We start from the raw sequence: 125,085 nt of genomic DNA, 5'->3' as shown, positions 1-125,085 counted from the left end.
TTTTAAGTCATTGTTGTTTGGGGTTTTTTTGTTGGTTTTTGGGGGGAATTTTTTAGGTCTTTTGGCAGACAGCTGAATTGTGAGGTACAGCTTCAGATGGACCCGTGGCTGTTGTGTCTGAGATAAAATAGTGGGGACACCCCTTCAGAAATGCTGGCAAGGAAGGGGTCACTTAATGCCACAGTCATATTTTCTGGAAAAATCCCTTTGCCCAGGATTCTTCTCATGGGAAGCTGAGAAGCCTCAGAGAAAAGGAGACCAATTTTATCTCATTTGCTTCTCCTGTTTTGCTGCTTTGGAATGTGTTTGGAGATCGTTTACCCACAAGTGATTGTTCCATTGGTTTCATGTGAGTTGTTTTGACTCATTGGCCCATCAGGGTCAAGGTGTGTCGAGGCTCTGGAAAGAATCACGAGTTTCATTATTATCTTTTTAGCATTCTCTAAGTATCCTTTCTGTATTCTTCAGTATTCTTCAGTATAGTTTAGTTTAGAATTATTTAATATAATATAGTGTCATAAAATGATAAATTAGCCTTCCGAGAACATGGAGTCAGATTCATCATTCCTTCCTTCGTCTGGGAATCCTGCAAATACAATAATTTAGGGCATCCCCTGGGGGTGTCACTGAGCCAGGACTGGGCACTGGCTGCTGCAGAGCAGCACAGGCACAGAAAGCATCTCCTCCCCGTGCCAGGCGTGCAGCACCATCTGAGCTTTGGGTGGGGAGAGGGAGACCATGGAAATTTTCTCATCTGCAGAGTCATGAAACCATCCCAGGCGTCTGAGGGCAGCTGGCCAGCTCAGCAGGCTGTGTGTGCCTTTCCAAAGACACCATGGAAGTCAAGCTGTCCCAAAACCTTGCAGCAAAACAGATGCAGGCAGCTGAGCAGCCCAGTGCTGGACAATGCTCTCCTTGGGAACAGCTTCATTATCAGCAAACAATGATCTCTGCAAATCCAAAGCACTAAATGGGGATTTTTTTGGACACCGGCCATTCCAACGAGAGCCATAAAATTATGAAAACACCCAAATTTTCATGAGCTCCAAAGTTTCGCGTCTAGACCAAGAAAAGGACTTTGGGAGCCAACTCTAGCTGATGTTATGGACAGCTCTGGATGCAGTTCCAGAAAATGCTTGTGATGCACTTTTAAGGAGAGTTACTGGAAAAGTGGTCAAGCCCTGTCCCCTTGGCTGTGGGCACGGTGTGGCACAACAGGGGGGCTTGGAGTGGAGGGTCCCCCCTCCCTGAGCATCCTGCGCTGACGCAGGAGAGAGTTGTGTGAAGTCTCTGCTCTTCTCTTATATAATCCATGACTTCAGATAAGATTAATGCCAAGTACCCAAAAAAGGGATTGAGCACTCTCAGCCTCTTCCCGTAATCTGAGCACAGCCTTCGGCTGGGATGGTTTTGCCAGTAAAATCAAGGTTTTTCCTTTGCCCTGGGATCCAGGTTTAAAATTAGCTGTGTCCCAGCAGGGCCATCCCTGCCAGCCTCAGTGCTGACCCATCCCAGGGTCAGGGCCCCAAAAGAGCCCAGCAGCCCAGTTTAAACAGTGACCAGAAAAGTTTGTTCAGGGAGGGCTCCCTGGACACGAACAACAGGAGCCTCCGTTAGCTCCTGCATCAAGACAACACTCCAACTTTATAAAAATACCTCCTAAAGCAAATATCAGTGAGTCACAGATACTAAATATTAATAATTCACACACTGGGAGCAGAAATATCAGCAGGACCTGTAAGGCAGGTTTTTTTAATGTGCAATATTACAGAATTGGGTATGTGTTCCTCTATGTTTTTCTTTTTCTTCTTTTTTTTTTGTGTGTGCCAGCTTTTCCCATTTGAGACACAGCCTTGGAGCTGCTCCGAGGCCTTGGCCCAGTGAAATTGGTTGGAGTCTCAGTCCCACGAGGGGAGCAATTTCCCTGGAAGGGAGCCAAGCAGCACTCCTCATCCAAGGGTCAACAGTGGGGCATTCCCAGGGAGTTGGAGGGTCTGACTCCATAATTGCAAATTACAGATAAATGAGGGGTGTTTTTTTGATTGACTGACCTTTAGGAAAGAAGAAACCAACCCCAAGCCAACCACATTATGTAAAATTTATGCAACAACCCAAACCCCCAAAACATTTCTGTCTCATTAAAGATCAAAAAGGAGTGAAAGCCAATCCTCATTTTTTGTAGTGAGGCAGTTTTAAGTAAAAAGTGGTTTTGTTGATCGAAATATATTTTTAAAAAATTAAAAATACACTGTTTTAAAAAGTGAAATTGCAGTTATTTCAGTAATTTCTTTTCATGTTTGAAAGTGTGGCTTCTTAAAAGCTTGTTGGAGTTGAAAAGCATTAATGAAAAATTTTAATTAATATTATTGTTTGTTTGGCTTTTTTTTCCTTATTTTCCCATGGTGTTTCACTGGCTTTTGCTGGCTCATGTGGAGACTGAGACGCTGTCTGGATGAAGAGAGGAGCAATTTTTTTGTTGAAATTGAGAAGAAGTGTCAGCTGAAGAAAACTAAGAAGTTCTGGGCAGAGCTGTAAAGGAGAAAGGCTTTTCTGGAGTGGAATGGAATGGAATGGAATGGAATGGAATGGAATGGAATGGAATGGAATGGAGTGGAGTGGATGGAGTGGAGTGGAATGGAGCTAAAGGAGGAGTGAAGAGCAAGGTACCATGATAAGGACTCAAACTGGAGCCTAACACCTTTTTGTTTTGGTGAAACCTGAGGGAAGCTTTGCTGTGCACTTTGAATGAAAGCCAGTCCCCAAAATCCAGGGGATGAGTGGAAGTCAGGAGGGGAGGTGATCTGAATGCTTTGAACCCCCTCAAACTTATTTTCCTTTTCTTCCCCAATAGGAAATAGTTTCATTCTGCAGTTATGACAGACCCAGTTTCATCATCAGTAATTCCACGATGCCATGTCCTGGCTCTGCAGCCCGTCCTGCCAAGCCTGCTGCCACTTAGGGGGTCCCAAATTGCTTCTTGCTTCCAGTTCCTCAGCTCCTTTAACCAAACCCCTGTTTTGGAAGGACTCTGTGAGAGCTTTTAGCTCTGAACAATCAATTCATTAATTAGCACACGAATTAATTAGCTTGAAAGGTAAGAGCTTTTTGGTCCGACGTGGCCGTGCAGGTGGAGTTCTTTTTCAGGAATGGATGCTCCTCTTCACATCTGCCTTTCGGGTAGATCCAATGGAAGGGGAAAGGGAAAACTGTGGCTGTAGGGACAGTGCTTCCTACGGAGCTGTGAGGCCAGCAAGGACACATGGAGCCAGGTCTCCTTTCCTTTTAACCTGAGGGTCTCAGGGGTGTGGGACATGAGTGCATGTCCTGCAGATCTTCTCCAGACAGATTCTCACATGGTGCTGAAATTGTCCAGAAACGCTGAGGACACATTTCTCCCTTCCCCTGAAAGCACCTGGAAGGGTTTAACTACAGGCTCTGCCTTCTTCCAGGAAAGCCATTTTCTGTGGGATGCTTTCCTGGATGGATGCTCTGCCTTCTTCCAGCTAAACGCAACACAAATGAAATTTTCTCACTAGGAAAAGACAGCCACGAGCAGCCTGGCTCTTCCTGAGCTAACATTTGGGTTTTCTGGAAATTATGGGCAGCGTTCCAGCTCGGTGGCTGGGCAGACAACACATCCCTTGTCCCTTCCTCTCCATATCAATGGCTTCCCAGAGGACTTTCCTCAGGGAAAACGAATGGAACAGCTCACTCAGCTGGTCAAACAGCATGGGCAGCCTGGAAAACTGCCAGGATGACAAGCCTGGATGAAAGCCCAACTCCTGCTGTCACAGCACCATTGGGTTTGTGCTTGGTCACTGACAAGTGGATGTTCCCTTGCAGCTGCTCCATTTGTAGGCCCAGTTTAACCAGCCCTGTGCTGAGGTGAGATTTGTGTCCTCATAAACTGCATCCCACCCATGGGAGCATCTCTGGATCGGTGGATGAGCAAGGGAGTCATTCCCAGAGCTGGGAGTGTGCAAAGCAGAGGGAAATCCTCTATCCCACCACAGCTCTGCCCTACCAGCCCTCTGGGCACGGTGGTTTTGGCAGATGTGAGTTTCTCATCAAAGCCATACTTTAAACTGAGCTCTCCTGTATCTTCTCATTATCTTCTGTGATCTCTGTCTTTAATTAAAGTGAGATCTGAGACCCCTGGGACTTGCATACCCACCCCTCTTTATGTTTCCCCTCCCTTCCCTGGTGGCAGAGAGGGGCAGGCAAGGCTGTGCTGGGCACAGGGGACAGTGGTGGCAGCAGCTGTGGGCACAGACTGAGCTCGTGCTGGTGGTGTGGAAGGTTTTTCCTGGGAAAGGAAGGAGACAAGAGAATTATTGGGAGAGGAAGCAAAAATGAACCACAGACTCATTTTTAACGAGTGTACTGAGAATTACTGTAGATTTCAACATCTGTCTTGACTGGACAGGAAGAGAGTATTGCAAAGAGTGCAAGAATACAGACCCCCTTTGAAAAGAAAGGCTCAGAAAACCCTGTCAGGACCTCATTTATGGATCTCATAAACCAGGGCCTGAGCTGGTCATTGCAGACCTGCTCCCAGTTCTGCACAAATCAGAAGTTCCAAACCAGCCATGCAGGACAACGTAGATTTTCTGGAGTGGTGGCACCTTTGAGAGGGTGTCTTTAGAGGTGAATGATTTCCAGCATGGCAGAAGCAGGGCAGGAGATTTCATCAGCCCAAGGTTCTGGCTGTCCATGGCCGTGCTGTCCCCTCTGGCACTGGGGAGGTATGGCAATGCCTGCTGTGGGACAGGGCTTGTAACGCTGGCTCACCAATTTTCCAATGAAAAGCCACGAGTGCTCCTCCTGATTTGTTACAGGATATTGCACAGAAATTAAAAAATAGACAAATGTGTCACAGGAAGCCCAAAGGCTGGAAGCAGAGCTGCGTGGTTCCTCCTCTGGAAGATGCAGTGTGGATTTTTGAGTGGAGATGCACGGCTTGGTCACAGCCACTCACTGAAACTGAAACTGCCCCGCTGCTCCTTCCCTCCCTGGCTTCAGTGAGCTCTGCCCCACGGCTGCTGTGGAGCAGTGTCTGGGAGTGCCACATTTGGGTGAAGTGTCTCACAGAGGATGCCCTGGGGAACAGCAGAGCCCATGATCACCCTCGTTAAACCTCATTAGTGCCAAATGAGTCAGTGGATGGAGTCACACCTTCTGCTGCAGCCTCATCCTGCCCTGCCACTCCAGGTTTTGGTGTCTGAACCTGTTTTATGGCAGCAGCAGGATTTGCAGGGCAGGAAAGGCGGTTCCCATCCCAGATCCAGAACCAAGGCGTTGTGGGGCGAGGCCTGTGATGCACAGCAGAAGGGAGAAGGACATTTCCAAGTAAGTCTGGGCTCTGGGGAACAGGATATGACAGAGATGGTGCTGATGGGGTGATCTTTAGTCACTCTTCTGCCTCACACCAGCTGGGGCAGTGGTCCACACTCATTATTGTGACAGGTCTTGGCATTAGTACTATAGGGACATGGAAATAGATTTATCAGTATTGGGTGGCTTCTAACAAGACAGGAGGGAACAAAATGAACCTTCATGAAGAGGGACCATGTTTTCATAAAATGTAGATTAGAAAGGAAAGAAAAGCTCAAGGGAACATAACAGAGCTACTGCAGTCCTTGCCTGTGTCTAGAGCAGACATGAAAGCCTTCATGGTGTGCCAGGAGGTGAAATCAGCCACCAAGAAATGCCTGTCAGCAGGACAGTGTTGCTCCAGGTCAGTGAGTTATGGATTCTGGACAGGAGGGCTGGGAAGAAGAGAGGCTGTGGAACATCTTTCCAGTAACGTCAGGGATGTTGTTGCATTGCTTGCAGCCCCCTTTGGCTGATTCAGGATTTCCAGGGCTTGTGCCTCATCACAATAAAAGCAGGAGCTCCTCACATCCTTGTCCACCCAGAGGAACCAACCTTAACCAGGAGCTTTTAGAAAAGAAAGGAGCTGGAGCTGTTTCCTGAGCCACAGGAAATCCAGCCACGTGTTGGAGCTTGCTGGATTTTCCCTCATTGTGCTTTTTGCTCATGTTGGATCCCTGTGCACAGCCTGACTCATGGCTTTGGGAAAGAGAGACATCAGTGTTGCCTGCTCAGAAATCCAACTGCTTTCAATTCACCCAAACCACCATGCTGGGCTCTGCAGGTCCTTCTGTGGATGATTTCCAGCTAAAATTTCCCATCAGTAGTCATCAAAGGATGCAAAAAAAAAAAAACCAGCTCCACATTTCACTTTGCTGCTCTTGCACTCTGCTTTACCCCTGTCTTGTCCTCTTTGGCACAATGTCCACTTGCATCAATCTGAGGTCTATTTTTGGAATGAACATGAGATTCCTGGGACCTCTCCAAAAACTTAACTCGGGCCACTCTTTTGATCATGGAGCAGATAAGTATATTTCTGTGCTTGCCTTTATGAATTATTTGCCCTGAGAAAGCAACTGGGATTTTGTTCATGGCCATGAGAGCTTGCAGAATTTCTTTGGGTGGCCTGCAACAGGGATGCCCAGGATGTCTGAAGGGTTTTGGTGCCTGCTTTAGCAATATTGGTCTGAGGTGTGGCCATTTTCTGATCAAACCTTTTTTTGGTGGGGAACTTGAACTTGTGACATCTGAATTTCGTGGCATTTTAAGTTGGGAGTTGACTTTTCCTAGGGAAAGTTTTAGTGCTCTTGTGGGAAAATGAGAGCATGGCCAATCTAAATACTAAATAAAGTCACATATTGCTTGAAACAGTTTTTCTGTGCTCAGTGAAGTGGCCAGTTACTCTGTGTTGCTCTCTTGCTCTACAGAAAACTCCACCCTGCCCTGCAGTTGTGTCATCCTGAGCTCTGACATTACATGGTCTGGATTTGGACAGCAGGAACCAAAGGTCTTGGATTGTGTCCGTACTTCTGATTTCAGAAGGATGCCCTTACAGACACAATTTCTCTGCCTTGTGGTAAATCTTTTAATCTCTTTTGATGCCTCAGAGAATCTGGTCCCAGGTATCTGGGAAATGCAATTTGTAATCCTGCTTCAACTCCTTGGCCAAATGAATGAGACTCTTGAGGGAAGTTTCACCCCAGAAATTCATTTTTCCTTAAAGAAAGAAACTGGTATCCAGTGCTGGGCTTGCAGCAGGGGAGCACATGGGTTATCCATGAGGCTGAAACTGTAAATGGCTTTTTCAGGGTGTGAATGGGATGCTCAGTTTTTCAGGCACAATAAAACCTCATTAGGAGGGGTTGTAAATTGGCACCACCTCACTGGACCTGCTTCACACCTTGGCTGCGGCCTCCAAAGCCCCACACTGGTGATACCAACAGATGGGGGAAGTCAAACATGCTCAATCCACCCCAAAATTCAGGGGCAGCTGGCCTGGAGACAGCCCCAGCCCTGCCTGAGCTTCAGAGCAGCTCTTGGAGGGGCTGGCAGGTCCCAGCTCTGAATTGTGACATTGCTCAGGGTGGTTTCCTGTTCCAGCTGGAAGGACTGCATGGATTTGGGCAGGGCTGCCCTCTCCCAGGGAATCACATGGGTCTGGAAACAGAAATAAACTTCCCATGGCATTTCTCTGACGTGCCTGCCTGCTGCTCTGAGCGCATGGTGTGTGCAGAGGCCAGCGCCAGCCAGTGCATCCCTCCTCCCTCACGGCCATTCCTGGGCCCCTGCTTGCTTTACAAAGCACAAAAACCTGATCAAATGCCTGGATGGAGCACAGGGCAAGCCCAGCTGTTGTACAGATGTGAAAGGACAGAGAGCCTTTTGGTTGTCTTTTTAAAACAAAGCAGCTCCTCCACTTCTTCACCCTCTCAAGCACTGTCACAGCCTATCCCCCCCAGGGGACAGAACAAATGTCCTCCCCAAACTTCAGGAAAGGACAGAGAGCCTTTTGGTTGTCTTTTTAAAACAAAGCAGCTCCTCCACTTCAGCCTCTCAAGCACTGTCACAGCCTGTCCCCCCCAGGGGACAGAACAAATGTCCTTCCCAAACTTCAGTGCTGGAAACCCATCTGCCAGAGATGTGTTTGAGGCCCTGCACATGGAATTATTTTTCATATTCTCTGTGGGTAAAATGATGTGAGTAAAGCAATTATGGCAAGCATCACAGCTGTCAATAAAATGAGGGACAATGTTTAATAAGAGCAGTTTAATGGTGAACCTGACTTGGATGTTGTTTTCTCAAGCTGGATTTCTGTGGAGAGGTTGTCAAAGAAGTTCAAGGATTTCTTACATGCATTGTCCATTGGATGAACTCAACTCTTCTCTTGGCCTTCAGATCTCTTCACTTTTCCTGATGTGCCCAACTGGAATTGCAGGTAAATTGCACAATTTCTTCAGCTGTTCTGATGGAAATTTGGTACCTGTCTCATGTTTTTTGTGCACTTATAGCTGAAACACATTGTCCTTTGTCCTTTTTTCCCATTTAAAGGCTTTTTGGAAACATGGTCTATTTTCTCCGCTGTTCTGCTCTCCACGTTGTGATACACGGGAAGACATTAAACAACAAAACAGCAAAGAGGATATGTTTTGTATTATTTTGTTTATAAGAACACTCTGGACTGGTAAATAGCTACACCCTTCATAATGTTTTCAATTTTCCCTTTGAAATAAGAAACAAGTAATGCTTTCAACAAGCAGCTCTTCTTGGTCAAGGATTTTTCTCATTTTAGAGTACACACATAATTTGAAAATCAAAATGTTTCCAGAAAACATGTTTGGGCACGTGTTTTTTTTTTTTGTTGTTGTTGTTTTGTTGTTGTTCTTGTTTTGTTGGTGTTTTTTTTTTAAATTTTATTTTATTTAGAGCCATGTGAAATCCAAGCTGTGACTATAAAGGCATGACTGTTCATGATGCTGAGCAGAATATCTTTCAGTGTGGGAACTTACAAGGGATCTGTAAAAAGACACAGCAACCCCATAAAGTCATTGCAGGAGAGACTTTCCTTGATTTATTTCTTATTAATTCTGCAGGAAGTGTCTTGTGTCACAAACCAACAGCTGGAGCTGTGTAGGGAAGGGTTGCACCTTCAGACACAAGTCAGTGGCTTGGATTATTCCTTGGAAAGAAGTGGCCAGGCCATGGCATTTCAGTTCTCCTGCTTTGCAGCTCCCAACAGTATAGAATGATCACAAAAATCTCTTTTTTCCCAGGCCGTGGTTTTTCTCTGGAGATTTCCTGAGGGTGTGCCAGATACTTGGTCCCTTTTCCCAAGCTGGGCAGAGATTTGGGATTCTCCTTGACTTCACCATGAAAGAGCTTGAAAAACTGGGTCCCAAAGTGAAATGGCTCAGACCCAGCTTATTCTAGGTTGGTCTTATGTCCTCACAAAGGATTTTTGGCCTTGCTGAGGCTGGGATAGTTTTCTCTAAATGTGCTGTGCTGTTCTGGACTTCCAGAGTGTTTTTGCAATCCAGTTTAAGGTCACCTTGAGAGTGTGGCAGAGCTGATTTCTGGGCTCAAGCCTTGCTGCTGATCTCGAGCTTTTGGCTGATTGCACAAAACATTTTATAGATGAAGCCTGAATAAACCCTTCAATTAAGGTCATAGTAAATAAGATTCTAAGGTTAAAGCACTTTATGGCAAGCAGACTTTTAGGAACTGGTTGTATTAAGAGGAATGATTTGATTAGAGAATGAGAAACAGGACTGGGGAGACAGGAACCTGACCTCAGCAATAAAATGCACAGAGTTGCCTTTTTTCCTCCTTCTTGGAATCTGGTGTACAAAGGTACAATTAAACAACATGGCCAACATTTCAGCAGGCCAACTCAAACCATTTGTGCTTTTCCTGACTCTAGGCATCTGCACAGGGTTTTGCTTTGCTTTGCTTTAAAATTCTGGGCCAAATCTGCTTCCTAGCACTGTGTTGGTTTCTCTGGGTCTGGAGTGAAGGCACTTGAGACAGTAGTTCACATTGGGACTCAGGTGTTTATTATTTATCAGTGAAACAGTCTCACAACCATGAGTTCTGCAGCCTTTCATTAGCAAGGCACAAAATGCCTAACAATCTCTTGGTACAAGGTCTTTTAAGACTGAACTATCCAATTGAGAAAGGACACCTAGATTATTTTCCCTTTAACCCAATAACTGATCCCAAAGAGCTGCAATGAGGACTTTCCTGTCTACTTACAAAATGCCACCCAAACCCATGGAGAAGAACCCCAGGACAACAAACACCCTGTGCCCTCCATCCTGCTTCCATCCACAACATCCTAAAAATCCCAAAACCTAAATTTCTCACCAAGTGACACACCTACACTGCTCTCCATAATCTATTTCACACTTTTGTGGATTCTGGTCTACTTTCTGGGAAACTTTCTCCATGAATGAGGGTCAGAGTCAGTGCTGCCCTGGGGGTCAGGGCACCCCAGGGCAGACAGAGAAATATTCCCAGTGCTCTGGGTTTCCACAGCACTGCAAGGTGGGAGCTGGGCTGGGACCCTCGGGGGGCTGGAGGTGCCCTGGGGCTGGACTGACCACGCTGAGCTCAGGGCTCTTGTCCAGACTCAGCCTCTGGACACCCCCAAGCAGCACGAGCTGAATTGAAGGACTTCTGCAGGCAGGAGGTAATTTGCAAGAGCAGCCAGGGCAGATAGTCTGGGTCACATTGCTGGAGCCAGCTCAAGTTGGAATTGCAGGGGGAAGAGGGTGGAACACAGGAGCAGCCTCACCACCCCAGTGCCAACCTTCATTGCTTTTGCAGTGTTTGAGTTGTTGTTTCCTTAGGAAACCAGGCTGAGCTCCCAGCAGATCATTTTCAACCTGTCTGAGCTAGAAAGAAAAGACTTTGTCCCAAAAGTGGATATTTCCTGTACCACTGGACATGCTGAGTGATGTTTGCATTCTTCTTATTCTTCTTTATCTTTCTGCAGGAGGAATCCTGGCCAGGAGCAGAGCCTGGACACTTGGATGCTGCTGCTGAGGTGAGAATGGGATGGCCTCTGGATTGCTCCTGAGCCAAGAGGGCTGGGCCAGGAAGGGATGGACACAGGGAGGATGAACCAGCATCTGTGCCTGCTAGCCTTTAACCAAGTTTGGGTGTTCTGCTCTACAGGATGAGTGGGATTGTCCCAGTTCACCTGGTGGGGCTGCAAGGTGAGACCCCCTGAGCTAGAAAATATTTCCATTTACTTCACTCAACCCCTTCATCCAAGTATTGAAGACCTGCACTGGAGGTAACACAAGCTGAAGAGACTTGGACAAAATTTAAACATGTGCTTTTTCTTGGGCAAACACTGAGTAATGATTGCACTGGCTCAGGGGAAATGCCCTGGTCTGAGGGCAGCACTTCTCAGCTCCAAATCAGCTCGTGTTTGTGCAAGTTTGATGCAGTTTTGCAAAGTTTATTTTCTCAAATGAGAAAGAAATAGCTAAAAATATTATGATTTTTACAAAAAGCGAAATTGTAATTGGCCAAGTTAAATGACAATCTCCACTTGGCTGGGAGCAGGGGTGATGCAATTAGCTGATTTTTATTAAGAAATGAGCAGAAAGGTGTGAATTTGATACATAACCCATTTCTGGCCAAAAACATCATGGCATGGAGAGCAGAAAAGATAAACAGCTACATGCTTTAGCAAAAATGACCAGTGTCTATAGTCAGATAATGCTCAAATATAAGACTTCAGAAATGAAATCATAGACTAAAATAAATCTCCCTAATTTATTTTCCTTCTCTTTTCTGCCAGTTTCAAGTTTCCTTCAAATTCCTTCTCCCATTTGTTGAATTTTTCTGTGGCAGAAATCTGGCCTGTCTGCTCTTTTGCAAACCAGAGCAAAAGGAATGCTTTCAAATATCCCAGACAGATCATTTTCTCTTTGCTGTTCTCTTGATGATGTTAGAAAACACAAACTGCTTTTGTGAGACCTCTGCTACTGTGACCATGTGGAAGGAACCATGGTACTCTCCAGGAGATTACATATAAAATTCAGAATGAGTAAAAATTTTAAAAAATACAATCTGCTGATACTTTGAGAAAACACAGTGTCTCTATGTAAATCTCTGGGTTTGGGTTTTGGGGTTTGTTTTCATTTTTCCCCAGGGGATCCATGAGGCGCCTCATGAGAAGCACGAGGTCTTTGCTGAGCATCTGGGCTGCCTCTGCATCCTTGGAGAACAACAAACATCCCTGGGGACCCCACAAATCTTCAGTTCATGGCTGAGAGACTGGAAAAGGACCTCAGCCTTTAATTGAGGTGAGGAAATTCTGTATTATGGGAGGAACAAGGAGGCCAGCCCAGTTTAAACTGGTGCTGAGGGCAGCCACCCCTGAGGTTCTGGTGTTGGGCTTGGCTGTGTGAGCAGCACCAAGGGACACAGAGGGTTTGGAGGGATCCCACAAATCCCTCCAGGTCCTGTCATCCCCTCTGAAAAGAGGGGTTTGATATCTCCAGGTGTCAACATTGCTGCTCTTTCTCACTCTCCAAATCCAGGAGCTGTCCTGCCTGTATTAGGGAAGTGTGGTTTCATTCCGTGTCTTTATGCCCATTTTTCATGCCCTGGTGGACAAATCATCATGTGTGGCTGCCCCAGCTGGGCTCCACCTCTCCCCAGAGCTGTGTTTTCCATGGGAGCACATCTGTTCTGGCTTCTCCACCTCTTTCTGAAGGTATATCAACAAACTCCCCCTGGCTCTGACCTCCCAGCAGGCCAGCAGTGCAGCACTCACCTCTTCCACTAATTAGCCTTGCATCATTAGCTCAATTTAGTGGCAGCTTTGCCCTTTTTCTCACTTTCATTGGTGGAGAAATGTCTGCAAAATATTTGGGTTACCTGTGGCAAAGTGTGAAATGTCACTCAGATGGAGCCCAAGCTGCTTCGGATGCCTTTGAAATGCAGTTCCTTGTGTAAAAACCAGAGTTGTCTGAGGTCACATCACCAGAGGTGACCCTGAGAGTCATCTTACACTGAGACAGCTTCTTGTTTTTGTTGTAGGGTTTCTTTTGGTGTCCCTGGGGCTGTTTCTGGTGGCACTGCACTGCGAGCAGAGGTGCTGGGGGCAGAGCTGCCTCTGGTGTCTCTGGTGGGGCTGCAGAGCTCTGCTGACACAGGAACTTGCTTGAAAGCCTATTTCCCACTTGTTCTCAGCTGAGCAGAGCAAACACACACAAACCATCATTCTCCTGAAGGTGAGAGCTGATCCATGCACCACAGGCTGTGAGAAGTGAGAATAAACTCATTGTCCTGAATGCTTCTCTGTCTTCAGCCTGGAGAACTGATATCATTTATTTCCCATATCACTGCTTGACCAAACCATGCCCTGCTCTAGATTTTATCATTTCCTCACACAATAATAACCAAATCTTTTCAATTAGAGGACATTCCTCTACCAGTGCAGCTGACATCCTGTTTTGCCTTCCGTGCAGCAGCTGCACATGGAGTTTGAAACTTTGGGAATTTTTCCTACAATCTCCAGTGTAGTTTTCTAGCTGCAGCCCCTGTCAGCTGTTCCAGCACCTCCCACCTGGATGGTGGGATGGATTGCTCCAGGAAACATTGCATGGTTCCACGTCACAGAGTAAAACCTTGATTATTTGCATCCTAATTAGGACAGCAGAGCTCGGAATGTGCCCCAGGTTTGCCTGGCACTGCAGGAGTGCAGGTGCTGCAGGAATTTTGCTTCCACAAAGCTCAAGCAGAGCAGGAGACAGAAAAAATGAGTGGCTTTGGGTGAGATTTGTGCCCTGCACAAAGGATCCATTGGAGGCTGTTGAGGTCACTGGTGGGGCTTTGGGGGGATTTCAGCTCGTGCCTCTGTGATTTATTTTTCTGCTTTTCAGTTACTGAGGGTGAAAAAGCCCCCCTAATGCCACTGTGCTGCTCAGGGGCAGTAGCAGGATGTGCTGCAGGGCAGCAGGAGAAGGAACAGTGGGCAGCTGTTGAAGTAAATGGTGCTTCGTCTTCCCCTTTTTCTTTTAATTAACTCCTAAGTCAAATGAAACCCATATTTTAACAAAAAAAATCTGCTTGTGAAGTATAGTTTGGTGCTGCTTGGTGCGTTTGGACCTCGTGTTCTGCATAGCAGCAGCCTTGCATGTCTATGGGAGAAAAACCCAAAGTGTGACTCCCTGCTCCTGCTGCTCCCAGGGGCTCAGGTATCAGTTTTATGGGCTTGGTGCAAAAACTGCTCTGAAAACAGAGTCCCTGTGGCAGAATCAACCACATTTGTGTGCCAAATTGAAGTTTTCCCAGGGTTTCTGTGACTAAGATGTGTAGTTAATATATATTTGCTGCATGTGTTTAATTTATTTTTTATATATATATATATATTTTCTGCTGCCTTCAGGGTGTTTCCTGCCAAGGAGGGAAAAAGAAATCCTAACAAATAACAAGTTCATGGAGTGCTTAAATCTGGATATGTTCAAGGTATTTGTTGCAAATAAAGCCAAAGGCCTCATGTGCTCCTTGGAGCATTCCTGGAGAGCTGCTGGCTGCCTTTGCCTTGATAATGATCTTTATGTGTTTAGCTGTGAACACACATTTCTCATCTCCTGTCGCTGCTTTTCTAGGTTAGACAAAAAATTCTTGTTCAGGCACTGTTTTCCAAACTTTTTTTTCCCCCAGCTGTTCCTTTCTGCTTCCCTTTGAATTTACTCCCATCACCTTTCCCATTTTCACATCCCCTCCAGCCCCAGCTCCCAGCCCCTCACTCACAGTTTGTCCCCCCTTTCTACATACCATCCTCTTCTCTTCTTTGTGTAACTTGATGATTTTCATTTCAGCAGTTTTCCAGGAATATCTGGAATTTAACCCTGTCCTGTAAACCCCTTCTTGGTGCAGCACCAGCTCTGCCCTTTGCAAGTTCTCTCCTTGTTCCTTTGTAAACACCCCAGACCAGACTCGTGGCTCTGCCCAAAGACCTGACTCTGATAAGGCAGAGCAGGATGTTTTAATTAGTTCCAGGCTCACATTAAAGGGTTTTTTCACCACCACACCCACCCCAGTTACTGCTCTGAACACCAAGCACAGACACAATCAGATTCCCAGGATTTAAATCTCCAAAATTTTGTCTCTGCTCCAGGCCTGCTGGTGCCCTGCTAGGGGCATTATCCAACTCCTAGCTAAGGAATGCTGGATTTTTTCACCCCTCTTGATAAAAACAATGTTTTCAGTCCAGCCCTTTTGCCCTCACAATGCTGATTCTGTGCTTCTCCCCTTGTCCCTTTTCCCACAAAAAACCCTCTGTCTTTGCTATGCTCAACACAGAGTGTTCCCTCTTATCATGGGAATAAGCTCTCAGAAAAAATTGACAAATATGAATTCTACTCAGTTTGGGCTAGAAATTTCTTGAATAAGGCACAAAATGAAAGAACTCACAATTTATGTTTCCCTTTCTTAATTATGGTTTATTATATAGATGTGATTACACTCCACAGAGCAAGTGAATCCCTTTGCTTTTGTCAGGGACAGGCAGATGAGAAACCTCAGCAAAACAGGAAGAAATGACAAGATAAATAAACCCCTCCATGGGTTTATTGGGTTATCAGCCCTGGGGCACGAGGAGTGCATGAGATGGTATTTTTAAAGCAGCAGCATCCAAAGGTCACTGAAAGTGTCAGGCCTGAGATACAGGTTGGTGATTTCTTGAATTCAGGTGCCTGATCAGAGGATTTATTGACAGCCAAATATTGGGTTATCCTCGTGGATTATGGAGGGTTTGGTGGGGAGTTTGTTCTTGTTATGCTGAATTTATTGTGCAATTTTCCTTGGTGATTCAGCACCCTGCTGCTGGTCTGGGAGCTTTTATGCAGAGAAAAGTTATGGGCATGGATTGTAAAGGCTTTGACTTGTATTTTCTGGGGTAGAAATCTCTAGCTGGGCAAGAATTGCTAAAATGGGATCTGCACTTGAGGTGCTGCACAGTTAAACAGGATCAGAGCTCACGTAGAGACGTTCAGCTGCAGACTTCAGAGTCAAGCCCTGGATGAAGAGAATTAATTTTCTAGTCCACATATGTATCAGTTAGAGAAGTTATCCTCTTTATTCTACTTCAGTGAGGCTTGTGTTGCCTCTTAACATGGGAAAAAGCTCTCAGAAATATTTGACATATACAAATTCTACTCAGTTTGGGCTAGAAATTTCTTGAATAAGTCACAAAACGAAAGAACTACCAATTTATGCTTCCCTTTCTTAATTATGGTTTATTATATAAATGTGATTACATTTCACAGCAACGGAACACAGCGTACCAAACATCCAGGGGAAAAAATGAGATTGGAAAGAAAACAGGCTTCATCCTTGAGTTGAATTTGGACCTTTTACCTTTTAAATAAAACCATCTGTATTTATATTTTAAAAGTTCGTCAGGGCCAGATGTTGACAAACCCTACTATTTCCTAATCAGTAACCTGGAGGGTGACCCCTTTGTGCAGCCAGGCATGTCCTGAGCCTTCCTATACAAAATAGGAAGAAGAAGCCAGAGATGGAAATTATTTGCCAAAAGTCTTTAGGAAAAAGAAAGAAAAATGAAGGGATGTATACTACTGGGATTGGAGCCTTGGGAAAAACAATCACTCATCCTTGCTGCAATCAGGTATACTCAGACAGAATAAAAATGGGATGGAATGCTATTCTGTAGATTAAGAAACTCTTCTCATCAAACTGAAATAGTTTTTTCCTTGAATCCAAGCACAAAATTTAGGTTGGAACTTGGGCTTTCCTTAAGCCTGGAGTGTGTTTGGATCCTTGGCTTAGATCATGCCTACATCCTGATTCTGTTTTAATTTAAGGCAGAAAGAGGAAAATATGTTTTTAGTGCCAGTTAACCAATACATATTAATTATCTCTAATGAAAATAAGCATAAAGAGAAAGAAGGAAAACCAACAGAGGCTCTCACTAAATTCAGCAATTTTAATTTTAATTGAATCCCAAGCTAAACCCAAATCACCTCTGGGCTGTTGCTTTTACCTGGAGGAGCTGGGTGCCCACACAGCAGGTTTGAGTCAGCTTAGGAGCAGTAATTCTCCACAGTCCATTCTCCAAGCCAGGAGCTCATTTCTGTGGGACGTTGAGGAGGCTCTGCTGTTGTGTGAGGGGCTGGCCCATGAGAGGCTCACAAAGGTGTCCAGTTTGGGACCTGTGACTCCAAACCTCCCTAAAGCTGTGGGTTCCTGAGGCTGGATGTGGTGTGGGGATTAGCCACAGCTTCCTGTGCTTGGGTGATCCTCCCTGAGCACCTTTGATCTGACCCACTCCATCCCTCTCCTGCTCCTGGACCCCGTTCACCTCTATTTCAGCCCAGGTTAGCTCATGGGGCTTGACCAAACTGAAATGAAAACTTTTTTATTTTTTATTTTCACTGCAGACATAACATCAGGAACCCTTGTTCAAACAAAATCCTCTTGGAGTGACTGCAATTAAAGCAAGAAAAGATGTGGACCTGGTCTTTATTTTTGATCTCTTGCCTCTACAGTGATTCAGGTTGGCTTGGATAATGAAAATAAATCCCTCCTCCTCTTGCCATAAATCAGCGTATTCTGGCTTCTGTCCCCAGGAAGAGCCTGTCTGTTCCACTGCCAGGGTTATTCCCAGTTCTTTGTCCCAGTTCTGGGACTGGATTATCTTCAGGGACAGGCTGAGCCTCGTGGTCCTTCTTGCAGCTGTCAGGAGACTGAGGAGAGCTTGGTGAGGTCTTGATGAGTCATCTCCTTCCTGTCTCCTCTGCAAGCAAACTGTCCTCCCCACCAGCTGAGCTGCACAAGGGTTTCTGTCCTGGACTTTTGGCATTTTTGACCTAAATTTATTGAAATGTGGGATGGATGGGACGTGTGGAAGGGAAGGTGGGGCGGGTGATGTCCTTTGGTGCAGAAACTCCACCCCAATTCCCCCTCTGGTTCCCTCTCCCTTTTCCAATCCTTCTCCTTGTCCATGTTCCCTTTCCCTCAGCCTCCATCCCTTCCCAGCACCCCGTGTCTGCTTTTAAGATTTTATCCATCTCAAAGACCTTCTTTTAACAGGCCATATTTTCCTCTGGGAACTCAGTGTCAGGACACCAAGGATTCCAAATTTCTATCAAAATGATGTGTGTTAAAATATGCAAATTTGGGGTTTTGCTGTTGCCAAAAATTGGAAGCCAGGTGTAGAAGTCTTCAGGTTCTTTCTCTCTGAGAAGGATGTTTTTCCTTTGGCTTTTTTTATTTTTCCCCTGTTGGATGTCATCTGTCTGAAGGCTTTAGAAAGAATCCACAGGAGTTGCACAATTCCAGCAATTGGTGCAATAAATTAAATAAAGAAGGTGTGTGGTTTTGATAGGGAGAAAACAAGTATGAGTATAACAGCCCCACTGGTAAACAGAGGACTTTAGGAGCTCATGCAGAGAAATCCATTAAAAAATAAATTAATCTCTGGACCAGGCTTGGTGTTGCATCAAATATAGTTGAAAAATTTCTCAGTTTTACTCCATTTTTATCAACAAGTTCCCCATTAATGCTATGGTTCAGGAATGCACATAAATGCACATTTCAAAACAGTTACATTCATGTGAAAAATTATTTGAAGTTCCACCAAAATCACAAAAATTTTGTGATTTTGTGATTGTCCCACCAAATCCAAAAGAGGGTATTTGAGGCTGGAGGGAATCTCTGCTTGAGCAGGGTTTACAAGAGCAGTTTCCTCAGGAGCAATTTAGGTGCTGATTTTATTTAATAATTTTTTTCCTGAATTGTGACTTCAGTTTTTCTATTGTGTTTCTGAGGTTAATGGGACACCAGGGAAATTGTGTTTTGTTGCTTTAATTTTGAGTGGCCAGGTCTGTGTCTAATGCAGTCACAGTTCTGGTGATTTTCAGGCTTTCTGCCTTATTTTGAGATGACAGCAACCCTGACATTGCAAAAATATTGGAGAGTGAATCACCATGAAAAGAGTCAGTATGACAAAAACAGCATATTCCTGACTTCTGGATATTTTGAGTCCATCAACAAAGGCTTTATTTCAAATTTCAGTTAATTCTGTGCCCCTAGGAACTGTGGCCAGTGCTGAAGCTTCTAAGGAACCTGCAGAACTGATGATGCTGTGCCCATGCAGGAGTCAGCTCAGAGAGGAGCCCCTCAGCTGTGTTCAAATGCTGGAACAAAGCTGTGAAATCCCCTTTTTTTGGAGATTTTCAAAGCTTGGCTGGATGAGGTTGTGAATAACCTGATGAAATTCCTTCTCATGGAAGGAGGTTGGGTCTGGAGCATCTCCTTCCAGCCCAAACCATCCTGTGATTCTGTGGATTTAGGAGATTCCATGAGTGTAGAATCCCTGTTTCAGTCAGAGTTGGTCCCACCAGAGCCTCGTTAGATTGCCCTGTGACTCTGGGCCTCTTCCAGCTGGGGCTTGGAGGATCCTGACAGCCACATGGTCTCACACCTCCTCATCAGTCTAAGCTTGCCTAAACCCTGTTTTTTTTCCCAGGATTCCTTTTGTTTTTGGAAGGATCTGCTGGCATTATGCCCTCAGCTCTCTCTGAGAGAAGGCAGGCAGGCAGGCTGGCAGCTGGACAGGGCTGGAGGAGCGGAGCACAAACTCCAGATGATTGTCTGGAGTGGCTCAAAGTGCCACCAGGTGTGAGGCTTGGATGGAGATTTGTGGAGTTTGACTCCTTGCCCAGCCAGAGCTGGACTTCCATCACTCACAGGCCCCGTGTCTGGCCAGACATTGTGCCAGGTCCTGGAAGGGGAATATCCTGACATTTCTGTCAGAGCCACTGAAGGTTTGGCTGCACAGGTCACTTCACTTCTTGCTGGTGATAAACAGCTCCAACTCCTGTGCCTGCAGAGCTGTTTGCTTGGTGCCTGTAGCAGCTCAGATCTACCTGAGGTGATTTTTGCCTTTTGGCAAAGCTGTGCTCCATGAGCTTGGCATGAGCCAGGTTTATTTAAAGTCTTCACTTTTGCTCATTAGAAAAAGCCTGAGGTGGAGAGGGTGTATCTTACTAATGGCCTCAAGGGTATTTATTTGGAGAATTTGGAGATTTATTTGTTTGGGTGTTTATTTATAGGCTGAGATTTAGAGTGTCACTTTGGATTGTTATAAATTGAGCTGTTTTCTCTTTGCCTGGTTATTTATGCTGTGGTGATATTGCAGCAGTAAAACCCACTGCTCTGGCAGGATCAGCCCCTGATCCCACTGGTGCAGGGCTGAGGCCAAAGCTCTTCCATCACAGATGCCCTGTGCCCAGAGCTGTCACTGCAGAATCTCTTCTTTAATCCTCACACCAACAGCACTGACCAGACAGCCCAGGGTGACTCCCAGAAAGGTGGGGGCAAAATAATTCAGATTATTTTATCTGTGCCGAGTCCCAGACTGATCCAGCATCCTCCAGAGAGCAGTGAGATCCCGCCAGAGCTCAGGGACAGCACCCACCCTCTCCCTGAGGGGTGCTGGTGGCCTCCTGCCTGCTGCAGAGCTGCTTCCATCAGGAGAGCAGGGTAGGTAGCAAAATATGTCAGTTTTTAAAGGCCTGGAGAGGCCAGAATGATCCAAACTCAGGCTTGGCAAGGCTCAGCCTTGCAGCACATTCCTTCACCACTGCAACTCCAGGCTGGGCTGCACAGACAGACGAGGCTGGCAAGGCAGCAGGAGCTGGGTTTGTTTACTTTGAGGGGGGAATAAAGATTAATGAACCCACTGTAAACTCAGGGTGGGGGAATTTCAGGAGAGCAAAGAAATGTCCTGAGTTGTGCCAGGGATTAATATCCCAGTTCTTGTAAGAAATACAGTATTGTCTTTCCAGGATAGGCAGGGCTGAATAGTTCCTTCCCTTGTGAAAAGAATAATCTCTCTCAGGCAGCACATCCAGCCAGACTTGGATGGTTTTGCCTCTAGGTACAGGTGTCCTGACTCTGTTCTTGAATCCTCAGGCTGGAAGCAGCCCAGGGCTCAGTGGAGCATCACTCCCAGCAACTCAAACCAGCTGTTGGAGAAATGCTCAGAGAGGAGAGGCAGCGTTCCCTGGGACAACGGCACCGAGGCATTTCCTTGGATTTTGTTCCATTGCTGGAGAGCTCCAGTGTGTGTCCTGTGTTTTGGTTTTTAATGAATTTTCACTTCAGTCTGAGGGGAACAGGTGGACACCTGGCTGGCCCTGATTAGTTAAAGTGAGGGGCAGGGGAACTTTAAAACCAAAAAAAGTGTGGGTGCAGGGGAAGGAAGAGAGGGGTGGTTAGTGCTGAGTGCTCTGCTGGGACAGTGATGGCAGGGGGACAGTGCAGACTTCTCCCTCACTGCTCCTTTTCACCACCACCATCATGTTTTCATATAAATCCTTAGTTTTGTAAAGCCATCTTGCTTTCCGTGATCCTTCCAAAATAATTTTTCTGCTGATCTTCAAGTGGTTGGAACCTTGAGGTGGCTTTTTGTGGGCTCAGAGTTGCAAGGTGCTCCTGGTTCCCTCAGCCATTCAAACCAACCAAAAATGCTTGGGGGAATCTTGGGTGGAATTTGCTTAGGTCTGGACAAATGTGCCATGATTACCCTTAAACTGGTTTTAAGTGCCTCCAGACCAGAATAATCCTGGCTGCAGCACCTCCCCAGGATATGGAGGAGGAATGTATGGACTGTGAGTCAAGAACCCAAAAATGTCCTATTGAATTCTCTATTGTGATTCAGTTACCAAAACCAAGAATTAAAATAGTTTTTGGGCTCTCCACTGGCATGAGGAACGTTACATATTGTTATGTTATTGTTATGTTTTCCACAGGCAAACTGCCAAGCTCGGGCCAGAGTCAGGCTTGATGCCTTTTATTTCCTGCAAAGGGAATCACAAACCTGGGCTTTCCCTCCAAGGCCTGCAATGAGCTCTCCCAAGGAATTCCCCACCCAAAATTGGGATGCCTCCAGCTCTGGAGCATCCAGGAGGATCCACATGGGATGGGGCAGACAAGTGACAGCCCACCCAGTCCTTGGGACACCTCTCTGCAGCCTCATTCATACCCAGCAAAGCCTACTTAGATGTTCACTTAAATAGCTCTTACTTTAAAAGTGTAATTAATTTTTTCTTGCTTTAATAATTTACTTCAGTTTTTCTCTTCTCTTACCTGTGCAGGGAGGGCTGTTCCCATGCAAATGTTCTGCTACACAACCCAACCCTGACCTGCTCAAGTGACCTCAGGAGCTTTGGGTTGAGAGAGAAGGAGGAAAAACGTGACCAAGCTCTGCAATGCCCCTCTGGGAGAAGGGAGCTGCTTAGTCCCCTGCTCTGAATTTTCTGAGCCTCTGTGTCCACCTTTAAGGGTACCAAGAGCATCACCAGCCCCTAAATGAATGGTTTTAAAAGTAATGTATTTTTAAAATCTAACAATGTTAGATTTTTATGTTCTAACTAGTGTTTTTTCCCTGGGGATCTGTTGTTTTCCCTTCTTTCAGGCTTTTGTTTTAAAGTCAAGAAAGATCCTTTGCAAAGGAGTAAAGCCCCGAAATCAAAAGAGCAAATGACAACTGCTTTGTTCCCAGAACCTGGGGCTGCACCCATGTGGGAGAGGTCCCAAATTCCCTGGAAAGCTCACGAGAAGTGGTGCCAGGGGAAGCTTCTTGATCCTCTTTTTCTCCAGGGATTTTCTTCCTTATTGCAGGTGAAGGGCTCTGGGATGTTCCCTGTGGCACAGCCACTGGATTTATAGCACTGTGAAGGTGAGGAAGGGCTGAACTGAAAAGATTTTGCTCTCATTTGGGCACCTGAAAATTGTTTTGCATCTCAGCCTTTTCAAAATCTGGTGTAAAGTGCTGAGATACCTCTCAGCCTCCTCCAGAGCAGATCCAACATTTGCAGAAGTTGTGGGCAGTCCTGAATCCACAAAACCCGGCCTTGAGAGTATCCAGGCACCCTGCAGGGAAACTGAGGCACTGGGTTTGGCCAGTGGTGGCAGAGGGCTCGAGCCCAAACTCTTTAGCTGCTGCCTGGTGAGCACACCTGCAAGGTTTGCATGCAAAGGTTCCTGGAGATCAGGTAGAGAGCCTGGTGTAAAATCTGCTGGGTAAGAGTTTCCACCCTGAACAATTGTCTGAGCATTCAGCTCACACCAATCTCAGCCCCATGTTCCGCTCCATCCCAGCAGACACAGGCTGCGTGTTCATTCCAGCAGATTGCTAGAGAAAAGCTTGCTGGAAAAAAAAGTAAATTAAAAGAAGAAATAGGCAAAAGGACAAAAAGAAAAAAAAAGGAAAAAAGCAGAAGAATGCAGCCAAGACTTGAGTGATAAAATGGAGCAGAGGAGACTTGGAATGTGGTGCAGAACATGGTGTGCTGGAATCAGGAGCTGCTCCTCAGAGATCAGCATTTGTTGCCCTGATGGTCCAAATGTCAAAGCAGTGTGTCACTGAGGGGCAGAAATCCACCCTGGAGAGGAGAGGGAGTGCTGGGATGGGACGTGCAGGCAGCAGGGGACAGTGCAAGGAGTCTGGAAAAGGAGACCCACACACCTTCTACTCAGGTATTTGCTGACTGTTGCCTTTGCCTCTGCCCTCCTGTGTTTCCTGCACACAAATAAATGTCTTGCACTTCCTTGACAGTTTTCATCACCGTTTGAACAACCAATATTTTTTAAATACCCTAAAAAGGATGAGTAAATTCTCTTTGGTAACACTGTCTCTTAGCCTAGTTTAAAATTCAGTGAAACTGTTTAGAAAGAAAAAAAGAAAACCACAACCACAGTATAATTTTAATTATAATTTAGCCAAAAATTCTTTTTAAAAGTACAAAACCATCTAAACTGAAGTGCAGACTTAGCCATGCCTGTAAATCCTGTCACTTTTTCCTCTTTTTCCCCTTTTCCCCCCTTTTTCCCCTTTTCCCCCTTTTTCTTCTTTTTCCCCTGTCCTTTTTTCTACATTTCACCCTCACTTTATCCTGGGATTTCCTGGGCCTTGCAAGCAGAATTGTTGCACTCTGGGTGATGGTGCCAGCTTCTTTTAGGTCCTGCTGAGAGTCACCTTTTGCACCATGCAAGGGATCACAGACCTGTTTGTCTCTTCCCTACCCAGGTTTTTCCAGCACTGTGGGAAGCAGTGAGTGGAAATTCCTTTTCTTTCTCCCAGCCCAAGCTGGATGAAGGCTGGGAGGGTTTTGTCTCGAATTCCAGACTGGGAAGCCCATCAGTGCAGCTGAGCGAGGGATGAAGGTAAATCTGCTCCTCCTCTTGTCCAGGAGAGACCTGGGGCAGCAGGCTGTGAGTTTTGGGGTCACACAGCTAGCCCTGCTCCCTCAGGGGTTACAAAGGCCTTTCTGCCCCCCTGTGAATTCCAAATTTCTGCTCTGCTTCTTGTACCTCTCGTTAACACTACAAACCATCTGGGCTGCCCAGTGGCAGCAGTGTCTGCCTTAAACTCAGCAGAATTTATTTCATGTGTCACATGTTGATAAGAGGTCAGGCTTGAGCAGCTTTTGGGGTGCCTGAACCCAAAGATGGGTGTTGGGTTTTGGCCCCAGGATGAGCTTACTCACAGTTTTTATGCTGCCTGTGAAGGTTTCTGTGTTGCCTGTGAGCCTGGCTTTGGCATTGCTGATGAGGTGACAGAAAAAGTTTCTCTTTGTTTGGGTGATGATGGCAGTGGCAGCATAAAGCAGTGGCTGGGAAAGCAGCAGGCTGCAAGCTCCAAATCAGAGTGAGGAAATGCTCAAACCCAGCCCAGCCTTCACCCCCAGTCTGCAGGAGCAGAAGCAAACACAGGGCAACCCCTGGGACTGCCCCAGCAGGATGGGTGAAGGTGTCAGCAGCCTGCTGCAAATCCAGGCCACAGCAGCTCTTGCTGGCCATGAAAGCTGAGCCTTAGCAAAGCCCTGACATTAATTTTGAAGATGTGTCCGGCCAAGGAGATTTTTTTTTTTTCTTGCTCAAACTTTTCCACTACAACTGGCAGAGCTGCAGCAATGGGGGATTGCACAATGCTGGGTCCCAGGCTCCAAAAAACAGGGGAAAGCACAGAGCATCCCAGACTGCAATGAGGATTAAGATGAAACAGTTCAATAATATAAATATATGGAATTAATTACTCCAAGTGAAAGAACTGTGGTTCAGAACTTCATCTTCAAGAATTATCAGCAAGAAGCTGGAGGAGATACCAGGGAAAATACGAGCTCGGTTTGTTTTAGAGACTGCTCTTATTTTATGTTTCTTCAGTGGGCAAGAGAATCATTCCCCCATTGCTCTCTGCAGCCTTTTCTTGATGAATGATTAGAGATTAAGAGACCTGCTGTAGATTTGTGCTGGGCAGTTTGTTGGCTGGTTTGTAATGCAGGGAAATTTAGGTGAGATAAACTCTGGCCCCTCGTAATTTGGAAGGATCATGATCCCCACACCCTTGGCCCAACAGTGAGACCAAAAGAACTGTTTCAATTAGGCTTTAGAGAGTAATTTAATGCTTTAATTTTGATCATGCTTGCCCGTACTCACCAGGCACAGCAGAAATCAGGTAGACACCCAAATCTTCATCTCTCCCCTTGAAGCTCCCCATCTGGTTTTCATCTGGTCACAGGGAGACAATAATGGTCTTTGGGGAGATGAAGAAACAGAAATGAACACCAAGCAGATAATTACAGTGGGGTTATGGGGGTCAGAAGAACATCTTAAAGTCATAAGGAGAACGGGGAGCTGCATTAGTTGAGTCAACAGAACCTTTACAGGAGAGGACAAATCCTCTGTTTCATTTTTGAGCTTTATTTGCCCCCAAAGTTTAAACCAGTGATGCTTCTGCTGTAACTCACTTGCTGTGGCAGGTTTTGCATTGACTTCCAGATTACAGAGTTTTCATTGCTGAATTGACAGAAAATAGTGTGGGGATTTTACTGCTGAGAGCTGCTGCAAGGAGGGGGAAATGAGAAAAAGGAGTTCTGTGCAAAAGCTTGCAGGATTGTACAGCTGAAGGGCTGTATTTGATTTAAAGTTCAGACATGTAACGCTCTCCCCAAGCTACCTACCATAAATTTTAAGCTGATCTTATAGTTTTGATGATATACTTTTTATGATGCATTTCATGCATCATTTCCAGGCAGATTTACAGCCCTTACACAATGCTGGATGAGTGACTCCACATGCTTCACGTCAACAAGTTCTTTTCCTTTCCTTTTTTTTTTTTTTTAATCCCCCTGAAACTCCTGCTGGTTAAAATTAAGTCATATTGCAGTCAGAGTGCATTTACTGTGTTTTTTTTGACCTGCTTTTGGTCATCATTTGGTGAAAATGGCCCCAAGAGCTTTGACTTTACAGATTGATGGCAATAAACAAGGGCTGGCATCTGTAAAAAATCAAAAATTGAAACTGGGTCTTTCATATATATATATATATATGTATGTATGCATGTATATATATATATGTTGTTGGTTTTGTTTGTTTGTTTGTGTTTTTGGTGTTTTGTTTGTTTATGGTTTTGTTTTGTTTTGTTTTTTGTTTTGACCACCTGAGTTGTGACATGATTAAAGGGGGAGGCAAAGCCCATCCTACACCTACAAGGTGCCTTTTCCAAAACAATCTCACCCACAGAAACAGAGAAAGATCAATGTCACCTTTTACAGGCTTACAGATGTGAAAATATCTACAAATGCAGGGTAGCCAACAATAACTTAGCAGAAATCATGAGCTGTTGGAAAGAAAAATACCCTTACACTGGGCTTGGAATAAATGCTGTGGCTTGGAGAGGAGCATGGATTTTGCCCAAATGTCCTGGCTGATGCTTTGCCTCTGATGGGTCCCATCACCAACTTTGTACCACCCCAAAGCCTTGCACCTGTCAAAGCCATCACCAACAAGCAAAACACCCTGTTTAATTCTATTTATTTCTGAATAAGCACAAGTATATTTATATTTATTTCCAAAACCCTCAAGAGCTTAAAGGTTGGACTAAGGCTGTTGGGACAGGGTTGTCTTGGCTTATTCCTGGACGTGGGGCAGCAGGAATCTGCAGGAGCAGGAGGAATCTGCCCAGGATGTCACATCACAGCAGGATGGAACCACAAGGACATGGTACCTGACTCACACAGGATGTGGCTTTCTTTGCCAGTTTGCCCTGAAATATGGAAATTTAGGCCATTAATCCCTAAAGGGGAAGAAGGATCTCTGTGGGGTGTTGCAAGGCTGAGAGCTGTGCCCACGGCAGCAGGAAAGGAGAGGCTGAATCACAGGAGGAAGAGATGATGCTGGGATCATCCAGGCAGGTTATCCCACAGGGGTTTCACAGCCTGGTGGCACAGTGACCCATCTCCTGTCCCTCAGGCAAGGGCACACACAGCACTCTGCTGAGGTAATTAATCCCTGCTGGGTGCAGCAGCCTGCAGATGACGGTGGTTGGAGGGACTCTGCCTGGATTCCATCCAAATTTTGCCTCATCAGCAAGGCAGGAAGCGTTCCAGGCATGGAAAAACACCTAGTTTATCCTGGGAACTGCTGTTGTGCTCCCAGCTCAGAGGCAGCAGCAGAGGGACACTGTAAAAGGGCTGGCAGTGCCCAGCACACCTGGAGCCAGCACCCCTGGGATGCTGCTGCTCCCACAGGGCAGGGCCAGGAGCAGCTGCTTCTCAGGGAGCTGCTTCAGGAACAGAGATTTATGTGTTTGACAGGAGAAAAGCCTGTTCTGATGCCTCAGGTTTTAGCTTTTATATTTTCCACATTCTGTGCTGCTTTAGTGTGTGGGTCTGAGCTTCATTGGGTTCATTTTGGGACCATTTTGGTTCACCTTGGGTTCATTTTGGGACCATTTTGGGTTGTGCTGCCCAAGGTGGATCCATTGAGGCATCTTAATAAATCCCTACTTCATTCCTTAGCTCTGTCCAGCCTCTCTTCTACCTCAGCCTTCCCCAGGATTCATTTCCAGCAGCTCCTGCTGACTCTGGGGGTTGCAGTGAGGTGGCTGCTGTGCCTCAGCTGCTTTTCCAGTCCCACACGTTTGGCTCTGGGGATCAAGGGCTGCACAGCACAGGGAAGAGCCTCTGCTCAAGGACAGAACATCTTGTTAAAATATTTTCTCTCTATAAAAATGACAGTGACTTCTTTCATGCCTCTGCCAGGCCGTTCATGAAGAAAAGCTAAGAACAAATTCCTCATGTGCAGCATATTTCTCTTTATGACCTGAAGAGCAGTTTAAGGATTTTCTTTAGGCAGAACTGATTTAGCATTTATCTCTCCACTCCCGGAAGAGACCTGTATTCTCTTTTTTATTTCTTTAAGCCTGGCCTTTCCACATTGTTTCTTCCAGCAGCCCAAACACTGTCTGGGCATCCTTTCCCTGCTTTGCACCCAATCACTGCAATTAGGAGAAATTTTGTTGTCTTCTTGTGTTGGTCCTTGTGTTGCTTTGATGATGGGGCTTTAGGCAGCAAAGAAAAGCTCAGCCAGATACCCCCAAAGCTGGATTTTAGACCCCTTTTTTCCTCCATGTCACAAAGAACCTTGTGCTTGATCAGGCCCTTTCTGCTTTTTGTTTTCCCGTGGGATGTTGCCTCTTTCCATGTGTGAGTTTAGCCTCTTGTGGAGCGGCTGGAAAAGTTGCTGTGGGGACAACTCACATGTTAAAATTAAAAAAGAGAGCAATTCAGACAATTTCTATACTCCAGAGATAAAAAAGCTGGGAAAAAACCCCCTAGACTGTGGGTCACAAATATCACTGAGCTCATCCTCGTGTCACCTGCAGCTCCTCACTGCTGCCCCCAGCAATGGCTTTGGACCCAGCACCTCTGCTCTCCTTTGCCCTCTCACCTCTCCACATATGGGATTTGCCAAAATCTTTTCCACAAAAGATTGTCAAAAGCTGGTCTCTTGACATAGCTTGAAAACAAAAGTTTCTTTGTTTAATTTGTTTTCCAGCAAAGGTCCAATGTCCTTTTCCACAGCAGGGAGAAATGTTTTCAGTTCATTTCCCTGACAGCTGTTCTACCTTGTATATTCTCCTTTCCTTCAAACCCTCTCTTAACACCATTAACAAATCTTCCCAGTCCTGTTCTCCCCAGGAAGTGTTCGTATTTTTTGTACATTGTTCATTTTCTTATATTTTTTTCCTCCCATCTAAAGCTGTAGATTCTTCAGGGTGAAGAAAATAACTACATTTTGAGTTTCTCTTTGAAATCATTGACTTTATCTGGGTTATATCATCAAGAAAAAGGGCAGCAGAGGTATTGTCTGCTCCATGAAAGTCCACATTTAGAGAAATGTTGTGTTTGAATATTTTGCATTTTGAAGCAGGGGATGGTTTAAGCACTGGATTATCTCTGCCACTCAGCTGTCCATCACTCCAGATGTTTTCTTGGCACTATTCCTTTGCAGCCAACAGTGCTCTCTCCCCAGCTGCCCAGAACCAACTGAATGCCCAAATGTGCTGAGACTCCTGTGGTTTGTCCCTCATCCAAGAAGCCTTTCCAAGGCACCCGAGTGAGCTGAAAATGCAAATTTAATGTTGAGTTGGCAGCAGCCTGCACTGGGCAGGGATGAGATCTCCATAACAGACTCACCTCTCTTCCTGCTGGTCTCAGTGAGTCTGTCACAGCTTGTTATCCAAAAGTGATGCTCCAGAGAGCTGTTATGGCTGCAGCCTCTGAGATGGGCAGAGAAAATGGTCAAATGTGTCTGCAAAATGTGTGTGAGTGGAAGCCAGCCAAGAGTTACGGAAAGAGGCAGGTATTTATAAAATAATGGTCTTTGCAGTATCTCCTTCCCTGCAGAGATGGGGTTTGGCCATGGCACTGGTGGCTCTGTGCTTGTGTATCAGGGTCCAGGAGACCACATCATTCTAAACTTTAGAATTTGGGAAAATCTTTACATTTTCACTGTTTTCTGTTAGCTACACTGACAGAAAATACAGTAAAAAAAAAAAAATACAGAAGCCCAGCAGCAATGAAAGCAAAGGTGGTGTTGGTATTTAGTTCAGCTAAGATAAATTTATTTCCTTCCAGTGGTGTTCCAGGAAAAGTGGCAGCAATGACAGATATAAAAATAATTTTGCCTATTATTATGTGATGACAATCCTCTTCCTTTCCTAACATATCACTAATATTTCAAGCCTGCTTTTCCACCCAGCTCTAGCAAGGTTTGATTATTTCCAACTGGAGGAATAAATAAAATAACAGAGAGCTGCTCCACTCGATAGTGCCTCATGGCTGGTGGTCTGGCAGATGAGCCTTAGGAATACTTAGAGGAAAAGCATCTTGGAGAGCTTTAAAAGCCTTTCTTAGAAATGGATATATGTGTGATTCCATTCACTCCTCTGCCCCAGCCATGACAAATAAACGCCACCAGTGTCAGGAAGAGCAGTCCTGGTGGAGGGCAGCAGCTCGCTCAAAAAAGGGATTACTGATGAAATCTGGATATAAAACTCTGCCTGCCCTGCCCAGGGGAAGAGGGCAAATGTTCTCATGGAGAGGGATGTCACAGAAAAAAAAACAACCCAAAGTGTTTCCTGTCCTCATGCCAAGTTTTTCTTTCTCTCCTGGGGAAAGGCTGACCCTTTTTCCTTGGGGGATGATGTGCAACCCCATAAAGATGCAATAGAGCCCTGATCCCTCAGCCACGTCAGACCAGACAAAGCCTTTGCTTTGTCTGTGCAGGTTTTGTCCAGAGCAGAGGAATTAATGAGCACTATAATTAATTTCATGTTTGAATTTTTCGAATCCGCCAACCAAGACTGTAAGTAATAACTGCATGAGTAACTGCAGAAGAAAAGAGATACATTGTGGTGTCTGCTGCAAGCTGTATTTTTCTGGGAACAATGATCCTGCTTTTCCAGCTGAGGATTTGATGTACATCCAGGCTGAGTGCATGAATCAGTGCTGAAAACCAACAAACTGCAGCTCCTCTTGCTCCTGGAACTCTCTGCTTTTGGAAGGGTGTGATTTGCTTCCTCTTGTAGCCATTGAATCACTGCTGCTGCTGGGGAAGGTGACAGCAGAGGGCTTGTCAGGGCTGTCCCCTCGTGTCACCACCCAAGGCATGGCAGATGTCACCTGAGCTCAGTCTGACCTGTGTGACACATCCTGGGCACCAAACCCGGGGGAGCGCTGTGCTGGGGAGGGTTTTTTCTTTTCACCAACAGGACAGGACTGCTGGGAGATGTTCCTTGAGCTGTTATTGCAGCATCAGCCTCACTGCAGGAAGGTGGCAACAGCTCACGTAGAGCCAGCAACAATTGTTCCAGCTGGCTACTGGGATTGGTCTGGCTGGTTACTGGGATTGCTCTAGCTGGTTATTGGGATTGCTCTAGCTGGTTACTGGGATTGTTCCAGCTGGTTACTGGGATTGCTCCAGCTGGTTATTAGGATTGTTCTAGCTGGGATTGTTACTGGAATTATTCTAGCTGGTTACTGGGATTGTTCCAGCTTGTTACTGGAATTGTTTCAGATGGTTCCTAGGATTGTTCTACCTGGTTCCTAGGACTATTCTAGCTGGTTACTGGGATTGTTCCAGCTGGTTACTGGGATTATTCCAGTTTGTTACTGGGATTGTTCTAGCTGGTTACTGGGATTTTTCTAGATAGTTACTGAAATTGTTCTAGCTGGCTACTGGGTTTGTTCTAGCTGGTTACTGGGATTGTTCTAGCTGGTTACTGAAATTGTTCTAGCTGGTTACTGAGACTATTCCAGCTGGTTACTGGGATTATTCCAGCTGGTTACTGGGATTTTTCTAGCTAGTTACTGAAATTGTTCTAGCTGGGATTGTTACTGGAATTATTCTAGCTGGTTACTGGGATTGTTCTAGCTGGTTACTAGGATTGTTCTAGCTGGTTGCTGGGATTGTTCTAGCTGGTGACTACAAGCACACACACCTGCTTCACACAATGCTTGCTTGTCTTCTTTCTATTAACAATACACAATATTCCATCATTAAGTTTAAAACCTTCTAGTGTCTTGCTAAACATGTATTTTGCAGTCTTAAGGTCTGTCTCAGCCAAGCCTAAAACTCAAGCTATTATTTCATGTCCTTGCTTTTTACTATTGTAACTTTTTCTGCTTTGAAACTTTGCAGCTGCAGCTAGCTCTAATTTCTCTGCTCTTTCTGTTTCTAAAACCTCCTTTTCCAACTTTCTAAAAATCTTACCTTTACTATTTCCCACAAGCACTGTCCCGTGATGTGCTGCCAGTGCTGATCACACCCCAAGAGTCCTCACAGGAATTATGGAATTGCAGTTCCAGGGAAATCCTCACCTTTATGCCTGGAATCAGTAGGTTTAAAAGGAAGGTTAAGGCTGTAGTAACAAGCGTGAAGGGTTGCTCATGCAACAGCAATCCCATCTTCTAAACAACCCCAGGAGCAGCTGTGTTTAATAGAATTAACCTTGCTCCAACAGCCTCCCCAGCTGGAAGAGTCTGAGATTACCCAGAAAAATAGAAATGGCCAGGGAAGAGGTGGGTCAAATCCAATATCTGCCCTTCCAGGACCACATTCCACAGGGGGAGACTGGAGCTGCAGGAGGGTGGGCAAAATGAGGAGCTGCTTTGGAAAGAGACTTGCCAAAAACCCCAGAGATTTTCACCATTATTAACGTCAGTTCACGTGCCTTTATGTTTTCCTAAATTCTATTTTTTTTTTCAGTGTGGTGCAAAAATCTGCCAAGGACTTTCATTTCCCAGTGGTTTTTCAGTATAAAAAGTGCCATTCCCACCCAGCCTGTTGTTCCCAGTGTAAATATGTTTTTAGGCACAGAGCAATATAATCCTACAGATTTTCAGAGAAGCTGCAAACCCTCCTGGCAGGGTCTGAGGCAGCATAAAGGCTCTCTTTCCATCACTCCTATATGGAAAACCAAAGGCCATTTATCTCCTTGATTCCCCTGAGATTTTCTATAGCTTAGTCAATAACCATGAATTACTGCTTGGTCGAGTTATTTTAGGGAAAATAGGATAGGATGGGAAGAGGATGTGCCTCAGCAAACAACCAGTGTCTCTAGCTTGGCTTCCCAGTGGGGCCACAGTGGGGCCCCCTCCCCTAGGAACTAATATTTCACTGCAAAAATCAGATTAAAACTTTAAAACTTCTCTGATCAGAAGTGAGTTTGGAGTTTGCCCTGCTGATCTGTGGCTCCTGGAAGGATTCCATCCCCACCCCCTAAACCTGCTGCTCCTGGGAAGTGCTGGATTGCTGCCACAGGGAATTTCAGCCAGAGGTGAAGGAATTCCCTGGGTTCCCTCTGTGGCAGGAGGGGACAAAAATGGGGATGAGGAGGGACACAGGACAGGGAGGAGATGCAGGGACCTCCCAGCCATGGTGGCTGCTCAGTGTCCCTCACTCCTGCCACGGACTGGCAGAATTTTTTCTCCCCATAGACATTCTGTAATTGCAAAGCTTTTATTGAGAAATTCCAGCTGTAAAGAAAAAACAAACAAATAAACAAAAACACCAACAAACAAACAAAAACACCAACAAACAAACACAAAACCAAAACAAAACCAAAACCCCCCAAAAAAACCAAACCAAACCAAAAAACAAAAAAAATTAGAGAATATTTAAATCTTCCTGATTGGACCAAGAGAAATTCCTCGTGGTTTCACTGGTTAGACTTCAGCTATGTGCTGGCAGAGGGCCCAGCTGGGGGGGATGCATCCATGGCACTGAGACCCTTTGGAGTGTCCTGGGTGTCCCTCCAAGTGCTCCAGGATCCTCCAGGGAGCACCTCGTGGTTTCAGAGCTCAGCTGATGGTTGCTGCTGCTGTTGCCACGAGATTTGCCCCTCACCAGTGACACTTTGGCAGCCCCAGAGCTGTTATTTGATTGATGTTTACACTGCAATTAACACCCTCCTATTTATTTCTGCCCTCAGCGCCTCACCTCGGTTTGGAGGGAGCTTTATATTTCTGAAGTGCTTTGGCAAAAGTGGAGGGTGAAGTGGGGTTATTTCTGGGTTTGTTTTAAATAGAAACACCCTAAAAGGCAGATTTATTTATTTATTTTATTTTATTTCTAGGAGAAGATGCTGAGGGATGTGTAAACCACTTTGCAAGATCATCCCAGAAAAGGAACTAAAGCAGCCAAAAATTAGGTACAATTCTTCCCTTATTTTTTGGTAATATTTATTTGTAGAAAATCAAGCTTCTAGATAATATACTCTTGCTTTTGAGAAGATAACAATATTTCAAAATTAAGAAAAAAAGAAAATCCCTTCATTGGAAAGTTCTAAGAAGCAGGGAATGAAAAGGAGTTCCTGATCTATTTCCTATGGAAGATTTTCCCCTGCTCCATATCTGAAGGGATGTTTTAAATTACATGATGGCTTTGGAAATGCAGTAATTTATGCTGGGACTTTAGTAGTTCCTGGGTTTGCTGTCAAGAGGAGCTGTCTACTCTCCCTGTGGCTTCTCTAATTGGGCTATAAGTTTGCAAGAAGCGACATCAGTCTCAGATTTCCCTGCTCCATTGGATGATTTCTCATTTTTTCAGGGCAGCAGGGGCTGCACTGTGGAGCTCTTGGGAGGTTTTTTCCTATTTTTGCTGTCCCCACTGCAAGTTGAACTTGCTTCTTAATGAAATCATACTGCCAGACTCATCTTTTTTTTCATTTGATCTTTTTTCACTCAGTAGCTCAGTGAGTTGTTTCAGCTTTAGGATATCTGAAATATTTATGACAATTGTTTTGTTAAACACAGCCCGAGTTAAAAAGAGTAACATGATTTGGGACAATTCTTTGTTTCCATAGCACAAAATTGGATTTGTAGGGGTTTCACCAAGAGGAAGGGTGTGCTGGTCAGAGGTGAGATGATATTTGGTTGGATGATACTCTTTAATTGCTTTTTTGAAGGTAAAAATATGGATCATTCCCTAGGGAAATTATCTGTAAATAGGATATCTATTGTGCCTTGAAGGTTTTCTCCTTTTGGAGATGTTTGTAATTGAAAGCAGATAAACTGAACTCTACCTTTTGTATCTAACACAAAAGAAGCAGAAATCATCTCCCTGAGTACAATTACTGGTGTAATTATAATAAACATTAATGTCATTATAATGCCCCTTGCTCAAGTTCTTACACTGGCTCTGAGCCTTTGCCCTCCAGCTCTCCCTTCCACTGAAATTCTCAGATTTATTAAACTATTCCCGTGTGTTCCAGGGCAATAACTGAGGGTTTGGAACTTATTTTGGGCAGCTGGTTCCTGCATGGATCTTCCTTGGTGACTCTGCTGCTGCTGGATATCACTGCTGCCCTCGTGCCCTTGTCAAGAGTGAAGGGCCAGGGTAATCAGCCCTGACTCTAATGGGAACTAAATCTAGTTTTTGTATTTCAAAAAGGGGTTAAACTGCTGGTCTGGTCAGGGAGGAACTGGCAGAGAGTCATTTGTGCCAACGTTGGCTCCTGGAAGATGCAGCAGACAGAGAGAGATTCATGTTTGGGTTTAATCCTCTGCACCAGGACAGAAACCCCAGACTTGTGTGCTCTGATAAAATCCCATGCAGGTCATAAATCCATTTTAACAGAGCCTAAAGAGCTCTGAGGGGGTTTTGCTGCTCTGAGCAGTGTTAACAATCTGCTGTGGTGCCTCAGCCCCAGAGACAGAAGAAATCCTGGCAGTAAAAAAGCTTCCTCCAGTAACACCTTCAGTGCTGGCACTGCTTTCGGGGCTGGGAGCTCACATGGAAGCAGCTGCCTCTCACCATCACAGAGAACACATCTCCCAGGCACTTTTAGCACATGGAAACCACAAAATAAGAAAAGAAATAAAAAGCACAAATCGGGGCTGAGGCATGACATTTCCACCTCCACATACAGGAAATAAGAATGGTTCAGTAGTGCTGGCAGGAAAGGGACTGAGCTCAGCTTTGTCTCCTTGGGAAAGCAATAAACACCCATCTTTGAGCAGAGCTGGAGGTCACCCCCTTCTTCCTGCACACCCACTGTGGTTCTCTTGATCCTGTCTCCTGCCATCCCACGGAGGAGCTGGAATAACAAGCAGGTCCTGCAGTGGATAGGAGATTGCTGAGGCACGGGGCTGGTTTTGTCCACAGCACAGCAAAAAGTGCCACTCTCTGCTCCTTGAACTTCCAAAGAAAATTCCAGAATAAAGGAGTAGAGGTGGTCTGCTAGATGGGCTCCAAGCAGAGTTAGGGAAACGGAAAGGGAAGGTTTTAATGGAGACTTTTGGTTTTCTGCAGCTGGAAAAGGGAAGGTTGCTTGCAGAGCATCAGAATTTTGCTTGCAACTTCAAATTTTTGTAATTCATAGCATCATAGAATGATTTGGGTTGTAAGGGACCTTAAACATCATCTGGCTTCAACCTTCATATTGCCCAGATATTTCATGTTTCATATTTCATACATGAATAAATAAAGAGCAGGTATAGAGCTGAGTTTTTGTTGTTAAGTTACCAGGGTCCCAAGAGCTCAGATTTCAGCCTTAAATTTCATTGCTAAAAGGAAACATTCAATGCAAGCTGTGGTAATACTGGCATGGGTTATGTGGACCCTTCAGAAGGGACCTCACCTACTAGAAATGCTCCTGCCTTTCCAACTCTCCTTCCCTTTGCCACCCCTGGAAGAAACGTGAATAAATCTGTGTTATGTTTCCAGATTTCAGCCTTAAATTTCATTGCTAAAAGGAAACATTCAATGCAAGCTGTGGTAATAATGGGTTATGTGGACCCTTCAGAAGGGACCTCACCTACAAGAAATGCTCCTGCCTTTCCAACTCTCCTTGCCTTTGCCAACCCTGGAAGAAACTTGTGAATAAATCTGTGTTATGTTTCAATTCCTGGAAGACAGAAGTCTTGGAGAAATGTCTTCCTTTGCTCCTCAAAGGGCTGTGGTAGAGAACATGAATTGTGGTGTGTTCCGTGGCTGGGAATGGCAGAAGGGGGCCCCTCTCTGGAGACAGAAATCCCCAAATCCCAGGTTTCCTTCTGCTGAATCCAGAGATGCTGTGTGGGATGGGATCGTGGGTTTGTTGTTCAACAGGGCTGGTTAACAGCAGTTCAGATTTCAGGAAAGGCAAGGCAAGAAATTCCTTCTCCTTATTGTTTGCTCTCCAGGATGAAATTGAGTGCCTGAGTGTCCTGCCTAACTTCACGGGCAGCTTGTTTCCTGGATGTCTTGAAACAGATGACCTGGAACAGACAGATCTTGGCTTTTTCCTCCTGCAGCTGTGAGGAACAGGAACACTGATCTCCCATTGTTATTTACTGGAATTCACACCCCTTTTCTGAATTAGCTCCTCCAGGTCGATTCTTCATTTTGAACAGGTTTAGCTTGATGCTGCCATTTCCAAGTGCTGCTCAAAACAATCTCCTCTAGAGATGGAAAACCTTCAGGGGTGCCATTCCATGGGCTACCAAAGCCTCTCCATAGACTGTGGCCAGAGACCTGCTGGGATCTGTGGGAATGCTCTTCCCTGGTGCTCCTTCAAGAGGAGCTGTGGCAGTGCCACTCTCTGGTGCTGTCACCTGAGTGAGGTTTAACTCCCTGAGCTTCTGAGCAACACAAATTCCTCACTCAGGTCTCACCCTCAGCATCCTCCAGCCCAGTCCAGCTTCTGATCTTGCTGGAAAACCAGTTTGTTCCGCAGGTGTTTGAGGACAGGTTTTACAGCAGGATGCTTCTGCCAGTGGTGACCTTTCAGGAATGCTGCTGGAAGAAAATCCTGACAAACACCACGGAGTGGAGAGGTGTGGGTGTTAACAACCCTCAGCACTCACTGCAATGGACTGGAGGAACTGGGAGTGGGTTTTGGCTAAATGATTTATCCTCCCTTTCACCACTTCCTCCATATCTGCCTCTCTTGGACCATACCTGGTGGCAGGCATGTCAGCCACAGTTCGTCTGATGTGGGATTATTTCATGTCTATCCATCTGAAAACAATTGTCATGAAACATCAAAACCTTAGGATTTCCTAGTGTTTATTTAATATTTTCCCCCTGGCTTCTTGTTCTTAATGCAGCAACTGAAAGCAAAAGAAATATCTTGCACTTAGCTTGCACTTTCTCCTCCTGCTGACTCTTCTGTTTTAATTCAAATTTGGAAGTTTTCTGTAGAAAACAAGTATGAATAAAGTACTTAATGAAAGCTCACATGCTAGTTTAACTTTTCAGGGTCCAGCGCTGCTGTAGTTTATTTACTTGCCAAGTAATTACCAGTTTGAAATTGCAGTTCTACTCCCAAGTTTTAGGGCAGTTAAATTAAACAGGAAAGATCATCCTCAAGGTCAGACTTTGAGAGACTTTAATGTCTTTGTTCCTGATGTGGAGAGGGCACAGACTCATCCAGGTCAGTGGGGAGTTTGTCTTTCCTTGCACCAAAGTCTCCAGCCAAGTGTGGGAGATGTGTGGAGCTCCCTGGTTTTCTGTTTGCTGCCCAGGTGATGTCAGCCAAGCTACTTTTAGCCTGGGCACAACAATTAGTCCTATTTTATCCCTCCTTTAGTGGTTTAATTAAATTTTACAGCTGCAAACCCCATACTCTGCTGCCAGGGAAATCTAAATTTCCATCAGTAAATGTTCTTAAACAGCTAAAAAATACCCGTGCCTGTAAATTTACTAAAAATGTGGCAGTGATGAGGAGATGGAAGTTTTAAAGACAGTAACAGGATAATAAGAGAAGGTTGTATCAACTATAGAGCATCAGGGGCAGGCCTGGAGAGTGGCCTGGAGGAGGTGGGAATGCAGAGGTGAGGTAATTTGGGAGCAGACCCTACCTGAGTCTTTACTCAGGTGTGAAGCCTTTGCTTGGTAGGAAGCATTTATTGAGACAGACACCAATTCCACACCCCTGCCTTTCCTATGGTGGGTCCAGCATTCCAGGATGCTGTGAAACCTGGCTGGTGGGAGACACAGGTTTGTTCAGGCTGATTTAATTTCCTGGGGTTGAAGAGAAATAGCCTTAGTGCTCAGATACTGGGAATATCATGGGATCACAGAATGGTTTGGGTTGGAAGAGTCCTTAAACCTCATCTTTTTCTACCCCCTGCCATGGCCAGGAACACCTTCCTTGATGGATTTTTTAGTTTTTTTTTTTCTAGATTTGGGGTAACTGAGAGGCATTTTAAAAGATTTTATTCCATTATCAGTCTCCATGAATAGTGAGACACCCTATTACTACTAACACCAATCACCTATATTTTTCTCTACTCCTACTCCAACTACAATGCATCTTTAACACTTCTAATTCTCTAAAATATCTAATATTTTTGTAAGACATTATTTTGAAACTTATTAAAACTTCTTTCCAGTTTAATCTCTCTCTCAGCAATATCATCTCTACTCTGTGGCCTTCCTGAGTCAGCACACCTTATCTCAGTGTTTGCACACAGATGCACAAAAGTGTGTGAGCTTTCTGTCAGGTTTGGAGAATTCTTTACAAATCCATTCCTCACACTTCCTCTATGCCAGGTTGCTCCAACCCCCATCCAAGCTGGCCTTGGACACTTCCAGGTCTGAGGAAATCTGCAGATAAAGTCATAAAAGATGTCACGGATCAGGCACGTGAGAGTATCACAAATTGCTTATGGCTACTGGTGTGACAGATATGAAATATTGGTTTACAGCTCTTTTATGGCTGGCTGATATCTCTCAGTGTTGCAAATGCACACTCTTCAGTCAGTGGATTTCCATTCACCTTTTCTGTGGTGATCTGCCCAAAAAGGCCCAGACTAAGAGGTACCTTTTGAACCAAAAATGTTAAGGAGGTACCAAACCTTCACAATAACCTGGATGTGCTCCCTGTTCCAACCAATCCAGGAAAATAATAACTTGTCATCTGGTAGCTGTTGTGTTTTCTTTCCTCTGTTTTCTTCTCCGTTTTAGAGAATATTTATGGGGAGAGGATCCTACTTTCCAGGATAAATCCTCCCTGATATAAATCTGTTCCATTGGCACTGCATTTTATCAGATCAGTGAGGCAGGCAAAGCACAAGAAGTGACAACAAAGCAGGTAAGAGATCCCCACTGGTTGTGTGCCCAAATATTAAAATCAAAAACTTTACGTCAGCCATGTGTTCTTTTTCAGGGAGGAGGAGGACATCAGGAAGCCTCATAATCCTTGCTGTGTTGCCAAATAATGCAAATGTGAAAGCTGCCAGAAAGAACTGGGATCAGAAGTGTAAGTATTCAATTTTTGGGGGGAAATAAAACTGACTATTCCATGGGGAAAAAAGAAAAAAGCCCTGCAGTTCAGTGTTGTATCTGAAAGGTATTTGAGTTGACTTATTAAAATACTTCTTAAAATACTCTTTTAGTCAGTTTATGGTGGTGGTTTCTGAGTTCTTTCAAGAGTCTCCTTTGAAGCTGTATTGGGATGTGTGACACAATTCACACCACAGGAGCCCAGGCTGAGAAGCCAGAGAACATGACTCAGGTGGGGCTTTCCTGACCACTCTGAAGATATTTTTTTCTTTTTTTTTTTAATAGGTTCATTTCTAATCAGTCTGGGAAATTATACAAAAAGATCACAACAACACATGCTTACAGGTATGTACTCTGGAGAACAACTTGTGCTGAAGTGCTTTATTTTCACTGTAAGCTACTTTGAAATGGAGCTTTCCTGCAGGGTTATTTGTGCAGGCTGTGTGCTCCAGGAGTTCCAGAGGGTCTCAGGTGTGCCTCCTGCCTCACAGGGGCTTGGGCTGATCAGCTGGGTCTCCCAAGCAGAGTTTAGGCACTTAGGGCTGAAGTCACCAATGGAAAATGTTGGTTGATGGTGGTTTAGCTCACAGTGCCTCAGTCCAAAATATAGATCCTTAATCTTCCCATCTTTGGCTTGCTGCCCAGTTAGAAAGCCCCTGAAAACCCACGTCCATGTCCACCAGGAGATTCCTGGGGCAGCACAGTGTCCCTTCTGCTGATGCTCCTGGGCAAGCTGACCGTCACTGCCCTCGGGGAAGGTGGGGCAGAGACACAGGTGTCCATCTCCTCATTCCCATCCTGGGCCCATGAGCATCCCTCCATTTTTCCTGCCTTCTCCAGGGGCCTCTGGCTACAAGGGGAGGGTGTTCCCAGAGCATTTTTAGTCACAGAGCTCAGTCTGGAGAGTTGATTGAGAGCTGAGCCAGAGCGTGGCCATCCACAGAGACAAGGGCTGGCACCAGGGCATGGGACACAGGAGGAATTCTTGGCCCAGGGGTAAGGGAGGTGTCCCACACCTCCAAGGTGACTCCTCTAGCACTGAATGAGCAGGTGAGGGCTGTGGTTGTCCTCAGGACCCTTCCTCAGGGTGTTTATCCAGCCATGGATGGATAGCACAGACTGCAGGCATGCCTCTCCCCTTGGCATTTTCTCTTGGACAGCAGCTCCCTGATTGCCATGCCAGCTATTTTGGAGCCTGGGCCAAGGTGTCCTGCTGTCTCCATGGGCTGGAAAAGGAGCCTTGGCAGCACTGCCTGCTCTGCACTTGGGATGTCTCAGCTGCCTGGGCTCCTCAGGGATTTAACCCTGCCTGGTTTGCCTGAAGCAATGGGCGAGCTCTTGTTCTCAGCTGACCACAGCAGCTCAGATCACTATTAATTCATAAATTATCCTTGCCAGCCTTTTCATCATCACAGAAATCCACAAAGAACAAGTCTTGCAATTTTTCTCCCCACTCCTTTACCCTACTACTTTAAAGTGTGATAGAAAAGGCTGGTTTAATTACCTTTCTCTTCCTAAAGCACAATAAGCTCAATAAGAAAAAAATCCACCCTGAGTCTGATGTGTTCACAGCAAGTAAGAGATCCCCAGACCTCAGCAGCTGTATAACTAATTTGCCTCGTGCCATTAATCATGTCTTATCTCAGTGGAGAGAACGGGACTGGCATTCCTGCAGTGAGTTTTCCTAATAGCTCCTGTTAATTAGGGAGCGATTCTGGAATAAGGAAGTCAAGCAAAGAGCAAGGCCAGCAGCAGAGGAGGCAGAGGGCGTGCCTTGGGATCACACTGAGGGGAGGCAGTAAATCCTGTGGTTGTGCAAGGGCTCTGGGGAGCACAGCAATTCTCACACATCACGCCAGCAGAGGCTGGGGTGCTGCGTGCGTGATAAGGAGCAAAAGCAGGACTTCAGCCAGTGGGCAGGTGGATGCCATCTCTCCAGAAGCTTTGCCAGGCTCGATGCCCATGACTTGGCTTCTCTAGAAGGTCTGCATTTGTTCCCAAACTCTTTTAACCCACTTCTATTGGTTGTGTTGGGCAGTGTGCCGTCCTGGTGCCAAAGGAGAGGAGGAAACAAGGTGGGATTTAACCTTCCCACCTTTCCCACTAGGGAGAAAGAAAGGTCAGGAGAGTGTCAGTGCAGAGGGGATGGATTCTGAGCCATGTCCTCTGAGCCATGGATTGTTCCTGGGTTTGTTGGTACTGCTGAAAGCTCTAAAGCCTGTGAGGACCCTTGCAGGGTATGTGACCTAGGTGTTGCTGTGATTTATTGAATTCACTGTTCATGGGAGAGCTGGGGGAAGTCCCTAAACCACTGACCAGTGGCCTCTGGGGTGGTGTCCTGGGGAAAGACCTTGCCCATCCCACCCTTCCCCACCAGGAGCAGGAGCCTGGGCAGTGAGCAGGGTGAACCCTCTGCTCCAGAGATGGAAGGCAGTTCCCACAAGTAGCCACCCAACATCTGTCAGGCACTTCAGCTGCAGCTCATAATACTTTTATTTTCCCCTTTGTTCTCTGCCTTTTATCCTTTGATGACTTACCAGGCCACCCAAAGCAGATGAGATCCCTGGGTCAGCGTCTCACACAGCAGAACAATATCAGGGCAAAGAAATGCTCCCCCAATTTCTAGGGAAAAGGGCAGTAGCACTTCTCAGAAGGTTTATTTAAACATGGCTGTTTATTTTTGCTGGAGATTGAGTTACCTTCCCTTATAGGAGTAATGTTTTTGGAATCCTCCTTGTTTCGCCTGTAATAAATCACAGTTGTCTGAAGGAAACTAGAGGGGCTCTTTGTCATTTTTCTTTGCTTTTCCTCCACTGGCAAGTGAAGGAAGTGCCCCAAAAAGAGTAATTTATTATGAACTTGCTTTTGACATTGCTGGCAAGTCCTTGGCATGCTGGCTTCATAAATTACTGCCCTATCTCTGGGCAGACAGAGCACAAAGGCACAGCTCTTGTTTCCAGTTGTAGGCTGGCAGGACCTCTGCTATCAGGCACCACAGACAACAAAGAGAACGAGAAGAAAGGCTCCCAGCTGGCTCCCACCGAGGGTGGCAGGGCTGGAGGGAGGGGAGCCCAGGTCCTGTTGTGACTCCAAGCCATGTTTTGTCCCACAAGTTGCCAACAACCACAGGGACAGGAGTGGCTGGCTGGTTCTCGGCTCCTGGCGGAGCGCGGGCTCCGCTCCCCGTGCGCACGCGAACAATGCAGAGCTGCACCCAGGGCTCCTCATCCTCTGCCAGGGGATGGCATTTGGGCTGAGGCACAGCACAGTGACCTCGGGGAACAGCAGGCTAACACTTCAAAGAGGTTCTGAAGTGGCTCTGACTTTTCTCATCCCCTCTCTTTCTCTTTTTGGTTTTTTTTTGATCAGTTTTTCATTGAGATTTGCTGCTCTGGGCTAAATGGTTTGGAAGTGTTTGGCTGATAGAACAGCTGGAACTGGTAATGTCCAGCATCTAACAGGCTCTGTTATGATGTTTTACTTGTTTTTCCCCATGAAGTTCTGAAGAACTTTTAGTTTGAAGAATAACTATTTTTTGGTGTAACCATGAACGTTTACATCTAGAGAAACTGAAATTGTATAAGTAGGACAGGAACAGATCAGCAAGTGAGCAATGGGAAAAAAGTAAAAATAGGGTGAAAATCATGGAACTTCTATAATTTTAAATGCCATTTTCCTAGGGAATTGCAGTCCTTATCTCTCTGTCCCTGATCACTTCTTTATGGCTTGGGACAGAAACGTGCTGGGCAATGAGACACAAATATCTGTGAGGTGGCAGAAGTGGAGATGGTTTTTAGGAAGAGAAGGCACCTTCCCAGCACTGTTCACCATTAATGTGGTAGAAATGCCTTTATTTGGGATCCTGGTAGAGCACTCTTTCATCCATTTGAGCTAAAAAATTGGTGAGTGTTCAGCTCTTTCTGCTGGGTAGTTTTGTTTCAGTTGCCTCCTTTTGAGCCCTCAATGTTATTGGATTTTTCTGACTATCTTGGTGTAAAGGTGGCGTTCTTTGATTGATATTTATCCATCATTTATGAGACTGATGCACATTCTGCTGTATCTGTTGTAACCTTTGAATGCAGCCCTACTGCTCAGCTGACAACTTATACTCAAGAAAATAAAAAAAGGTGCACTTATTTTAGGCTTTACAAGGCTGGAAACAGGGAAAATTGTTTTGATTTCCAGTCTCCATCTCTCTTTAGTGGCATTTGGGATTTACAAGGACTTGGAGGGTGTATGGTTCAGCAAAAACATTTCCCCAGATGAGGTGATGCTCATTCCTTGGTCTCCTTTAAAAAATATTAAAAGAAACTTCATCAGATAATGGAGCTTGGAAAGTCAAATCAGAGTCTTACACAAATAATCCAGGTTTTGGGGAGCTTCTCATGCTAAGTGGGTTTTTTGGCACTGACTGGTTTTATTATGGATGGAGCCTCAGCAGAACCACATTAGAAAAGGATATTGTTACAACACTTTCAGTATCAACAATGCTACTTGGAGAGGAATAATCTGTTCCAGATGACTGTTAAGAACGTCTGTCCTTTTTAGAAGGGATTTTTTTTGTTTGGTTGATTTATTCTGATAAAATTTGGGATCATTTAGTCTCCTGTCAAAGAGTCAGTAAACATGAAGATAATGTGATTCACAGAAAGGGCAGTCTGAGAGGCTACTTTCATTTAATTCAATTAGATGGGCTTTTATATTGGATTTATTTGTTTTATCTTGAGTATTGTAGCAATTTTTTTCTCTTCATGAAAGAGGAGGCAGGGTACAATTACTGCAGACATCAAAACTGCTGGGTTAATTCCAGGGCTTTTCCATGCCACTGGCAAGTAATGGGACTGCAGTTACCTGCATAAATAACTGGAAGTAACAGCAGCCACTGATAAAACAGATGAGATTTTGAGAGGCTTGAAGGAAAACCTCTGTTTGTGATATATATCACACCAACATTTCCCACCACACCCATGTGCAAGGCAGGCATCCAACTGAACAGTTAGAAATGAAAGCAAAAAATATATTTTAAATTTGGATTTGCTGGGTGTGACTGAGAGGAGTCTGGAAAACCAAAGTTACTGTAAACCTACAGGTTTCTTCAGTCTCTTTGTGCCCTTTCTGTGTCCTGCTCCTGGGATAACACCCATGGTGTTTATAGCAGTGATGGGGACACATTTGGGATCTCCTTTCCATCTCTGTCCCAAATCATCCTGCACAGAGATACACCAGGCTGGGAACACCCTTGGACAGAGCTCAGGAGCAGCAGTGCAGGAGAATATTCCATGGCCAGTCTGGCAAGGGGCAATGTTTGAATCTCCCTCTGGATTTCTGGTTTGCCAGGGATTTCAGCTCATGGGTTTGTGCCTGTCCCCAGGCACAAGGGTGTGAGCAAATGCTGTTGTGGTGAGCCTCAGCTTTTTATTGTCTGCTCTTCTCAAAACTTGCTCTATCTGGGCTCCATCCCAGCTCTTCCCTAGGCCATTGCTCAGGTCCCCTTGATGCCTCAGGTTTTAGCTTTTCTATTTTATCACATTCTGTGCTGCTTCAGTGTGTGGGTCTGAGCTTCACATCAGGGGATGGTGAGCTCTGTGCACAGAGCAGGGAGACAAAACAATTCCTGCTCCAGCTGGGCACCAAGGACAAATGATCCAAATCTCAGCCCAGGAGCACAAACCCCGTGGGCTGCAGAGAGAAAAACAAGAACAATGGGACTGCAGGGGCTGCAGCTGGAACTGGACACTGAACTGCAATGTGCACATGGAGCAGAGCTGAGCCCAGGGAGAGATCTTGTGACCAGTTGTCAATTTTGGGACCATTTTGGTTCATCTTGGGTTCATTTTGGGACCATTTGGGTTCATCTTGGGTGCAGCCCTGGCCGGGCTCTTGTGCTGCCCAAGGTGGATCCATTGAGGAGATCCTTTTAATAAATCCCTGCTTTATTCTTTAGCTCTGTCCAGCCTCTGTTCTAGCTCAGCCTTCCCAAGGCATCACCCTGGCTCAGGTATTCCCAGGAACCATGGGCAGAGCACTGGGGGCTCTCTGGCTGCACCTGGATGCCTCTTCCACTGAGCAAAGCCCTTGGTGACCCCCCTGACAAAGCTCTCTGCATTCCCAGCACATCCACTTCCATCCACATCCATCTCTCCAGCCACTGAATTTTCCCTCTGAGGACTTCATTTTACTTTTGAGTGTTACTCCAGCAGGCTTTAGTTAAGCCTGAAAGGCTTTTGAAGATGTTCCCCAGAGCTGAGGGCTGCTGAGCATTCAGCAGGGGAAGAGTTTGGGGAGCTTTGTTAGTCCTGGATGAGCAGATTCCTGTTTTGTATTTGAAATAGATCTGCACCCGCTTGGTTAAAAAAATATTATGCTCAGGATAACTACCTGAGCCACCTCGCCAAGCCAAAGAGCCCTAGGAGGGTTCCAGAAAAGCCAATATTAAATCCAGAGACATCAACATTAGTGAAGTAGGACTAAATTATCTCCAGCTGGTGCTGGCTCTCGCCTGAGGCTCTGAAATAAGTAGCTCTCTGGAAAAGAAGGAAAGAGGAAGGCTGTGCTAACAAGGAGCAGAACCAAGCCTGGAGCTCAGGTCATGTTCTGTTTCCAGCCCTATCGAGTCCAGTCAGTGACAATTTTTCTCCTCCTATCACTTGTGCACCATCTACTCCATCAAAATCAAATTCCTCTGGCAGTGAGAAGGATCCAGTGCTCCTCTTGGAGCACTGGAGATGTGGGATGCCCCTGCTTCCAAGTCTAGGTGAGAAGCAGAGATCCCTTGAAACTTCTGTTTTTCTTCATTCAATTAACTTTTTGTAACTGTTAATTGCCTCAGAACTCACTACCAAGGGCTTCTCTCCTCACTGAGCAGCACCTTTGAGTGCAAGCCTTGAAATATTTGGGGAAAATGATGGGTAAAAAACAACCATTTCTCTGTGCTGAACGTGACTCAGAATAGCAATGTGTGAGCAAGTTAAAAATCAGCACTAACATCACCTGGATACTCAGAAACCTTCACTGTGTGTTTCTGATCACTTCCTATGACAAAAGGGGTCTTAGAAGAAACAGGGATTTCAGACATGAATTATTTACTGCTGTGATTGATTGGGAAGCTCTCCTCTCACATGAACCATACTATTATTTTTAATTAACACCTCCAGATTCTCTGGAAAACCCTTCTTGCCATGTGAATCTCTGTATCTAAGCAATTTGAAAACACCTTTTCTCATTGAAAGCATTCTAGCTCTGTACCCAGAGCTGCAGAGTCACAGAATGGTTTGGGTTGGAAGGGACCTTAAGACTTCTCTTGTTCCAATCCACCTTCCACTGTCCCAGGGTGCTCCAAGCCCCAGTGTCCAACCTGGCCTTGGACCCTTCCAGGGATCCAGGGGCAGCCACAGCTGCTCTGGGTGAGAAGGAGATGGGTATTTGTATGAGTGTGGCACTTTGTGCAGCACTTTGGGGCATGTTGTTGGGCAGAGATGGATATAATGAGGCATGGAAAACATAAATTCAGCTGGCTGGGAGCACGGGGTGAGTAATTATCCCAGTGGGAACACAGCAGGTGGATTAGTTACTGGGCTGCCTCTGCAGTAAGCAATTAAGAGAAAACATCTGTTTCACATCACCCATTCCTCCTTTTCCAGGATACTCCTCCAGTTTGTCTCTCCGATGCTGCAGCCTGGAGACAAGTGATTTCTGCAAGGAGGCTGTGCAAACATCATGTGCTGCTGCGTGGAAAGCAGGGGAGGAGGCCAGGAGCAACAGGACACGGGAAGGAGCATCCGGAACCCACTCCTGACTCCCTTGCTGTGTTTTCTGCTGGGTTCTGCCCTGTTCCATTCCAGAGGGAAGCTGTTTCCAGGCGCTGGGAGCAGCCCCGCTGGAGGTGCAGGAAACAAGCCCAGCCCTGCTGGGTGAGTCAGCATCTCTGCTGCCATCTGGAGTGAGAGGAAAGCCTGAGCACCTCATCTACTGCTTGATCAAGGTTTTTTAAGTGGGCTTTGTTCAATTAGCCAAGCTGATATCTGTGCTCAAGGTCTTGGAAAAGCTCTGTTTGCACCAGGAAAGGTTCCCATGCTCACCAGGGTATCCCTGGCTGATGCTGAGTGTCCTTGAGCTACTGAAAAGTGAGAACAAATGAAGCAAAAAGGTTTTGGTGTTACCAGCAGGATTTCTTGATGTTCTGAGTGGGTTTAATTGGGAGGTATTCTGTTCAGAATGATGGTAAATCCAGAATAACCCTGCTTTAGGTGAGGTGGTTTCAATGCTGCTGCTGTAGCACAGAAGAAAGAGAAGGGATTTCCCCCCTAATTTGTGGGTATTTCTTACTGGGATAAGTTATCCAGTAACTAAATCTGATTGTCTATAGATTATCCCAATGTCTATGGATCTGCCTGTTTAAAGAACACAGAAAAATAATTTTTGAAGGTGTGTGTTTCATTATTTAATTTATCCATCTTGCCTAAGTAAGAATTGCTTTCTCTGAAAGCCCCTTAGCCTTATTGTTCTTGTCTGGGATTTATTTTTCAGGTAAGGATTAGATTAAATTTCTGCAAAGATAAACCCACTTGATCAGCAGGGTGGGTTTAGCAATGCATCAGTGTGTCACCTACTGTACACACAGCAAATGTTGGTTATTTTCTTAATATCTCGATCTAAACTCATGAGTATACAACTGGACCATACATTTGGGGAAGAAATTTATCTACCCCCCTTTAGAATGCCATGAGAATCACATGTTTAATTTAAAGCACAATGGAGTTGTTCCTTGGCTTGAAGTGCTCAAGCAATATTAGGAACTTTTGCCTAATCTCTGTTTTGCAGATTAAAATACAAATATTTCCAGTGCAACCAGAATTTATTAAAGCAGGCTATTGCCTAGGGAAATATGCCTTTGGATGTGTTTCTATCAACTCTCCTGGAAAAAAAAAAGTTAATTAGCATTGCATAATCTTCTAGAGAGAAAAATGGGCCAAAACCTAAGTGCATAAAGGGAATATTGCAACTGTGGAGCATAAATTGCTTGTGGCTGCCAGGCTGGTTGTTATTCCTGGGGGCCAATGCCAGTTAGAAAGTCCTGGCTGGAAGAAAGCAGCAAGGCTGGAGATGTCCAGGAGGAAGAAGAGACAAGCTGTTGTATAAAATTGGGAAAACAGAGTTCCAGAGTGACAGGTAATTTGTTTTATATATGCCTTGTATACCCATCAATGAAATTCAGGCCAGAAAAAAAATTGTTCCATCCCTTGGTGATGGTGTTTCTCTCCGAGTTCATGGAGGCTCCACTGGCTCATGAGATGCTGCTGAATAATTTTCAGGGATTGTTCCATTCTTTCTCATTTTCGTGGTGAAATCAGTTCTGTGGAACAGCTCCTTTTAAATTGAAGCAATTAGCTGGTTAAACTCTCCATGCAGTGAGGTCAGACTCGGGTGGTTCTCACAATGCAGAGACTTTATTTGGTGAGACTGAGCTGGTGTGCTCTCCCTCTTCCTTCTCCTCCTGACCTCCTGTCTGCTGCAGTTGTTATCAGCAGGGATGTTTCTTTTCCCTGAGCACCCTCTAAGTGCTGCTTAAGTATAAATAAATAATAAAAAAAAATCATGGTGAAATTGTTCCAGTGCTTGGTCAGTTCATGGAGACTCCATCGGCTCGTGAGATTTTGCTGAATAATTTTCAGGGATTGTTCCATTATTTTCATGCTGAAATCAGTTCTGTGGATCAGCTCCTTTTTAATTCAAACACTTAGCTGGTTAAACTCTCTCCATGCAGTGAGGTCACATTTGGGTGATTCTCACAATGCAGTGACTTTATTTGGTGGCACTGAGCTGGTCAGGTTTCCCTTTTCCTTCTCCTCCTCACCTCTTGTCTGCTGCAGTTTTTATCAGCAGGGATGTTTCTTTTTTCTGAGCACACCTGGGCTGGGAGTTCCCACCCCCTAAGTGCTGCTGAAGTATAAATAAGAGCAATAAAGAGCCTTTTCCCTCAGCTAGTAATTCATTGGTGTTTTTATGCAGAATTCTGGCCTGGAGCAAAATGTAATTGGCAGGCAGCTTTTAACAGGGGAGGCCACAGTGACCTGTTTCAGCAAGGGACCATGGAATAACAACCCCATGCAATGCTCTAAACATCACTGAAATCAGAAATGAAGCTTGGCTTGGAGAGCTCTTCCACAATTTAAGACTTTTTTCCCTGAAATATCTGGGGGAGAAAATCCCAAACAAACAGGAGGACAGAGATTTGGTTATTCCATGTGTCAGTGGAAAAATAGCTGTTGAAAATAGGTGTATGGTGTAAAAATGCAGGGCTGATCTGTCCCCCCGAGCCTGTGACATTTACCATACCTTTGGGTTCACCAGATTTGCTAAAAACTCTGCCCCGAGGGAATTTTGACACTGGCAATTCATGAATGAAGAAAACAGAGGAGTGTATAATTTGCTGGTTAACTCCAATTTCTAAATGATTCATTCGATGGCACATATTCCTGAAGATATGAAATGGTTCTAATTAAAGGCAGATGTGCAAAATATAGCCTATAGGATGGATATAGGGAAAACATACTTTTCCATGTGAGTGGCAAAGCCCACATCCACAAATACCTCTCCAGTATGGCAGCCTCAAAAATGCATCCACAAATATTATTCATCTCAGTGGTCTGCAGAGATTTATCAGGGGTTACAGCTTCCTGAAAATATCTGTGAGGCTCAGGGGTTTGGAGATGGGTGTTTGTCACTTGGCAAACAGTCACTTGCTTTCACTATGCCCACTAAGAGGGCAGCAATTATGAGTAAGACAGTCTGGAAGAGACTGAAGTGTTCAAAAGTGGATATTATGGGGAAAATATAGCTGGATGTTTACAGTAATTTCTTCAATTTAAAGTCATGAAAAGCATCTTTCCACACGTCAGTATGTCTGTGCGCTGCCTTTTTTATGCGGGGGAGAATCTCTTAGAAAGGAAAATCTGTCTGAATTTGCCCCAAATACTTTAAAAATAACTTGTCATTTTGGATTATGAAGGATGGTTTGGGTTGGAAGGGATTTTAAGGGTCATTCCATTCCCTCCCCAGCCATGGCAGGGACACCTTCCACCATCCCAGGCTGCTCCAAGCCCTGTCCAGCCTGGCCTTGGGCACTGCCAGGGATCCAGGGGCAGCCACAGCTGCTCTGGGCACCCTGTGCCAGGGCCTGCCCACCCTCACAGGGAAGAATTTTTCCTAATACCCCATCTAAACCTAATTTTTGCAGTTTAAAGCCATCACCCCTTTGTTCTATCACCAAATGCTCTCTCCAACAGATGCACAGATAATCCTGAAACCCCTGGGGTTGAGCAAGAGGTGTCTCACTGATGAGGAACCACCACAGCTTTCCTCATGGACATTGCTGAACTTTTATGCTGTACCTATGCTTTCTCTATGGTCCCTAAAGCATTTTTAAAAGCTATCCCTCACTAGAAATAAGAAAAAAGGAAAAGTCTCCCTGGGATAGAGGCCTGGGAGCCTGTTAGAGATGATTCACACATGGAGTGTGCTGAGGACTGGAAGGGTACAACAATGCCCCCATCCAACAGCAGCATTTCTTTCCCACATTCCCAGAGGCTGCAGTGCCTTAATGTCCCTCAGAGCTCTGCTTTGTGAAGGAATCTCAGCATAAGCTACTAAACAACAGTGATGGATTAAATATTTGCTGATGAGTCCCATTTTCTGTCTCTCCATGTCCAGCTGAGATGGGTATTTTCAATGACTTCTGGGTGCACAGATAAAGAGTGAGACCCAGAATTACTGGGGTTACTCATTCTCTTGCTTTAAAAAGAGATAAAATGGGGATTGGTCCTGTGCCTCAGAACTTTAGAACAAGCTATTGGACTTGGAGTTGAACTCAATGATTCTTGTCCCTTTCAACTCAGGATATTCTATAATTTTGTGATCTTTTCTGGAAGTTTTTCTCATTTTTCTTCTTGACTTTACCCCTTTGATGCTATTATAACTCATAGATGTTTACTCCAAAGCCCCCTTAATTTAAACACAATAAACATTTTAGGTAATCCATAATTTTAAAAATAAAATCAATATTTATTTAGGTTCGTGCCTGTTTCAGCTTTCCAGTTCCCTGCAGAAATGGAAAATTTTTTCTCCAGAATGCTTAAAATGTTGGTTGAGGACTTCTCCCTTTTACCCTAATGCTGAGCTCCAACAAAACGTTTGTGTGTGTGAATGAGCTGCGAGGTCAGATGTACAAATATATAATGGATTGTTGCAGATAAAATGGACTTAACCTTTGGGTTTTGTCTTGGCTTTTTTTGAGTGGTCTATCTTCTCTCTGAAATTTTTATATTTGCACTTAGTTTACTTAGCAGGCAACACTGAAAGGGGTATTTGAGCATTTTGGAGGAATTCCATCTTTGTCCTGAATTATTAACTTGTCTGAAGAAGGGCAAAGAGAGAAAATCTGGGGGACAGAAACAGAAATCAAAACTACCCCAAGAAATGCTGCCTCATTTCCCTGGAAGGAACGTTGTTCAGTTTACTGTAAAGCTGCTGATGATTCTGTGATCACAGTCAAAGGTCAACCCACCCTTGGTGATTCTCTGAAATACAATCTGTTGGTTCATCTCATAAAACAAAAATACAGTGTGAAGACACTGAGGAGAATGGTTTACAGAAAAAATAAAATAACCCTTACATCCAAAAGGTGAATTTTGGTGACATTTGAATCTCCATTGTGAGCAAACTGGATCCAGATTCCACCAGAGGAATCTTAAAATGCAAAAGAAAAACAAGGGACAAGGTAAATGCTTTTGAATCCAAAACTAGAAATTTGTAAGATATAAGTCAAAACCCAAGTCCTGGGTTAATTTTTGGGGATGTGGGAGATTACAGATCAGAATAAATGAGTATAGCTGTGATAGAAGAACCTCTTAAAAATGGTGTTTTATGTGCTAGGAAAGGGCTTGTAACCTAACAAAGGCATTCCCTAAAATAGAAAGCACAACACCAACATAAAACACTCATCGTGTTTTCAGTGCAAGGCAAGGATTTGCACTCCTAACCTCCCACGTTGGAGCTGGGGCTTGAATAGCATTTCTGTTCTCTCCTCAGCTGAGCTAATGACAGAGCTGAAGAAGTGTCAACACCGCAGCCCAGAAAGCTCGAGGTGGCAGGAATGTTGCTCACAGGGGACATGGGAGTCACAGCAAATACTCTCCTCGAGGCTGGTTGCTCCTGACTAAACAGAGTTTTCAGCAGGAAAAGCCAAAATCTTGCCCAGAGGCAGTGGAGTGCTCCAGATGAGTCCCATGCCTACTCTGGCTACAGCGGTGAGGTAATGCTCTCCCTGGCTCCTCTCTCCTCTCCTGCTGCCAGCCCTGTCTGGGATATTTGCTATTTATTTGCTATTTATTTGTTATTTTTTTATTTCTTAGCTGTTTGCGATTTACTCCTTGTTATTTATTTATTTGCAGTTTGTTATTTGCTTTAGTCAGGGGCCCACATCACCCGTGATGGAGGAATCCAACCTAATTCCTGATGGCTCCGTGCGTCATTTTCATTCTTGGCAGGGGGATTTTATCTTCTGTGACTTCACCTCCCATAAAGTTTGAGTGGAAGTCACCTAAACTGCCCGTGAGCTCCGTGGAGGGAGGTTGGCACTGATGTGGAGTTCCTCTGAGGTCCCTTGGACACCTGAGTTTGGGATGAATCACCCTCTGGACACAGCAGGAGAGGAAACAGCCTCAAGTGAGCCAGGGGAGGCTGGGATTGGATAGTAGGAAAAATTTCCTCATGGAAAGGGTTATCAAGTGTTGGGACTGGCTGCCCAGGGAAGCGGTGAAGTCACCATCCCTTCAGAGATTTAAAAAAGTGTGGATGTGGCACGTGGGGTAGTAGTGGGGCAACGGGTGGACTCAATGGTCTTGGAAGTCCTTTCCAATCTTAATAATTCTATGACGTTCCAGTTTTCTTCAGGGGTTGCAGAGATACTGATTTTTTTCCAATCCGTGTGTGAAATCTTAGTCTGGGATGGTGAAAATCAGGGGAACTGAGTGATGGTGATCTGGAGAAGGGGCTCTGATGCAACCTCGTGGTTCTCTGATGGACAAAATCTGGATGAACATGTGGGAACAACTCATCCCGAGGGCAGTGAGGGGAGAATGAGGGGAAAAAAATGCAAGTTTGATTATTTTATGATTTCTTCCCCATGTTTTGGTTCTCTGGACAGCATATTCCAATGCTGTGTTTTCCAGTTTCTATTCAGTGTTGGATAAATCAACAGCTTGGAGGAATTTGGGATGGATTGTTCCAAGATGGAGCAGACCTCAGCCCAAACTAGCAATTATTTGAGTTTGGATTTTCTCATATAAGCCCAGAGTAGGAAAAACTTGCTATCTTTGTAGGAAATAAATGGAAAAAGAACATTTCCCTGCCTTAGAGTGAAACACTGCTAAAATCTCACCTGTGGAACGCAATATAAATTCATTAAAGTAAGCCCCATCATAATTTTGGTGGGTGAGGTGGAATTTCACAAACGAGTTGATGTTTTCATGGGTTGATTGTGCCAGATATGATCTCTATTGAAACTCTTAAATTTTCAGACAGAGGCTGATGTTCCCACAAATTTGTCAGTTTTGCTACCTGGGACATAACTTTAATTTTACTTTTAAAATGTTGCCAAGGCTCCCAAACTTGAGTCCACGTTCAACATTTGCAAACAAACGTAAGAACCAAAATATTTTGTTTCTACCCTTTTAGTACTTTTAATTTTGTTCATTATTAAATATTTTAATTGCCTTCCCTTCAGTGAAATTCAAAGTTCATTTACAAATGAAACCAACAATTTTTTCCACAAAAAAACCTATTAATTGAAGTTTTATCCTGTTTTTCCATAATTATTTCAAGTGTTGATCAGCTGATCTCTTTCCAGAAAGGCAAAGAGACAAGAAGTCCTCTGAAACATCCACAAGGAATGCCCACTGATAGAAGTATTTGTTGATGTGAGGAAAAATATTAATTTTGTTTTTTCAAAAATATTGCAGGCATGTCTTATTTCTGAGAATTTACTTCTGCTTATGGAAAACAAAGAGAAATTCCAACTGATGCATGGAGCTATCAGGTATTGGCTATCAAGCTTTTGCCAGGCAGGGACAAGTTTTTAAAAGGTATTGGACCCTATGTAAGGGAAATGAGATTTTAATCAGATTTCACTCAGTAGTCCAAAAAGGGGGATTTATTTCTAAATCACCTGTGGCTACTTCTTTACAAATCCAGTTGTTATTCCCAGCGGGAGCTCCCGTTTCTCAACAGAGCTGAAATTCAGGCTGCTTCACATTTGGCAATCAAAGGGAGCCCTTTGTGCTTCTGAAATTCCGGCCCTGGCCAAGGGCTCTGCAGCCAAGAACAAAAGTTAAGTGAACTCAGAAAGAACAAGTCATCAGCCTGACCTTTGGTCATCAGAAAAATGTAAAACATCTCAGAGTTATTCCCCAAATCCAAGTCAGGTTTCATCTGTGCTGAACATTTGGTGCAATAACTGGGAATTTCACAAATTAGCCAGCCTGAAGTCACTGCTGGCAGTGGGGTCTCTGGTGATTTGCACTTTACAGTGTGTAAAGATCAGAATCCATCATTCCAACCTGGTGGAAAGAGATTTTAATGTTTTTTTCGTTTGGTTTGGGTTTGATCTTTTGTTGTTGTGGTTTGGTTTTTTTTTTTTTCAGTTTGTTTGTTCGTTTGTTTAAATTGTTGTAAAGGATTTTTTCCAGCATAGTGACTGGAGCTTGCTTAAGTTTCTATTTACTCCAAAGGGCTGTTATGTAAGAGCTAACCTCATTGTTCTAAAGCAAAATGAGTAAATGATAAATGAAGGTGTTTGGCAGCAGTTAAGCAAAATGAGTTTGTCCGCAGAGAAAGGAGGTGAAGGTCCTGATTTTTTGGGGTTTTTTCTCCTCTCCATCCTCCTGAATGATGGGTGATGCTTTCCCATGTCCATCAGGTCATTGTCCATCACTGGACTTCAGAAATGTCTTGCATTATTTTTATTTATGAATAATCACTATACAGAGAGAATCTTTTTGGGAGATGACAGCTGGAAGAACAAGGAGACCCTCACAGTGGAGGTCACAACATGTAGAAATGTAATGTTCATTGTAATAACAAATACCTGAAAATGGAAAGAAATATTTTACTGTTTGGTGCATCACAAATACCAAACTGCACCCAGGAAAGGAGGGAGCTGATTTAATAACATCTGGTCTAGATAACTTTGACCTGTCTGCCATGGTAATTACATGTTAAGGACATAATTTCACACTGCTTATAATGTCAGAAACACACAGTTTCTAATTATATATTACCCAGAAAAGGGCCTTGCTGCCTTCTGTCTTTAAATTATTGCTTTTATCCCAACACCACCTGTCCAGGTAGGTAATATTATGGCTAGTGTTGATTCCAAGAACCACCTGATAATTGATGGATTTATGCTCACTGCATAAAAATCCTTTTCCTGAACCCTGCAAGTTCACAAAATGTGATTACTGCTGCATTTCAGTCAGAGAAAATTTCACAACAGTGGTAGGGGATTTTCAATGGCTTTCTATGAATAAAAGAAGAAAACTTCTGTTCCAAAAATACATGTAGGGACTTCTGCCTCACCATTTTGCATACCAACAAGTCCTTCATTAAGTTTGAGTCTCTCAGACACCTCTCCCCATATGCAGCATTGAGTTACTTTCCATTGAAATCAGCCTCCAGAGATGGATGTGCAGCTTCCATGGCTTGCAAACATCTTCCCCTAGCCCTCACCTCGCCAAATAAATGTTATTTCTGACACCCTGCCCACAGTACTTTGTGTTCTCTCTTAATCAATCAAAGTGTCCTTATCTTTGCTGCACTTCATCTTGTCTAGCAAGCGTTCCCAAGAGCACCTGAGTTTTATTTCTAGGAATAAGAGTGTTGTCTTATTGGGACCATGTGTTCTTCAGAGCCTGCCCTGTGCCCTCACACAGGAGAATCCACACTGATTCATTCCCAGAGCTCGAACTTTGAACGCTCATTTTATTTTTATTAAACTTAACTCTCGTTCTTTCTCCCTTCTCCCCTTTCCCCTGCACCCTGCAGCTATATCCAGCCTCAGAGTCAAAGCAGGAATAAATGGAAAACACATTGAAAGGAGGATTATGTCCATATGGAGGAGGATTGACATCCATTTCTAAACTGGGAAGATTGAGTTATACCAGTTTTGCCTTTGGTTATCCACCTAAGATGCCCGTGCAGGTGAGTGAACGCCTGAGCACCCAAGGAAGGCACTCTGGGAAGTGCCTCAGCACAAAGTGCTGGCCAACCTCTATGGTTGTGTTCAAGGGTTCCAGGATGAGGGAAGAGATGAGAATCTTGCTCCATGTTTCAGAAGGCTGATTTATTATATTATTATATATATTACATTAAAATGCTTTTCAGCATTTTACTGAAAAGAATAGAGAGAAAGGATCCATCAGAAGTCTGGAAAGGAATGGAATGGATAACAAAACCTTGTGACTGCTCACAGCCTCGACACAGGTGGCTGTCATTGGCCATCAAGTAAAAACAATTTCCCATGCTGGGTAAACAATTCTCCAAATCACATTCCAAAGCAGCAAAACATGGAGAAGCTGGAGCTTCCCACCTTCTCAGGAGAAAAGATCTTGGGAAAAGGATTTTTCATAAGATATGTCTGTGACAAAGCCCACAAGCCTCTTCTCAAATCCCTCCTTTCTGTTCCACAGTCTGGGCAGGATCTGACTTCTCTTCCCATCTCCCTGGCTGCTCTGCCAGGGTGGATCATGGCAAGGCAAGAAGAAACCAGCTGGAGATTCCTGGCTCTTGGCTGGGCCATTGTCACTTCACTGTGACAGTGAGCTCAGCAGATGTGAGGCCACCTCTGGGTGAGTTTGATTTCTCCTGATATTGATAAAAAATCAGCCCCAGCCTTGAGTAGCTCCTGGTTGGATTGCAGCTGTTCCTCAGAAAGTGGTGTAAGAAAAGGGAGAGGAAAAAGAGGAAACTGCCCAAACCTCAGCAAGGTTTGGTCCATCTTCAGGGCTGCTTTTGTGCTGGAGTGGTTTGGAGCAGGGTGCTGACGTCTGTTTGGAACAAATGCCACGTTCTGTCCCTCAACACCATCCTCCACAAGTCAGTCCTGATTATCAGTGTGGATGTGGTGCTGAAATCTGGTCCTGAACTACGAATTTTGCTCTATAACCTTTTGTCTTTCCCAGAATGAAAATTGTCCAAGCACATCCTCATCCCACAACTTGCCTTGGAAATTATCCTCAGCCCTCACATCAGACTGAGGGATGGAAAACTTTGAGAGATCACAAAAACAAACAAGATCAGGGCAGGAGCCCAGATTTCTCCTCTCTGAGCCACAGCTTCCCAAAATCTTGATAAATACCAAAATGGCTATTTTAATGGTGAGAAATCCATTAAAAAAAAAAAAGAAAAAAGAAAAAAAACCCCAAAACAAAACAAACAAACAAAAAAAAACCAAAAAAACCCACCAAAATTCTAGAATTATAGAAATGTGAAAAATCTTGCTGTAATAGTAGCAGACTGCTGAGAATCAGGCAGGATGGTGCCCACAGCTCAGTTTAAAAAAAAACCACAACCAAACAACCAGATTAATGGGCATAATCAAGCCTGACATTGAGTAAGAGGCAAGAACAAGTAATCAGATCCCAACTTAGCTGATGCTGGCATTACTGGGAGCCTGGGGCACAGTCCAAGGATAAAAACATAACGTCTTATCTGAGCAAGGAGTCATTCATGCACCAGGTTACAACACGTCCTTAAAAAGGGAAAGAAGGAAAAAAAACCCAAAAAAACCCCACCAAAATTCTAGAATTATAGAAATATGAAAAATCTTGCTGTAATAGTAGCAGACTGCTGAGAATCAGGCAGGATGGTGCCCACAGCTCAGTTTAAAAAAAAACCACAACCAAACAACCAGATTAATGGGCATAATCAAGCCTGACATTGAGTAAGAGGCAAGAACAAGTAATCAGATCCCAACTTAGCTGATGCTGGCATTACTGGGAGCCTGGGGCACAGTCCAAGGATAAAAACATAACGTCTTATCTGAGCAAGGAGTCATTCATGCACCAGGTTACAACACGTCCTTAAAAAGGGAAAGAAGGAAAAGGAAAATATGGCACATTAAATTATTTTATTTCCCAGAAACGATAAGAAAGTAAAGCTAAAACTTTCTACACCCAATCTTTATAGAGGAAAAAACTATCTAGAGTTAACCCCTTGCAATATCCACTGTAAAGCCCCAGGATACGGAAAAATGTATTAAAAGAAAAAGTGAAATGGAGATTAAACCAAATTAGTATAATGAAAGCAGTTAAAGATCCAGATTTTGGAATATTTCTTGCTGTTTGGAGATTGCTGGGATCCTTGGGGCCAGCCTGCTCCTCGGTTCAGTGAGAGTTCAGGCAGTCTGGCAATCCCATCCTTTTGGCCAAGACTCCTTTTCTGGCAACACATCTCCCTGTTTCTCAAGAACCCTTCTTTTCCTCCAGATTCAACAGGATGTTGACCTGGATGTCTCAGAACAGCTCATGGAGAGGAAAGACCCTCTGACACAAAACCACGTCACTGGAGAGGGAACTGTAATGTCAGGGAGGGCATCTGGAAGATCAAAGTGGGAATAAACCAATCATTCCAAACTCTATGGCTTTGCATGGCTGAGTTTTATTTCCAGCCTTTTGAAGCACAGCTCATGAGCCTTAACAAGGAAAGAACTTTTGTGTAAAATTCAGTAAATCGAAAAAGCCGGTTTGTGTAAAATTCAGTAAATTAAAAAAAAAAACAGACCAAACACCATGGGCCTGTGGGGGAAAAACTGGAATTTAATTTCTGTACTACAGACCTTTCCCAGAAAAGCCAGGCGTGGGTCAGCGTGAAATGTAACACCAGACATCTGGGAGGGAGTCTGCCCAGTTCTCCCATCCTTTTCCATTTCCATCATTTGCCGTTGTTTGAAACTTTCCATGATAACAACTCACCAGCAGAGCCCAGCTCTTCTCCAGAGGGAGCTCTGGGACACTGGGGCTGCCTGGAGTCAGGAGGAAGGCCCAGGTGAGAGGGATGGAGGGTGGTGGGTGGAAGTCGCCTCCTCCACCTCGCCTCTGCTTCTGGAGCAGGGTGAGACCATGTGTACAGCTGGAATGAAGCCTCATTTTCCCCTTCCAGCTGCAACTCGAGGTGTGAGCACTGTGGTGTCTCAGGGAAGTGACTCAGGTTCTCAATGCTGACCTGCCCTAATGGTTTTCATTCAGTGGGACATTGATTTATTGTCCTCACGAGCCTCAAGTGACACGGTTTGTTCTTTCCCCAAGGGCTGGTAGGCCAGCAAGGTGACAATTGGTGACTGGAGGTGACCACTGCTCTGCCCTGGGAGACTGACATGTGTGTGACAGCCGCTCCTCAGCCCTTCTCAAAATGTTTGTGCAGGAGCAGCCATAAATGCGGCTGTATCGACCCGAAGATGCAATCCAAGGCGTTTGAGCCTAGGCCTTATCTACATCACCTTATCAGGAGCCAGAGAGCGAGATGCACCCCGGGAAGGGAGGGGACTACGCTGGAGGGTTTGGCCTCGTCCCTTCTCTTCTGGCACGGGGAGGGACTGCGGGTAGAGCTGGGTAATGATTTGTCATCGCGAGGAGCGGGGTGTCTCTCCTGCAGAGGAAACCTTGGCCGTGATTGACAGTGGGGCTGTTTCTGCCACTTCCCCCGCTGTTGTCAAGTAATAATGAAGCTTTGTCAGTCCATCATGGACATGGATATGCCAGATTATGTCGACTCCTTGGACTCCTCTTATACCATGCTGGAATTCGACAACCTCCGCGTGCTCCCCAATAACACCGGTGAGAGTTTTGTTCTTTTTCTCTTGAATATGCTCCACTACTTTTGCTGTAAAGCTGGACACAGAGGAAAGGCTGGTGGGAGGTATGGGGCAAAGGGTGGAAGGGGTAATATTTAAGCAGCTGACCTGTCAACCTCTGTTGCATCTGTGGTGATGTTTGGGCTGAAATGCGACCCCTTTGCTGGTCGGTCCCGTTTTGGGTTATTCTTTTCATTGGTAGGATGAGTGTCATGCCCTGAAGAGCCCACCAGGTTTTGCAGGTGTTGGTAGAGGTCTTCACGGCATTCCCTGGATTTGTCCTGCTGTAATGCATACGAGAGGAGTTATTACCAATATTTCTCGTTCAAATGTGTGTTTCTTTCCCGTATACGACTTCAGCTGATATTTAATCCTCGGGAAAACATGTCGTCCCAAACGGCATTTGTCCATGACCGCGTGCCGTGTTTAAGTTGGTCCTGGGAACCTGAATTGAGAAGCAATATCCAAATCATTGCTAGCTTTGTATTCCTTTTCTGGCTACCATGATGGTCCAACAGTTTTTAGGGCACAAAGGGCTTGGCTGGGAGGCGGGAGTGTTTATACGCCGAGACTTCCGCTTGGTTCGCAGGAGTAAAGCGCTTTGTGCGGTATTTAATTTTTCTGCAGTCAAAAGTACTCTGACATAAAGTGAACTCCATCCTGTGAAATCAACTGCTCGCTGTGTAAAAATAAAGGGTATTTTGGTCATCTTGAAACCATTTGTGCAACTGGATGAGATTCGGGCGTTAGCGATCCCTTTGGAGAGTTTTGGCAGGCTTTTAATTCGTTAAGAAGCTTAGTGAAATTAAGATGGGATTTTCACATTTGCTCATTAACTGGCTCATCAAAAGAAATCAGAGTTTCAGTAGAGATACCACCTGCAATATAAAATTATTAGACTTATTATTGTGGGGCCTGGAGGGAGGTCAGAAGACAAGTAAAGTTAAAAGGCCCAAAGGAAGCTGAATTTAAAATTGCCTTCTGTAAAGCTCTGGCTGTCCCCAAATCAAGGATTTTCAATATATATAATTTTTGTAAGCTCCAGCTAGACTGGATCTTATTTTTGCAGAAAGTTTTCCACCTCCCATCCTATTCCAGAAATATCATTTAACACAGATGTTTTGCTTTGTCACTTCCCGTTGAACAACAAGATACTTTTCACTTTTTGAAGCGGCACAAATTTCCCTGAAATTCAATATAATTTTGTAAACGAACCACCAGTGCCTGTTTGGGTTCTCTGTTGATTCACGCAGTAGAACTGACAGGTTGAGTTTTTTTCTGAACTTTATCGAACTCGGTATTGAGTTATTTGTTTAGCTGTTAATGACTAACCAGCTCTCTCGGGAAGTAGCTGCTTTGAAATTAGCTTGTTTGTCTTGTGTAAGTGTCCTTTTCTATGGTTTGTAAAAATAACTTCAAAAAATACATGAAATGGCCATGCATGGAAATCTATTGCTGCCCAGCTGAGGTAATTCAAAATCACACTTTCCTTGTGGCTTCAAAAATATTTTAAAATTTCTTAGAATCAAGAAGCAACCTAATTTTAGGTATTTTTTTAGAATTATACTGCATTTTTTGAAGATTGCTTATATCTCTCCTGAGGTTCATCTGTGTTTTCCTAGTAAATGATGACAGCTTTGCCCTCTATAAACATGAACAGGAAAGGATGAAATATTTATCTTGGTGGACTCAGCGCAATTTCTTACCTTCTGAACAATTCTAAAAGCGAAAATTGGAATATTTTCAAATAAGGTCATGCTTTCTTGAAACTAACACTTTCCTTCTTCAGAGCATTAGTTCATCAAAATTTTGGGTGGAATAATTCTGTGGAGCACTTCCTGTGCTTAGATGTTTCTTCTTCATGAAGCTGCTGTCATTCTGAGATCTGCCCAGATATGTATTTTGGATTTTCCACCTTCAAATAGCTCATAATTTGCCAAATATTTTAAGATTAATTCAAAATAAAGAATAGAACACTTTATGGGAGTGATATAAGAAATATGTAAGGTTTAAATAGAAAGCCTGGCAAAAGGAAAGGAGCAAAAATCACTGCTAATTCAGTCTTTGCTATGTGAAATATGTGTTGTAACAGTAGAATTTTTCCCATTCTGTACAAATTTGTTTCCTTCACCTTGGCTGGCCCTACAACCCATATTCTCAGTTTTGCTGTGTGGTTAATGGCCATTCCCTCACTCTCCTGTCAGAGCTGTCTCATTTTGGTGAAGATGTGTTGTTGCAATGCAGCCCCAATTCTTCATTGGAGAGTTGGGGAACTCTTTCTGCCAGGGTGGTGCTCATTGTCCTGCATCAGCCCCACACTCCACACTGATCCTTGGGACCCTGGCACCAGGTTGGTGAAATCTTTGCCAGCCCTGCAAGAGTCTGAGCCAGTTCAGACCATGCAAAAGCCACCAGAGATGTTTTGGAGTGATTTACCATCCCTCAAGCTTACAGTGCCTGGAGCAGCACCTTCACCATCGCTCCTCTAGGATTTGGGGTCACTAAATCACAGCTCTCTTTTATATCTCAAAAACTCCTCTATTTGCTAAAAGCTGATGTAGAAAGAGGCTGACCTGCACGTGGCCAGGGTTTAAACCCCCTCCTGCCCTACATTTGTGTGTACAGGTTTCACAATACTGGCTTTGGCACCGAGTTTGGCTGTGTGTGTTCAAGCCCTAAACCCACAATTGTGATCTCTTCACATTCTAGCCCAGCACGTGTAATTTGGGGATTTGTTAACTGCAAATTATCTGCACCAAAACTAGGATTTCCTGGTAGATAAAAGCCACCCTGGAAAGTATTGCAAGAAATTTTATTTCACAATGTGCAGCTAGAAGGGCTGTAGCCAGTAAAGGAACTGAAAGGAAAAGCAGTGCAGGGGTCAGGTATGATGAGAACATCCTCAGTGTCATTTCTTATCACTGTAAAACTGGCATTATCATCTCAGCCCTGGTTAGACAATGATTAACATACAGAGGCAGTAGGTACCAAAAAATCTGTGTGCATTTCAGTTGTGAACTTGGCTGATCCCAAATCTGGGGAAGCCACTGGATGCTCTTCTCAGCCTTAGGGAGCTCAGTCTGCACACTGACTATATTTAACTCAAAAATTGGTCACAACTTCAGATATTTCTGCCAGTGAACCTTGGGGGCAGCCCCAGTGAGGGGTCTGGCCACAGGCAGAGCCTCAGCTCAGCTTGGGAGCCACACAAATTCAGGATGAGTTGTGGTCTCTTCCTGGAGAACAAAATCAAGTGACTCTCTCCAGTGGAGATTTCAAAGGCACCGTGGCACAGCACAGGAGCTGCTCAGATTTATCTGCTTGTGTCAGGCAGGGATGGAGCACACAAAGCAGATTTCACAGGCAGGCAGGGGACTGTGCTGCCAGGGATCCTGGCCTTCCTCTGCCTTTCCTCATAGAGATCAGTCCAGGAAAAACCCAAATATTGGGGAGGTTTGAAAGCTGTCTGTTGAAAGAGTCTCCTTGTGTCTGTGCTATCAGCTGTGCTTTGCTCTTCTCTGAGCTAATTCTCATTTGGAGCCCATCATTAGCTGGTGACAGGATTTTGTAATTAAAAATTGTGATCATAATTAATGTGCGTTCTGGATTAGGGCTTTCCTTTTATTTATTAAAATTTCTGTCCACATTCAGCCAATCCAGCTGAAAAGGACATGTGGCTCCCTCCCAGGGTTTAAAATTTTAGCTGTGGAGCTGCCCTAACACAGAACCACCCAGCTCACTGGTGATTTGTTTGTGCTTCCATGGATACAAGTGAGGGCAAAATTTGGTTTGCTAATTTCCAAAGGCCTTCACACACACAGTGCTGATGGTTCCCCTCCAGTAATACCTGGTTTAAGGCCAGATTATTAATTTCTTCTTTATATCAGCAAGCAGATTCCTATGTCCTACTCACATAAAAGGAAAAAAAGTCTTTTCTGGTGAGTAAATACTTTCCAGTATCAGGAATATTTTGCAGTCTGGACCTGGATGAGGGGTCTGTTGGAGACCTAAACTGTTTGACGTTGGTTTGATTCCTCTGAAGTGAAGAGAAAGCATGAGTGGAGTGAAGAGGAAATTGGCTGCCTTATCTTTATTTTGGTTGTGCAAATTTTTTAAACGGAATCCAACACAGTGCATTTGTTTATGGTCATGTGCTCCTTCAAAAAATGGATGGAGCAACAGATGCCCAAATGTTCTGCAGTTATCCTCAAAGGAATATTCTGTACTGTTCATTTAACACTAAGCTATTAAATAACATAAAATCAAGAATAATTTTTGGAGAAGGCAAAAAATCAGTCTAAATTGCCATTAAACATCTCTGACATAGACAGTGTTCCCAAAGGACCCAAGTGTCACTTCCTGACAAATGTCAGGGCTGGGAGAGTCTTACACAGAATTTGGGAAGAGACAAATCTCAATTCCTGTCATTATGACTAGGAATGATTTTGGTGCCAAGCTATTAAATAACATAAAATCAAGAATAATTTTTAAAGAAGGCAAAAAATCAGTCTAAATTGCCATTAAACATCTCTGACATAGACAGTGTTCCCAAAGGACCCAAGTGTCACTTCCTGACAAATGTCAGGGCTGGGAGAGTCTTACACAGAATTTGGGAAGAGACAAATCTCAATTCCTGTCATTATGACCTAGGAATGATTTTGGGGCTGTCATTATTTCTTGTCATGTTGCTCCCATCTTGCTGTAACTCACTTATTTACTCATCCATACACCAGAAGGTGAATATGGACCAAAAGGGTTATTTAAGGAAGTGACAGGAAGTCTGAACTTTGTGTTAGTGAAATGTTGGCTAAAAATGTCTTAGTCCCAGCCTTAGCTAAGAAACCATCCAGTTTTTGAAAAACTGAAGCTTTGTTGGCTTTGCTAATTTTTTCGGGGGGGGAGGGGGGGTTGATTACAATTCTTGTTGCACAGCAACATTCTCATTATAAATTTTTTTATGTGTATTCACACACAAAAATAACCTTCTCTTGCTCTCTCTTTGCATATATTCTGTTTGTGGATTACCCAGAGCTATTTTTATGCATTATGAATTAGAAAACTCTCTCTAGGCAGATCAGGCGGCAATTCCTCCCCTTTGAGTAGTTTTCTCTAAGAAACTGCTGAGTTTTTCCATCTCTGTTGGGAGGATGCCCCATCCCAGAGACACATCAGGGTGTGCCCTGTCCTAGGGACTTTTCTGAGGTCACTGGAGCACAAGATGAGCCCCCCTGGAGCACAGAACATGCTCCCAGAGGTGTGGTAAATTCATAAAATCATCCTGCAGCAAGTGCCAGGTCAGGCTCTGCAAACAGGTACAAACACTGTCAGCTGCTTCTTCACAGGGGTCTCCTCTCCTTTCCTTGCCCAAGCTGTGCCTCAAATTAGGAGGATTAAGAGGGCAGCAAGTCTGGTGCTTAGGGCAGAGGGAGAGTTCCAAGGGGAGTTTTCAGCAGTGTGTACACGCAGGGGCAGAGCTATTCCTGCCCCAAATGAGTGGGTGCAAACGGGGGACATGACAGAAGGTGTTCATATCACCCAATTTTCAGTCCCTAATTTAGAAGTCTGATCTTCCTGCACACCTCTGTTGTTTTCTAGTGGAAAGCAGTGAGCCTCTTCAGAGAGAATTTCAGAGGAGGGACCAGACTTAGAACTAAAGTGATGCCTGTGGGAGCTGCTGTCTCTGCCTTCCAGCTGCAGAGGAGCTCTCAAGAGCAGTCTTTTATCTTCAGCACCTCTGTCATGGGCATGAAGTAGTTCATCCTTTCTGCCTCTGCTGTTCTTCTCTGCATTCTATTTATTCAAGTTAATGAGCTTTTTTTCCCATTTTCTTCTGTGGACACCAGCTTTGAACCATGTTCTCCAGGCGCCTCATTGAGGAGGTGGCTCCCCAACCCTCAAAAACATAAAACCCACATGTGAGTGAGTTTTCTTTATATCTCTCCAGGAAAGCAGCGATAATTGATAAATTCTCAAGAGCAGTTTGGGCTATGCAGCTTGAAATCTCTCTGATCACTCAAGTGAAGAAAAACACCAAGACCAGAAGCAAAGGAGCTGATCTTGGGAAGAGCATGACCATAAATTCAGAGGTTTCCACCGCAGGGAGCTCTAACTGTCCCTGTTCTCTGCCCGCAGAGGCCATCGCGGCCGAGTCAGCAAACACCAACCTGCTCCCCAACGGTGTCAACTCCCTGTGCTCCATCTGTGGGGACAGGGCCACGGGCAAGCACTACGGGGCCTCCAGCTGTGACGGCTGCAAAGGCTTCTTCAGGAGGAGCGTCCGCAAGAACCACGTCTACTCCTGCAGGTACCAAATTCTGGCAATTAACAAATGCGATTTATCCGGGAGATGGTTTGGGGTGGGGGTCAGGGGATTGTGTCTCAAATGCCAATTTGCCACACTGTGGAGTCCACCAGGACTGCAGTTGGGTTTTCAAGGAGTAAACTTAGTCTTGTATTTAAACTCAGTTCTATCTCATTTGGACCCTGAGACCTTCTGTGGCATTGAGTGAATTTGCCATCACTGCTTTCCCCACGGGGTAAATTGAGGGAAGATCATAGACCTGAGAAACACAGAATGAACTAGGTTGGAAAAGACCTTTAAGATCCTCAAGTCCAACCCCAAAACTTGAGGTTTGACTGATGTGTAAAATACATAAATACAGACACTGGGTGTGGAGCGACACCATGACCTCGTCACAGCAAGGGGAAGCCAAGGTGGCAAAGGACCAAAGCTCCAGAGATTTCATCTTTCTTGCTTTTCCTGGTAAAAAACAACAGGCATCCAAGAATCTGTCACCTCCAAAGCCCTCTCACAGCTTCTCCATTCTTGTCTTGAAATACAATAAATTGTGTAAACTGACTTATCAGTGATGATTTTATGAATATTCTGAGAAATATGTGTGGACCAGAGATGATTCACATCCACTTTGGCATGCAGGTATACATTGGAGAGAGATTTTTTGCCAGAAGGAGGCTATAAATTATAAAGCTATCTTGATTGACCTTAGAAAAATGATATTTATTTTAGTACAGGAGAAAGTGGAAAGAAATCCCAAACATCAATACACTTAAGCCTTTCATCTCTAGTTAAAACCTGGAAGTTTTCTTTCTGTTCCAAAGCTTTTCCTCCTCTAAGGGCATTCCAAATTTTTCCAATGCGAGTCACCCTACTTGTTCAAAATGTTTCTGGTGCCCTTATCACTGCAGGACATGAAGGACACCTGAGGTGACAGCAGTGTCCACCTGCACAGTGCCCATCCCATGAACTGTGGGATTCCTGCAGGAGGAGATGAGCTCTATAATGGTTTCTTTGAAATTTCAGCTGTCAGTCTCCTGGGAGAGGAGCTGTTGCCTCTCCCTGGGAATCCATGAATCTCTGTGATATTTGGCAGCTCGGGGAAGATCCACAGCACGGAAGCCAAGCTTGTGTGCAAGCCCTTATTTGGTGAGCTCAGCCCAGCTCAGAGCTCTGCTTATGGCAGACGTGAATTCCTCTGGAAGTTTCTGGGCCTTTGTACCTTTGGCTTTTTACCAGTCTGGGAAAGTGCCTCAGCTTTTACAACCTGATGGTCCCGGAGCAACCCAAATCTCCTCTCTGTATGGAAGATTCCCTGTCCATTGTTTCGCCCTCCATGGGGAGAGCTGCCAAGCCTGTGTGGGCCACCCCTGGCACAGCACAAGGGTTCCTAAATCCCCACGGAAAGGAGGAGGAATTAGGAGGCCATGGGCCTCAGAACACGGCTTGTTCCCAAAGGGCTTGTGGCCCATAACGCATTTTATTCTACGCAAAATGTAGAATAGTTAACAAGTGAAATCAGACAAACCCCAACGCCACACACCCAAAAACTGTCTGGAAGTGGGAGATGGAGCTCCTACAAAAGCACAGCTTGGGTCACAGTCATGTTTTCATGGCCAAAACCACCCCAATCCCTGCAGGGTGGGTGGTCTGCAGCCGCTGCGCTCCCAGCTGGAAGGAGCGGCGGTGGGGAAGAGGAGGAGCTGGGCCAAGCCAACCTTCATTCAATCCGTTTCTGGCAAACCTCTGACTCGTCTCTAGGATCATGCAGTGCGGAGCTCAGGGAGGTCTGGGGCTGTATTTGGGGCTGCTCAGGGTTGCAGATGGTTGTTCCATGTTGTATTTCCCATCTCCTCCCAGGTTCAACCGACAGTGTGTGATAGACAAAGACAAGAGGAACCAGTGCAGGTACTGCAGGCTGAAGAAGTGCTTCAGAGCTGGCATGAAGAAAGAAGGTGGGTGCAAAGAGACATTTCCAGCCTTTCTGCTGCTGTCCTAAGCCCTGTTCCACTGCAGAGCGTGGTGGGGAGCAGCAGCAGCACTGGCTGGAGAGATGATGATTGTGTGTCACGGAGAGATATTTTTGTTGCAGCTGTTTGCCATTTTATCTCAATTTCAGTGAGAGCCCGGTGACATTATTCACCCATCCTGTGAGGCTGGTCTTTTAGTCCTGGGAAAGGGATGGGCTTCCTCAGGGCTTATTTGGTCCCTAAGTTCTTTACAATAGCAATTTCCTCTCTCCATAGCCACTGGTGTGGCTCCTAATCCCACCTGTGCCAACCTCAGCGAGGATCTGCCACCTCCAACCTCATAAATGCCATCAGTTTGCTGCTTCAGGTGGTGTGGTTGGCTCAGCTGATGCCCACATAGCTGCACGCAAGGGCAAGGTACAGCCTGAGCACAGAGCCCTAAGGAGTGGGAGCCTCTCCATGGCACAGGGCACACGGGCACAGCTCCAGGAGCAGGGTGACTCATGTGTCCCCCACAGCTGACTCATGTACCCCAACAGGGGACATGACTCACAGCAAAACCCTTTGGTCGTGCTGCTGGTGACAGGGTGACTGTGGAGCCACCAGCAGCACCAGCACTGAAGGGCCAATCCCATACTGGCCAACACTTCCCATTGTCTGTATTGAGGAGGAGCAGAGTTGTAGGTTTGGGTGCCAGTGACCATTAGGATGTGCCCTTTCTAAAGGAAATCCTGTCATAGTGCCTAGTGCTCTGCAAGGAAAACCCATTTCTGCCAACCTGTGCCTACATGCAGCTTCCCTGGGGGATTCTGGGATCTACCACAGCACTTCTGACCTCTGCTTGTCCGGTTCTGCACACTGGGAGAGCGTGGATGATCCTGTTTTATTGTGATTGTCCTTGTCCACTCAGTGCCTGACAAAGTGGGGGCCCAACCCACCCAAGGTGCAGGTTGTTGGGTGATGGTTTCACACTCTTCACCCTTTGTGCTGTTTCACACTCTTCACCCTTCATTTGTGCTGTTTCCCAACCCACTGGCAGCTAAAAGATGAGGGAGGTAGAAAGGAGCTTGAAAGTTTCTTTCCATGTCACCAAGTTCACCCAAGGGGTGGAATTGTGGCCCCACTGAACCCAAGGGGAAATTTGCCTTCGATTTCTGGTAATTCATAAGATTTTACTGGTGATTAAATGATCTTTCCCATGTTCTGACCATATGTTTTCCTGGAGAAGAAGGGTGTTTTGAAACCATGGATGAAGCAAAAATGCCAACTGGTTTAATTTAGGAGAAATGGAGTAAATACAGCAGATGGAAAAACAAATAGTCCTCAAATTAATAAAGACAAAATTGAAGCTGATTTGGTCAGTTCTAGATGGGATCAAGCCAATTGCCAATGCAGCAAACTGCACTGCTTGGACGGGCTGAAATCTTGTTATCAGATCTATTCTTTGAGCTGAAGCATGATTTTTATTGGTTTTTATGGTAAAAGTTATAAAACCTTGGCTCATGCCTCCATCACTGAGTGCAGCTTGATGGGAGATGACTCATTTCAAGTTCCACATCGTCAAATTCCTTGAAACTTTTTTATGAGTGCAGTCAGGTTGTGCGCTCGGAAAATGCTCCTGTGTTTGGCAAGGAAGATTTTAAAGCACCTTGAGCAACTGCTGTGCAGAAATTAGCTTAGCTGACCAGAGCTCTATCCCGAGCACATGTGCAGGACGGGGAAAGAAAAATTCTTGCACAATTGTGTGCACAAAAAGAACACAGCTATTTGCTTTTGGGTGGTTCTAGATTAATATTAAACAGCATTGCAAAGCGTTAGGGAGGAGGAGAAGCCGTGTCTTGGATGGGGCACTACTGGAGCGTCCAAATATTTGTACAAAATCTTTTGGAGTGTGCAGGAGTTGGTGCTGGGAGGTGGCAGCGGTGACATCCACGCTCCACATCCGTGCTCTGTGTCCCAGCACTGGCACAACCCTCTTTCCCTGGCACATTCCTTTAGGGCCAGCCCTTATAACGGCAGTCAGAGTTTCCAGGGTGTGGTAATAGCATTGTTTATCCACGGCAGAGGGGAAGGAGCTGGAAACGATCCTTTTCCCAGGCTGGCTGTGACAATACACCTGGGGTGGGGTGCCCCACTGACCCACTGCTCAGTGACTGTGTGCTCAGCCTCGGAGAACTTGCTGTTCCCTGGCAAAGCTAACTGATAAACGGGAATCTTGGATCCAGAGGGATTGTTTTTTGTTGTTTTTTGGTTTTGTTTTTTTTTTTTTTCTTTTTTTCCCCCACAATCTTCATGTGTTGTAAGATGTGATGTGGCACATTGAGATTTTTTTTTAATTATTATTATTTTTTTTTTTTTTTTTTTTTCTGCCTTTTGGAAACTTTTCTGGCGAATAAGGAATCACAAGGAACTGTGTAGTCTGGTGGAAAGGAAATTTCTCCCTAAAGAAAAAAACATATAATACAAATACCTGAGCTACACAGTGACCAGATCTGCCTGGGGCTGCAGGATTTAAACTGTGTCAGGGGAGGTTTAGGTTGAATATTAGGAAAAGGTTCTTCCCCCTGAGGGTGTGGGGCACTGAACAGGCTCCCCAGGGAATGGTTGAGAAAATTACCTGTTGATCTTTAGATTGCTTTGTCTGCACAGCCTGAATTCAATCCTGTTTTCAAGAAGGACCAACACTGCCCTCCACAAGAGGTTTGTGAATTGGCATGGGATCCAGGTTCCATCAGCACTAACGAGAGCAGGGAAGGGACAAAACTTGAGTCTTGTGGAAAGTCCAGTTCCCAGATTTCCTAGAAAATAGCTCACTCAGAACTATCCCAATTGCATTTTTGGTATCAATAATTCACTTTAATAACAATAAAGTTAGGAGAAGGGGAGAGGGAAAGCCTTGTCTGAACAACAAAAAAAAAAAAAACAAACAACCCTCTTATATCCTGAACACATTTGTGATCAGGATCTAAGATTTTTACAGGAGATTCACTCCTTTATTCTTGTGTTGGGGTTAAGGCTGGGGCTGTGCCAGAGGGTGGTCTGGATATTTTGGGGATTTTCTGGCTGTTCTCCTGAGTTCCTCTGTCCTCAGAAGGTTCAGTTCCTATTGTCTTGCACAATGCCATCAGACAGGTTTTGGCCACTGCAGCATCAGTGGCTGGGTAGAACACCAGGTACCAAACACCCAAAGAAAACAGGGGGATTCTATTTTTAGCATCTCCCTGAGATCATGTTTAACCTGGAACAAATCAGCAGGGTGTGATTCCTCAAGTGAGCCAGGTCATCTCCTCACATGGAGCTGAGTGCTTGAAAACCTGGAAGGCCAGCACTGCACTGTCAGGATTCAGCTTGCTGCTGGTGGGGGGGAAAAAAAAATGAGGGGTTAATATTTAACCTCTCATCCCCCTCAAAGTAATTTATGAATGTGAATGAACTTCTTTAGTTTTATGCAGAAGTAAAAAGAATTGTTATATCACTTCTGCAACAGTAAGGAGGAAGGAGGGTTTGAGGGTTTCTCTTTATTATTGTGAAATTGGACAGGTTTATAGGACAGTTTTATTAGTGCTTCACAGTGCCTCTATCTTGTTTCATACCTTTTGTTTGCACATTTCTTTTGCCAGCTTTCAGAATGCTGGGACTGCAGTTTATTGCAAAGGAGGATGGAAAAGATAAAGGATCTTCTCTACCTTCAGTAGTCATAAATCAGCCCACAAGCCCATGAAAGGATTAAATGTACATGTACCATTGGGATTTATTTGCAAATAAAACACACCACACCTACAAAATCCGAGGTAGCTCAGGAAAAAAAAAGATTGTTTGTGGATATAAATTAATCAGGCAGCAGGAGGAGTAAATCTGTCGATGAACACAGAAACACTGTGAGCACTGCTGAGTGCACCATGCAGGGACTGCCCTCCTCCTGCTCCCTCTGTGCCATTTATCACTGCATTTCCAGCCCCACCAGCAGTAACTGAGGCTGGTTTTAGGGCAATAATGATGGAAACAGTAATTCCTGTGTAGGCAAAGCTAGAACTTCCTCATTTGCTGTGGAAAGTTACTGGTTTGCTGCTCTCCCAGTGCCTGTGCCCCCATTTACTGGGCTCCCTGGAGGTTCCTCATCCCATCCCCTGGCCCTGCATGGCAAGGCAGTGAGGACAAACAGTTTGGGAAGCAGGGGCTTGTTGCAATCCCACAAACCCTGCTTGCCCAGCGTGTCCAGCCTTGCTGTGGGTGACAGAACCCCTCCGAGGGCTCTCCTGCGTCACAGGGAGGAGATGTTTGTTTTCCCATCCTCTTCCCAGAGCCAGGACGTGCTGTAGCCAGGGACAAGTCCCTGGAGGGAGGCACGAGCATCCTTCTGCCCTCTCTCCCCTTTCCCTGTGGGAAAGCCCAGCCTGGGGCCACCCTGTCCCTGGCCAGCACCATCCTAGGGACTCGTGTCCCTTCTGTAGGGCTGGGTGGCTCTTTGTGGTGTTTTCTGGCATTGGGAATGTGCAGAGAAGGGTAAAAAAAACAGGGAGCAAAGATTCTGCCAGGCACTTCTGGAAATAGCATCCCCTTGGGAGACAGAGGGATCCAGCAGTGGGTTTTTAGTCCTTCCTGCAGGTTTGTTGAGTTTTATTGACAGCAAAGCCAAGATCACACCTGAGCCCAGCACGTCCCCCGAGCACTCCCACTGCCTCACCAGGAGTGACCTGTCCCTTCCCTTCCACAAACACAATAAATACAGCAATATAATCACCGCACAGTAATAGATTAATTTTTGTGGCAGGTGAAACATTAACTCCCCTTTGTATCTAATTCCATCACATCTTGTGCTTTCAGTGATAACACCCAAATCACCTTGAGAAAGTCACTCTGTACCATCCACTTGCACTGGAAGATTGAGCTTATCAGAGCATGAGGGAAGCACTGAAATATGTGCCATAAAAAGACTGGGGGGAAAAACAGGCTGAGGCTTCTTAAAGGAGTGTGTCATAGGGTCCAGGTCTGCCTGGCACTGTAGGATTTACATAAAATTGGATTTACATAAAATTGGAAAGGCAAAACCTGTCCCTTATCTTGTAAGTAGGCAGGGAGGCCCACCCTAGAGCATGTGGGGGAGCATCTGATATAAATTCAGGTGCAGAAGCTTGGATGGGGATTTTACAAAATAGCCAGTGATGACACAGATGGGGTCAGGCTTGTTTCTTCTGAGATGCTGCCACTCATCTTCCTGGTGGACCAGTAAAAGCCACAAAATGTCAAGATTTTGGTTCCTAAAACCACCTTCACCTTCAGGCTCACCCTCCCCTCGTGCACAGGGCAAAAAAAAAGCTTTGTCCCCCAAAAGCTGCTTGTTTTTTCTCTAAATTGATGACAAATTGTCTCTCTGTAGTGTCCCCAGCCTGAAATGCTCCAGGGATGTGTTTGTGTGTGGCACCTTTCAGAAATGGATCCCCTTGCAGGCAAGGCCAGCTCTGAGGTACAAAGTCAGAGCCCCCCAGGCTGATCCTGACTGACAGCAAGGCTGAGCCCCAGATCTTGGAAAATAAACCCTGCACTCCTGTTGATAAGGGGAGGCATTGATTTTTGTCACTGGTGCTTGTTTTCTGCCCTTTTGCTTTGTTGGCCCCTCATCAGAGGCTGGTTAGGAAAACAGAGCAGTGGTTGGACATGAGCAGGCAGCAAAAAACACCTTCCCTCAAACTGTGCAAAGCAATGCCCATGTTTTTCCTTCCTATGGATTCCCAGGAATGAGTCCTGTGCTCTAAAACAAGACCCAGCAGAGAGGCAAAGACTCAAAAGAATGATGGCAAAATAACTCTGTTGATTCTGCAGAAAGGGGGAAAAAAAAAGGAAAATTCTTCTCAAAAGTGGCCACTTTTGAGACAAACCGAGAGGCAAAGACTCAAAAGAATGATGGCAAAATAACTCTGCTGATTCTGCAGAAAGGGGGAAAAAAAAGGAAAAATCTTCTCAAAAGTGGCCACTTTGGAGACAAACTCCCAGTGTTCAGCACTCAAGGGGTTAAAGCACAGAGTGAGTCGTGCTTTGGCAGCTCTGTTTGAGTCATTTTTCCCCAAAAGAAGCAAAAGGAATCTGGGATTGCTGCATGAAGGAGGAGGGATGTGCTGCCCTGTCACCACATGAATCTTCCTGCTCCCTCTGCCTCAGGGACATGGCAAGTTCCTTTTGAGCTGTTTGTAGCCAAGGGCTGTGAGCTGCCAGGAAAACACTGAGGGTGTTCAGCTCCTTCCCCAGCCCCGAGCTGCTGGACAGAGGCAGGAGGGGCTGGGGGAGAAACCAGCACTGAAACCAGCTGGGGTTAAATCAAAATTCTCTTTTTTTTTCTCTGCTGCTGTTTCACTCCACGGCTGCAGTGGAGGCGAGTCAGCTCTCAGAGACTGCTGCAAAAATGAGCTGCTGAAGTGCAGTCCATGCCTGCTGCTGCCTGTGCAGGGCTGATGGAGCATGCTGCTGAAGTGCAGTCCATGCCTGCTGCTCCCTGTGCAGGGCTGATGGAGCATGAGGCTCGTGCTTCAGGGGGAAGGATGGTTTGAAGGGTGGAATGGGCCTCAAAAGCCAGTGGGTGTTTTTCCAATTCATCATGGCATGTCCAGCAAAGGGTCTGGGCTGATCTTCACTCCTCTGTGGTCCCTGCAGTGTGTCCAAGGTCTGTGGTGTTGCTGTTTCAGGACTCTGAGCTGGTTTCCTGCAGGGATTTGCAGCAGCAGGGCTGGTGACAAACCCTGGCTTGGTGCTGTCCTCATGTGTCACAGCTGCTGGGGATTCAGGCTGGCTGAACCCAGCTGTGTGATGGGCAACACTGAGGGAATGGTTTTAAGGGGGATTTAACCTTCCTTTTCATTGTGCTTCTTCATGGAGTGACTCTTCCTGTGCCCCAGGAGTGGGGATGTCCCCTGGGTCACCACCTCAGGGGCAGGGGACACTCCAAGGCTGCTCTGAGGTGGCAGCAGGGGATGTTTTTCCAGCCCTGCCATGAGGTGAGGTGCAGCCCCAGGATACCTCAGTGCAGCCATGGCACAAAGGGTCCCAAAGGCTCCAGCAAGTGGAGAGAGGTGACACCAATCCCCCAAATTCCCCCTGAGCTGTGTTAAATCCAGCAGGACCAGCAAACACCCATGGGTGTTGCTCTGACCCCCACATGGCCTCTTCTCCCTCTTGTGCTTGGTCTTCTCCCTCTGAAGTGGCCTTTTTCCCTCCCCAGAGCCTGTTTATTCCAAATCCAGCCACAGTGGAGGGTCCTGCAGGAGCCAAGCCACATCCACTCCTGTTTAGGGACCAGAAGGAGCAGCAGCCACTGCTTGGGGGGACTTCTCCTTGCCACAAGCACTGGGAGTGTCTCACTGACAGAACCACTGGGATTTTCTCACTGGAACAACCACTGGGATTTTCTCACTGGCACAACCATTGGGATTTTCTCACTGGCACAATCACTGGGAGTTTTTCACTGCCACAAGCACTGGGATTTCTCACACAACCATTAGGATTTTCTCCCTGCCACAATCACTGGGGGTTTCTCAGTGACACAAGCACTGGGATTTTCTCACTGGCACAATCACTGGGATTTTCTCAGTGACACAAGCACCTCTCTCTCTCCTTTCAGCCGTGCAGAACGAGCGTGACAGGATCAGCATCCGCAGGAGCAGCTATGAGGACAATGGCTCTCTCTCCATCAACATCCTCACGCAGGCTGAGGCCATGGCACAGCAGGTAGGGCACCTGGGCACAGCCCCTCCAAACGGGTAAACGACCCTCAGCAATCCCAGCCCACTATACCAACCAGGGCTTTTCTGCCCTTGGATGGCTCCTGTACAAACCCACAGGGAAGAAAATGCAAAATATCCACTAGCAGACTGGAAAAAATCCATTATCAAGGACATACATCCTGCAGGGAGCAGATGCACCTTTGGTGGAAGATAGAAAGCTGAGATTCCAAGGGCTGAGGGAGGTTGCAGAGCCCAGGTCCCCTCTTCCAGCCTAAATTGTTGCTGCACCCCTAAAATCTCACTGCATTCACACAGAATTTTATCCTTCCTCACTGCACTCTGTCCTGCTCTGAACATAATATTCCAGTCATGGTTGATTGTATCTTTCTTCATAACTTCTTTATCAGGGCAGAAAAATAATGTGAGTAAATCCACTGACAGTGATTGCTCTTTTATTTCATGCTCCACCATTAATTTCACCCGGAGTCCTTTAAATTCTTATGCAAATAAATACCCTTTCTCCACTGAAACACACGGCCCAAATGTTGCACATTACATGCAGCAATGAGCCCACTTCCTTTTCAAAAATCATTGGTTTTAACCCTCTCCCAGCCAGGCAGCCCTGCAGACATCCCAAAGGCAGTTCTGTGTCCCACCTTGGGGATGAAAAGCTGGATGCATTTCCTGCACCTGGCTGGAAGGAGGGATTGCCGGGGAGCTGAGACACGGTGCTGCTGGCTGCTGCTAGGGATGGGGATGTTGATTTTTGTCCTGGAGAGCGGGGAAGGAGGCTGAGGAGGGCTGGGTGTGTGTTGGGACTGAGCACCACCTCGTGGAAGCTGCTCCATGGGCTGTGAGTCGGACACAGCCCAGCACAAAGTGTCCAGCCACAAGGAGAACATCTCAGGGATGAGTCCTTGCTGTGGAGGGTGATAAAGCAGCGCTGATCTGGTGCAAACACAGCCAAAACTGGTTTCTCTTTCAGTATTTATCCCTGAGCCCCGTGCACAGCACAGACATTGCCATGAAGAAGATTGCCACCATCAACGACGTGTGTGAGTCCATGAAACAGCAGCTCCTGGTGCTGGTGGAATGGGCAAAATACATCCCAGCCTTTTGTGAGCTCCCCCTCGACGACCAGGTAAAACCCAAAGGCCCTTCCCGGGAAATCCAGTGCCTTTGAAAGGAATTCCCAGCTGGGCTTTCACGGGAGAATCTGATATTTACATACACATCACCCTATGCAGAGTACAAACAACAGGAGAGAAAGTGGGACCAGTTAAAAATAACTTCAGTAGCCAAATCCCCCAAAATATAGATTTGGTCAGTCTAACCTGCAAAAGATCTGGGCAAAAAATTCTGATTGTCTCAGGCTGCTGCAGTTCTGAATTACAAGGCAGTTCTGATTTTGCCTTTACTGGTACTTAATAACTGAATATAGAATCCAATTATTTCCTAAGAATTCAAATTACTCAAGCCCCTCTTTGCTCTTTTAGTCAAAAACAACTTCTCATTTAGTTTGCCACGAATGTAGCACTTCTCAAAGTGAACATACACTGATATTTTCCAGCCCTGAATAGAACTTTATCTGTAGATCTGCCAGACCTAAGCAAACACCAAATGGGGCTTAATTAAACAGCAACAGCTCAGCACTCCATCCTCTGCTTTTCCAATAAATCTTATTTCTGTCTCCTGTGCCACCTCCAGGTTGCCTTGCTCAGAGCCCATGCAGGGGAACATCTGCTCCTCGGGGTAGCCAAGAGGTCCATACCCTACACTGACTTCCTGCTCTTAGGTAAAGTAGTGAAACACACTCCTGTTTTTATAATCCATCCCTCCCAACCATTCCCAAGCATTCTGCATCCCTGAAGCCCCCTCTGCACTCCTGGGCGTGGGCTGCACATCTGGGTGGAGACACGGTGCTGGAGTAAAAAAGGAACAAGTAAATTCACTGGGATTTTTTTAACTGTTCCCTCACTGCTTTGAAATTGTGGATGAGAAAGCCCCAGGATTTAAGTGGAAACTCAAATTGGGTTGTCTTGGTTTGGTACCTGAAATTGCCAATTGAAAAGGCCTGAGCAATGAGGTATTTGGGTATAGATACTTAAAAACTGATCAGAAATGTCTATTAAAAAATTACAGTGCAAATAAGTGTTTCCTTTTATAGGAAAAGGAAAATTATTTCTTTTTCAAATTATTTATTATTTTATAGGAAAATAGGTGTTTTCTACCACAGGTGGGATTGTTCTCAGGAAAATGAGAATACTGACCTAAAAGCTTCTCATTAAAGAAAAGAGAGAGGGATAACTTTGTGTGAGAAAAGAAAACCAAAAATAGAGATGCAGCACTGCTTACAAACAGATGCTCAGTGTAACACAGGGCAAAGCAGAGCAGAACATGGAGCAGGCTGTGTGCACAGTGTGGGTGCACTGACGTGCAGCTGAGATAAATGAGGAGCAGGGGATGGGATCTGGGCTTGCTTCTCTCTCGTGGATCAGATTATAAAGCTGCAGACTGGAAATTGAAAATGGCACTGGGACCATCAGGAAACCCTCCTTTGGGAACTGTGGTTGTGTTCGAGGGTCCCAGGATGAGGGAAGAGATGAGAATCTTGACTCCATGTTTCAGAAGGCTGATTTATTATATTATGATATATATTATATTAAAATGCTGTACTAAATCTATACTAAAAAGAATAGAGAGAAAGGATCCATCAGAAAGCAGGAGAGGAGTGGAATGGAATGGAATGGAATGGAATGGAATGGAATGGAATGGAATGGAATGGAATGGAATGGAATGGAATGGAATGGATAATAAAAACCCATGACTTTCAGAGAGTCCACACAGCTGGACCATGGTTGGTCATTAAGTAGAAACAATCTACATGGATCAATCAAAGCTGCATCTGTTGGTAAACAACCTCCAGACCAGTTCCACAGCCATCAGAAGTTATTGTTTACATTTCTTTTCTGAGGGTTCTCAGCTAGAATAGGAGAAAAATCCTAGCAAAGGATTTTCATAAAACATCACAGTGACAGGGAACTGCTGGATGAGACCAGGGCTAGAGCCAAAACCTGATGGGGAATTCCTCTTGCCTTCCCAGGGAATGATTTCATCATCCCAATGCACTGCCCAGAGCTGGAAATTGCTCGTGTGGCCACCAGAATCCTGGACGAGCTGGTGAAGCCCCTGCGGGACATCCAGATCGATGACAACGAGTATGCCTGCCTGAAAGCCATCATCTTCTTTGACCCAGGTGAGATTCCCTCTGGCTGCCAAGCACGGGGCTTGCACAGCAGCTGGGGCTCTCCAAACTCCAGGGAAACCCCTTGGAAGCAGCTCTACATCTCAGCCTGCTCGTGCTTTAATGAGTACAAATACTCAGTGGTGCAGTTTTAAGGCAGAAGTGACCAATTCCTGAGTGTGAATTCCAGCCAGGCTGATGTGCAAGGCTCTGCAGGCCCTGGAGGAGTTTGGCTGCTGCAGGAGCTTGGCTTTGGGAAAGCCCATCAGCCTGAAATGCAGGAGATGATCATTAAGGACATACATGCCTGTATTAATTATGTATAAGCAAAGAGAGCCAAACAAGCAGCAATGTGGAGCATCCATGAGTCCAGAGAGCACCATCAGAAACCACAGAGAGCTGGGCAGCTCACAGTGCCAGAAATATCTGCTAATGGGTCTTGCTGGAAGCCAGCAGCAACCCAGGGCAGAGCTGGCCTACAGGATGGAGAACAGGGAAATGCAGAGAAAAACCAGCTTCTTTTGAAGCTTTATTCCAGAAGCACAGGGGGTTCTGCCTCAGCCCAGGTTCCAGTGGGTATCCCTGGAGCTCAGGGAGGAGATGGGAGAACAATCCCAAGTCCAGACAATGCCCTTTTGCCTTTTAGAAATCAGAGTATCATCCATTAATTATTAGGTTTTTTGCTGTATTCACTGATTCAAAATCAAGATCCAGTGTCTTCAGGAGCATCATGAATTTTGGCTCACCAAAGCCTGCTGTGAACAGAGGAGGGATGCTTTCATCAAATTGATTCTGACAAATTACCTTCTCAGCTGATCAGTGTCTCCGTGCAGCTTTAGATCAATGTGACAATGAGGTGCTGAGGTTTCAGCTGGAAGGAGGGAGTGTGAAGTGAAGTTCATCCATGCTCAGGAGCAGGAATGTCCTCAGAGCTTCGTGCTGACATACAATCATTTGTTAAACACTTTATCTAATCTCTGGGCACTACATTCCCCAAAATGTGGTCCCTGTGGATTCTTTGCAGACAGTGAAGGAAATGGTGGCAGTGATGCAGAAATCTCAGGTTTAGATAAGAGCAGAGGCAGGAGTGGGAGGCTGTAAATGCCAGCACTTCACCCGACCCAGGGACAAATTTATTTGCTTCAGGAAAGCTGGACCAGTGGTCCCTGAAAAAAAAAGGACTGACCACAGGTCAAAGACAGGAGAGCAAGACAAGAACCTGATGCTGCAGCGAGTGTAATAACAACACACAGGCTAAAAGTCCTTGCATTTAGTGGTGGCAGTTGTGACTCAAGGTTTTCAGGGGAAAATTCCAGGCTGTTTCCTTGGAAGAATAAATATTTTAACTTCTAAATTTTTCCCCTTTGCTAATGGCAGTAGGCAGACACATCCATGTGAAGCAAGCTCCTATTTTCTTACTCATTTTCTCTCCTATTTTCTTACAGTTTCCCTTCAAAGTCTCTTGCAGTTACTGTTTCTCCTCCAATTACTGTTTTCCCTACAATTCCCCTCACAATTTCTCTATTTCATGTGAGATGTGAAGCAATGGCAGCCCAGCCTGCCAGCTGATCTTGGAGACCCTCTCAGAGCATCACTGCCATCTCATCCTTTTCCCTGCACACAGCCCCCCTGTGAGAAATTATAGTCACTTCCAAAAACTTAGAAAGGTTTATTAAAACATTTTCAAAAATACAACAGAATACAGATAGACTTTCCTCTATTCAATTGAATCGAGGAAATATTACAGTGCCAGGAGCAGAGGATTTTCCCCACCATGTCTCACCCACACATGGAGGTTTTGCCTTTTAACCCTTTAGCCCCTCCCAAAGTTCTGTCCACCGACTCCTTCGCTGTCCGGTGGTGGAGACCACTGCCTCAAATCCTGATTGGAGATCAGGTGTTGCCAGAGTAACGAGCCAACCCTCCCCAATATCCCAAACCCAGGCCACGCCTGATAATAACACAAGGGGGTAAAACATAACTAGAAACCTATACAACTTTTCGTAACAGATATACATATTTGCCTTTTTAATTGTGAGAGCCAACCATGGCATTACTCACCCATCCCACTGCCTGACAGGCCAAAACCCGCCTGCACAGGCCACCAGTTAACCCCATTTCCCCCTGTGGCAGACTGCAAGGGGCTGAGCGAGCCGGGCAAGGTGAAGAACATGCGCTTCCAGGTGCAGGTGAACCTGGAGGATTACATCAACGACCGCCAGTACGACTCGCGCGGCCGCTTCAGCGACATCCTGCTGCTGCTGCCGCCCCTGCAGAGCATCACCTGGCAGATGATCGAGCAGGTGCAGTTCGTGAAGCTCTTCGGCGTGGCCAGGATCGACAGCTTGCTGCAGGAGATGCTGCTGGGAGGTAGGAAGCTGTGCCCAGGAGGGGCAGCCAAGCCGGGTGGTGGTAGAGGTGTTGTAGGGCTGTGTGTCTGCTGGGGGAGGATTGTAGGAATGTGCTTGTTGATGGAGTGACAAATTGTCCTTTGTCTCCTGAAAAAAGCCCAGAAGTTTATTTCCTCAATTAGTGAAAAAGACACCTCATAAGACCCGAGGGACTTCACCTCAGACTCGCTTTTGTGGGGTGTTTTACCAGGAGCAAGAGCCTCTTGCACCTAGCTCAGTTTTTCTCTGTAAAGAGCTTTGTTATTTTGCCTTTTATTAAAACTTTTCTGTTTCCAACACCACCACAGAAGCTATCCTGCTAATTTTATGCCTTCTAAGGTAGCTGAGATACCTTGGGTGTGATATAAATCTCCAAGAGCTTATGAGAGCTGACTCAAAGAGACCATATATCAGAGGATGGAGGGAAAGGATTGGGGATGTTCAGCCTGGAGAAAAGGAGACTCAGGGGTGACCTTATCACTCTCTACAGCTCCTGAAAGGTGGCTGTGCTCAGCTGGGGCTGGGCTCTTTCTCCTGGCAGCACTGACAGAACCAGAGCACACAGCCTCAAGCTGCATCAAGGGAAATATAGGTTGGATATCAGGAAAAAGTTTTTCACAGAAAGGGTGATAAAGTTCTGGAATGGCTTCCTGGGGAGGTGGTGCAGTCCCCATCCCTGGGTGTGTTTAACAAAGCCTGGATGTGGCACTGGGGGCCAGGGTTTAGTTGAGGTGTTGGAGCTGGGTTGGACTTGGTGATCTTGAAGGTCTCTTCCAACCTGGCCATTCTGTGAATTCTCTGAGGACAGAGGGAAAGGGTTTTAAGCTGAAAGAGAAAAGGTTTAGGTGGGATGTTGGGAAAAAATCCTTCCCTCTGAGGGTGGGGAGGCCCTGGCACAGGTGCCCAGAGCAGCTGTGGCTGCCCCTGGAGCCCTGGAAATGTCCAAGGCCAGGCTGGGTGGGGTTTGGAAGAACCTGGGACAGTGCGTGTGATCCCTGCCCATGGCATGGGGCTGAAATGAGATGAGCTTTAAGATCCCTTCCAACCCAAACCATTTGATGAATTGTAGCTTGAAGGGTCCTTCTCACTCCAGCCCAATCCGAGCCATTCTTTCCAGCCTAGCCCTGGAAACCTGGTGAGATTCACAGCAAAGGATCCCCTCTGTGGCGTGGGACTCCACTTAGGCCTCCAGCCTGAGGCAGTTTAAGGCAGACAACACATCTTTTGTTGGAAACATGTAAAATTTCTAACTTTATGAGAAACCCAGATAAGAGCAGCACTTGGGACACACCCCAGGCAGAACGGTGCAGCTGGAGAGCAGCTGAAAGCCCAGACATCCCAGGGGGCTGCTCCTACACAGCCAGAGGCTGAGAGCAGGGGAAGGAAGCAAAGCTGAGCCATTAACCTTCACCCACAGAGGGCTTCCACATCCTCTGCATGGAAAAGATTTAGCCCAGAGCATCCTGGCAGGAGCTGTGCATGGAATGATGGCTCTTCCCAATTGCACTTGCAGGAACCTCTGCTGATCTCCAGTACCAGGCAGCACCTCCCAACCTCAACCTGGAACCACTGCCGGGACACGTCCTGCAAAGCAACATGACCTCTGTGATCCACGCTGCTCCAGACCGTATGTCCCCCTCTTTATGTTATTTACATAAAATTTTTACATTTTTAGATTATTTGCATACATTTTTATGTTATTTACATACATTTTAACATTATTTACAGCCTGTCATTAGTGTAAGCATAAGCAAGGAACTGGGCAGCAGACACAGCTCAGAAAAAAAATAAATTATTAATTTATTTGAAATTTTATTTATTTTAAAAAAAGTTTGTTTTTAAAAGTTTATTTATTTAAACATTTTATTTCTTTTAAAAGTTTATTAATTTAAAAAGTTTATTTATTTCTTTTAAAATAAATTTAATTTAAATTCTTTAAGTTTATTGAAGTAAATGTGAATTTAGTTTGGTTCTTTATTTTTATGAGTTTTAAGTGTTACACTGGAATCAGAGCTCACAGCCCTCCTGGCTGACTCATTCCCATGATTCCAAAGAGAAGTTAGGGTTTTTAATGGTAGCATGACCCAGGGGTTTTGAGATGTTACTGAAACAACACAAGATTGAAAAAAAAAAAGGGCTAGAAATCAAGATTGAGTGTTTCTATGGATTTGGCAGCTCTGGAAGAAGCCACAATAGAGGACAGATGGTTCTTTATGGCAGGAGTTCCCTGTGGCTGCTGCCAACAACAGGACCTGAATACAAGAGCATCTTCAATCACCCTGGGCACTGCTGGGCTGTGGGTTAAGGCATTTATCCCCTGCAGGACCATGCTGTTGAAAAAGGAAAGTAGAACAGGAGGTGGAATTTAACAACACTGCCCTGTAATCACAATGTCCTGTACTCACAGACTCCCTCCCTCTGCCAGTTACAATCATTTACCTCCTGTAGTGTATTTTGCTGTTTCTCAGCTATAGAAATGTTGGCATCATGTATTTTAAGTGGCTTTTATTTAGCTTTTAAGCCCCTTTCCAGCAAAGGAGATTAGAGAAATGCTCTGTAGATGAGAAACAGTGGGGCTGCAGGCTGAGCTCCTCTCTGACAAGGAGATGAAGGATTGAAAAGCCCTTGGGGGTATCCCCCAAGTGCAAAACACTGAGAAGAACTGGTCCATGCCTGCCAGTCCACCCTGTGCCTCCTCACAAACCAGGAAAGGAGGACGTGCCAGGATCCCCCAAGCTCCTGCTTTTGGGTTTGTAGGATGGTTTGCTGGTTTTTATTGAGCAGCATCCAAGCCCACGTTAATTCTGTTTCTCTTCTCTCCCACAGCATCTCCTGAGACATCCCTTCCATCTCCTTCTGCCAGCACAGGCAGTGAAGACTATAAACTAGGCTCTAGCGCAGGGCCCAGCACCGTAGTGCAGCTGCTGCCTCAGACAGCAATGCCCAAGCAGGAGATTTTATAGGCAGAGGAGGAAGGAGGAGCTGGGAGCAGAGTGGGATCCGTGCTGACAGTGAACCGGGCCCTTTCTCTTTGCAGAGGCCAAGCACAGCACGCCCCTGCCCGCAGCCGGAGCCGCTCCCAGCCTCGCCCGCCCCTGAGCCGGGACAGGCACGGCCTGCAGAGGAGCCTCGCCTCGGGACTGCCTCCAGCAGCACCCCCTGCAACAAGGACTGGGCTCCGTGCCCCCCTCAGCAGGGCCAGGACTGGCAGCTCTTCGGGTTTTGTGTTTGTGACCATGGCTCGGGACCCTCCATCAGCCCCAGGGCCTCGCGCAGCTCCTGGTGACCTCAGAGTGTGCACACAGCGGGGCCTGAGCTGGCATCAAAAGGTCCATTCCCTGCACAAAGTTAATTAATTGCACTCCCATTTCTCCCGCGAAGCTTTAGGAAAAATATCATCACCATCCTTAGCAGGCCAAGGCCTTTGTCCACCCCGAGGGGCCGTGTCCCAATAGGGCAACCAACAGCCCTACTGGGGTTTTAATGCTGTCCAGCTCTTTTTTATGTACAGAAATGCCAACATTTTGCTATTTCCAGAAATTTCCAATATATCCAGAGTCCAGTGGATGGGCTATACCTTGTGAGCACATCTAGCAGCAAAGATCTCTGCCTTTCACCGTGGCTGCTGCTCTGGTAAACCCCAAATCAAGGCTGACTTATCCCAAACCCTGCTTGTTATCTCCTGCAAACATTTTTGGAAGAAGTGACTGCCCTAAAATACCTTTTCCCAGTGCACAGATGTGATTTTTCTGTAGTTTTGTGTTTCTTTCTAAAGAAAAGAATGTGGCTGTAAATTAGCCAAGAAAAGGAACAGGCAAGTCTGTGAGCCATTTTTTATGAAAAGGGTTTGTATTTAAAACAAGGTGCTTCTGCCTTAATGTAAAATTTAATCAGCAGTTCAACAACAAATTAAATAAGCCCAGTGGTGACTACACAGCCTCAAGAGTTCCCAAGGTGCTGTCGTTGTGCCCTGGAGTTGATTTGAATGAATGGGACCTTATTAAAAAGCAAATTACCAGATTTCCACACAACCTAAGCTCATTTGTGCACCAACCTCTGCCAAACAGCCACTGAGGGATCAGGAGCGGCCATCCTGAGCCCTGGACACGATGGAGAATTCCTGGTTCTCACCCTCTGCACAAATTCCCCAGCCACCCCGCCCTGCTGATGGCAAAGCCGAGCTGGTGGAGCCCAGGGGGGCTTTGGGGAGCACCTGGAGGAAACACAATCCCAGCCACTGAAAGGGAGCTTGGGAGGAGCATCGGAGCTTCCAGCAGCAGGGGAATTTCAGCATTGCCACTCTGCAGCACCAGAGAGAGCTGAAAGCCATCAGAGAGCGGCTCGAGTTTCACCTGGATCAGAATGTTTTGTTTTTCTCCTGCCTCTGATGAATTTGAGCTGACATTTTATGCTGATAGAGCCGTTTCAAATCAGGGCTATCTGGAGAGCAGGTTCCACTGCAGGCATTCCTGCTGCATGACAGATGCAACTGTTCTGAGCCAGCATTGCTTCCAGTGCCTCCAGCAGCTCCATTCCATTCCTCTTCCAGACATTAAATGTACATTTATACTCATGAATGGTAAGGAAATAAATCGATGGGGGAAATAAATTCCATATTCTCGTATTTCATCCGGACAGTTTGCCTTTTTTCTTCAATTCAAAACCAAGTTTCCAAGGTTCTCCACTGATTTCTCCAATACAGATACCTATTTTTCATTAAAAAGAATCACCTCTGGCTGCAAAGCCTGGCTTCCACTGGATACTGATGGAATTCAAAAACTAAGAAGAAAATAAAGTTGTCCATGCACCAGTGGGTATCAGACTCAGCTCCCAGTGTTCAGCTGGTCTGGTGAAGGTTTGCAGCAATAATTTACTGTATAAAGGCCCAAAATAGAGTTTTGCTGTGAATTTTTCTGGCTTCCCTATCTCAAACCCCATTCTAATTAAAAAAACCTTGCAATTGACTATTTTATTGCAATCATGATTTTGTTAACAGGAGGTTCAAAGCCATCATTTAATAATATTTCCCTTGTCAGGTGCCAGCTACTTATCAGAATAGGGAACCTCAGGCAAGAAAACTTTAAATATTTCTGAGTTATCCCCTTCCTTGCCAATTCTAATATTTGGCATCTTTAACACTGAATGTGGGTGCAATATTAACTTTATGCTGCACTATAATATATGGAGAAATTGCAGAAGTATTTTGGAGGTGCAAAGTTTTGTTTCTGGTATTAAAAAGCAGCCTGTGCTTGTTTTGATGCCTGCTGGATAATTTCCAGGGCTCTGGTTGGGGATGACAGGGGTGAAGTGCAGGACAGGAGCAGATGTGCTACCAGAACACAGGCAGGAAAAAAATTAAAAGCTATTCAGAACATAAAAAACCATGACTAAGTGAAAGAAGCAGAATAAAAAATTAACAATCTCATCAATGAAGAAGCACCAACCTGATTAAAATTAGAATTGACCTGGAACCCTGTTCAGAAGAAAAAAATAATAAATATACAGAACCAATGCTGGTGCACTTCATTTTAGTGTTATTAACAGATTCCAGAATCATTTTACAGCCCAATTTCTGTATTTCAAAACCCCTTAAGCTATTTTCTTTCTCCAACAGTATTGGGCCTGAAGCCAACAGAGAGAAGCAGAATAATTATAGAAATTCAACATTTCTGCACAGGACAGGCATAAAGAAATCCATAAATGAATTCTTGCTAAGTCCAAGACTTCAGAAAGGATTTCTGGAACAATACTGACATTACTACTAAAAATTAAACAAGAAAATAAAAAGGAGTTAATTGGCAGGATCCATCTGCTGGGATGTCTGTTCCCTTCAGAGAATAAACAAACTGTTCCTTAAAATACACATAAACACAATCAAATCATTAACCTGCTCCAAAATATCAGCAGCACTGGCACAAAGTCTGTGTTCATGGATTTGGAGCTCTTTTCAGCACAGAAACATCAGAGTAGAGTGTGATACAGACCCAGAAAACATCTCAAAGTGGTTTTTAGAATTATTGCAAAGGGGAAGTTAACAGCTTTGAGTCTGCCCATCCTTTCCTGCCATTTGTTCCTCCTCCCTTGTTTGGGTGGACACTCCCAACCTGCTGCTCTCTCCAGGCTCAGAACTCTCTTTGCTCCAGAAGCTGCAGAAACAGAGGAAAAAATCCAACATTTGCATAGAAAAACTGGAGGCTCAAACCTGTATTTATCCCAAATTCCTTGGAAGTGCAAAGGCTGGAATACTGAGGTGAGTTTTCAGATTGGAAGTGTTTTCCCACTCACCTCAGACAAACTGGGTGGGAACAAGAGGAGCTTTAAGGTCCCTTCCCATGTAAATCACTCCATGGTTCTGTAATAAAATAAGGAACTACACCACAGGATGAAGAAAAGGGAATGGCCAAGAAGGGCTAACAGAGTGTAGCTTAAAATTCTTAATAAGCAGAGGAGCCTCTTTCATTTGGAGCAGTATCACCTGTTAATTAATATAAATACAATTTAATTACAAACCAAAGGATTCAAGACTATTTCCCTGAAGCTGCTTCAATCTAAATATATGTGAAAAAAACACCTGACATGTAGAGAAGTTAATCAACTAAGACTTCAATTCATTAGTTTATTCTTTTTTACATTAAAAAAAAAATTACAACGTAAGGATTTGAAAAGCCAGTAAACCAGATTTCACACGCACACATTTGCCAAGTCACAGGGTCCAACCACCTGGAGTGCTATTTTCTGATTTTCTCATTGAACAATATACACAGTAAGAGCCTCAGGACAAAGCCAGACACATTTTTTTCTCCCCAGTCTTTAAAGTGTGCAACTGAATCTGCACAAAATCCTGTGGAACTTCCAGCTTCCCCCTCAGTTTTGTTCACAGGACTGCAATTCCAGTGGATTTCCACCTAGGAAGGCTCCAGCATTCCACACCACCACCCTCCCCCAAGCAAAGTGAAAATATCCCAAAGTATTGCACAGTTTTGTTCACAGGGCACAGACAAGAAATGGATCCCTTGGTACCTTCAGCCACCCCATGGAACAGAAACTGATGGAGCTGGGATCAGGATGCCACGAAGAGATGGAGAAGAGGGCACTGAGAAAGGAAACAGCTCCTGCAGGGCACAAAGGTTGGAATGCAGGGCTCTGAGCTGCTGGAGGTGGGACAGGTCACCAGTGCCACTGGCTGAGCAAAAGCAAGAACAGGACAATTTTAAGGCAAGTCCCAAAAACAGGGAGCTATTTACTTTCTAGGCACGATTTCAAGCTATGCATCAAGGCTCCTGCTTTATCCTTTATATGGTCAGTAATTTATAGGTTAACAATAATACAAAAAATAGTCTAAATGTCATTTTTAAAGAATCAACTTTTAGCTGGATTTTTATGACTTGCAGCTTGTATCTCATTACTTGCAGATTTATGAACATTTTTTAGCACTACTGTTGTTTGTCAGGCCCACATAAAGCAGTTCTAGATCTATATTGCTCTCATTTCTTCAAAGTAGTTTTGGTTGGAAAAGGTTAAATTCAAAATAACTCTTTCTATTGCAGATGTTTCTACATTTAAGATGTGCTGTACTTGAGAAAGGAGGGAAGTTGCCTCTTTCTCTGCTTTGTTCAAGGGGTCATTAACAGCTTTCCCTCTATGAAAAGTCTGTACAGTAAAAAAGGGGCAGAGCAAGACCCTACAAGGACAAAGTGTCTGCAGTGAATGACCCCCAATTCCCCCAATTTGTCCACTCACTGTCACCTCACACAGCAGGACACTGGTCCCACTCATCCCTGCACAGTCCACACCTGAGCTCCTCTGCAACCAAAGCATGAGGAACTGGAAATGCACATCCCAGGGCAGGATTTGGCCCCCAGCCAGGTTACAAGTGAAAATTTAGCCTTTCCCTAAATGCCAGATGGGATGGGCACTGCCAAACACAGGCCATGCTCTAGGGAGCCTGGGAAGACACAGGGCAGGGTGTGACAGTGCCTCTGTGCTGGGCACCAGTCCTGGGCATCACCTGCACATGAGGAATGTGTGGGACACACAGGGACAGCTCTGCTTATCAGGACAACCTGAAAGAGAAAGGAGAACTGAACAAAGCACAGTTCCCTGAAATCTGGACTGAGAAGGCTGTGTCTCACTGCAGATCAACTTCCACCAGAATGCTCCTCCTAATGACTGACAACTGCATCCAAGGACTTAGACTCGTTATAAAAACACACAGGTAATTCCCCAGACATGTATCAAATAAAAAGGGTTTAACAAAAAATTGGGGAAGTAATCTCAGAAAATAAATTACAGTAGCATGACAACATTTGGCTTCTTTAGTGTGACCACGTGCTTATCCTGCTGTGAAGATCATGGCAGATCCAGTTCCTGTCTCAGAATTAATGAGATGTCTGTGACAATAAACGTAGAAAACTCTGCTTGCTACAAGCAAATGTCTGATATCAGTTTCACCTGGTCACAGATTATATGTAGACAGCCTTCTCTGGCCCCAAAATAAATACTATATAGGATTCTTGCAAGTTCCAGCATATTTCAACTCAAACAGAAAACTCAGGTCCTCCTTTCTTCCCTCGCAGTAGAAGTCTCCTGATCCGAAATCCTGCGAAGGGGTTGATCCACAGCAGGGAGGGCTGGCCCCCAAAAACAGATTTCATCCCTTCCCAGCGGAGCCTGCGCTCCCACGTTGGCTTTTCACTCTTCAGTCTTTCAATCTCCTGCAAATAAACACAGGCAGGGATGCACTGCTAAGTCCAAGGTTTAGTTTAATCTAATGGTGGCTATAAAAACCAGGTTTGCATTTTTATTGTGCTGTTTCATTGTGTTGTTCCTCAGCTGATTGGCTTCTTACTGTTATTTATTAATTATTAAGGGAGAAGTTAGAAAGTGTTTTAGCCCTGTGGATACAGGGCAGAAGATTTAGAACATAAAATATGTACAAGGAGGTTGATACCTCTATCTCTTTCCCCCTCTAGCTAAAAGACAAAAATCCCAGAAAAGCTGATGTGCAATATCCTCCACTACAAGTTGTTTACTCAATTAATGAAAGCAGACAATAGGGCTCCTGCTCCACAATTACTGGAGGCAGGATTACTCTCCCAAATGCATTATTTTGGTGGTCATTTTTTGTGCTTCCCACTAATGAAGGCTCAATATTTACCAGTTGTTTTGTACTTACTCCTCAGTACAGAAACACACTTTTAAACATGAGGAAATATTGAACAGTCCCAGGATTCAATTCCCTTTCAATTTCCAAGCAATTATTCTCTCCAGGTGTGACACTGCAGATCTAAGGACAAGGGAGCCAATGGCCCAGACTCTGTTTTATCCTCTGATAAAATGTACCACAGTGAGGTGACAGACAGTGATTTTCAGTGTAAACCTGAGAAAAGCAAACACCTCCCATGGCACCTAGCAGGAATTTGTGCCAGCTCAGAAGGGAAAGTCAAACCTCAAGTCAGAAGCTTTGCATTCTTTGTCATTTAAAACCAAATTACAAAATGTCAAAAAAGCAAACAGTGCAAGAACTTCTGGTAGGAAGCAACCCCCACTACACCATTCCAATCTTCCCCCAACTGCAGAAAATAAAAATGATGAACTATTGAAGTTTTGCAGCTTTCTCTGAAATAAGAGCCTCTCCTCATGCAAATAAAACCACATCTAATCACATCTTCCCAGAATAAATTTTACAGAATACAAAAAAGTCAAGGTTTTTACCGTTTCATCATTGCATATTGAGTGGATTTGGGTGCCAAACATGACTGCAGTGAAAGTGAGAAACAGAAAACCCTCAAGGCACAAGAAGATCATCAGGATCACAGTTACAGGTGGGGAGAAGTCACTGCACTCTGTGAAAATGAAATATTGTAGTTACAAAAAAACCCCATGGTAACTATTCCATAAAATTCTTTATTTTCTTGATCAGCAAATAAAGCTGCTGCAAAATCAGAAGTTTATTTTAAATGTGAAATAGAATTTATTTGCTCACCAGTCCACTGCCCTCGGACACAGGAGAAGAACTGAAATCCACAGAGTACAAGAGCATGAGCTGAAATTAGGGCTATGTACATCTGCAAACAAGAGACAGCATCGTTTCAGTCTGTCACTGCATAAAACACAGCAAAACCAAGAAACTTTGAAACAGCACAAAATTAAAATCAATATGGGTGGAAATACCTTGCAGAGAAGGAACAAACCCACCCAATTTAACAACACAATCATGTCCTAAAGCCATTCCTCACTAAGCACAACATAAATTGTTATAAGCAAGGAAAATTCAGACTAAAATCAAGCTGCTGTTGCTCACTTACCGTAAACAGAACAAAAAATCTCTGATTTTTCTCCCCCACACAATTGTTCACCCAGGGGCAGTGGTGATCCATCTTTCGGATGCATCGCTTGCAAATACTGGAAAAAGGACAAGAAGCTTCTGTTGAGAAACTGTATTTGAAATGTAGAAACAAGGGCAGCCAGTGCTCACAGGATGATGGGCTGAAATATTTCCTGACAAAATGCAGACAGGGATTTTATTTGCATTTCTTTAAAGAAATGTTTGTTCCCTCTCACAACTCAGCTTTTGGTTGCTCCAAAATGGACTGTGCACATAAAATACTCCTCACAATAAAACAAATCCAGAACTTCACACACCTGCAGCTCAGAATAAGCAAAGCTTCAGCTCTCTCTCAATCAGTATTAATAAGACCCTTTCCCTTCTGGAGAAGTTCTTCAGATAAAGTAAATATTTCACTTTTACAGGCTTTCAAGTTATAAATTTTGCTTGTGGATAAGAAAAAATTGACATCTCCAAGGGAGAAACCGTCACTCTTGAGGTCTCAACTGGCCATAAAATTCTAAATTTATGCAATCAAAATCTCAACTAAAGCACAGCCTACAGTATCAAACCTCACTTCCTCAAGAGAAAACACAAATATTGAAACTATAACCAGCACTTATCAAGTAGCTACTTGTTCATGACTGCTTGAACACTCCTGTTCTCTGCTGGTTCACTTGGTTCCTGCCCAATTTTGAGTCAAGACTATGTCCACAGAAGACAAATAAATACTCCAATAACTCCATTTTACATCTGCCATACAGCAGCAGAGGGCTCAGTTCTGCAGCCAAATATGAAGAATTACACACCAAAAACTAAACAGTTGCAACATCTGTTGTAGTTCTTCATAAATCAATAGCTTAAGCAATCTGATATTCCATTTTCCCAGCTTTGTACTTAGCACAGCCACACACTCAGTGCTCCAGATTTTCCCACAGAATATCCAGAATATTAAACATTTTCACTTCAGCACACACAAAGCCAAATAAGCCTAAAAAATGCAGGCACTGTTATTCAAACCCCTTTGTTTTTGACACAGGCTAATTTATGTGTGGTATCTACAAGTGCTGCAGTGACAAACCACAAAGCAAAGCTGGGTGACTGTCACTGGAGAGACAAAAGAGGGAGGTGTGGGGGGAAATCAGTGCTCTGAGGCAGAAAATAATTTTGAAGTTGTCACATTTGTATGATTCTAAGGTAATTCAGCAAGAGGCAGAACACACCATGTGCATGTTAGGTGGAAGAATCCTAAATGAAGCTGCCTTTGCTCTGGGCTATCAAAACCCAGCCCATACATTCCCCCTGCCTCTTGTTTTGTGGACATTAAAGAGGATTCATCCTCTGCTACCGATGAATTTTTAAACACAAGTGAAAATCCCAATAGCAGATAAACACCACAACCAGGTGCTGCTCAGGAAAAGTGGGTATGACTTGAGAGGAGACATTCAGGAGGCTCCTCAAAAGATTTTCCTTGCTGCCTGCAAGCTCAGCCTCTCATTTCCCCGAGTACCACAACCAGACAAGGCTCCTCGTGTGCCACAGAATCTATGCCAGCACTCTAAAAAGCAATATTAATGTGAAGTGCTGAGTAAAATCCTACCCTCAGCTGAAGGCTGGAGGATGTGAGGTGGGCAGGACTCGATTCTGCTCATTCAGAATTTCTCACAAGCCCACACAGAGCTCTCACAAGAGCTCAGATATCTGGAACCCTGCCTTCATTCCTGATCTCCCACCAACAATCTCCCAGCAATGCTTCCAGCAGTGGCTCTGCCTTCTTCCTACCCCATCTCCTGTATTTTACTCCTTTTGGTGCAGCAGGAGTTTGGGGCAATCCTTCCTTCAGCTGCACCCAGGGTTGCTCACAAGGGAGAAGCAAACAGAACAAGCACCTGTGGATGGAGGAAAGTGTCCCCTCCAGCCTGGAATTGCTGCTCCATGAACTCAGGCAGGTGCAATTACAGCTCTGAATGGCAAAGATAACATTCAGAAAAACACAGATAAAGACTCAAGAGAAATGGGTGTGGGTAACAGATATTCCCCGGGAGCCTGGTGGAAACATCTCAGTGACTTTATTCAGAGTAGCAGCTCCCCACACACAAACACAGGCTCTCAGAAGAGGCAGAAATGATGACAGCTGTGCTCCTTCAGTGAAAATGAAATCCCATTCACTCAGGGTTCTTCCCTGTGCTGAAAATGTTAACTGCTCACCAAAACATCACTTCAATTTCAGCTCTTTATTTCAGAGATGCTTAGCTGTAAATAAAAGGTTCTTGCTCTTTTCCCCATCACTAATGTGTATTATGAAACTATTTTTCTTCCTTAAAAGAACTTCTGTTGCAGTGTTGCACAACAATTTTCGTAACTACATCCTAAGAGTCTCTTCTGTTAATAATTTACTACTCAAAACATGCACTGTGGCTCTCTGAGTGTAAGTATTTCCCAACAGCAACCAACTTCAATTTCCATTTTCAAGCCTCTTCTATCAGCAAATTGCCACTTTGAATACTTGGGACTAGATCATCCTTTTAAAGTCCTTGGAATGGGTTTGCAAACCAATAAAAAAATTGGCAGCATAATCAAACAAACCCTTTTTCTATTGGGTGAACTCCTGCAGTGATAAATCGAAGGCAAAGAATCAGATTAACAGAAACAAAGACAATTAAACCAGAAATCCAACTGCTGAGAAAAACATGACAGCAGCCTCACGACACTTTCAGGCTCTGGCTTTCTCTTTCAGATATTCTGTGGAGCCAGGAATGCACTGAGCAAGCCCCAAAATGCCTCCTTTATTCTTAGGTAGATCATCTGACAGAATATTTGACCAAGGATTAAAACAATTCCTAAGACAGACAAAGCTGGATCCCCAAACAGGTGCTTGGGGAAAACAAACCCTTTGAAAATACCAGGTATTTCCTTTATCACAGACATTATCCATTCTTGCTCTGCTTTAACAATAAATGTTGCTCAAATTGTTGCTATAAAGAAGGCATTTGAGCTCCAGGATGTCTGATACTCCAGCTCTTTTCTGTCATATGGAGTTCAACAGATTATGGCTTCACTTAGGGCTCCTTCCAAATCAGCAAATCCTACCAGGACCAAGGATGTGGGAAATGCTTTGCATAGATACCTGCAAGGTCTCTGTAGGAATCAACCTGAATATGGGGTGAGAAAATGAGTGAGATGCAGCCCATCTTGCAGGGGCTCCCAGCTGTCCCTCACGGACACAGAGTCAGGCCATGTGAACACTGCACAGCTCTCCTGGATCCCCAGGGATTTTCCAGGAGCAGCTGTGCTGCCTCCACCCCCAGCCATCCTCCAGTGAGCACTCCTGAGCTGATAAAGCAGCAGCAGCATCCCTGCACAGCAAGGCAGCCCTGGGATCTGCACCTGAGCAAAGCCAGCCTAAAGCAAGCACAAAGCAACTGCAAACCATTCCATCCCTGGCTGTTTATCCATGGAACTTCTCCCTTCACACTCCAGATCCAAAAACCCACTCACAGCTGAGAGAAGAACAGGAGCTCGGTGCCAAGGCTGAGTATTTATAAATGGGAGCAGCTTCTCAGCCGTAGCACCGAGCACTGACACACACAAGGCTGTTAATTTAGAACCCACAAAGCTCCAGAATCATCTCAGAGTCCTGACAAGACTCTGCTCTGTGCTTTTGACAGGCACTAACTCAGAGATTTCAATTTAGTACTTCTCACAATTCAACACACATCGCTCCCCACACCTAGAGAGCCACCAGAGGCATTTGCATCTTTATGTAAGGCCTGATTATGCAGGCACAGCTATTTTCAACTGGCACACAATAAACACTACAAAAGCATTTCCACTGTGCCTGAAAACTCCCAAGACTGGGAATTAAAAATATACATTTACTATCTCTTCCATAGCATGTTTAGTTCAAATGATCATCACTTCTGTCCTTATTCAAATGGATTTTCAGAAAGTGGAAGTGCATTTAACCAATTATTCATGCAACTTTGGGAAAATCATCTGCCAATTCACATATAACTTCAAATGCATTGCAAAGAAGAAATGACAGAAAGCAATCATTTAAAACTACTCTAAATTTTGTTAATTTAAGACTGCAGGAGTGACTTCTTAAATCAGCTCCCTCAGAAATTTGAGATTCTTTTCTTTGCCCTGCATTACTCACAGCACAATAACTGGAATGATGTACAGGAAAATATATTCACTGATCACAATTATTTAAGACACCATAGCACAGTTATTTTAATAAAATCTTAGAGTCTCTTACTTCTCTCCCCTCATCCAGTCATTTTTGGCCATAGTACATTACACTCATAAAATACTCTGCAATGTAGGAATTTGAAAGTTTAGTGGATACCAAAAGAAATTTGTTGGGGGGAAAAATGAACAAATATCAGGAATGTTATTCCATGCCTCCAAATGCAGAACTCTTTAAGGAACTCTGGCATACCTGCAGTGGTGTGCACGCTCAGGCTTGATACTACAGCACTTGGGACATTTGTAGATCACTTCTCCTGGTTTCAGTTGCAAATTATCCATGTATTCTTTAGTGGCATTTCCTTTGGGCACAGCCCCCTGAAATCATTTCAATTAGAGGAGAAAAAGCTTCTTAAATGGCATGAGAGCATTTAAAAATACATTTCATAGACTTCATACCAGTAACCTCAGGATAATTGCTGAAATAAGTTCATTTATTCAAAGCCAGCCTCCTATAAGCCAGAATCAATTCCAAATGAATAAATTACCTCTGCTTGACCTCAAATTCAGCTTTATTCCAGCAAGACTCATCTCTGGCCAAGAATTAGCTTAATTCTCATAGAAAATCCTGTCACCAGCCCACAGAAATGAAGAGGGAGACATCTTACCCTGCAGATACAAGCACTGCCCATCATTTGCTGAGGAGTTACCCTGAATATTTCTTGTGGCATTTGATTAATAGGCCAAGCCATCCACGAAAGTTAAATCAGCAACTACCTGAAAGATGTTATTTCAACTCTCTGAAGCCAGGGTTTAATCACCTGCCCCAAGTTTTTGAGAACTGTAATTTTATTTTTTCCTAAAATCTTTGGCTTGGACACTGTTAGCAGGACCAGCACTGGCTTCTTTACTCTTCTTTATTGTGCAGCTTTGTGGTAAAGAGTTGAAGGAACTGATTCAAAAGAAAAATAATTGATTGGGAAAAGAAATTAACTTTTAGTGATTAGTCCTCTGATCTGATTATCACAGAGCTGCATCCTGAGTTCAGGATCTAAATTTGGATTAGTAAGGAGAAAATAATGCACAGCACCACTGTCACCCTGCTCATTTGTGGAGATAAAGCCTTATCTGTGAGGGGAAGTGATTGTGAAATAAACTGGGATGTGACAACCAAGTGGCCTTTCTGTACAACTGCTCCAGGTCAGCACTTCCTTCATGCAGGGAGAGCCTTCTGCAGGTCAGCCTAAGCCAACTGCAACACTCTACAATTAATTCTCATTCAAAAATGCTCCCTGGCAACATCAGCACTTGACACAGACACCTTAAGAAGTTCTGGGACAGAATTAAGAAGCCAGCAGGAATTCAGATTCCCCTGCCAAACACCCTCTGCTGAGGCAGGGAGTTTTTGTTACCTATGGCCTGGAATAATAAATTTGTACTTGTGCTGGGCAAGTCACAGCCCAGGTCCTGTCCCAGGTGAGCTCTTTGGCTGAGAGGTGCTTCAAACCTGACCAGGTGCTCACAGGGGTACACAGAGATGTCCTTAAACACTCATGTTGTACTCCTGAGGTGGATTTTGCAATCTGAATGTTCTTACCCCAGTTAATATTCGATGTAAACACCTCACATTCCCCTATTCACCTGCCACAAGGATGAGAACCTCACACCATGCTCTCAAGCATTTTGCTGACAAAAAATAGACTCTATTTCAAAAACATCTTTCACAGTCACAGCCAGCCACCAAAAATCTATTTTTATAGTTACAAGAGTAAATTTAATTCACATAGGTTTTGAGGCACTTCATTCCTTTCATCTTCGTTTCTATCACACAGTTGTGTCTTCCATTCTGGGAGTCAGCACGAAAGGAATGGAGGAAAAAAGCAGTGACTCATCTCAGTTTGGATCATAAAAAACACCACGGGTCTAGAAAGACACCCAGTTTTATCAGCTCTTATTTATAAGCAATAAATCCTTAAAACATTAACTCTCTTAGCTGTCACAGTTTGTAGAAGTTGTGGTGTTTCATCACTGGGTGTGGACAGAAGTAAATCAAAGACCTAGAAAATAATTAACTACAACACCATGCTGGGTTTTTGAACACTCCCTTAACTTCTCTGCTACTGGAGAAAAGAGAAATATCTCCATTTTTCTCCATAAAATCTGAAGAAAATAGATGTTTTTCCAAGACCTAAATCCTTAAAACATTAACTCTCTTAGCTGTCACAGTTTGTAGAAGTTGTGGTGTTTCATCACTGGGTGTGGACAGAAGTAAATCAAAGACCTAGAAAATAATTAACTACAACACCATGCTGGGTTTTTGAACACTCCCTTAACTTCTCTATACACTGCTACTGGAGAAATATCTCCATTTTTCTCCATAAAATCTGAAGAAAATAGATGTTTTCCCCAGACATTCCCTAAAAATAGTAATGGATTTTAGTACAAAATCAACCATTTAATCTCCTGAAATCTTGAGAAATAAAAGTTCTAATAAATGAGAAAAATTTTACAACTCTTACACCTACAATGCTTCAATGTGTGTTCAGCTTAAATGTCCCTTCCCTCTGACTCCAAATATTTAAAGACAAAAATGCAGGAATCACATGGGACAGTGGTTTTTCCACTATGCCAAGTGTGCCTGAGGTTTTGCAGCACATCCACCTCTGAAAGTTCTTCTATATGCCATAAATGGGAGCATTTCAAGAGATGCAAAAGGATGAAGGTACAAATTTTAAAAATAAATCTGATGAAAAAAAGTAAGAAAAATGAGGACAGAGAAGACTAAACTTTATGAGCTTCTTCAGGACCTGGAGTAATATTTTACTGATTTTTTTGAGTCTAACACTTTTATAAATTTTATATTGACTGTTCCTCTATGGTTTCATTAATGGAGTAATAAGAGAAGCAGAGGTACCATCCTGATGATAAGCACAGGTATCATCAAAACCTTGAGGGTTTTGAATCTGACATGAGGATTTTCACTCTAACACAAATATTTTGAATCTGATTTTGACTCGAACATGAGGATTTTGACCCTAACGCGAGGATTTTGACCCTAACACTACTTTTCGCAGCAGAAGACCTGGTATCACTTCTCCAAACTTCTGTGCAGATGGAGGGGACAATCCAATGCCAAGGAACTCCTGGATACTTACTGGATCAGTCAGCATAGTCCTCAGATGTGACGACAGAGCCAGCACTGCCAAGCAGTTAAAGAGAACCCCGTTGATCACGGAGTACCAAAAGTCTTTGGAAGGCAGCAACATGACAAAAGTCACTACAAAGTCTGCATAGACCACCAGGAGCCAGGTCATGATGGCACAGACCATGCCACAGCCATCCCGGATGAACCAGACCCTCTCAGCCATGTCAGCCTCCGAGGAGGAGGAGGAGGAGTCGTAGCTGTCATTGTCGGCCAGGAGCGGGTGGTGCTCGACATCGCGGAAACGGTGCCCTGATGACTGCATGGTTTGCTGGCCTCGCCCTGCAGGGACAAACACACCACCACCACCATCATTACCATTATTATTAATTATTAATGAGGAGATAGAGTACAGCTGGCTCTGGGTTTTTGTTTCTGGGAGATAAAGCATGTTCAAGTTCAAAAGAGAACTGGGATTCTTTTTGATCGACACCTGAGCGATTCTGTGACTACAGCAAGATGAATATGAAAGAAGGGGGGGACACCTTTTAAGGTTTTGTTTTTAAGGCGTTTTTTTTGTTTGTTTTTAGTTTTCTTTGGTTTTTGTTTTAGTTTTCATTTCTTATTATTCTACTCCAGTGTCACTGGTAATAAATTAAGCTGATTTCCCCAGGTCAAGCCTGTGATGGTGATTGCTGAGTGATCTCTCCTGCTCTTATCTTGACCCACAAGCCTTTTTAAAATACTTTCTCTCCCCTCTCCAGCTGAGGGGAGACACAAACTAGCTTTGATGGATGTCCAGCCAGAGTTAACCCACTACTAGCAAGCAACTTCAATGCCTGCCAAAGGGATTTTAGCCTGGTTTCATTTCCATCATGCTGTGCTCATAAAGCACTCCTCCTCTTCTGTTAAAAACTCAACTTCTCTCTTTTATCTCAAACTAAAATGGCAAAGTTTTCATTAAATTACAGCTCATGTCTCTCTGAAAACAGCAAATTATGGCACCAGACTGTTGACTTTTCATTATGCTCCAGCAAGTGAGGGAAGAGTAGAAAGAAACCAGGATGGAAATAAAGCTGTTCTAATACACTGCTCACAACAAATAACAGCAAATTAGAAAGCAGCTGAATTTGTTGACAAAAAATGTTATTGTTTTGGAAAAACCACAAGCCTGTAACAAAGATATACTGGAAAACTTATCAAATGGTCTCAGATCAGCCCAAACTTAAGAGAAACAAATGGTTCTGGTTAAATGGACATGGCAATGGATTACATCAATCAGATTTTCAAAGAACACATTAATTCATTTAATTTCATGAAACTCTTTTAAGGGCTTTGTTGTCCTTCCAACATGGAGCACAAACCAGACACGAAGCCTTAACAGTTCTCATGAAAACAGAATTATTTTCCAGACATCTCTCCCAAGGAAAGATATGGAATGGCAGAACTGAAGTGCTATCAACAAACAGGAGACAAATTAAAGCTTAAACATTAGACCTGAAGAATATCCTGCTGCTTTAAAAGTATACTGTGTTCTAAAAATCATATTGATTCCTGCTATTAAAGGCCATGTCTGAGAGAAACCTGAAAGCATTTCTATTGATTTATGACAGGCACACAGAGGTCTCCCTTTTTTCCCCCTTATTAATGGCAGCCTATACACGACTGTAGGGATTATGGCAATTTCAATTTCCATCCCAAGACCTTGAATATGGGATCACTTTGTTCCTCCAGAATGGCCCAAGTGACCATTACCAGGTGAAGACACTGGCACTGAGATGGTGTTTGATGAAGCTGTGTTTGTCCACACCCTTTAAAAACTTCATCAGGAATCAGAATAACACATTCTGCCCAGGAAATCCTTCTGATCCTTAAGCTTTGATGTCAGAACCAGGCAGGTGCAACCCAAGAAACCAGAAATGAAAATTAATACATGCAGATGCAGCAGAGAGATGTGAGAGCAACTGCAAAAATAGCTGGGAAGCTCCCAGGACACTGTGAGGTGTCTGAAGGACACATTCTCAGCTTGTGGAACAGAACAAACTGAAATTCAGCTCTGCTGCTTGGATCTATTACAATTTCTAGGAGTTCAATTGTATTTTCTGTTCACACATTGGGGTTTTTTTGGACAAAATTCCTCTCTCTCACCAGAATGCAGCTGCTAAGCCAAGGATGAAGATGTCACACACTAGAAAATTTTCTCAGTAAAGAATGAACTTTGTCTCCCCTTAAAAGTAATTCAAGCTTAATTTAACCTAAGTAAGGCCCTCTTTTCACCCAGTTCAAATTATCCTGATCTTTCTTAATGTTCAGAGTTAAAACTACAATCTGTCCCAATTAAGTCCAATAGCACTTTGGGACATCACCACCCCTTGTGGTCAAGAAAATTTAAGTGTCATAAAATACATAATTAGCAGTCGAAACATGAAGATAACCATGCAAATCAGTTATTACTTCATCAAAAAAGGGCTTCTAAAACTTTTAAGGAATGTTTTAAGTATGGAATGGCACAGAATTACTGCATTAATTTTGCTTCAATGTCTTAAAGACAATAAAAAAAATTAGCACAATTAAAGAAATCCAAAGCAAAACAAATACCTCAAAAATGTTTTGTATGTTATTCTGACATCCTGTCCTGCCTTTGGCTTATCCCTGGTTATTCACATAGTCATGGCTGATGTAATCTGCAAAGACATCACCAACAAACTGGTTAGCAAAGCTGCACCAGGAAAATACTGTTAAATACAAATAACAGACATCAATAGTAGCACTCTGAAACAGGCTGCATGTAGCTGCAATGAAAGAGTTTGTGTTTTATTTAGAAAACCAGGTACTTGAAACCTTGACATTTTTGACTGTTAACTTTTGGAAATCACCACATGGCACTTGGAGCAGGATTGCAGCACAGAACCTTGCATTTCATTTCTATTTGGGGAAGAGAACAGAAGAGGTGTGGGCCTGAATTGCTGTCTGATTAAAGCTGCCTAAAGAAGTACCTAAGGTTTTCTTCTTCATTGGTTTTATTCCCTATTTATTTGATTTAAATTTTGTGACATGGAAATCACTCTTATTTGCAAGGTTAACTTAATATATTTTGAAAGTAACATAAGGATTCTGACATTTCAGAGCTACAGCAAATACAACATCACTTTCTGGAAAAGCTTCTGAAGGCAGCTTGTTAGAAATAGATACTCCAAACACAACATTATGGGTGGAGTTCTTCAGTACCCATTCTCAAATGTTCCCAGTTCAAGGGGAATTAGAAAGAAGACTCTTACCTTATTTAAACAAACTCAAACGTTCTAGTGAAAGACTAAATGGGAATGCAAATGTTTATTATGAATATATCAGAATTATTGAATAGATTGGGTTGGAAGGGACCTTTACATGTCACCTAGTGCCACCATCTATCATGGGCAGGGACATCTCCCACTATGCCAGGATGCTCCAAACCCCCAAGCAACCTGAGCTTGGACATTTCCAGGGATGAGGCATCCCCGACAGAGCTTCACCACCCTCACAGTGAAAAACTTCTGATATCAAACCCCAAGTGATGCTCTTTTAGTTTAAAACCACCCCCCTTATCTTCTGTACCACTGCAGGAAGCTGTGATTGCTTTGTGGTTTGCTTTACAAATACGCTTTTATACTTTCCTTAAACTTCACAATATTGTGAAACGCACACCCATTAATCTGTCACTGAGGTGGCATCTGGTGGCAGCTGAGCAGACAGGCTGAGCGTGTGCCATTAATGTGCAGTGCCACCCACCCGTGGGGAGCTGGGGATGACAGGCACACGACACACTCAGCCTCTGCAGGTGAAAATTCAACTCAGCCAGCAGCTGCAAGTGCTCCTGGGGAGTTCACTGAGACAGGGACGTGATTTGTTCAGTCAGTCCCTCATCCCAACTGCAGTCCTGTGCAAAATCTGTTTGTCACAGCCTCACCAGTTACTGGTTTATGTGCAAGTGTCCCCTCGGCTCAGCTTTGCAGGGATAATGGATTCAGGCATTCCCATGTGATCTGCCCCTTCCTTCTCCTCCCCAGCTGCCCACACCAGTGCCCCCACCTGGGTCCCTGCAGGGGAACAGGATCAGAGTTTGAAAGCTCTCCCTTTATGGGGAGCTCAGCATCCCCACTGAGATGCTCACAGCTTCCCTCTACTCTTCATTTATTTGCTTCAATGCCTGTCTTAACCAAATTTACTCTTTGTTGCATAGAGTACAAAGCATTACACTTCAACCTCTAATACATCAAGCAACAGTTTTTAATTTGACCTTGTACAAATCTTTATTTAGCACCAGAAGATAACACCAAATTATTCAATGTTTCATGCCCAATGTTATGTTTGCTCACGTGGGTAAATTAAACCTAACCCAGCCCTGTTCCACTCTTAGGTGTTGTTTGAAATTCTCAGATTGGGAATGTGTCATCTGACCTGCACCTCACTGGTACTGAAACTCATGTCTAAAATGCAGATGTACTATTGGAATAAAACCAAACAACTTTTGAAGAAGTTGCTTTATGTTATGTTGTTTCTGTTATAAAGATGGCCTTGTAAAATCACTGGGTTTTGCAGAAGGTTGCAAAGGGCATTGGGAAGACAAATGATACAACACAACTAATTGTATCATGAGGTCCCTGAGCTGGTAATTAAATTAAAAAACCAGGCTCTTCAGAGTTAAGAACAGTCCTTTTCCCTGCTATTTTTTGAGGATGAATTCAAAAGCATTGTTGGAGGAAAAAAGAAAAGCTTATTTCCGTGGTTCTGAAATCTCTGTGATTTTTTTAAACAAGTAAGAATTTATGTACAGGCTAAAAATCCATCAGCTGTCAAAGCATAATTTTTTTTTGTTGCCTTTTCCTTCAAGCTGCACAATGGACAGTTCCCAAGATTCCTCCCATTTCAGTGGTAACACAATAAAGAAAATGCCTTTATTTCAACATTTCTGATTGCTCTCCATAATTGTAGAGATACAAACACATATTGCACATTAGAATAATAACCCTGCAGCACTTACATACAATGCATTTAAATCCCACCTGGAAGCAGAGCACTGACAGCAAATCAAAATTACAGCCCTGTAATCCCCTAAAAGGTTACAGAATAAACATTAACTCCAGGAACTTGGGAGTTTTAAGTAAACCAAGCAGGCAAACCTCCTCCTGCACCCATGGGCAGTTTGGACTGTGCCCTGCTGACAGATAAAGATCTATCAGATAATGTCTGCACAGAGTCGTGTCTCATTTAGAAGAACCACCTACTTTCATTACAGATCCAGCAAGCCAAGCTGCAAAGGCATTTAAAAAGTCAGCTGTGGCTGTTTCAGCTCTTTCCTCAGGGACTGGTCCAGCAGCAATTTGGGAACCTGGGATGTCCTTAGCACAGCACACACAACTCTGGAGAGGAGCAGCTGGAATAACTTGTGATGGACATCCATGATACAACCCTGGAGTGTTGCCATCAACTTATCCCCAAACCCATGCTCAGTGGCACAGCTCACCATCTCTCCAAAACCCTGCTGTTGTTCTTACAATGTATTAAGTGTCTGTCTCTTGGATTTCCCATTTATGCCTTGCAGCCCTTTCCTTGTGCTGGTCCATCTCTGCTCTCCTGCAGGCACACAGGGACACATCACAGTGAACATGGAATTAATGTGAGATTATTTGTGTGCACACATTGAAGAGAACAGTCACTAAGTATATCTTTAATACAGTCAAGTGTCAAGCTGCTGTAACAATTCTCCTTAACCCAGCCTACCATGAAACACTGGAATTGCTCCTTTCCAGCTGTGAAAAGCTGTGCTGCTTATGAATCACCTCAGACTAAAGGTACATAGAAATACTTCAGCACAACTATGAAGGTCTTATTGGGAAGTTGATCATCTAATTATTTATGTCTTTTTTAAACTGAAAGAGAAGAGATTTAGTTGAGATATACAGAATGAATTGCTCCCTGAGAGGCTGGTGAGGGCCTGGCACTGGGTGCCCAGAGAAGCTGTCCCTGCCCCTGGATCCCTGGAATTGTTCAAGGCCAGGCTGGATGGAGCTCTGAGCAATCCCATCTGCTTGAGGATGTTCCCAGAGGGGCTGGGAACAAGATGATCTTTAAGGTCCCTTCCAACTCAAACCATTTTTATGATTTATGCCAGTAGCATCTCTATAAACATCCTCAAAACCCAGAAATGAGAATTCACAATAAAAGAAGTTATTAAAATGCAGGAAAACACCCCAATGCATGTATTCAGAACACATGTGTACAAAGTATTACAAAGCCATGAGATATGGAACAGATTTATGATACCAAATCACTCTTCCAAAGGTACAAAGTAATACAAGAGATGTTCAGCAGGATATCTTTTCAATAACAGATCTTTCACCCTGAGATGTGAAAGTCAAAGAAAATAAATCACACATGACTTTGCTGCCCAGCAAAGAACACTATCTGATCCAGCAAGAGTTCACTGGGTACAGCAGCAAGGACAGAAGGCTCCTGGACTGAACAACCTTCACCTGAGAAGGACACGAACACAATCTGTGGCTGGGCTTTGATTTCTGCCTCTTCTGGAACAGGGCCACAGGCTCAAATTCAGATTAGACTCCACAAGGCTGCAGGCTCACACCAATATCAACGTTGGTATGTGAAAGCTGGGAGTTTTACCTCTTTGCCAACAGCAACTGCATGGATCACATCCTACTTGAGAGAGCAATTTTTTATTTCTAATTTTTGCATTCATCAGTGCAGGCTCTACCCTCACACTCCACTGAAGAGAGCTCGGGTATCACATACAGTGATTGCTCTGTGGTGTCAGCCTGGCAAGCACATTTTTATGTCACCTGTTATATCCACATCCACATCTATATCTATGTGATTCTTCTTCCCAGGTTCCAAAAAAGTAATGCTGTTGGTTAAACTATTCTCACTAGCAACTTCCAGTATTCATCAGAGGAATGCTCAAGCCTTTGTTTCAAATGTTCCTCATATCAGACACACAATCCTCGTATTTCCTCTATGTTCTTCATGTTCAGCCATTCAACCACTGCAAAATTCCATCAATTCACTTTCCTTAGAAGTTCTCCATCCTCATAAAAGGCATGAAAAAGAAATCATCAGATCTGTATGATACAAAATATACTATGCTAAGGGAAAACCAAGAAGAGAGATATTTAGAGAGATAAAAGTATTACAAATTCCTTTCAGCCACAGAGATCTCAGCTATTTAACTCTAATCTCAAACTACTAAAATCTCACATCAGTTTCATCTCCTAATGAACCAGCACGGCTCCTTTTTATCTGCAAATTTTCAAAGTCAGAGAGCATTCACTTCAAAAGAGCTAATTTGAGTCTGTTAATGTGAACAGTCACGGCGACTTCAACCTAATTATGTCTCCAGCAAAGCAAACAGTTACATCACTGTAATTCTGCATCCCGACCCCATCATACGCGTGGATATTCAGTACAAAAAGCAGTCAGTGATTTCCCAACCCCTTTTTTCACAGCACAGATCACACACACGCCGCGCTGCACGAACCCACCCTCTCGTTTGAGAGCTATTTGCATTCCCACTTCCTACAAGCCTGGAAACGAGGAAAACGAGAAGCACAGAAAGCAGGGGAACCCCCCGCAGCAAGCGGCAGGGCACGGCCGGCAAGGGGCGAGCCCTGCCCGCTGCCCTTCAGCTCCCCCCGGGCTCCGCACCGGGCACGGCCGCGCTCTGCCCGCAGCTGCCGGCGGAGAATTCTTCGTTTTTTAGGGACTGTAAACAACGCGGAAAGCGACAGCGGACGCAAAACACGCCCCGCGCGCTGCGCCCAGCCGGCAGCCCGGCCTGAGGCGGCGCGGCCCCGCTCACCTTCCCCGCTCGCCCTTCCGGGGCCACCGCGCTCCCCGCCGCGGGGACCCGCCGGGGCGCGGGGAGGCAGCGCGAGCGGATTTACCTCAGCAGCAGCAGTAGCAGCGGCGGTGGCGGCGGCGCTGCCCGGCGCCGGCTCCCGAGGCTCCCCAGGAGCCGCAGGATCCCGGAAGCGGCGGGGGCGGCGCTTCCGCGGGAGGCGGAAGGGACGCGCGCGCGGCCCCGCGCAGGCGCGGCGCCCTTGGCGCGGCCCTGAGGGCAGGGCCGGGGTTGGGGTTGGGCGCTCCCTCAGAGCCCTCACGGAGGGGCATCGAGGGGTGGTGATTGTCCCTTCCCACCCCGGCCATAGGCAGGCACTCCCTCAGAGCCCTCATGGAGCGGCATCGAGGGGTAGTGAGATTGTCCCTTCCCACCCCGGCCATAGGCAGGGAAACCCGCAGAGCCCTCATGGAGCGGGATCGGGGACAGCGATTGTCCCTTCCTACCCCGGCCATAGGCAAGGACACCCCCAGAGCCCTCATGGAGCGGGATCGGAGCGAAACGATCCTCTCATCCCACCCCAGCAATAGGCAGGGAAACCCGCAGCGCCCTCGTGGAGTGGGATCGGGGACAGCGATTGTTCCGTCCCACCCCGGCCATAGGCAGGCACACCTGCAGGGCCCTCACGGAGCGGGAACGGAGGGCAGGGATCCTCTCATCCCACCCTGGCCACCGGCAGGGACACGCAGAGCCCTCATGGAGCTGCCACGGGGTGCAGCGATTGTCCCGTCCCATCCCGGCCATAGGCAGGGACACCGGCAGCGCCCTCAGGGAGCGGGATCGGAGGGCAGCCATCCTCCCCATCCCACCCTGGTCATAGGCGGGCACACCCGCAGCGTCCTCATGAAGCCGCCTCGGAGGGCAGCGATCTTCCCGTCCCATCCCGGCCATAGGCAGGGAAATCCCCAGAGCCCTCATGAAGCCGCCTCGGAGGGCAGCGATCTTCCCGTCCCATCCCGGCCACCGGCGGGGACACTGCCCACTGTCCCAGGGAGCGCCATGGTCCGGTCCGGCCCGGCCCTGCTTCCAGGGATGGGGCAGCCGCAACTTCGCTGGGCAGTCTGTGCCAGGGTGTCCCCGCCTTCACAGGGGAGAATTTCCTCCTAACATCTAATCCGAACCTGCTCTGTCAGTTTGAGGCTGTTCCCTCTGGTCCTGTCACTCCAGGCTGTTATAAACAGTCCCGTTCCATCTTTCCTGTGGGTTCCCTTCAGGCAATGCAAGCTGCCATGAGGTCACCTTGAAATTTCTCTTTTCCAGGTGAACAATCCCAGCTCTGCCAGCCTTTCCTCCAGCAGAGCTGCTCCATCCCCTGCTCACCCTGGAGCCGCCTCTGGGCTCTCTGCAGCAGCTCCAGGTCCCTGCTGTGCAGCTCTGCAGGTGGGGACATCACCCTGCCCCTGCAAGAACCGAGCACGGAGGCAGTGGGTATTCAGTTTCTCCATGAAGAATTTTTTCTTTATGTCTAACATATTTTCGTGCTCACATTCCTTTACAGTCCCTCATTAAGTCATACCTGGTCCCTGGCAGTGTCCAAGGCCAGGTTGGATAGGGCTTGGAGCAGCCTGGGACAGTGGGAGCTGGGGGTGGAATGGGATGAGCTTTAAGATCCCTTCCCACCCAAACCATCTGAGATTCTATGATTTCACTTCTGAGAGCCTCAGGAATGTGATGTGGCACCTAATTCAAGAGCACATTCAGCAGTTGTTCAGTGTGCCTAAACATAATAGCTAAATTGTTTGATATGGAAATATTATATGACACTCATTCAGGATTTCCCACTGTGTATTAGGAAAAATACAGACCCAGTGGCTCAAAACGTAGAGGCAAACCAGCAAACCTTGCAGTGTGTGAGCTGAGGATATTTTTAAAACAAAAATGCTGAAGGTTGACAAACAGAAACGATGACAACTCGGGCACGGCTCCTGCATCCTTTTTTTTCTTGTAGCATGACCACCATCTAGTGGGACACGGGCAGCCAGTGCACAGGGTGGTGTGTGCTGATAAGTGCAATAAAACAGAGCTGCTCACGTGCCTGTTTGTCTCCTCTTCTGTGCTGAAATATTGGGGACTTCTGAAAAGCTTGATTTGGCATATTTTCTTCTGTCTCCCAACAGCTGGTTGCAACATACGAAAAGAAATTCGTCTATGCCAGTGTCTCTGCTCTTCAAATGTAATTATGTAAATATTTATAGACACAAAATCATAAGAGATTATAATTTTCTAAAGCTGCCTTCTCCCTCAGTGTTTTCCTTAATGTAACTAATATGTTATTTATGCAGGAATAAAAATGAAAACAAAATAATATTCTATTATTTTTTATTCAATTACATTGAATAAAACTACCATTCTTGTGCTTTTTGTCTCAGGCTGGCTGAGATACCAGAATTACCCAGGAGTTACAAAAAATTTAGGTAGTGTGACATCTTTTTTTAGCAATACTGCAGATGTTTAAGACCTTATGCAGAAGTTTAAATTTATGCTAACCAGAAATTCTTAAATTCAGCTTGCTTTTTCTTTGTGTTTTACCACCGTGCATCGGTCGCAGGTCCTGATTTCCTCCTGATCTTAAAAACAAATCAGTTGAGGGTTTTCCTCCCCACATTTTTGCAGAACACGTGGAGCAGCTCTTAGATTTGTTTCAATACACAGAGAGCTGGTGTTGTCACACCAAAAACATCCCCGGGACTTTGGTTCTTCTGCAAGTCCCGATGGTTTGGAACCCATTTCCACCACAAATAACATTGCCAAGATAAATTGTTTGCCGGAGATAACTTCAAGCCCTCAAACAAATTACCTAAGAAATGTGGAAACAGAAGGTGGCACGAAACAAATTGTTTCCATTTCCTGTCCTCGGAGGAAGGAAGGAGCTTATCTCTGGTGCAGATTCCGCAGGGACACACACACAATGCCTTCACCGTGGCCTGGGGAGACTCAGATCAGGCATGAAATACTCACACCCCATTTCTCCTCCCCTCAGACATGCAAATATTGAAATTCAAGTGGTTTGTGTAAGGATTCCAGCAATTTGGGGAAGGGCAGCAAAGCTGCTTGTGGGTTGCACTGGGGAAAACAAGAGTTTAGAAGAATTTGCCATTTGTTGTAGCCCCTTTCACCTCAGGCAGAGCAGGATTTAATTATGTGCATGTTTGAAAAGTCCCAAAGGTTTGTGATTTGTGTGGATCTTTTCCCACTGACTGTTGCTTTGTGTCAATAATGTGCTCAGATTCTAGCAAAAAAAGAAAAGCTGTTTTTCATAATCCATTCCCTTTGCAGCCTTTCTGTGGGCTGAGCCACCTCTGCCGTGCTGCAGGTGCAGGGTGATAACATTGTGACACATCTCTTTCTTTCTGGCTGTTCTCAATCCCTCCACAGCACAATCTGAAGTATGAAAACAACCTTTTTATCCCTCTGACTCTCTGGAAAACAACCTTATTGGCTCTCTGACTGCTCTAGGTGCTTCACTTTAGGATGTGCCCCTTCAATATTGGCTGAAGCAATGATAATTTACAGAAATTATTTTCTGAACCTCATTGTCTGAATCTCTGATGCCTTCTGCCCTTCTCCTTTTAATTTGATGTGGCCCATGGACAGCAATAAAGCACCACAGAACAGCTGTGCCTGGTCTCAGAAAAGGAGAGCCGTGTATAACCGAGCAACCTTTTCAACAGGTGAAAGGAACATCTAAGGCACTAAAAGCTTTTGAGGGAACAACAGAAACATGATCAACAGTGTAAGTGCACATCCCTATCAGGACAAACTGGGAAAAGGGCAAAAAGGATCAGCAGAGCTCAGGAGGTCATTAAAAACAAGTTACATTCAGAGAAGAAAATCGAAAGAATCACAAGCACTGATCCATTAAACACAAACCAGGGCAGAGGTGGTTATAAAACCAAACAGAGGCACAAGGCATAAAAATGCACAATAAATGTTTTTGCAAGTAACAGGGAACCTGCTGAGAAGTTTGGAGAGCTAACAGGGAGTCCAAACACCCAGGAGACAAAGCACAGGTTCTGAGAGCCCAGCTTTCTCCAAAGTGAGATTAGCTGCACTTCAGCCTCTCCTGAGTGGCTGGGTTTGTTTCTGTGCAGGGAAATGAGACTAAATGCTAATTGTAGAAGGAATAAAAAAGATCTCTTACAGCCAGCCAAAACCCTTCAAAAAGATGGCTTCTAGAAATGGTACCTACAAGAGCTGCTGAAGAGATGCTGAGATGCCTGTTGCAGGTGGGGTTTTTTGGTTCTTTGAGTGAAATGGGGTGGTGCCTGTTGGCTGGAGCAAGAGAAGCACCCACTGATGCCAAGAGCCCAATAAAACAGGATCAGAAACCACAGAATCATGGAATAGTTTGATTTGGAAGGATCCTTTTGCAGATAATCTAGTCCAACTCCCCCTGCCATGGGCATCCTCAACTAGACCAGGTTGCTCAAAGCTGCATCCAAATGTGTCCAAGGATGGGGCATCCACCACCTCTGTGACAACCTGTGTCAGTGTTTCACCACCCTGCTTGTCAAACACTTATTTCATATCTCTAATCGTAAACGGACTGTCCTGCAGCAAAGAGTTGGGGAAAAGAGCCTAACACCCGCTTTTTCTGCACCCATCACTAGAGGCTTTCCTCTAGTGTCCTTCCAGGAGAACTGCCTGAACTTCCCTCGGAGTGCGCAGTCACTAAACCGAGCAAATCCAACTTCCCAGGGCTGGACAAGCCCCTCGCGGAAATGACCGCGATCGGTGCCGGGACGCGGCGGGGAGCGGCTCCGAGGCGGGGTTTGGGGGCGGCCGGAGCCGGCCCGCACCGCGTCCCGCATCGCCCCGGGCTCCGCTCCCCGCTCCGCTCCGCACCCGCTCCGCTGCCCGCGATGTCTGCGCTGCCGGCGCTGCTGGCGCTGGTGGCCGCGGCGCTGCTGGCGCTGCTCGGGGCCGGACGAGCGGCCGCCCCCGGCTCCTGGGCGCCGCTGAAGCGCTGGGCCCTGGGCTGCCTCCTGCTCTGCCTCGGCGCCTGCCGGCAGCGAGCGGCCGCAGGCTCCGCCGAGCCGCGCCGGCCGCGCCCGCTCCGCGCCGACCCCCACGTGAGTGGCCCGGGACCCCCGGTCCTGAGACCCCCTTCCCCGGGACCCGCTTCTGCGGCACCCTGTGCTCATATCCTGGCATCCCTGTGTCCCATATCCCTGGCACTCCCATCTCTCTGTTCCCCTGGCACTCCATCCCCGGCATCCCCATGTTCCCCCAGTCTTGGAACTCCCATCCTCAGGCTGTCCATGTTCCCCCAGTCTCAGAACTCCCATCCCCAGCCTCTCCATGTTCCCCCAGTCTCAGAACTCCCATCCCCAGCATCCCCACGTTCCCTCAGAATGCCTTTTCCCCTTTGGAGTCAAACTTCCCTGGACCTACACCACCTCCACCCCACTGCACTCCATCCCTTTCGTCCCCTTGGCAATTCCTCCCGTTGTTCCCTGCATCCCAGTGCCTGGCACCCCTCGCTGCCCAACCCCATTTCTTTTGAACTCTCCTTTCTTTTGGCTGAGGTTTCACTGCTGTTTTTAAAGCTGCCTGGCTGTTCTCAGGGTGCCTGCTATGAAATACAAAAAGTGAAAGCAAAATGTGATCCCTGAGCAGAAGCCTATGGAAAAACAAAGGATTGCTGACCTTCTCCCCTCCCTTTCCTGCCTCCAGCTGGAGCTGAAATCCGTTTCCCTTTCCCCAGGCTCTCGATTCCTTGTACTTCACCGGCTTTGCAGAGACCAACAGGACCTTTGTGATTGCTCGCCTCGCCCGACGTCCCGCTGGCCTCTGTGAGATGTGGCTCTTCCTCAGGCTGGATGGGATAGGCGAGTTCGAAGTGAGTGCTGGATGTGGGGTGATGTTCAGGAGCAGAGCTTAACTCCTTTCTTCAGCCTGTGATGGGATCCCAAGCCAAGGTTCACGTCCTCTGCATCTTCACACCTGTAAGGCACCAGTGCTGTGTCTAAAGGCAGGGGTAGAACTGGTCAGAGTACTGGGTATGTCCCTTTTTTTGTAGGATCTGGCACTCATTCCCCTTTGCCATAATCTGCACAAAACAGAACATTTTTCTAAAAGGTGCCTTATTAAATCCCCCAGGAGGAATTTGAGCTTCCAGTCTTTCCAATCAGGTGCAGCACATGGTTGATGAGTTCCATTTTCTGCTTATGGTTGGTTTTTCGCTCTTTTTTAATTTTCATGCTATAAAACCCATTTGGAATTGCCTCTTTAAAAGAGAGGGGAAAGCTTTTATGGAGTTTTATGCACATCTGCTTCATTCTTGCTGAAAAGAAAGCTTAATCAGATATCATTAATCAGACTTTTGCCTGAGGATTTTCTTTTTTTATTAAGAGCTGGCTACATACTAAAGAAGGAGAGAAGGCCTGACATAAATCCCTTTGCACTCAACTCTCTTTATGTTCACAAATCTCTTTCACTAAGTAGCCATGACCAGAAAAATCAGGAGAAATCCTATTTGGAGAATATAGAAAAAAAAAAACCATAGAGGATTGATGTGCATTATTTGGGGTTTTTAGTAATATTTAGTATAACAAGACTGCTTTGTGGCATCCTCACAATTGAATTAAGCAAATGTTTTGTCTTTTTAGCACCCACAGCACCCAAACATGATGGTGAGAGATGAATCCAAAGAGATCTGGAGTGGAGGAGGACTCACTATGGAATACTTGGAGCCCCAAATGTGCTGGAAGATAAATTTTGATGGATTACTCAGGTATTGCAGCACTCCCTAATTTCATTTATCTGCACATGAAACCAAGGCTTTTTTCAGCGCTACCTGGAAATACATTTAATTTATTTTAAATTTAACCAGCATGAACCAAAAGCTGTTTGGTAACTAAGACACTTTGATTTTTAAGGAACGAAAATAAACCTGGTGGTGTAGAGTATTATAGATTCATCTATTCCAATTCCAAACATGCAAGAAACATTTTGTTGTTTGCTTAGGAGTGATATAAAATTATAGTGCTTTGCCTTGCAGGAAAGGATCCTACAGACAGCAGTGGAGTGAGGAGGAAGGAGAACTTGTTCCAGTTAAATTCTCTTTGCAGTAAGTTTTTCATCTTTGCTTTGGGATGTACAGTAAGCTCATGCCTCATTTAAAATGGCAAAAATCAGAATTTTCCAATAAAATACAAAGATTGCCTCTGTCAAAGTAGCAAGTGCACAACTTGGCCTAGTATGAGCTGAATGCTAGTAATGTCTTTTTCTCTTCTCTCTTTTTCTAGGTGGGAGAACTCCACAGATGTTTTTAACTTTAATGTTGACAGTAACCCCAGCACATTTGCTCATGCTTTAGCCCAGGAGCCGTGGACCATCAAGCTCTTCCAGAGAGTCAAAAAGTGAGGGGCAAGATTAATATCTTCTGGGGTTAATACTAATTTTTTCTACAGTTCTCTTCAAGGTCTGATGTGTGTTATAATTGAATTTAGAAGGTAGTTTAATTTGAAGTGCTCTAATAATGGACATGGCTCTTGGTTTCAGTGCCACACTACACCTGGGGGATCCTGCACACAGGTGGGATCTTCCTGATATCTGAGTGAAACCTTCAGCATCAGGAATATTTCTTATTCTTTCTGTTTGCATTGATTTAGGCAGCTCCCAAGTCAATGGTCCAGGTATAGCTAAGAAAAGAAATATAATCTTATGAGAAAGGAGCTGAAGTGGGTATTTAAAATACTATACAAGCTCTGGAGAGCTAAAAATATGAGATTCAGTGGTGTGAAATTATGTATATCAATAATGTGTGTGTTTTGGTGATACCTGCTGAGTTCTAAGCAGCAGCTGTTTGGCAGCCCAGCATTTCTTCAAACAAAGGGTGGTGTTATATTCTGTCAGGGTGAGAATTTGCTGCTGTTTCATTCTCAGGTGTCACATATGTAACAATAACTGGGAAATGTAGAAGTGATGTGTAAAATCTGGGATAGCCATGGTCCAGATCTCTGAAATTTCCTGTATTTTGGGGGATAAATGCATCAGATTGGCATTGAGTCTTCCTGAGGAGGGCTGGAGCTCTTGCCTGTGCTGACCCACTCCTTTCTTTCTTCCAGACAAAGGGAGCAGCACTTCCGACACGAGCAGTGGGGCCAGTCTGTTGGAGAGATTGAAATAGAAGATGCTGGGAAAACTCAGCTTTCCCTCAAAGGCATTCGGAGCCACTCCTATGGTAACAGCACTGGGAGGAATTCCCTCCCTTGGGAATGCCTCCACTGGCACTGGCAGGGCAGGGAGGTGAAGGATTATCTGTTAAAATATCCAGTTCCATGCCTGGGCATGAGGTGAAGACATTCCAGAGGAAATACCATCACTGGTTTGGGGACATACATTGTTTACCATCTTATCAATTACTGGATATTTCTTTATCCAGAAAGGTTATTGTGAAGCCAGTTACTGTTAGTTCACATTTCCCAGGAATGGTGGAGCTCCAGGGTGGGGGATTTTGTTCTTTTTTTGCAGGTGTCCGGAGCTGGGCTGAGATTCGCCGTTACGTCATGATTTTGGCACACTTTGAAGTAGGTATTAATGTGGTAATGTGCTATTTAACCAGGATTTTTTTCTGAGCTTTTCAGGCATATTTAAGTATCCAGAAATAAGGATTTGGGAACATCAATGGTGTACAGTCAGAAGTGCTCACTGGTGGCACCATTAGCCCAGATCAGTGTTGAGAGCAGCTCTCAAAAGCAGAGCTGTGTGTGCAAAAACTGAGATTTTGCTACAGTGGTTGAAGCAAAACTTGTTTGATAACTTGAAACAGTTTGGGCTCCTTCAAGAAAAATTAGGCAGGCAGCTTTACAGGAGAGATTCTCAGCTGCTGCAAGTACCCAGCACTCCGTGGAGTTGCTGCAGTGCTGATTCCCATTAATGGGAAGCCTGAGGTGTTTGAAGCATCCTAAGCCTTCATGACAGCAATCAGCAAATATTTCTGTCTGTGCTGAGCCATAATTCTCTGCTGTGCTGCGTGGGGGAGAGGCAGAGCTGTGGCTGCTGGGAGCACACAGCCCAGGGACATGCTGAGGGCAGGCCCTGCCAGCTGCCAGCCAAGCCCAGCAGATGCTCCTGAGAAGGCATTTCCTTTGCCAAGCCAGGCATAAATCAAAACTCTCTATTATAGGCAGCATTACAGGGGTTTAGACTGAATTCAGAATAAAAATTCTTTACCCAGCTTGGAAAATCCCACTTCTGTACAAATCCTGATTTATCATGTGCCTGTGTATCTTTTACTAAGACTGAGCTTTGGCACCACAATGTGTATAACCAACCTCTCCCTGTTGTCCTGTTTTTCAAGACTCAAAGTGACTGTGGTTGTTCTGCCCCTAATTAAAAGCCACTGACTTCATTAAGAAGTTTATTGCATATTGAAGGTTGGAGTCCTCTTACCCTGAGTGTCTGTACATTTATGGCATCAGAGAAGGCTTAAATTTGCCTCAGAGCAGCCCAAGTGGAGCATGAAGAGTCCAGACCTAAGGATGGAAGAGAAATTAGTAAATCCAGGAGATTCCAGTTCCTTCTTAGCATTTTCCCAATCTGCTGCTCCCAGACATAGATGAGTACAGGTTAGAAGAGAAATCTGGTCATAGTACACCAGTTTTGTACTTCTTTTCAGGATGTGTTTCCTTCCTATGTCCTCTTGCTGTGGACTTTATGTTGTTCCCATTGTTCTTAATTTGTCCTGAACGTGTTTGGTTTATATTCCTGGATTTGTTTGCAGCCAGATTTTCATGGAAGCTGTAGTGAGAGGATTTTAAAGTGTGAAGCCATAGCACATTGCATAAGCTGAGTTCTGTCCAGTGTCTTCTTGGTCCAGTCAGTGAAGCACCCTCAGAAATGAATCTGCACAACTCTGGCTGCTTTTTCTTTCTCTCTCTTGCAGGATGGGACTGCAGCACATTTAACAGTTATCAACATGCCAGCTACCACAGCTCAGTAAGTGACCAAAAAACTTTATGTTGCTGAAACCACTTATCTTAGAGGTGGCAAAAGCTGCTCTGCAGGACACCTGTGTGTGAATTCTTGCTTTGAACCTGCACAGCCCAATTGCCATCCACACCCTCGTGCTCCTTACTCCCAGTTTTTCATTTCCAGTTAGTCACAAGGACAGCTTTCACCTTCCTTTGTTTTCCTTTCCCTTTGATTGTTGAGGGCTGATGGAGCTGTCTGTCTGTCTGGATGATTTAGAGGTACAAACTGGGCACTCCCAGCTGTTTGAGAAGCTGATTCCAGCTGTAGTGGGGAATTCCACAGGAGCCCTGCCTTGCTCACTGTGTTCTCTGCATCCACAGGGTTAAAAACCAATGTCCATGGCCCCAAGGTTGCTCCAAGCCCCATCCAACCTGGCCTTGGACACTTCCAGACATGGGGCAGCCACAGCTGCTCTGGGCACCCTGTGCCAGGGCTTCACCATCCTCACAGGGAAGAATTCCTTCCCAATATCCCATCCTTCCCTGCCCTCTGGCAGTGGGAAGCATTTCCCCTTACCCTGGCACTCCAGGCCCTTTTCCAAAGCCCCTCTCCAGCTCTCTTGGAAATCCCCAGAGCCTTCTCTGCTCCAGGCTGAACAGTCCCAATTCTCTCTGCCTTTGTTCTGGTGCATTTGAGTTTGGCTGAACTTTAAACCTGCTGCATTCCTGTCCCCTTCAGCCTCACTGTAGGTTATGTGTTTTTTCCTGATGGGAGGAAGGCTGGCATTGAGTGGTCCAACGCCTCCCTGGCTGAGCTGGCTGAGGATGGGCTTATCCAGGATGAGTATGGAGTCAGTTTTACTGCTGGTAAGCTCAACACAGTCCAGCTACCTCTGCCTTCATTTCTTGGCCTGCAGTTCCTTTAGTGCAGGAAAGACAGTTCAGTGAGATTCCGTGTGATCCTGGGGAATGCATCGTCTTACACCCTGAGAAATCTGCTTAGAACCATAAAATCTTGGTTGGGGTTGGAAGGGACTTGAAGATCCTCTGGTTCCAACCCCACTGCCATGGGCACTTCCCTGCTTAAATTAAATTATAGCTGTGTGTGTCCTGGGTGAAATGTTTCTGCAGGATCAGGGCCACAGGTTCCAGAGGCAGAGTTACACATTGTGTTTGTGGTGACTGTTGCTTGTGCTAATCCACATAAAATAGTGATTCCCACATGTTTGGGGGTGTAAGAACATCTCTTATGAGGTGGGTTCACCTGGAAATATGGTTGATCATTTTGCTTGATTTACAAAGCAGACAGAACTGTCACTCTTCAGAAAAGCATAAAACACCCCATACACAAAAATAATAGATACTGGGATTGTTTTGAGATAAAATACTACTGAAAGTTGGTGACATTGTTCCCTTTTTACTCTTCTCCAAGGTGGCAAGAGCTTTGATGTTTCTGCAGCTCTGGATAAGCAGGCCTGCCCCGTGGTGTACAATGGCCTGACAGGGAGTGGAGTTTTCCACGAGTGCATTGCAGATTTCCAACTCAATGGGCTAACACCAGGCTGGGGCCTGGTTGAATTTTATTACAGGTAAAATAATGACAGACAAGAAGAGGCAAAACACTCTCATCCTTCTATATTGACTTGGATGGTTACAACTCCATAGATATTTGAAGCATAAATGCGCTGATTTTTTTACCTGATGTAAAAAAATGTTGCTCATTTAGTGCTTAATGTGTTTATTAAGTTGACAAGCGCTCATATTATTTGAAAAGGAATAATTGCACAAGCACTTCATGGGTGCAGCAATTTGTTTATTATATAGGTCTCCATATAGGTTTATGAGTTGTAGGATGCTCCATTCTGGACACTCTCTTACTTAGAAAATCTGTCCCATTGTAGAACTAAATAGTCCTCACCCCAGCCTGAGGCAGTTTACAGGGTTAAACTTGCTCACTCAAGGATTTATTTGAACAGATAAATGTTCAGAAAATCCCCACAGAAATGGCTCTGTTAGGGACAAAATTATATCCACAAAGAATGTGCTTCCCTTTTCAGTGAAGTGCTGTTCCTCCTGCCATGTGATTGTCGCTCTTTCCCTGGAGCCTTTTCCATATGGAGTCTTTGCTCTCATGAAAGAAAAAGGCAGATTTTGTTGCTTACATTTTGTTTGCTTTTTAAAATAAACACTAATCCTTGGCTGCTAAAGGAAATGCCGTAAATGACTTTCAGCAGATGGAGACCTCAGCTCCTTCCAAAAACCAGACATATTTAAAGCACATAAAACAGGCCAAAAGTGCAAAATACCTGCTGGTTGAACTTGAACCTGCAGCTGCTGCCAGGTCCCTGCTCCCTCCCCTCTCGGGCTGTCCAAACCTGCCTGGTGGAGGAAATGACCCAGCAGGGGAAGCCTCGGATAAATCCCAAACCGGGCTCGTTCCGCAAGCCCGGGCAGCCCCGCCGGCCCTGGAGCTGCCCTAGGGAGCCTTCCCTTGGCAGTGCTGACACAATTCCCGTCAGCTCCACCTCCTATCTGCTCCCAAATCAACCCCATGGGAGAAATGAAAGGGTGGGGGTGTTGTTCTTCCTCCTCTCCTTGAGACACCAGCTCAGCATCGCTGCTCTTCCCGCAGGGACGAGGCCGCCCAGCCGGTTCCAAATCTGCAGCTTGGTTCCAGAACAGAAGGACCTGACCCTGCCACCGATGCCTCTCCCCCGTGATCATCTACAAGCTCATCCTAGCAATGTTAGCAAGCAGCAGCTTTGCAAAAAAATGTAATTCCCTGCAAAAAACCAGCGCTGGTTTGAGTGTAGAACTCGTCACAGGTTGCCGGGGAGGTCAAGGGTATAAAAGGATTTGGAGAGAAATGAGATCTATTTATATTAGTGCAGCTTTCAGTGCTTGCTAACCAGGGTGGTCTGGAGGCAATTTGAAGGAAGTCTGATTGCAGGAGGAATGCACTGGGAGGGATCATTCCATGCTCTGTCCTTTGGTGTTTTTCCCAAACTTCCAGCTGCTCCCCACCGTGACGACCAGGACCTCAGGCTACGTGGATCACTGACCCGATTTAGCAGCTCCTCTCCTCTCTCAGATTTGTTTTTGAAATAAAAACTGCGTAGTTCTGAACTCTCTGGTTGTTATAGTCATTAAAACGTGGGAAAAACCTGTTACAGGAAACTGCACTGATTTGATAGTTTTGTCTTTGTCTGTGTAAAACATGAAGTGGAAGGAGCAGGAGCAAGCACATCTAAATGAGGTGTCCTCTAGGAATAGCAGTAATGGCCAGTGAAATAAGTGGTGCAAACACGATTTTCCCTTGTCTGAAGGAAAGCCAGGGTCTGGTAATCCAGTTTAGAGAGGGATCTGAATTCCTTATCATTCCCTTGGAGGTGCCTTATTAACCACAGCATCCACCAGAGTCACTGGCCCAAGGTAGGTATTCCCTACCTGGATGTATCTTGCCATTAATTACTGTAAATTAAACATACCATAAATATGAACAAAAAAAAAAAAAAGTTAAGTGGAAAGCGTGAAGAGGAGAAATTAAGGAAAGATACCTTATAATTAGAATAGTACCACCATTCCATTTCAGAAAATGGTGAAATCTGGGTGCACATCTTTGTGTTTTTATAATCCCTGCTTGGGCTGACAGAGGAAGAGATTTTAATAGAATTTAAAGAAGAATTTTTCCTTTCTGAGGCAGTTCCTACACTTTTTGCCACCACAACTTTTTCTGCAGAACAGGTTCATGAATATAAAATGATTCCAGCTGTATTTATGACATGCATGTCCCAGTTTGGGATGTGTCACTGAAGAAGGCTGGGTGCTGCAAGCCTGATGTGCTGTGTTTTATCAGCACCCTCCTGCAGCTGGTAGAGATTCCCATTCCCTAATTCCCTAATTAATTCCCTAATTTCTAACCTGACCCCTGTTGTGCACTCGTGCCCTTGAGCTGCACCCCAACAGGAGCAGGTGCTGTGCCCCTCCTTCCATGCAAAGCCCCTCTGGATGAGCCAAGCTGACTTTCTGGGTGCTTTTCTTTTGGGATTGGCACTGATTCAGAGCTTTGGATTTTAGCTGGACCTCTATAAACCCTTCTCCAGTTACAGTGGTATTAATGGCCACATTCTTGTGAGCCTTGCACAAACTCAAAGATGTCTTAAATCTGTCTGTGCTCTCGTGGTCTCGAGGTGCTGAAACAGGGAGCTTCTAAATTTCTCCAGACAATGGTACTTTGACAGGAGGGAAGGCCTTATGCCTCTTTTTACACCTCAGAAATCAGTCAAATAGGTAATTTTAGAAAGGTTAGGAAAATAATGATGTTATACATCACAGTTTGTTCCTATTAAGTGTGTGGCTTGTTTTGCTATGATCTCAGGAACATCTGTTCCTTTTTTTCTGTGGAGTTCTTGTCATCTCTTTCCCTTTCACTTATTTCTTCAAGGCTAAAACATTAACATGTAGAAGGTGGAAGACAGGCACATAATAAAGCAAGGTTTTGGAGGTGTCAGAGCATGTAGATTATGAGAAAAATTGTTAATTATGACTCTGGAATCACAGTTTGAGAAATTGGTGTAAAAATAATTCCCTGTCCAGGCCAAAAATAAAAATAAAAATAAAAAAAAAATCGCATCAAGGAATGGATTGGTCTGGTTATTTCCTAATTCCAGAAACTGGGCTTAGAAGTAGGGATGCTGTGGGGGAAAGGCAGGTGTCTCCCCAAATTACTGGAAGTTCATGTTCCTGCAGAGGAGGAGGCAGAGATGAAGCCTTCATCACTCTCCTTTTGTCCTCTTCTTGTTTCTTTTGGTACCAGTGGGTGGAGAATTAGAGCACTCCTGAGTTCACTTGGGAAAAGTTCAAGCAGGGTACAGCAAATGATTAATAAAGTTTGGAGCTGGCAGGTTTATTTGCCAGGTGATGAACTACTGGTAGGGTATTTCAGCTCCAAGGACTGAAATAATTGACTGTGGGGGTTTTCTCCCTGGATTTCAAATTACTTTAGAGCAAGCCTGTGTCCAGGACAGATGGAATAACTTATTTAATTTAAAATAAATCTCCCAAACCCCACGCTTTGACCATATGAAGTGGTCCTTCACTTGTGGCTCCTTTCTCAGTGGAAAAATCCATCTTGGGAAGTGCTTCTGCAGCCCAAAAGCATTAATTTTGAGCCAAAAAAGCAATAAATGGAGGTGAGCCCTGGCCAGAAGTGAAATGCAGCATGTGATCTGTGTGAAGGGGGGCAGCTGGAGCCTCGTTGGGATGAGCTGCTCTCCCCGCATGTGGAGGAGGGAGCACCTGTAATTCCTGCTGCTGTCACGGCAAAACGCTCCCACCAAAGCCTTGCACGTCCCCCTGGAGCTCCCTGCACGTTGAATTTCAGGATTCAGGCCTTGTGAAGAGGTCATTTAAAGGCTGTCAGCCCCAAACTGAGCATTTCCCATCAATCTGCCTCTGGCTACTGATGTCTAGAATGGTAAATATTTTACCGTGCTTATTTATTCTCCTTCCTTCTTGCAATTTTTCATGTGTTCATAGCATAGCTATAAAGGCCATTTTCAGTGACATTGTATTTTACTGGCAGAAAGAAAGGAAGAAAAAAAGTCCTTTTTTTCTGTTTGGATTTATGTTGTAGCTTTACAGTTGGTGAAGCAAAGTGTAGCCCAGGGAGCTCTGTAATTTATCAACAGAAATGCACTGTATGGCCAAATTATCTCTGCAAAGCAACTGATTATTTCCAAAGTGGACTTTTCCCTCCACAAGAACGTGCTCAGCAGCCAAATAACTCAAAGACATTCCAGCCAGAGTGACTGATAACTGCTCCCTCCCTTCTCCCATTTACTGGAACCCCAACTCCCTCACATCTGCCATAAAAACCCACGTTGCTCTTTCTCCATCCCAAACTGCTCTTCCCTAAAATGTGACACTTTTATTGTTGCTCTCCCAACAGCCTCTGAGCTCAGGTGTCTGAAGCAAAGTCTCCAAAGGGATCTGTCCCTGGGGGGCTTTTTGGGTCCCCCCTTTTGAGGCATTTTCCTCTCCTCGTTAAAGCTGTAATTAGTCACCACATTGATTTTTGCTTTTCTTCAGCATAAAAAACTTTTATTAAACCATAGTGCAAGTGAAGTTCATTCTAATCTGGCCATAAAATTTTATGAGAGGTGTAAATCAACGGGAGGAGTGGCAGCAAATGCTCTGGAACAGTTGAGCCCTGTTCAGGCTCCCTCAGTGGAGTTAAATCCCTCCAGGAGCAATTAGCCTAACGAGCTGCTCGGTCCTCTTATAAATAACGTCACTGATGGAGACATCTGGAGGTGTCTGCTCTGTGCAGAGAGACTTTCCAAATGTGCTGAGTGGTGAATGACCTTTTTTTTTCCTTCATCCACGGGGTGGGGGTGGAGATGCAGATCTGACATGTCCCAGCAGGTCACGTTTTTGTCCTGTTTTCCAGGAAAGATAAAGAAGGGAAAGTAGGAGCGACATTCCCAGCCAGAATGTCCTCTTGCATTTCTTGGTAGCTGAGCATGGGACAGCGTGCCTGAAGTGCTGACCCCAAATAGTTTGGTCAAAGAAGGCCAGAAATGGCCCTGGGCACAATAAACCTGGAGAGGGTTCGTGGCTGAAGTCCCTGTCACAGCCCTGGGGACATCAGGGACTGGCAAGGAACTTCTGGCTGCTGTAGGTGTTAGAAGTGGGTTTGAGAAGGAGATCCAGATGATGGCTCACATTTTTTTCCTTCTCCAAAACGCCATAAATTGTGCACATTTGATACCTTTTGAACAACCTTTTTTAATCAAACCTCCCTTTTGGATTTAGCACAGGAAATTCCACTCTTTGTTGCTTTTGTCACTCCTAAATGTCCTTTGAGAGAGGGCTAGGTAAGTGGTTGATGAAGAATGAAGAAATTAATAATAAAACCAGGTTTAAGAATATTTAATAGTGTTTTGCAGAGGTGAAGAGTGGGGAAAGCTGTGAGGTCACACAATGGGCTGTGCTGCTGGTTGTCTTTACTAAAGCATCCACATGCCAGGGTTTCCTTTCCCACTTGTTCCTGCTGTTATTCTAAGGCACGTAGGCTTCTCCCAAATGTTTATAAGCTGATAAAACCATAATGCCAGGA

The 125,085-nt window shown here is 44.9% G+C and overlaps 3 protein-coding genes and 1 long non-coding RNA gene across 6 annotated transcripts; 3 read left to right on the top strand and 1 right to left on the bottom strand.

The window, feature by feature from the left end:
* Nucleotides 1-6,229: 6,229 nt before the first annotated feature.
* Nucleotides 6,230-54,611, top strand: LOC120507928. Its single transcript, XR_005628875.1, has 15 exons — nucleotides 6,230-6,949; nucleotides 8,177-8,308; nucleotides 9,144-9,300; nucleotides 10,865-10,915; nucleotides 11,047-11,087; nucleotides 12,035-12,188; nucleotides 22,020-22,249; nucleotides 24,008-24,090; nucleotides 33,848-33,922; nucleotides 39,866-39,958; nucleotides 40,267-40,326; nucleotides 47,622-47,891; nucleotides 53,068-53,290; nucleotides 53,526-53,703; nucleotides 53,922-54,611. It is a non-coding gene; the product is annotated as an uncharacterized LOC120507928 (long non-coding RNA).
* Nucleotides 54,612-59,769: 5,158 nt separating this feature from the next.
* Nucleotides 59,770-86,918, top strand: LOC120507926 (hepatocyte nuclear factor 4-beta-like). 2 transcript variants are annotated; one of them, XM_039721095.1, is made up of 10 exons: nucleotides 59,770-60,866; nucleotides 67,016-67,187; nucleotides 69,039-69,133; nucleotides 76,758-76,864; nucleotides 77,846-78,001; nucleotides 78,568-78,655; nucleotides 79,964-80,116; nucleotides 82,238-82,474; nucleotides 84,008-84,121; nucleotides 85,532-86,918. In XM_039721095.1, the coding sequence occupies exons 1-10, from the start codon at nucleotides 60,752-60,754 to the stop codon at nucleotides 85,591-85,593; spliced, it is 1,299 nt and encodes a 432-aa protein (XP_039577029.1). In that variant the 5' UTR covers nucleotides 59,770-60,751; the 3' UTR covers nucleotides 85,594-86,918. The 2 variants fall into 2 exon arrangements, with proteins under 2 accessions (XP_039577029.1, XP_039577027.1); XM_039721093.1 differs by having other exon boundaries at nucleotides 59,786-60,866; nucleotides 85,321-86,918.
* A 2,153-nt stretch (nucleotides 86,919-89,071) lies between these two features.
* On the bottom strand, nucleotides 89,072-108,139 carry ZDHHC7 (zinc finger DHHC-type palmitoyltransferase 7). 2 transcript variants are annotated; one of them, XM_039721097.1, is made up of 8 exons: nucleotides 108,007-108,139; nucleotides 102,753-102,838; nucleotides 100,168-100,496; nucleotides 97,266-97,390; nucleotides 92,802-92,898; nucleotides 92,480-92,561; nucleotides 92,209-92,339; nucleotides 89,072-91,208 (listed from the first exon to the last, which is right to left on the bottom strand). In XM_039721097.1, the coding sequence occupies exons 3-8, from the start codon at nucleotides 100,477-100,479 to the stop codon at nucleotides 91,032-91,034; spliced, it is 924 nt and encodes a 307-aa protein (XP_039577031.1). In that variant the 5' UTR covers nucleotides 100,480-100,496; nucleotides 102,753-102,838; nucleotides 108,007-108,139; the 3' UTR covers nucleotides 89,072-91,031. The 2 variants fall into 2 exon arrangements, with proteins under 2 accessions (XP_039577031.1, XP_039577030.1); XM_039721096.1 differs by having other exon boundaries at nucleotides 108,092-108,139.
* Nucleotides 108,140-112,779: 4,640 nt separating this feature from the next.
* LOC120507925 lies at nucleotides 112,780-121,091 on the top strand. Its single transcript, XM_039721092.1, has 11 exons — nucleotides 112,780-113,117; nucleotides 113,753-113,887; nucleotides 114,657-114,781; nucleotides 115,049-115,117; nucleotides 115,296-115,409; nucleotides 116,118-116,233; nucleotides 116,524-116,579; nucleotides 117,938-117,990; nucleotides 118,705-118,832; nucleotides 119,398-119,554; nucleotides 120,598-121,091. Exons 1-11 carry the CDS (start codon nucleotides 112,908-112,910, stop codon nucleotides 120,683-120,685), a joined length of 1,251 nt encoding a protein of 416 aa, XP_039577026.1. The 5' UTR covers nucleotides 112,780-112,907; the 3' UTR covers nucleotides 120,686-121,091.
* Nucleotides 121,092-125,085: the final 3,994 nt, after the last annotated feature.

This window comes from Passer montanus, unplaced genomic scaffold (genome assembly GCF_014805655.1).
Source record: "Passer montanus isolate IOZ18808 unplaced genomic scaffold, ASM1480565v1 scaffold45, whole genome shotgun sequence".
Taxonomy (NCBI): Eukaryota; Metazoa; Chordata; class Aves; order Passeriformes; family Passeridae; genus Passer; species Passer montanus.
This window is presented reverse-complemented; position numbering and strand designations above follow the sequence as displayed.

Coding starts and splice junctions, on each gene's coding strand:
- LOC120507926 (XM_039721093.1), top strand. CDS start 60,752: ATGAAGCTTTGTCAGTCCATCATGGACATGGATATGCCAGATTATGTC. Junction 78,002..78,567: donor AGCTCCCCCTCGACGACCAG/GTAAAACCCAAA, acceptor TGCCACCTCCAG/GTTGCCTTGCTCAGAGCCCA. Junction 84,122..85,320: donor GATCCACGCTGCTCCAGACC/GTATGTCCCCCT, acceptor TCTCTCCCACAG/CATCTCCTGAGACATCCCTT.
- ZDHHC7 (XM_039721097.1), bottom strand. CDS start 100,479: ATGCAGTCATCAGGGCACCGTTTCCGCGATGTCGAGCACCACCCGCTC. Junction 97,391..100,167: donor GGACTATGCTGACTGATCCA/GTAAGTATCCAG, acceptor AAATGATTTCAG/GGGGCTGTGCCCAAAGGAAA. Junction 91,209..92,208: donor CAATATGCAATGATGAAACG/GTAAAAACCTTG, acceptor GTTTATTTGCAG/GAGATTGAAAGACTGAAGAG.
- LOC120507925 (XM_039721092.1), top strand. CDS start 112,908: ATGTCTGCGCTGCCGGCGCTGCTGGCGCTGGTGGCCGCGGCGCTGCTG. Junction 114,782..115,048: donor AATTTTGATGGATTACTCAG/GTATTGCAGCAC, acceptor TTTGCCTTGCAG/GAAAGGATCCTACAGACAGC. Junction 119,555..120,597: donor CTGGTTGAATTTTATTACAG/GTAAAATAATGA, acceptor CTCTTCCCGCAG/GGACGAGGCCGCCCAGCCGG.